The sequence below is a fragment of the Thamnophis sirtalis genome, unplaced genomic scaffold, assembly GCF_051295495.1.
Source record: "Thamnophis sirtalis isolate CommonGarterSnake01/CBP01778 unplaced genomic scaffold, rThaSir2_p1.2 scaffold_10, whole genome shotgun sequence".
Classification (NCBI taxonomy): domain Eukaryota; kingdom Metazoa; phylum Chordata; class Lepidosauria; order Squamata; family Natricidae; genus Thamnophis; species Thamnophis sirtalis.
The window spans coordinates 43,775,845-43,897,740 of NW_028261390.1; the positions used below are offsets into that span (position 1 = coordinate 43,775,845).

Consider the following 121,896-nt stretch of genomic DNA (forward strand, 5'->3'; position numbering starts at 1 on the left):
TTTCTTTTCTATTATTATAGGTGTCTATTTTGGGTCTCAGTTTGTTTTCTTGGGATGGTATTTCGGCATACCCAAATATAATTGGTATTGTTTCTTGTTCCCTTATCTTCGCTAATGTATCCTAATTATATTTCTCCCCTTTATATCTCTCTATTTTTACATATATATATGCACATACATACACACACACACACACATGTATGTATTTAATATTTTATTTTCTGTTTTCCCCTTCTTTCCCCCTCCCCCCATTTCCATTTAACAGTGTCTCGCCTGGGTTCTGTATCTTCTTCCTACTTTCTTTTCTAGTTTCTTTTCTCTAGCCAATCATAAAATCTTCCCCATGTCTTGAAGTACTCCGATTCCTCTTTATCCTTTATTTTCATTGTCAACCTGTCCATCTCTGGACAATAATATCTTTTTTACTATCTCTTCATCTGTTGGTAGCTTATTTAATTTCCAATTTTGGACAAATATGATTCTTGCTGCTGTAGTTATTTTTTCTTCCGTTCCCGTAAGAATCTTATTCACCTACGAACTTCTTAAGTTGAAACTGTATTCCTTTTATCTTTTTCATATCTTGATTGTATTTGCAATTGTGAAAACCATTCTATATCAATCTCTTGTTCTTTTAATTCTTGTTTTTGTTTAAGTTCTCCCCTTTCTGTTAAGATATCTTTGTATCTAATGATATTTTCCATACTACTAATATTACTACTTACATCATTGAGAACCACATTGGTTTTGGCTATGTTTTGTTGATGTGGCCACAAGGAATTAAAATGATGGAATTACTGTATATCATGCAAATGGGTAGACTGATTTTGATAGTTTTTCTGAGTTCCTATTTTAATTTTCCTGCGGAAAAGACATGAAATTACAGGTGCCAGGTTTTGGAGGTCTGCCACCAAATGACAGTGTAATTTTGAGATTCCAAGGTACAAAACAGATATGGGGATTACATGGGAGGAATACCTGTCTATTACAAGCCATGACACCCATCTAATTTATATTAACAATAGCTCTTGTTGCAGACATGGCAGGAAGTGAACCAAATAAAAATCAGGAGTCCTGTGATAGCACCTTTTCCAACTAACAACATTTAACCCTTTGAATGAAATTTGTTAATCAAAAAAGTGATAAAAAATTAGGCTCATTGAGTTATGTCCTTAAGAAGTAATTTTAATGGCCTCTTGCCAATTAAGCTTTGTTACTGCATAAGCATTTGTAGTTCACAATTCACCTCATTAGATACAATGGTGTAGTCTTGAGAAATGAGCATGATATACAAGGGTTGTGCAAAGCTTCCAGTAGAGGTGTTTTGCAAAGCAGTCATGTAAATGAATTTTTGAAATTTAAAGAAGCCACCCTTTGAAGAGTTATGTGCCTACTCTGAAGTCTGTCCACTTACTAGGCTTCTATTTTTTATATACAGCATACTTCTGCTGTAACAGTCCTTAAAGCAATCATGTTTTGGAACATGCTTTGTATAGGTCTGTCATTTATATACAAAGGGGAGGAAAAGGATATGATGGAAAATGGGAAAGTCAAAATAAATAATGACTATTAAAAAAAGTGTCAGGTACAGAATTGCTATGTGCTTATACAATAAGGGCAGTTTATTGCCTAAGTACCCCCAGTAGTATAGATCAGTAGAGGTAGTCCCCCACTTATGATAGCAATTTGGACCAGAATTGCCATCACTAAGCAAGGTGGTGATAAAGCATGATGTCATGCAATTGTATAACTTAGTGATGGTAATTCTGGAAGTCCTGATTGCTATCTTAAGAACCGTTGCTTGTCTTTAAGCAAGAACCTTACATGACCACAACTCCCAAATTCCTTCCAACCTTCCAACCTGACTTTGTGGGAAGCCAGCAGGGAAGATCAGAAATCAGAATCACATAATTGCGAGGATGCTGTGAGCGCCAGAACTCAAAGCACCGGTCATAAGTCCTCCTTGATCAGCCTTGTTGCAACTTTGAAAGGTCACTGAATGAATGGATGTAACTCAAGGACTACCTGTATAACCAGTCCTGAAGGATTATTAAAATTCCAGAACTGTTTACTAGATTGGTGAACAAACGGCCACCTTTTCAAATTCTAATAATCTTTTTATGCACAAGGTAAGAATGTAATAATTGAAAATACATTTCAGTTGTTCCATTCTTGTCTTGTGAAACCCAATTTTTAATCTATGTGAATATAATGGGGCCATCTTCAAAGCAACCTCACTTTACTTTTCTTTTTTTTCATTTTGTCTTATCTTTTGCTTTGAATTAGTTCCTTATGGACCTCCTTCAACTACAATCAAAGCATCATCCAATAAATTGCAGGGCGGCAGTGACGTTAATGTTTTGTGCACAGTTTTGGGGCAGCCAGATGTAGAAGTGGAATTTAATTGGATATATCCAGGGCAAGAGGTATGTGCCATAGGTTTTGTTTTCTTTGCATATTAAAGTCTAAATTAGAACATTATATGTGTACCACTATGTGGATGAATTTTAGATAAATGTGGAACAAAGCAATTAGCTACAGAAATATATTCAATTGCTGCAAGAGATTTCAACCATTTTATGAAATACACATGAAGTTAAATATTAACCTATGTTTCCATTACTCTAAGCTTATTTAGATAGATTATTTAAGATGATAAACAAATTGGCTATCCCTGTTTTAGATGAAGCTTAGAAGGCGAAAAATGTTAGAAAAGGGCATAGATAGGAAGCATGATTGCAACTCCAATGTAGAACTTGCAGTCAAAATTAGGATATGCAAAATTAGATTATGCAAGTGTTTTATAATTAAGAAGTCTTGCTAGAAATTATCTTTGAAGTTCCCCAACAATTATTTTCTTACAGAAAAAGGTTTCTTTGACAACACATAAAATGTTGCATGTTTATTGTGGAATCCTTGGTGCTCTCTGAACTTGATTGCTTTGGTGCAGACATTTAATCAGTGTGTAGCACTGATGATGTTACCTAATTGGGTAATGACATGTCTGCAAAAAAACAACCAACCACATAAAGCACCTAGGACTCCACACTTCAATATATGAGTTATATATATTCTTTTCTAAGGATTTTTTATTGCTTAAGTCAATTCTTTTGTATATTATTCTTGATTACCATATTTTTCGGAGTATAAGACAGACCTCCCCCCCAAAAAAGAGGGTGAAAATCTGGGTGTGTCTTATATTCCGAATGTAGACCCACTGCCCACCCCCACCCTTCATCCTCCGCACATCGCATTTTCAGGCAGTTCCAGGCGGCGGGGATCCTCACCCACTCGGATTTTGATAATGAGTTTTTTTATCCATTTAAAACAAAGCCTATCACCCTACGCGTATTTAATTGGAGGGGGTGAGGTGGGGTTGGGGATGATTTTCATGGGGGCAGAAGAGGGACTTGGCATCGAAGGCTCCACTCCTGAGATGCCCCCCGTCTTCCTACCTTTAACCATAGGCATTGAAAGCCTGGCTTTCTCGCAGCAAGGCCCAATAGAGATGCAGCACTTCAGTCCTCCTGGACACTGTCATCTCGTAAATATGCTGCCCTGACCCTTTGCTGCCTTGATCGGAGCCTGTTTCCCAAAGCAGCCTTGAAAGCAAGAGGTCGGGACTTGTTTGGCAAAGGGGGCGCTGCATGAGAGGCGTAAGACAGTTGCCGCTATCTCCATTGCCTGGAATGCCTTTGGGTTAGCACCAATGTGAGCATTCCAAAGGACAGGAAAATGGCGGAAAGGAAACCGGAGTCCTGGACATTTGATTTCCCATTTAACCATCACTTTAATGACAGAGCTGCTGGTCCCAATTGTGATATCTAAGTGAGGACTTCCTGTCAGTGTGTTTGAGCAAGGAAGTACAGCTCCTCTTTAGACTTCCTGCCTGAATGTGTGGAGTCTGCAAAGAAGAAACAATAGAACAATTACTATAATCTAATTTCTTACTCTTTACAGAAAGACTGCTGTTGGATTTACAATATTTACAGTAAATCATGTAAAATCAAGAGATGCAAACTTGAATACTGATGTTCAAAATTAAGCAATCTATCTGGCAGGAATGTAAGGGAGATCAGTCTTAAACTGTCTCATATATTTTTTCCAAATCTGAAGCCTAATATGAATTATTTAAAAAACAAATAAAACATAAATAAATAAGAAGGCATTTGTCAAATCATCTGCCTTAACTTGGGTCTTTTATTGGTTGTAATTCATGTTAAAGCTACAGTGTATGCTTTAGATTACAAAATAAAGTTTGCAAATCAAAAGAGGTGGGATTTTTGTGTGTGCAGAATTCTATCCCATGTAATGTGTTGTTTTCATCTTTTTAGTATAAAAGACCAGTAAATATCCAAGACTCTTGGAGGCTGATTGATAGAGGAGTTGGTCATACTACAAGAATCTCTGAGAGCATTATTACTGTTGAAGATCTGGAAACCATTGATGCTGGAAACTATGTATGTGTTGCTCAGAATCTTCGAGGACAAACCACAGTAGCTACTCAGGTTGAACTGATCTGAAGTCTCCAGGCAGATGGAACAAGAAATAAGACTGTCTAGTTTCTGACCAGCTTTAAAACTGGAATTGGAAATACATGGGACCAAAATCATAATATATTGAATTTTATATACATTAAAACTAAGCATATAAATATAAAAGAGGCTGGAAACCAATATAGTACAAGCATTTCAAAACTTTGCTGCAGGAAAGAAATGTATGGTTCAGAATTTGCTTCTATTGTTCACGCCCTAGGTTGCTTTAGAGATGTCACCATTGGGCATCCGCCTTTGCACAGCTCTTGCCATATTTTCACAATAGAAATGTTGGCCTTCTTTACAGAGCGTGTTGTAAAGGTTTACACAATAATATATCACTACAAAGCACTGAACCTGATAGTAATTTCATATTTGTGCGTATTTGTGTCTACATATGAATGATACATATTCAAACCTTTTTCTCCAACAATAATTTGGAGAGTTATTAATTCTTAGATGATAATGTAGTTTGAATATGCAATATTTTAGTTACGTTCCTTATGCTTGCTTACAAGAAAAGCAAGCAAATACACACCTTAAGGTTTATCGATCAAGAACATGTTTCTTAATAGTTTATTTCCTTATCAAAATATTATGTATCCATTGCCACCCATTCCCAAGAGGAATTTGTTCTTACCTAAAATAACTTTTCTATTTTATACTATGAATTTTAATAGGTTTTGTTGGATGGACATGATGCTTTAGGTAGTAGCATTTTAACTGATGTGGTGTCTTTAAAAAATTACATATTGAATAAACTGTTTTTCAATTTTCAGAGCAATTGGTGTTTACCGATTATGATGTAATCTGACATTCTTGCTGAAATTATGGTGAATGGTGTGATGCAGCTTTTAACTCTTCTGTTCCTCCCTTGGAGATAGTATGCCATTTTTAGATCTTTTCCTAAATTCTAAAAATAATTAGAACTGTATTAGATTTAATCACACACACAGATGTGGCTGTTCCTATGATCAAATAATTTTGCTCTAATCTTCATAGAAGATAAATAGTGCCACTTTAGAAGTCTATATAAGAAGCAAGCCTTATTTTTTTCCCTGTCAAGTATGTAATAAACTGCAATGTAAGAGAATATCTTTATCGTGGTTCAACAATCTCATGGAGCAGGCTTTGATAATCACAGATTGCATTATTTACTTTCTGCTCAGAGTTTCCTACTGTGTTTTTTTCTTTTCTTTTTGACAAGTCTGGATTGATGCATCCTTCTCAGGGTTGGTATTCACTTACCTTCCCTACTGGTTCACAAATGTGAGTGTGCGTCCAACCATGTCCACGCATGTGCTCTGCCTTCCACGCATGTGCTTCGCCTAAAAAAAGGACCTAAATGGGATGCCGTAGAGCTGGCGCAGGTGAGCAGGGCCACAAGCAATTTCTGCTACAAGGTTTGGGCAAGCCGGTCAGAACCGGCAGAAGACCACTTATGTTCCTTCTCCCAAACTATGTCAATAATATGCCTCCTTTTACAATCCTTGTCAATTAATTCTTCGGTATTTGGGGCCATTAAGGCCCAGTTGATTTGGGGAAGCTCCGTAACTCCTTGTAGTGAGGAGCATGTCAGTTCCAGGTAACTCTCACATGGCAACCATTTGCACTTATGATGGTGATTAAAAAGTAACTTTACAGCAGCCCTTACATTCATGACCTTCACGGGTCTGAAAGCAAAGGAAAGCTGAAGAAAGATTGTAAGTACAGATGTGGTTTCACTTAGTGACCACTTTGCTTAACAAAAAGGTTACTGGTCCCAACTGTGGTTGCAAAACAAGGTGTCTGTCTGTCTTTGCTATTGTAAAAAAAAAAAAGACAGCTTCTTCAAACTGAGCTCAAAGTCTGGTGATCTCTTTTCACATCTATATCATTTTCTTGGCAACAATTCAGAAGTTAGCTTCCTGATTTCCCAATCTAGTGTACAAGCATGGCATTTTTTTAATGGTCTCCATTTCAAGTACTAGCCAGGGAACCCATACTGACAAATGGAACAGCAGCATTACTTTTATACAGTACAGAGCATTTTTAATGGTGGAATGGACCTGTTTCATTTATGTTCTAAATCAGGGTGTCAAACTCAAGGCCCATAGGCCAAATCCGTTCCATGGGCTGCAGGAGGCTATTGTGGCTGAAAATGGAGCCCAGGAGGCATGGCTCTCCTGGACTCAGTTTCAGGCGCAACAGCCTCCTGCAGCGCTCTGCCAGTGAAAACAAAGCTCCATTTTCACTGGCAGAGGGCTGCAGGGGATCCCCTGCAGCCCCACCCAGGCCTCCACAGATGCCCCTGACATGAGTGACATTGAGCTGCCCATGCCCACCCCAACCATGCCTTCCCGGTCAAACAACCCTGATGAGGCCCTCAATGACATCGAGTTTGACACCCATGTTCCCAACCATCTCTCCCAATTGATTTGAAGAGGCTTATTTGAGATAGCACAATAGGATATCAAAGCTTTAGGACTACAGTGCAGGAAGGGCCGTTGCTTAGCTGAAGATGCATAAGTATCTTCCAAACATATCAGATGCCCGTCTTATGAAACTCGATATTTACATTCATCTTATTCAACCTGATTTTCCTTTATGAACAAAAATATACTCTGATAATACTTCTCACAAGAAATGTTAAAAAATTTAAATGGATATTTATGTAATCATTTGTTGTTTACATTTGTACCTTGCCTTTCTTGCACTCTCTTTTTTGATTAACAATCCACAATCCAGTGAAATAGATCAGGCTGAGCGAGAATTACTCATTCTCCTAGGTAGCTTTTGTGGCTGAGAATAAACTAGCGTGTGGGTTCTTCACACCTAATCCGACACTACTACAAATCACAATATGGCTGCTTATTATTAAAATTCAACAAAGGAAAGCATCTTTCCGATGCTCACAATGCCATTTATTATTATCTAATTCTGTCTTTTATTATCTGAGGAAAAGATTAAAAACAATTTAACAATTTGTCTATAGCAAGACAATTTTACCATCTTCAGCTAAGCAATAGTCCTTCCAGCAAAATGAATACAATATTCTAACAATAATGGATAGAACTCTTTTAGAAGTTCATAAAAACCTTTTAGCATAAAATCCATCACCCATGATATGATGGATGATCTACACATGTTCTTCACCAGGACTGCTTAGAAGAACCATTCAACACCCACCCCCCTTACATCTTCCACAATCTACTGCAGTGGTATTTCTTCATATTAACGGGCCATGCACATAATAAAAGTAAACGCATTCCATTCTGCCCCATGTTCATAAAAGAACAACAGCATGTTGCTTATATGCATAATTAAAATGTAATTAACATTTAACTTTAAGTTGTTCATGAAAAGTATATATATATACTTCAGGGGTGGGTTTCAAAAATTGTTTGAACCTACTCGGTGGGCGTGGCCTCCTTTGTGGGAGTGGCTTGCTACACATGCGACCGGATGGGAGTGGCTTGCTAATGCCGCCGCTACCACTGTCCCCGCTACCGCCACTGCCGCTACCGCTGCCCCCCCACCTGCCTTCGGCCACGTAGTGCACACGAGCCCGCGGCTTTTGCAAGGGACGGCCTGGAGGCCTTCCCTCGCGAAAGCTAGGCCGCCCCCCCCACTTCAGCTGCTAACGCCACTAATGCCGCTAATGCCTCCGCCGCTAACGCCGCCCCCACCCGCCTTCGGCCACGTAGTGCATGCGAGGCCGCGGCTTTTGCAAGGGAAGGCCTGGAGGCCTTCCCTCGCGAAAGATAGGCTGCCCCCCCACTTCAGCCACTAATGCTGCTAACGCCTCCGCCGCTAATGCCTGGAGGCCTTCCCTCACGAAAGCTGGGCCGCCGCCACCCACCCGAAGCTTCCCGAGTTCTGCTGCTGGGGCTTTGTTGCTTACCTGAGGGGGAAGCAGCAAGCGAAGGCCGAAGGGAATTTTCAAATGGAGGTCAAGCGCGAAAAAAGCTTCGCTTCGCCTCCAGCCTGCTCACTGATTGGTGGACTCCAGCCAATCAGTGAGAGGCAGGCTGGGCTTAGTGCGGACAGGCGGGGGAGCGAGGGAGCGAGCTGCGGATGGGCGGGGGAATGAGCAAGTGAGCTGCGACACGCCGGCAAAAGGGCGCTTTGCAGCAACAGGGGCCAGGACCAGTACTGGCGTTCCCGGAAGTTAATTACTTCCGGGTTCACCGACGAACCAGTTCGTACGAACTGGTGCGAACCGGGAGGAACCCACCCGATATACCTTATAACAAAGAAGAGGATCTGTTGCCTTTATAGACAAGATGAAGGCATGCAAACAACAACACTGACTGCTCCATATCCTAATCAAAGTGATCAGTTGGTATCCTAAGTTAAGGACTACTTGCAATCTGTTTCCATAAGTATATGCATACACTCCTTCCTTCCTTCTCTCCTTTCTTCCACAGAAACAGCAAAAGAGAAAAAAAAATCAGGGTGAAGTGAAGGTGAAGCATGAAGAAGGAAAAACTGAATTGGGGAAATATAAACAAAGGGGGAGAAATGACAAGGAAATAAATGAATTTGGCACTATCTAGGCCTAATAAAAGGGTTAAAATTCAACTGGCAAATTCTTGCAAATTTTGTCTGCTAAGGAATCTGCACTTTTCAGCACTGGTGTCTGCAGTCATTTTCATACCCCTTTCATTATTTTGTTTTTAATCAGCAATTTAAAACACTCCACTTCACACTCATATGCACTTCTACATTGCCTATGTAGCAATAAAAGGCACACATTTTATATTTCCAAGTTATTATCCTCTAATCTTATACGGGATATTTATCTGTAGAAACTTCTATCCATAGGTGGAAATCTATGACCCAATATAGATCCCCACGCTATGTCACAACACTGCCACCTCATCTTGACTTGGATGCCATTTATTACTAAAATAAATGGACTAGAAAACCTCTCAGTTCTATTCTGGTCCCTTCAGTTCTATTCTGATGGATTGAATATATGATCTCTTCAGGGATGGGTTCCTACCGGTCGTTGCCGGGTCTTGTGGACCGGTTGGTCGGTGAACCCAGAAGTAATTAACTTCCGGGAATGCCAGTACCGGTCCTGGCCCCTGTCGCTGCAAAGCGCCCTTGCCGACAAGGCAGCGCGACTTGCTCGGCATGTAGAAACAGCAAAAGAAGGAACAGGAGAGGAGTTCCAAGCGGGGCTTTTCAAACAGCCGAACTCCTCTCCTGTCCCTTTCTTTTGCTGTTTGAACAAGCCGTGCGGGTTGCGCTCCCTTTTCTATCACAGCCACCTCATTTCCAATTGGGGGAGGAGGAAAGAAATCATTTTTTCTGTCTCTCTCCATGGATCCCCACCCCAATTGGAAATGAGGTGGCTGTGATAGAAATGAGCTGGCTATGAAAGACAAGGGAGTGCGACCCGCACTGCATGTACACACAGCAAAAGAAGGAGAGGAGTTCCATGCAGGGCTTTCCAAACAGCCAAACTCCTCTCCTGTCCCTTCTTTTGCTCTTTGAACAAGCCACACGGGTTGCACTCCCTTGTCCTGGCTGCCCCGCTGCCCACACACACCTATGTTTTCCAAGGCATGGAGTGATTCCGGAGCCCATCCATCACCCCCATGGAAAACATAAGCACGCACACACAGCCTGCACAATTACAGCCCCAGAGAGTGGAGACTCTCGGAAGGAAGCCAGAGGCAGCAGGGCAGCCGGGTCCCTTGCCCTCAGAGGGAGGAAGGGCCAGTTGGGAGAGCGGCTTTGGTCCTGCTGCCTCTGGTGGACGAAGCTTTACTGGCCCACGGTGAAGATTCTGTCCCTCATCCCAGAGCCTTTAGAACTTGTTCTCATTCGCCCAGGCTTGTGTAGAGGCTTCACTCTCTGGGCCTGTTATTGTGCAGGCTGTGTGTGTGCGCATATGTTTTCCATGGGGGTCACAGATGGGCTCTGGAGTTGCTCCACGGCATGGGGCTGTGGCTGGAACACGAGGAACATGAGGGGAACCAGCAGGGCCTCGTCCTTCTGAAGAGGACCTGTCCCCAAAGAGGGCAGATGTGGTGACATTGGTCTTGGGATGTTCTGCAGAGCCCCCCAGGGAAGAACGCCGCTGCCAGGTACTTTTAATCATATATTTTGCTCCCATGTCTGCAGAATGCTGCAAAAAACATGAATACAGGCCAGTTGTTGAGTGTTTCAAATGTGATTGGAACATTCAACAAGGTGACCACAGTATGTATGTGTGTGTCTGTTTCTGTGTCTATGTGTGTGTGTGTGTGTGATAGAGACAGACAGACAGAGGCACAGAGAGATAGAGGGAATGAGAGACAGACACAGAGGGAGGGAGGAGAGAGATACACACACAGAGAGAGACAGACACAGAGAATCACATAGAGACACACAGAGGGAGGGAGGGAGGGAGAGGCAAAGACACACACACACATACACACAGAGAGAGAGAAAGAGAAAGGAAGAAATAAAGAAAGAAAGAAAAAAGAAAAAGAGTGAGAGAGATGAAAGAAAAAAGACAAAAGGGACAGAGAGACAAAAGGAAAGAGAGAGAGAGAGAGAGAGAGAGAGAGAGAAAGAAAGAAAGAAAGAAAGAAAGAAAGAAAGAAAGAAAGAAAGAAAGAAAGAAAGAAAGAAAGAAAGAAAGAAAGAACATGCCCGGCAAGCCACTCCTACCAGGTGATATGGCCAGCAAGTCACTCCCACAAAGGAGGCCACACCCACAGAGTAGGTTCCACAAATTTTTGAAACCCACCACTGGATCTCCTCCACCATGCCTGGTTCTCACTGGTCCTTGAAGACCCAGTTTTCAGAGACAAGATCAGATGCATGAGATCAATGCTAAAATCCAAATAATTGGGAGAAGTGGTGATTGCAAGATGGTCACCACTATCAGATATTTTGTATGTTTATATTTCCTCTTACACATAGGGATCAAATGAACCTCCATAGAATTTGCAATTTTACTCCTTTTGAAACTCATCTGATTCTTGCATGTTTTCATCCGTTGTTCTGTAGTTAACCTAGAACTTAATTGAAATACAAATTGAAACATGGCAAGAAACTCCACTGAGTAAAAATTTATAATAAAGCTCAATGTTCTTTTCCCTAGTCTTGGAAGATATATCCACATAGCTGAACATACATAGTATGGGAGATAGTTTTTCATTACACCAAAGAAATCACATGCATAATGTCTGCTAAATTAAAGCATTTTTTTCCAAGGGTTTTCTGAAATCTGAAAATTACTGTTTTGATGTCTGCAACTCTAAGCCCAGTCTAAATAGAAACCACTTTGGTTTAAATGACTCACAATTTGGAAGGAAGGCTTCTATATACATAACATACTTTATATTACTTTGGCTTCAGAGATTTGCTTACACTTAAAAAGGCAAGAATTTTAAAGCAGTAAAAAAATTTATTTTAATTTTTGACACTCAATACATGTGATCAAATATGACCTTACCAAAGAAATAGATAGCTTCAAGACATATTTCTAAGCCAAATTTCAGCCTACACCAAATGTTCATGGTTATACAAATCAGTCTCTGGACAACAGTTTATTGAGAAGTGCTAGCATCTCTAGCTACAACAGCATGTACTGTTCCTTAAATGGGTTTGGGCAAGTAAAATATTCCATACACAATGCACAATTAAAATATTTTATCCTTGAATTTTTCATATTACCAAATATAATATGCTTCCATAATTCAAGAATAACTAAAATCTTTCCCCCTTCAAGCCAACATTTTGCTTTCTAAACAAATATCTAATTTGACATTTTGTTCTCCCTGCTTATAGAAGATTATTCAAAGGTCCCCTTCTTTAATTTTATGAAAGAGACAAAGGAAATCTTGAAATATCATTGCCAACCTTAGACTAACAGTTAATCACTAAATAACAAAGAGATATCAGTTCATTGTTAGATTGTATTAATAACAGACCAAACCATAGGATTTAAAAATCCCGCCTATATCAGAAAGCAGAGACAATTTTTAGAGCTCATTGTACAAATAAGAGATTTTAAATCTCAGAAAAATCAAAACTGAATAGGTCATTAACAAGAGCAGACATGCACAATGCTGTTTTTAAATTTGCAATGCAGAATTAAATGCTACTCAAGAGATAAGTATCTTTCTATTACAAAACAAATTTTGTTTAATTCAAGATGGTCAAAGAAAACTTATCAAATGAAACCGAGGGTAATGAATTCTTCAGCCAATGGGAAAATGTTAATAGATCTGTTACTGATGAATGTAATGAATAGATTGCTCCTTATAGCATTTACTGAATAAAGTGCACATTGATAAATTATCAGCTCTGTATATTACAAAGCAACACGATACATTTCTATAGCCTCTTGCTTCTCTTAAAATAAGCACATCTGCACTGTTTTCCTCCTGAATGCAGTGCTCTGAAGCACTGCTATTTTGAGTCAGATAAGACCCTGTAGATACTGATACTAATGTTTATATGTATGTTTGAATTATCTACTACACTGATGTGCGTTTTTTGTAAAGGCTAAATAATATAGCTAAAGGAAAACAATTTAATTCTGTCATATATATGGAGAAGATGAAAAATAATATTTTGGACAATGTAATTATGCCTGGAAAGGAGATGATCAAACTCATTACATTCCACAATGAAACAGGTAAGACAATGAAACAGAAATAGCATCTCCTTTCAATCATTTACTAAACTGAAGTACAGAGATAAGAGGGAACATATAGTACAAGTGGCAGTTTTTCTTTAGTCCCAAGAAAGGGGGAAAAACATTGATAAAACATGCATAATGAGAAAATTTTATTCATGAATAACATGACCCTAATTTCTTCTGTGTTTATCCTCTATCATATACATGGCAAAGGTGGTATGCTGCATCATTTATGCACACCCAGAGTCTCAAGAACTATCTATAATGAGGAACGTATTAAAGGTTGCAATCATTTATTTATAAGCCCCTGAGCAATTTTTCCCTAGAGTTAGGTGAAAAAGGCAAAAGTGAACAAGATATTTCTTGCTCTTTAAGTGCTTTGTGCAACAACTTTTGGAGAAGTTATTTCTGAAGTCCTTTTTCTTTAACAAGGATGACCACAGTTGCGTTTCCTGCTCCTGAAGATATTTCTCAATGCAGTTCTTTCCAGTTGTATTTCAGACACAGTGAAGCACAGCTGCATTTTTGTAGCTTTTTGCTCCCTCAAACCATGTTTTCAGTTCTGCAGAGTTTGAAGGAAATGCCTGAAGGGAGAGTGTCTTTTCACAATGGTGTCATCTGGGTGACACAGTGGGGCTGGAGAAAGAGCTGGAATTTCTTGGTGACTGAAAGGCCAGTGGTGGAGTACCAGGGGAGAGTTTTCTTGGACTGCAAAGGTCCCCATTGTGTAGCTTCCACAAAAGTTCTTCATTTTCCATCGATAGGCGTTTATTTACCTTGGATTCTTTCTCCAAAGATTCTTGCAAAACTGCTTGCTCAGTGGAAAGTTGCCTGTTCGTTTTAAAATAAAAATGATAAATGAGACCTTCTTACCTTCAAACAGATTTGCCCTATTCTTCTTTTAGAACAAGCTGTAAAGGCTTCAGCTGGACAATTCTCCCCGCTTCTCTGGGGTGGGGATGCAGGTGGTTCTTCCAGAACCTACGAACTCTCCATTGAATTAGCAGTAGATTTTCCCCCTTTCAAAATTACAAACTTGGACAAATGAAGGCTTAGTTGAGCACAATAAAACCGTCAACTTATTTCTCATGTTCTTCACTCTTATTGGTGCCCATCTATCAGTGGTGGGATTCAAAAATTTGTACTACTGGTTCTGTGGGCGTGGGTTGGTGGGTATGGTGTGGCTTGGTGGGCGTGGCAGGGGAAGGTTACTGCAAAATCCCCATTCCCTCAGCTGAGATTCAGGAAGCGGAGCCGTCAGAGGTGGTATTACCAGTTCTCCGAACTACTCAAAATTTCCGCTACCAGTTCTCCAGAACTGGTCAGACCCGGCTGAAAACCACCTCTGCTATCTATTAGAGGAAACTAGTAATCCTATTAGAGGAATAATATAATAACTGCAATAGGATTTTCTTCTCAAGGTGCTTGTAGAATGTTTTTCTCCCAGATGCAAGAGATGATAGCAAGCAAACAAAGAAATTATTTTTTAAAAATTTGAACTTAAACTTTTGATAGTCCCCAGAGAACATTATTTCACTGTACTGACCTTCAAAAGATACTTTTACTTTTATTTGAATTTTAGTCCCACTTTATTATACTAGATTTAGAACAGTTTGTATCATGGCTTTATCTGAATACATCAATGATATTAGGGTCAAATGCAGACTTCCCCAGAGTGAGCTTTAGTGCGGCGGCAGTGTGACCATGACTGAATTGTAATTTTAAATGGGCCAGAGGAGAAATATAATTAAGTATAAGAGGAATCATTATATTTCTCTGTTTAATTAATTTAAATAGCATTCAAGTTTATTTACTGCAACTATATTTATTCATCCTGGCCCTCTTCATTTTTTGATTACTATTCTTGACATGTCACTCAAAGTCCAAGGCAATTCTGGAAAACGTTTGCATGCACTCTGTTCTAAATTCCCCACATGAAGGATAGGTTAGAGTTGAGCTTTTAAAATACCTGGAAAGTTCCATATGTTTGTCCATCCGAGCTTTTAATTCTTCATTCCCTTGTTGAAGTTTTCTCATTTTCTCTACCAGGGCAGTGTTGCTCTCCACCTTGGATAAAAAATCAAATTCCAATTCCAATTTTAATAGATTTGTATGCCGCCCAATCCCGAAGGACTCCGGGTGGCTTACATAAAAACAGTTTAAAAGCATTTTAAAAAGTTTAAAATACAGGACAGAAACGAGTTAAAAGAAGGACACAACATTCACTCGATCTTAATGGGGCTGAAGGTCAATCTAGATCAACAGCCCCAGGCCTGCCGGAACAGCCAGGTCTTAACAGACTTACGGAAGGCCGAGAGAGTGGGGAGGGTCCAGATCTCAGGAGGTACATCGTTCCAGAGGGCCGGGGCAGCTACAGAGAAGGCTCTTCCCCGAGGAGCTGCCAGACGACACTGTGTAGTCGACGGTACTCAGAGAAGGCCCGTCCTGTGCGATCTTATTGGGCGCTGGGAAGTATGTTGCAGGAGGCGGTCATGGAGATATCCAGGTCCTAGGCCATGTAGGGCTTTAAAGGTAATAACCAGCACCTTGAAGCGTGTTCAGAGACCAATAGGGAGCCAGTGCAGCTTGCAGAGGATAGGTGTAACGTGGGTGTACCTAGGTGCACCCAATAGCGCTCGCGCATCTGCATTCTGGACCAATTGTAGTCTCCGAACACTCTTCAAGGGCAGCCCCATGTAGAGCGCATTACAGTAGTCAAGCCTTGAGGTGACGAGGGCATGAGTGATCATTTGGAGTGCCTCCTGGTCCAGGGCACCTGGGCAAAAGCTCCCCTGGTCACAGCTGACAAATGATGTTCTAATATCAGTTGCGGGTCCAGGAGAACACCCAAGTTGCGGGCCCTCTCTGAGGGGTGTAAGATTTCACTCCCCAGGTTTAAAGGTGGAATATCTGGACTATTTTTGGGAGGAGCATCCAAACCCACTCTGTCTTGTCAGGGTTCAGCGCAAGCTTGTTCATTCCCATCCAGACCCTGACAGCTTCCAGGCACTGGCACATTACTTCTACCGCTTCACTGAGTTGGCACAGGGCGGACAGATACAGCTGGGTATCGTCCGCATACTGGTGGTATTTAATCCCGTACCGACGAATGATCTCACCCAGCAGCTTCATGTAGATGTTAAATAGGAGGGGGGACAGGACCGAACCCTGCAGCACCCCATATTCCAGGGGCCTAGGGGTCGACCTCTATCCTCCGACCAACACTGACTGCGACCTGCCAGAGAGGTAAGAGGAGAACCACCATAAAATGGTGCCTCCCACTCCCACCTCTTCCAGCCGCCACAGAAGGATACCATGGTCGATGGTATTGAAGGCCGCTGAGAGGTCAAGAAGCACCAGGATAGAGGAATGCCCTCTATCCCTGGCTTGCCAGAGATCATCGGTCAATGCGACCAAAGCGGTTTCGGTGCAGTAACCAGGCCTGAAACCAGACTGAAAGTGATCTAGATAATCCGCTTCGTCCAAGGGCCGCTGGAGTTGGGAGGCCACCACCTTCTCAACAACCTTCCCCAAGAATGGGAGGTTGGAGACTGGACGGTAGTTTTTAAGGACAGCTGGGTCCAGAGCAGGCTTCTTAAGGGAGGGGTCTCACCACCACTTCCTTCAAAGGTTGCGGGAAAGACCCCTCCCGAAGTGAGGTGTTTACAATCCTCTGGATCCAGCCTCGTGTCACCTCTCTGCTGGTTGAAACCAACCAGGAGGGACAAGGGTCCAGTATACAGATGGCGGTACTCATCGCTCCATTGGCCTTGTCCACTTCCTCAGGAGTGGCAAGCTGGAACTCACTCCACAAAATTTGATCAAGGCTCTCCCTCGGCATCTCTGCTGGCACTATTCAAATGGAGTCTAGGTCCGTCCGAATCTGAGTGACTTTGTCCGACAGAAACTGAACAAATTCCTCAGCTCTTCCCTGTAAGGGTTCACTCACATCCCTCCCTTTCAAGAGGGAGCGAGTTATCCTAAACATGGCGGCCAGGCAAGATTCTGCGGATGCAATAAGGGCGGAAAAATGGGCACATTTTGCCGCCCGTATCGCCACTAAATAAGACGTAATAAAGGTTCTTAGTAGTGTTTGGTCGGATTCGGAGTTTGCACATTTTTTGTTTGTTTGACCAACATAAAGGAATATTGAGCTAATGCATCAATGTTGCTAATCCTCTGAAGCATTTTTGTCAATTACAACGTTACACCAAATGTCTATTTATAAAGTGTAACCTAACAAACTCTGTTAGTATCTTGCCTCTGACAAAGTACACTACATATAGTTTTTAACCGAGAGCCAAGGTGGCACAGTGGTTAGGGTGCAGTACTGCAGGCCACTTCAGCTGACTGTTATCTGCAGTTCAGCGGTTTAAATCTCACCGGCTCAAAGTTGACTCAGCCTTCCATCCTTCTGAGGTGGGTGAAATGAGGACCCAGACTGTAGGGGCAATATGCTGACTCTGTAAACCGCTTAGAGAGGGCTGAAAGACCTATGAAACGGTATATAAGTCTAACTGCTATTGCTATTGCTAACTTGCTACAAAACAAATATTTTCAATAAAACCCAAAAGACTGACAATTATTTAAATGGATTTAGTTGAACTTAAAAGGCCTAGGCTCTTAATCTAAAAATATAGGAGAAAAGATTTAAGATTCAGTTTATTCCTAGTTTATCATGGGTATCTATTTAAGATAGTGATAGTCCAGTTCATTATATATTCTCCAGTTATGTAGTGCATAAAGTATACAGATGTGTATGCAGGGAGAGGGCAAGGAGAAGAGAATGAATGGATAGCTGGAATTTAAATATAATTGTAGCAGTGGAAAACTATCATCAGAAACCTTCTGATCTACTTAAAAGACATCAAGCAGATAGATGTAAGCTCTAAAAAACACCAGAACCCATAAGAGAAGATGGAAAACATCTAGTAATTCCAGTTCCCACCAGAGTTTGTAGTGCAAGGACAAAAATAAAATAAATTCAGGACAAGTATCCAATAATCTAGATAACCTTTTATATGATGGTATTTAAACTTCTATATTGCTAAGTTCCTAGAGTACTTGTTTGGCTTAAATATTTTGTCCTCATCAACAATGTCTATTGGAACAGACACTTATAGCATGATTCTTTAAGTACAAGCCATGAATGCAAAATAAAAATATGACTCCTATAGATTGAATAATAATTTTGGCCCCAAGACAGAGTATTTTAAGCTCAAAAGTCAGTTAATTAATGAAAATAATTCTCCTTTCTGATTAATGAACAAGAATTCTCAAGACAACTAATTATCATTTTGTTGAAGTTGTATGAAAACAAGAAATAATTTATACTGCATATTTTAAACATTCAGAGAATTGTGTTTTATCTCTGTAATATCTAACCAGCAATGCTTATATTGCAAAAAAAAAAAAAAAAAGGTGAAGTGGAAAGAAAATCACCATAGTTGGCTTCCAGGCATATTGCAGATTCCTGGCTAATAATGAAATCTGAACTAGCAACTTCAATTTTAGCTAGCGCAATGGGCTGGCTTTACATGGGATCACAAGCATATGCTAAAAGCTTATCCTCTCTCAAGATTAATATTCCTTCCTGAAATTAGTTACAAGCTAATTTATATGTATTTGTCCCATAGTAAAGAACATTTTTGGTGCCTGTTCCCAATTTCATACTTCAGTGATTTAAGTCTTTTTGCATTATCAGCACAAAAATGAGATTTTGGAGACCAGCACTTCAATGCAAAACTCACCAGTTTTTCCATCTTCAATAGTTTGTTATCTTGCTGGTGCAATTTCTCATTCTTTATTTCCAATACTGCTTTCAAACTTTCCAGTTCTTGTTCCAGATACATAATCTGAGGATTTTTCTGAAAATTTATATACAAAGATAAACATCTTTGGCCCTTCAACACTGCCATGTGTTTTAAATTAGGTGTATGATATATTGACTGGCTATAGATTTTCTTCGCCATACTTGGGAGCAAGGGATACGGAAAAATATAGATACTTGCAAACCACCATAGAACCCTACAGAAGTACTTGCATTGAATGGAGAAATTTATGAAAGTGGTATTTGTATTGGCTGCAAATATCCATGCATTGCCCAGTTCCAAATAACATTACTTTTGTAATTCCGCAAGGATTATGCTATGCTGAGTGATATCTTTTCTGGAATTCTGGGAGTTGGAAGTCCACAGATCGCACAGGGGCCATAGTTGCCAACACCTGTTTTAAGGGATGAAACTGGTGCCTTAAGCTTCTGCAAGCTTTACACAGTCCCTAATTTCCCCCACCCAACACAAAATATAGTACATTTATAGTCTGCACTCTATGAAAGCATTAAATCAATTGCAGCTTCTGGGCCATGTTTTTGTACCCAGTCACAGGGTTTGAAAAGTGCCTGATACCTGTGAAAGATTTCTACGTTTATAACAATATTTACAATATATACTATCCAATACCTTACTTACAGAGTTTGCTTTTTCTTTGGCTATTCGTTTTTGTTCTTCCAACTTGAGCTTTTCATTTAAGGAATCATTTTCACTTTGTAATTCAGCAATTTTTTTCTGAAACATTAAATATAGTCCAATATAACAATCAAGCCTCTAATACAGGGGTGTCAAACTCACGGTCCGCAGGCTGGATCTAACCCATGGGGTGCTTAGATCTGGCTGGCAGGGCTGCCCTAGAAACAGCAAAGGACTGGCCTCTGGTGCCTCTGCTAGTGAAAATGGAGCTCGGAACCGTTTCACTGACAAAGCACTGCAGGAGGCCCCTGCAGGCGTCCTGACACAAGTGATGTTGAGTTGGCCATGGCCCCTCACCCCCAGGTCAAACACAACCCTGATGTGGCCCTCAATGAAATCGAGTTTGACACCCCTGCCCTAACATAAAGCCAGGAATTATTTTAAAAAATACTATCAGAATAAAGGAAATTGGTAGAAGTCAGAAAAAGAAATGTGCTAAGATTCTTAATACTATTAGCTGGGCACCAGAGTGATACAATCTGTCAAACCAATCAGTATAAGCAATAAAGATGCTTAATAAAAACTAAAGTGCTGTGCTATATTAATAAGGACTAAGTATAAATATGGACTTTTTAAAGAGAGAAAAGTAAAGGTAAATTTTTTGAATAGTGGAGGCACATAAAATCTTGAAATAATTCATAGAAGTGTCTATGTATTAACAAACTGGGGAAAAATTCAGACCTCCAATTCTTCTTGCTTCTCATGGAAAGATTCTTCAAGTGACTTTCTTTCTAATTCATGGGTAGCCTTGAGTTCTGAAAAAAATTAGAGGTTTATTAAGAGGTAAGGTTCCCTAACATGCTTTTATTATAAGTTGTTGCAATAGCAAAAGATGAAGTTATATTTTAGTTAGAAGTAGAAAAATCCTGTATCCATGGTAAAAAAAAAAAATCTTTATGAGGCTTTTGAATGCTTTTAGATTTCTTTCTAAATATAACATCCTTAGTTATAATCACAGGAAAGAAATGAGACAATTTACCTGAACAAGAAGATTCATATTCCTTCTTCAACTCTTTTATCCTTTCTGCATGGCTGGTTTCAAGTTCTAGCTTAAAATTTTCATGTGTTATATTCAAGTTGTCAACCTAAAAAGTAACAATATTTAGGGTGTTTGTGTATAAAAATACTTATTTTGGGATAGGTGTGGTTCAGTCATTCCTTCTCAGACCTAGGAAGCAAGCAATGGCAAGCTACTTCCAAAAACATGTCAAGAAATCTGCAAGAACTTCTCCTAGCAGTTTCCAGGAATCAACACTGACTCAAAAGTGTGTGTGTGTGTGTGTCTGTGTGTGTGTAGATACATACACACATACACCAAACTAATTTCTGCAAGTGTTCCACAAACCCAACATAGCTCTTTATAGGGCTTTGATTTAATACAAATTTCAACATGATTTGCAACAAGGCCATCCTAGAAGGCTGCTGCATTTCAATGAACGTCTTAACTTTACTGCAAAATGAATAATAAAATTGACTCTGTGAAGATAGACATATTTATACATTTTTAAACTTCACTGCTGAGATTCCAGAGGAATGCATTAATATAAAAAAAACCTTAATTAAAGAATATTACAACAATTAAGCATTATGCTAAATAAATGCTCCATCTAACTCCAATTCCACTAACCTGCTCCTGAAGTTGTGCTTTGTATTTTTCAGCTTCTTCTATGCAGATACTCTGAAGTTTTTCACACTCAGCTGTGTAGAACTGTTTCAGCCGCTCTTCCAATTCCAATACATCACTTTGGTGCTGTTGGTTCAACTTCTGCACAAACCCTTCATAAGCTGCTTGCAATTCAGTTCGGTCTTTCTCCAATTTCTCACAGGCAGTGGTAGTAGTGACTTGATATGATAAATAATAATTTTTTCCTCTTACAATCAAGTAGTTTCACAAACACATCTTTGGCTTTTACAATTCTCCCCCCCACCCCAAGAATATACTCAATACAATAATTTCAAACAAAGTTTCCAGTAAAGAGAGAAACAATGCACTGGGGGTTTATTTATTGAATGTTAATTATTTCCAGGTTTAACCCTAAACATATCTGGTTTAAAAGACAGTTGGATAGCAGCTAATAGAAATACCTTTCTAGAAAAGTTGAAAAGCTACTAACAATCTAGGCCAGCACATAAAGTCATATAAATCATCCCACACTCTTTCCAAAGCCATAGTATCTGCATCCTAAACAATACAGTTGATTCAAGACACGTTTAACAAGATAATAGAGGTTTTATTTTTCCCCCAAAATCTTTCCCAGTGCTATCAAGTTGCTTAAAATAGGATTTGAGCTTTCTCCCTAGAAAGCACATGGTCTATCTAAATGATATTCTTGCCTTGTGGGATCCATTCAATTTCTCAGAAGTTTCCAATACTATTGATCTGATCTAAATACTAATTACAAGCAATGGTCCCAGCTCGTTTAAGATTCAGAAACAAATGCTGGGAATCTATCCATGTATTGCAAGTGTCCAATTCTTTGTCATATTCTTTTACACTTTTGTGAAACTGCTGGGAGAAATTACTAGGTAATGAAGCATTAGGATTTTTCAGCAAAAGTTTCTTACCTAGCAGAATTCTCCCTACCCCAAAATATGCAGCCCTAGTATTCAAAACTGTATGGAAGATTGAGTGCACTTCTAATATATAACCTTGGTCTCTAGTAATTATTCTACACTGGCAAAATTATATTTTAAACTATTCTTAACTCCAAATTTATGGTAATGCTAAATATAATCCTATAGTTTAATATATGTCTATGTAGTTATAAGGAGCCAAATGTGCTTCAAGAGACTTAAAATAGTCAGTTTGAGAAGAATTAATCTTGAATAACATTTAAATCTTTTAAAATAAATCATTTTAGTTAGGAACAAAATTCCCTCATAAGTCTTAGCTAGATATAGTAGGTTTAACATTTGTCTTTATTTTGGGTAATAAAGGGAAATAGTTTGCAGCTAAAATTCAGAGTGAGAAAGCACTCATGTTCTCAAATTAGCTTATTCTGTATTACAAAATTAAGATAACATCAGATTCTAGCTATAGTATGAAAACTGCCTTTTCTTTCATTTTGTTACCAAAAGTGTGTATATGAAGTTGACAAGAAATAGGCACACCTATTTCAGCTAGCAAATGGACTGACAATTTGCTAGTTTGTGGTACAGAAGGTCCTTGAAATGGCTCTAAACTAATGGTAGTTACAACCAGTCTCAAAGTTCCTGCTTGTTGCTGCAGCCCCATGATCACCTGATTGCAATCCAGGCATTTAGCAACTGTCCTAAATTTCTGGTCACGAGATCAAGATGTGCAACCTTTGGCCTTCCAAAAGCAAAATCAATGGGGAAGCCAACAAGAAATTGAAAGCCACGACCATGTGGAGTCCTGGCTTAACAATGGTAATCAGATACTGTTGGAACTGCCAACAGTAAGAAGTATGGTCATGTGACTCATGCTTTACAATCACATCACATAGCAACAGAAATTCTAGACTCAATTAGTTAAACGAGGGCTACTAATATTTTCACTTTTTAGGAATGGAGAAGGAAGGCAAAATGTATCTTCCGATTTGCTAGCAAAACAAATCTACATCTCTAGGAGGGGCATTTTTTCTTGGAGGATGCCTATTATCTATGCAGCTATCTTTTAAATGGCCAGGTATTTTTCTAGATTTTGACTTATGAGATTTAACCACAGTCCAGGCCTTCCGCACAGCCCTCAAGATCTGGCTATCCCGTCAGGCCTGGGGATAGGATTTATTCTCACCCCGCCCGAATGTTGAGTGAATGTTGTGTTTTTATGGTTAATTTTTTTACTCACGTTTTTTCTTTTTCTTTTAAGTCTTGTCTGGCACTCCCTTCCCCCATTGTTGTAAGCCGCCCTGAGTCCCCTCAGGGAAAAGGGCGGCATATAAATGTTCAATAAAATCTAAAAATCTAAAAATCTAATGCCAATTTAACCATTTTATCTTAGTTTCATTTGTTACTCTTCTTCTTTTACAACTTTTATTTTTAAACTGGTCCAAGAATTTGTTAAAGCATAATTTATATTTTGGAAAACTACTCTGATAATTTTGTAAAAGTGTAGATAATGTAATATTAATAATAAAGACTGCTACTGGTAATTATTTAAAAGGGAAAGCAAAGAAAAGAGAAAGGGAAAAAAACTAAAAGCCTTCCCTAACAAAGACCAGATTTCACTTTATTGGTCAAGCACAGGGGTTCCCAACCTCCGGGCTGCAGTCCACTACTGGGCTGTGGCCTATTTGGAACCGGGCCATGCATGAGGTGGGTCAGCGCACACATGCAGTTCCACATACAGTACATGTGCATCAGGCTGGTGCTAATGTGTGCCCACTGCTTGCATAGCCCGGTTCCCTTCTTCCACCCCAGCTGGGCCATCAAGGTGCAAAGATTGGGGTCTGCTGATCTAGCAGAAGTCCTGAACCTCAGAAGATCAACTACATTAATCTTCGGAGCTCTTGTTTTGTATTCCACTAAGAAAAGTTAGACAGATAAAACAGTGTCTTTTTGGGTAAAAGTCTTCAAACTTTTAAATATAATATTAAATAATATAAATAATATTTTATACTGTTTTTGCTTTAGTTTTTGTGGTGGGCTGTTTTACTGCCTAGCTTTTATGCTTTTCTGGGCAACAATATGTACGTACCAACACACATATATTGATTGACAAGAATAAACATTTTAAAAGCTGTCTTGAACGTTTCCAACTTGGTAGCCATTCTTGAGAACCTGACAACTTCATGATTTCCACGAACATTTCCTGCACATTTTCTTCACGGCCTACATATATGGAGGAGAGGATATCTGGTCTTCCCCAAATCTCTAACTTTTTAAACTGTGGGATAAAACGTGAACTTTTTTTTTTCAGTGTAGGATTTCAGCCTTGAAATTATCAGCATGCATCAGCCAGATGTCCTAAACAGGAACAAATTTCACACGGGGCACCAAACGGTCTAGTGCTATAGAAGCAGAAGTTGAAAAACACCTGGAGGCCACTACGCTGCCTGCACTTGATTATTGGGGATATTATCAAAAACATCTGGAAGGGTCCAACTTCCTGAAGAAGAAAAGAAGTGGACATGAAACAATTTCATCATCCTGGGATGCTTTCATATCTTTCCAGAATGAAATTCCATGCATATTAAAGAATAAAAAATACATTACAAAAGTTGAGGTCTTAAAAAAAACTGATGCAAAAAGCTAAACTATGCTTATTTATTTCAGAAGGCACCAATCCAACCCCAAATAAGTCAGATTGTTTGTGGGCCAAAAAATTGAGTTGTGGAAATTATTTTGCCTCTTCACCAGGGAAACAGAAAATATTGCTTGGCTTAATAACCAGTCATTGTGGTTCCTAGTTATCTGTTCCATTAAGACCTCTGGCATATGAAGGAGATTAGGAAAGGGAGGGTTCCTTCATTTGCCATGGAAACTGAAAAAGAAAACATGACTATCACCTGCAGTTTGGACAAAAGCCTTGCTGTTTTTTAGCTTCTCTAAACCAGAAAACAAATGGGGGAGGGGGAGGGGGAGAGGAAGAAGAACACGTATGGTGTTGGATGACCTTTTGCTAGAGAAGGAAGGACATCTGGCTCGGCAAAACAATTTCAGGACAGGACAACTATCTGAAAAAAAAGTCAACAGAGCTTTTAATTATAACTGATCTTAGTCAAGGACCTCATCATAGCAGAGCCGATAGTACTAACTACTTTTTCAAGAAGATACCAGATAGAAAATGCCAAAACTAATCCAGACAAGAAGCATAACCAGGAGTGCTACATCTATTGTTATATTATAAGCTAACATTAACAAAATCTTCGAAGACTGTATTTCTCCTTCCTTTCCTTTTATGCTCTGAAAAACTAAGGAATGTCTCTTCTGAAATATTTCCAACACATTTCCCACCGCTCTTCTCTGAGCTGAGATAGCTTTTGCAGGCTGGATTTTCTATCTGTGGTTCTCCCTCCTGCCCTCCAACATCATTCCCAATATCATTACACTAGGTGTAAGTGCATTTGGCATTACCTTTTCACAGGAAAACCTGTGTCAATTCACACCTTCCACATTGACAGCTTAAACTCACTAATACACTAACCAGCAACTTGAATCTTCTACAGGAATATAATCTTCTAATCCAGAGGTCTTCAAACTTGGCAACTTTAAGACTTGTGGACTTCAACTTCCAGAATTCTACAGCCAGCTATGCTACGCTGGCTGGAGAATTCTGGGAGTTGAAGTCCACAAGTCTTAAAGTTGCCAAGTTTGGGGACCCCTGCTCTAATCTCTGTTGAATCCTTATTCTCCCACTTTATTGTCCAGAAACACCTCCAATTTATCTAAATCCGTTTGATTGTTTTCTCTTGGTCTGTTATTGACATCAAAAACTAATTGAGCATGTGAATATTTTCTTTGGATTTCTATGGGAAAAGTGAGTTGCATACCATTCACATCCAGGAATCACAAAGCAGTAGGCAACCTCACGCAGCATGGGGTTATATATCATAACCCCAAAGCCTGACATATGCCATAACACAAAATCAGATTCTTCCACTATTGCTTTCTACCTTTAAAAATGACTAAGCTTTTGTTAATGGCTCCAAGATCTCCAAGCAATCTTGACACCAGAGAAAGAAAGAAACTAAATATAAAGTCTGGATGCTTTTTCTACAATGTTGGTGCCCACAGGACTAGGCTTGATCACTAGTAGCTAACCTGCTTTGTCAATGGGGGAAAGTAAGTAGCATGAGCAGTGGTAGGTTCAAGAGAGCTCACCAAAACAATTATTCATGGTACAGAATGAGCGGCCGTTCCTCTTGAAATAAACCAGAAAGAAGTTCAGCTTTGCATGCACAGACCTGATGTCTCACGTGTAGAATTGTTCAGTCAGTACAAAAATCCCCACAGAATTTAAGCCATTTAAGCAAAAGGGAACTGTTTTCAAAGTTATTAGATTTCATTAGCACAAAAAATACTACATACTCTCTATTGCCAAAAGTATTTGCTCACAACTGCTTCTGATTATTTGGATGGGTAAGTGAATACTTTTGGCAATATAGTGTATGTTGTAGATTTTTTTTAAAAAGCCTAAATTCTCAAAAGGGAGAAAAACATTCAAAATTGCTAATAAAAAATAATTTACAAGCATCATCACAATGCCATGCTTTGACAAATTTGTCCTCTTGAGGCAAAATAAGAACCATTAAGTCAATATGCTGATTAAGTGAAGGATAAGAATAAAATAGAATAGAATAACAGAGTTGGAAGGAACCTTGGTCTTCTAGTCCAACTCCCTGCTTCAGACAAATGGTTATCCAACATCTTCTTAAAAACTTCCAGTATTGGAGCATTTACAATTTCTGGAGGTAAGTTGTTCCACTGATTACCATAATTGTTATGTCAGGAAATTTCTCAGTATTAAATTGCTTCTCTCCTTGATTAGTTTCCACCCATTGCTTCTTGTTCTACCCTCAGGTGCCTTGGAGAATAGTTTGACTCCCTCTTCTTTGTGGCAACCCCTGCGATATTGGAACACTGCTATCACCCCTAGTCCTTCTTCTAAACTAGACATACCCAGTTCCAGCAACTGTTCTTCATATGTTTTAGCCTCCACTCCTCCAATCATCTTTGTTGCTCTTCTCTGCACTATTTCTATAGTCTCAACATCTTTTTTACATTGTGGCAACCAAACCTGAATGCAAGTACTTCCAAGTGTGGCCTTACCAAGGCATTATAAAGTGATATTAACACTTCACATGCTCTTGATTCAATCCAGTGGTGGTTTGCAAGCGGTACGCCCCGGTACAGACATACGGGAGCCTGTCCGGAGCACCGGGTACCTATTCCGCTATGGTGCTCCGCAGGGCCCACATGCCTGCCCGCAGTCCTTACCTGTCTTTAAGCTCTTCGTGGCTTCTGCGTACACGCATGGCGCATACAGCGCCTGTGCAACGCTTCGCCGAGCAACTGGAGCATCGTGGAAGCTTGCGGAGGCGTTGCTGGATGGTAAGATGTATGCGCGTACTCATGTGGAGGACGGCGGGGCCTGTTGCAACTGTACCGGTTGCAACGGGATCCGGAACCCATCACTGATTCAATCCCTCTGTTTACGCAGCCTAGAACTGTGTTGACTTTTTTGGCAGCTGTTGCACATTGCTGGCTCATATTTAAATAGTTGTTCACTAGGACTCCAATATCCCTCTTACAGTTTACTACTATTGAGCAAGGTATCACATATCCTGTACCTGTCCATTTGTTTTTCTTGCCTAAATGTAGGATCTTACTTTTTTCACCATTGAATTTCATTTTGTTAGATAGTGCCCAATGTTCAAGTCTGTCAAGATCCTTCTGTATTTTAAGCCTATCTTCTGGAGTGTTGGCTATTCTTGCCAGGTTGGTGTCATCTGCAAATTTGATGAATTCCCCATCTATTCCCTCATCCAAATCATTGATGAAAATATTAAAGAATACGGGCCTTGGGATACTCTACTGCATACTTCCCTACAGATGCAGTTCCATTGAAAATATCTAATGTGTTTTAAGCAATTTCACACTGCAATTTGTTTCCTTTAGGAAATAAATCAAATTTATCCACACACTTTTGCCTCAGTCTTGATCCTTCAACTATGTAAGAGCAGAGAAGAAATAGCTCTACCATGTAAACAGCTCTACCATGTGAACTGGTGAGCAAGGTGGACCAATTCCTCATAATACTAGAATTAGCTATTTAAAATCTCATGAAATTTTATGGTTTCCCAGTTCTCAAAAATGTTTTTATGGTCATTTGACTGCAGTTGGCTTATAAGCCTTTGGAACATTGTTTTAGCGTATTTTCAAATAAACACCAGAACATAAACTCGAGACCAATTACCATAAAAAAGCACACATAACAGAACCTGTTCTAGTATATAAAACTAGACGCAGACTAGATTGGAACATGTTAACAAGTTTTAAAATTTATTTTTAAATACATATACATTTTTATATTTATTTTTAGGGAAGTTCTTATGGGCTTTTAGGGAGACACCTAAGCTCCAGCTATTTCCTTGGCCCTTGGGGGTCAGATGTTAAATCTCTAATTGATGAAGATTTCACTCTAATAGCCAACCTACAGCTTTAATACATTTTAATGAAATATGTTTTTAAATTGACTATGGGTTCATTTTTGTATGACACTTAAAATCACATGACTTGAGTTAGGCAGCCATATAAATGCCTGAATGAATACATAAATAAAATGGACTGTCACAATCAATTACTTTGAGGTCACTGATATAGGTGCTATGGTGTTGTCCACAATAAGATCTTTTCAGGTGACCAGAAGATAATTAAATTTTCCTTCACAGTGAGATTCACAAGTAAAAAAAGCTCCTTTCCCTCCATCAGTCTAGACTTCCCATACTTCATGTAAACATGACACCTCATCAAAGGTGATACACACTCTCATTTTGCCATTCTTGCTGTTTTTCATTTTATAATTCAGAATGGTCACAAAGAATCTTGTTTTTTTCAAAAGACAGAAAAGACTTGATTGTTTTTTAAAGTTGCCATCCCTGCCTAATGCTTAATTCGTTGACCAAAACTGGACAATGTTTGTTGCTCAACATCCTTATATTATCAATGGAAAAGGGTATAAGGGAAGAGAGAATGACCGAGATCCAACAGAAACAAACACACAATACTCTGCTGGTACAAAGTGAAACGGTGAGAAACCATGTCTAGCTAGCAAAGCCAACATTCAATTTTCCCATGTATATAATTGTATTATTACTACTTGAAAAATAATCCCCTTTAAAATTTTATGCTTATGCATGATATACATAAAAATATTTTCAATATATTAATGATCCAAGGCAGAAAAAAGCTTTTTTATCTCATCTATTGTATGCTTTTAATAGTAAGAGTAAGCTTTCCATGCCAATAATTGATAATGTATGAATCATCTTAGATATGTTAAGGTACAGTAACATTTCTTGAATCTGTCACCCTCCACCATGTCTTGCTATCTCTAAATAGGTTCAGCCCTGGGTTCCACAAATGGTGGAATTGTAGTCCACATGCAATGAGCCATCAAGTTAGAGAAGGTCATGTGAACAATGGTAAAAAATATAACCATTGCTTAAAATTGCCTTGAAGTTACTTGTAGTAGTCATTACTCTAATAAAATATCTGAAATTACAAGGGACTTATAATCACATTTCACAGATTGAATGTCAATCAACTTATAGAGCAAATTGCTTAAGTGTTTCACATATGTGATGTCACTGCCCCATTCCATTAATCTGTAAAATAGGTCAGCCTCGGTCTGTATTTTGAAATTCTCAGCAACTTGCCGTAGGCCAGCTAACAAGGACAGAGGTAAGATATAAAGCAAAACCAATTTTATTCTCTTACCCATAATGTTACAATCTGCTTATGACTTAACATTAAATACACTAAAGCTATTTGTTAAGATGAAATGCTCCTCTGGCACATTTAAGCTGGAATTAATTTTGGATCATTGTAAGAATTTTATGATTCTCTGCCTTGAAGCAGTTAACCTGTTTAGCTTAACTGATGTTTTCTTAGTTTCTTTTTAATTTTAGTTTACTGTGGGCAGTCTGGGAGTGATTCACCACTATGAATAAAATACAGCACATTACCATTGTTTCCTCATTGTCAAGAGGGAAAGTAATACCCGTTATACCATTTAAACCATGGTTGTCCAACTTTGGCAACTTTAAAACTTGTGGATTTCAACTTCAGAATTCAACAGGCAGCATGACTGGCTGAGCAATTCTAGGAGTTAAAGTCCACAGGTCTTAAAGTTGTCAAGGTTGGACACCGCTGATTTAAACCAACAAAACGAAAAACATGGATTTGCACAGCCTATCTCATCATGCACTTTCCTCACTGTGGATGTTAGGACAATCAGAGACATGTTTCCAGAGAAAATTCTCTGGAAACCAGATGACCTCAGGGTCATACAATCAAGAATCTGGAAAAATGGAGACCTGAAGATCTGAACAGAATGGGTGGAATGAGTGGGAGGGGGTCTGAACATGCTGAGTCCGTTCTATGACTTCTTATGGCTCTTCTTTGTTGCTCCATTTATCATTTTAAAAAAGGAAGGAGGATAGCATTGATTAACACTTACCCAGATCTCCACGTAGGTTGAGAAGTTCCAGTGATAACTCTTTACGATGGGAAAGGACTTCTTCTCTCTGTGGGAAAAACACAGCAGGGATACATATAATGTTATTGGGGACAATATTTTTTAGTAGTTATATTTGCAGGCTATCTGCTAAATGACAGGAGCTGAAGCATAGGGAGGAGGATACCAAGATAAAAACCATCCACGATAACAGTTTTTTAACACTGGGAAAACACAGAATGTTCTAAGATAAGGAAGCAGATGTGTTTAAATAAGGTTTTCACCTCTTGTTAAGGACTTTAAAGTCAGCAAGAACTTAGTTTTCAGGTTAAGTGTGGATACTCTTAGGATTAAATTAACAATTTCTAACTTGTATTCAACAAACTTGTACGACCTTTTATTCATAACTTTGAGGGCCACACAGGAGTGAAAAACAAAGTGCAAAGTACTTTATAACAAAGGTAAATATAGCCTAAGTCTTCTATAGATTACAAAGCCTAATTACAAAATTTAGAAGCAGCACAGTGTGGGTCATGGTTTCAGTCAAAACATTCTCTTAATCAGGATTACTTTTGTTATAGCTAAAGTTGGTGCCGTTTAAACATTCCAAAAGAATCCATGTCCTTTTCTGCCTACTTCCGACTATTGAACTAGTTACAGAAAACAAGCAATCCTCCCCCCCTCCCGAATCTATAAGGTGCAATGAACCCTCTGCTGCCTGCTTGCAATCAACTGCTTGGAGAGCTCAATGTTGCAGAGATATCAAAATCCAAACTCCCTGCTGCGGGAAGCATTTCACCTTGCTTGCAGCAAACCACTGCTGAAAACTCCTTGACATTATTCCAAAAGAACACTACACAACAAATACCAATTACCTTTTTTGCAGCACATGGAACATACAAGCACACTTTGCTGCTAGAGCAGCCCATTGTACAGCTTAGGTCCCCAGCTTGTCTTCTGTCCCCAGCATATGCAGGCAGGAGTGTGTACAGGTGGCAAGCGGTCCCACAAAGCAAACTGGTTGGGCCACATTTAACTCACAACCAGATCGCACTCCATTGGCCACTGCCTCAGCTCCACTTCATCATGCTTTGCAGTTTACCGTAGTCCTTCTACTGGTCTCTCCCAATTCAGAGACACACTCACTGCAGCCTCTGCACTTGGCACCAGCAGCTAGTGATTACTTAAAGCTACAGCTCTTTCGTTTCTGAAAAATGAGAGCCAGACATTACTAAGATCGATTGCCACTTACTCAAATATCAGTTGGTATAATGCCTGGGAGGGAGGGAGGGTTGGGGGAGGAAAGGAGGGAGAGAAAACATCCTCCTGACCACCTCTATGGATAATGGATTTTATTTTTAGCTTTTCTGAATTAGTTATTCCAGGCTTTTACTCTTAATTTATTAGATAGGCTGGTGGGGAAATGAGATGATGTGAGCTGAAAGGAGGAAAAAGAAAGAAAGAAACTTTGCCAAAATTTGCTTTATGCTTCTTGTGCTGTTCTATTGAGGATTCAGCAGCAAATGAAAGTGATATAATCCTTTCAGGAGCTTCTCACTGGGTCAGTGGGAGTGAAAAGAGCAATGTGAAGAGAGCCTTTAGAGCCGTCACTCAATATTTTAGCCTCAGTTCCATAGATACTCTTGGCTCTAAGTTATATAGTTTAGTGGTTAAAGCATCAGACTAGAAAACAAAAGACTGTGAGTTCTAGTCCTATCCTAGGCATGAAGCCAGCTGGGTGACCTTAGGCCACCAGTCATTCTCTCTCCGCCCTAGGAAGGAGGCCAGGACAAACCACTTCTGTAAATGTTGCCAGGAAAACCGAAGAGACTTGTCCTGATAGTTGCCAGAAATGAACAGTGACTCGAAGGCACAGAATAATAATAATTTTTAAAAGGTGACAGCCTTGAGTTGTTCTCATGAAGTATCTTAATCAGGAGTCAAATCTAGCCTTGCATTTACGGCCTAGATTAATGTGAGGATTTGGCCACCAAGAATCTTTTTCCTTCTCTAAAGGACTAATATGGTGCTTTGGTATTTAAAAATCAGGACATATATTGCATCAGTATTTATTCTGAATATTTTAAGCAGTACATTGCAAAGCATGGGAGCTCCTGCAATCACATCACGGCTATTAATAGAGTGGGTTCTTATTGGCTCTGAACTGTTTGAATAGGTTGTCCCAGATCACACTATAATCCATGAAAAATTATGCAATATAATCTAATTAGTCCTGGAGGTTCTATAAAACTTCCTGTTATTTGGCAAATAAATACGTTTTCTCTGCTTCTATTCCTAAGAAATATATAGGCAATATTAAAACAAGAATATTAATGACTTATTTACATGGACTAGAATGCACAAAAGAGGATTATATGCATATTCTAAATTCTATATATCTGAATTTTATTAACAGTCTAAATTTATAAGTACTGAGTATACAAGAAAATAAGGTAGTTCAATTCAAGACACAGGAAGTACTTTGCAAATAGACAAAACAGAAAGCCACACCTTGAGAACATACTCCTTATTTTTGAAATATTTATTTAACTACAAATTAGTTTAAATCCACATCTGATAACTGGTTAGTCAGTCAGGGGCTCTTATCAATTATAGATAAAAGCAACAATTCTCATTGTTTAGGAACAGAGTTCCATTTCTTAGGCTAAGAAGAATTGATGTTAAAATAAAGACTATCTGTTTAGAAGGCCAACAAGTCAGATAATCAAAATTATTGATTCAAATACTATATGTTTGAACAAAAAAACCTCTAAATGACTCAAAGAAACCAACTTAGAATCAAACCTATCAGTGGCTATTGGATGGATGATCTGGGTAGCAAGCAAAGCAACTAATATTAAAGGACCCCAAACAACCCCTATTTGGTTTAATGAAAACATAGACAGTGCGATGAATGGAGTAGTATGAAAATGAATGCTTTGTAGATTGCTATAATAACTGGGAACTTTAAATTTAATTTAACAGTAATTTAAATTAAATTAACAGAGGGTTGTTTAGCAAGGAAATATGCCAAGACAGTGGCCTGGGAGAGGGGTTAAAAAAACCCTGACTGTCCTCCATTTTAAAAGTAAGTGCGTGGGGAGGGGAGGAAAGTGCCCTTAACAGCTTAAAGGTTCTGTTTTTGATAATTATTCCACATATTTCTTTCATTATTGACATTATGCAAAATACAGGAGAACCCTTATGCCCCAGGATCAGAAGCATATAATTGTGTGTTTCAATATCAGTTTATTTATTTTACAGGATTTTTAGGTTGCTCTAATCACAACTGAATGCCATACAACTTCCCGCCCATAATTTGATTTAAGCAAAACAAAATATCATTACAAAAAATCAGAAGGATTAAAACAACAAAGTAAGATCCCAGGATTAGTTTGCAATCCTCCTCTCCCCACACCTCATTCTATATTTCAAAATTTGTTTAAACAGCCAACTCTTCCTATATTTGTGTTTCTCAACTTTGGCAACTTTAAGATGTATGGACCTCAATTCCCAGAATACTAGGAGTTGAGATCCACACATCTTAAAGTTGTCAAGGTTGTGAAACACTCTTCTAAAACTCTTCCAAAGCCAACAAGGATAGGGGCCATTCAGATGACTGGGGAGATATTCTAGGGATGTAACATCATTAAAATTGTTGATCATTTATCTCAATTACTGTGATGTTTTTAAAAATCATTTTGGTTTTCCATTTGTTTACTGCCCAGAGAACTGTAGTTACTGGGAAATTAAGAAATATAGTGAATAAAACACAACCAAATTATACTCTGTTTGTATGGATTAGCAGATTCATAGCAAAGGGGTTTAATCATTTCAAAAAACAAATGGGATAGAGACATTCACATAAAAACAGAATTGTCTTATTTAGGCATTTGTCCCAGGGTCATTCTGACAAGTTGGCTTCTGACAAGCAAAGTCAGTTGGGAAAGCCAAATTTGTTTAATGACTGCATGATTCACTAAACAACCAGTGATTTACTTTACAACCATGGCAAAATTGGATGTCACTTGCTTATCAAATGCCTTCCTTAGCAAGGGAAATTCTGGTCCCAATTGTGATCCTACAACAAGCACCACCTGTATGTATTTCAGCTGAAATCTCATAGCTATTCCTGAGCAGAGCCATGTGCATCAATTTGTATGGAGAAGTAAAATGCTAATTTAGTGGTTTCATTTTTACAGGCAGAATTAGTCTTGTTCACAATCCATACAACTATCTACTACAGTGTAACTACTGGACAATGAATTGACAAAAAGTATTTTGTTTGAAAGACATTGTGAAAGGGCATTTTCTGCAAATCAGACTAAAGGAGATGCTCATTCCCAGTTAAAGGGAATCAATCATGCCTTAGCAAGGCAATCCAAAACCAATCCAAAACCACTCAACCTTTCCTTCTTCCCATACCTGGAACTGTTAACTCCTGTGTTACTTCTACCTAGTTTTACTAAATCTGCTGGATCTTTCTGGAAAGAAATAAGATAGAAATGGCCAAAGGCTCTTTACATCCTGTCAAGAAGAAAATACCATTGACACCAGGAATACCTTTCTGAAGGAAACCCAACATTATTCCTATAGCTTCATTGCTATAGGCAGTGTGTTGTTATTCAACTTCAACACTAGGAGGCTATAGCGGTACATCATTCTATCATCCAATAACATATGATAGAAATGGACAGGGCAATTAGTTTTCTTTTTTCTCGTGTTTAAGAAACATTGTCATATCTCATGTAAACAAAGTACTTCTGCATTTGTCTAAGATCTTTAACTACTGATCATGTTTGGTTAGATTTCTGTTTCTGTGTATGACAATCACTGAATGTTTTTGTTCTCTTACATAGTAACAAGAAACCTAGGTTGAAAATGAATAAAAAATGGTGAAAGGTGCACAAATGGCTGCTCCAGTAACCTCTTTTAAAATAATAGTAGTAAAAAAGACAACCCCAAGTACTTGAAGACACTTACCACTTCTTTCTTGTAGCTAGGTAGGGCATTCAAAATGGTTAATTGATCAAATCCCAAGGCATGGCAAAGTTTTGCAAGTTTGCAACCCATGAACTGTAATATAATTATTGATGAAGTACACACGATTAAAACTGAATAGCTCAATAAATTCATGGGCCTTTAATATTAATCACAGAGGTCTGACGTATATAATTTCAAGATTAAAGCCAGATCCATGCTCTTTCTTGATGAAGAGGCTGTTATATATTCCTAAAAGGCTTTTCAAGGAAGTAAGCATTTACATTTGGACAGTTTTATAGCCATGGTTTAATTAAAAGAGTATGTTTAAGCAACAACGGCCCTTCTTCAATCTTTCCCTTGAGTAAAAGTAATGAAAAGACTATGACATCAGTTACCATGACAACAGAAGTGTCACTAATGCTACACTGTGACCTCATTAACTTTTTCAGTAGAAGATTCAACACTTGTTCTTTTAAAGATATGGTAACACAAGAAATAACTTTTTAAACAGGTGTTTCTAGCAACAATTTTTAAAAAGTGGTAACTTTTTCTGAAATTTTTTTCTTCTTGGTAGTCAAATGTTGACTTCTGTAATAATGGTGTCCTTGGCAAAATCATGTTAAAAATATTTCACGCATATTGTCTTTTGGGAAAACTAAACAGATTTACAATGTTCCATATGATACTGGCATGCTGAATTAAAGAAAAAACTACAACTAGCTTTCAAAACTGAATTGTGACTTATAAAAATGCAACACTCTGATTCAAGGTTATAGAAAATCAATGTCCTACATCAGGGCTATCAAACTCATGTCGTCACAGTGGTGTCATGTGATGTATCGGGACTTTTCCCTCCTTTGCTAAACTGGGTGGGGTCATGGTCAGCACGTGACGCATCTGGCCTGTGAGCCGCCAGTTTGACAGCCCTGTCCTACATGAAAAAAGCCTCCATGAGATCTTAGCACTAATTGTTTTACCCACCTCATTTTGACAAATCAAAGAGATGTTAAAAGAATAGGATTCTATGTAACATTGTCAGAAGGAGTCCTAACTAACACGTTTTCCCAACTAACACGTTTTAAAAGGCATAAGCTTTCTTGAGTTATGGTTTACTTCATTAGAGGTGTAGAATGACTGATACAGTATTTAAAGTGGTATTTACAGAAATCCAGTGCTTGCTCATGCTCAGTCATATACTACGAAATAATATGAGTTTCTACCACTTCAGAAACACCTAGGATTGCTGTTCTTTGAAGAAGACCAGAAGGGAAAATATTTTATTTGATATTTAGCAAATCTAAAAGTAATGTATCATTTAATACAACAGTACAAAACACTGTCACTTCCTACATCTATGATTTCAACTACCCAGTTTAGTCTTTAGCTCTAAAGAATCACCAGGTATGAATTAACTCAGCTCAGCTTTTCAAAGTCAGCCAAGGCTAACAAGAGATCACCCACTATCCAGGTAGGAACTGATTTACTAGAAATGCATAGTATATTCTATCCCAAATTTGAGCTTTTAGCTTCAAAATGAGTTGTTTTGATAGACATCTGCACAGTGTGTAATAACAAGAGCAAAGTGCCTGTTTTCAGAGTGCCAAAGTAGCTTTGTCTTCCAGAAGGCATACAAAGCTGTTCCAAAAGTTGTCCATGCATGGGACCACCAGTGAAAAAAACAGCAGTGTATACACCCACATCTCCATATAACCAGGGATAGTCTCTGAAATATAGACAAGCTTCCTGGGAGTCACAGTTGCTTTAATGCTTCGCTACCATAAAAATACACAGTATTTCATTTACAATTACAACTAACAAACCATTTAATTATAATTCTCAATATTGTGATTAATCATTTGATAACACCCATGGAAAAATCTCCAAGCTCATATTGTTTTAAACATAAATATTTTATGAACTAGACTACTTGCAATCACACTGAAATATTCCATGCTCTCAACAATATGTTGTAACATAGAGGGCACTATTTTCAGATGAGACTTTAGATGAGCATAGGATAATATATTCTCCAGGTATATTATATTATAACTCCTTAAAAGTATGGCAATTGCTACTTTCTTTCTAACTCATAGGAAGCAATCAATATGCCCAATGTTATCTAACCATGTTATTAGAGTGGATGAAAACAAATTAAAATCAAATCAAGACACAACAGAGGTGATGCTGATAAAGAAAATCTGATCTGATTTGACTTTTGCTTTTTGTAAAGAAAAGGCTGGACTTTTGGGAGTGGGTCAAGTTATTTTCGAAAGAGTTATAACATTCAAGGTATATTTCTACAATTTGAAAGTGCTCCTTGTTTCCCATCTATCATTGGATTTTGCAATCAGTAGTTGCAACAAGGAGTGTGTTTATACAATTATGGCTGATCTGCCAACTACAATCCTTCTTGAATGAGTGAAACATTGTCTTACCATACCTTGTTTGACTATGGCAATGTGTTCTATGTTGCATAAACATGTCCACAATTGCTCTTAGGGCAAAATACATAAATTATATGATTCCTTTGTCAGCTACATATCAGGAACAATCAAAGTTTTTTTTCCTATTTTTTCATTTTTAAAATTTATATCCCAATTTTATTTTGTACAACTCAAAATAACATATATAATGCAACTAAAGTGTTCTCTGACACTTCTCTGTCTGAGTATCTGCAGAATTAGGGATCGGCCCAGCTACTCAGATCAGAAGTCCTTCTGCAAATGCCTTTACTATCACAGATTTAAGTTTAAATATTTAAGCAAAACCTAACTTCAATCCTTGCTGGAATTTCAAACTTGGCAAGCATGTCTATATAGAGTATATCAAATGAAATGGGATGGGAAGTCAATATCCAGATACCCCTAGAAATGTAATCTGAGTTATTGCACTGTCCATTTAGTCTTTTCATTTAATTTGGAGTTTTTCTCGTGCATCTAGATTTCAATAAATAAAGCATGTATAAATTTGACATGAAACCTTACCTCAGATTGAAAGTGCTGGATCACAACAGCTAATGCTTCTAATTTCCTATTGCTGTTTGCCAAACATTTCTTCAGCTGCTGGATAATTCCACTTTGGTTTTCACATTTTCTTTTGTATTGCATCAAATCTTGTGTTTTTGTTTCTGCTTGTACTTCCTTAGAAGTCCTGGTCTGTAGACATGAATTCTTAGGACTCTTCTGCTTACCCTGGCCAACTGGAGAGGAGGGGGGGAAAAGTTCAATCAGGAATATAGTTCAATTTAGCAAGACAAGTGAAAACCACTCACAGCATGCTGCAGTATTCTTTTGATAGTTACAAGAAAAATAACTCATAAATTCAATTCTCTAAAGATTCATTATCTGTGTTTACAAATGTCTTATTAAAATATTTCATTTCTATCTTCTACACTTAATACTCAACACTATCATTACCTTGATCACTAAAAATCCTCTTTTCCCACATTTCTGTTTTAAGACATTTACAATAAGTGTTGAAAAGCCCTTTCGACACACACTAATGCATCTTAGTGCTGCAATCTCAAATATGACAAATTGTGGATGCACTTTATTCTCTAGACAATACTGCAGGCATACTGGGCAATTTGCATAGAAAGCACTTTCATGGATGCTTTTATGCTCTTAATGACTTTTATAATTACTGTCTTAACGTTGACATGGAAAAGAAGGTTTTCCCATTCAATTAGTTATTCTCCTTTTTTTAAAAACAGTATCAGTGTTTTATAACCACTGCAATAATTTTATGATTTTATAGAGAAAAAATAGTTCCTAACATCAATGTTGTACAAAGCCCATGTAACATTATTGCTTATATACAGTAAAACATAGATTGCGGGAGTGACTATTAAGTCCCTTCCTACAATTTCAAAACTGTATTGTAATTTTATGAGCCTGTTCTCTGACAGTTATAAAGTATTCATTATTCATATCAAAGATGCAGCTTTTTTGGTAATTTAAACAACATTTCTAATTAAGGAGATTGATTGAACTTTACTGTTATCTATCTTACTGAACATTTACTTCCAAATAATTTCCCAAAAAACATTCTTATGAGAAATAATAGATTTCATCTTATGTTTTTGGTAAGAGTCTTACACAAGATTGTGTCTAGAAGGAAAAAAAGCTTTATTGTGCTATATATCATTATTATATGAGTTAAAGATTGGGATTGCATTTGCAGAATTATTTGAATTGTTATGTTCTTATTAATTTCTATTATCAAATTGTTCCATAAAAAGTTTGATGCCCCACTATTGTATGGGGACAGCTGATATACGGTTCCAGTTTTGTATTGCATTAATAAAAATCAATGTAATTTCTGAAATCCTGAAAATTTATAACACCCAGTGCAGCACTGAGAGTAGATGCAAGCTTCCCAGGATGGAGACTAAGTCTTGGCAGTGAATTCAGTTTTTATGATTAATGATCATCCTGGCTTCGTTCCCCTGATTACAGGGAATGCATTAAATTTAGATATAGGATATTCAGTAAAATGTTCCTAGTCAGTCTGTCTGCTGAGTTTCTGCTAAATTGGAAGTTGTATAAGGCCTAGAAGTTAATTAGAAAATGGATTGGAGATATAAGGGTACAGTATGAAATGAGCCACATTACATGTAGTCCTTGACTTACAATTGAGACCAAAATTTCTGTTGCAAAGTAAAAAAAAATTGTTAAGTGAATTTTGTCCCATTTTATGAGCTTTCTTGCCACAGTTAAGTGAATCACTGCAACTGTTAAGTGAATGTGGTTTCCCAATTGACTTTGCTTGTTAGGAGGTTTCAGAAGCCAATCACATGACCCAAGGCATTGCAGCAGTTGTAAGTATAAGTCAGTTGTTAAGCATCTGAATTTATTCAAATGCCAAAGGGGATGTTGCAACAGTTGTGTGAAAAATGGTTGCAAGTTGTTTTTATCCAGTGCTGCTCTAACTTCAAATGGTCATTAAGTGACCTGTTGTAAGTTGAATAGTACCTGTACAAAGTTTCTGAAACTGCTAATACAGAGGTTTGGAGCTGCAAATAATTTATATTCCCTTATTTCCATAACAGACATCCTTTTACAAGAGCTCATTTTAACACTAATTTTAACACTTTCCCTTCCTTTAATACCTTTTCCAGAGGTTTCCAGGAATATCCACATATATGTAGGATGATTGAGTCTGTGGAGCATATTTTTCAGTTTGTGGTTTTTTAAAATCTGAATGGAGATGACCACTACTTCACCTATTATTAAAGAATGTCCTTAGTCATGGTGAGCAATTTTATGTAAGTTATATTCTGGCCAACAGAAATCCTGAATTCATCTATTCCACATCAAAATGTTGCTATTTAAAAACAAGTATATCCCATGACAAGGGACAGAATGATTACCTTTAGAAATTTTGTTTGTATGTGAAGACTGTTTTAAAATATTATTATAGTTAGTCAATGACCATAGCAGAGTTTAAAACAGAAATGCACATGCTTGAAGAAGTGCTATAAAAATCGAAGGATATCAATAAATACAGAATATAAATTTCAAAGTTACATTTCAAAGTTGCATTTCAAAGCAAGCTAACTTTCAAGTTATTACATGTATTTAAAGCATGTTAAATTAGAAGTGTCAAAGAATTTTTGCAAAATGGTTGCTTTCATGAAGTTCAAACTTACATTGCGTTAGCCTAGTTAACATCCAATAAGCCCATCCCTAAAATAAATATCTGTCTTTTGTAAAAAGCTAATCTTGGGCATCACTCACATACCTTAAAACCTGAGCTACAACGGTAGCATATTTCTATTTTGTCAGATTCTCTTAGACAAACTGCATAAATGACACTGGAGCCGATTCTGAGACACGTTTTGCTACTAAGTAAATTTATATGCGCATACATGTAAAGATTTATTATATACTCTGGGCTATTTTATGATGAATGAAAAGATAAATAATAAAACATAATACATTTAGCTAAAAACTAAATCCAGAACGCTTGCCACACTTATATTCTGATGATGAATAGATCTCAGGAAAAAAAAGAATTGCAGGCTTTTAAAGCAATGAAATTGATCTACATTAACTTTGGACAAGAACAATTCAACTACCAATATGCACACTCTTAAATCTTTATTTTAGAGACTTAAGTAACATTTATATTTGACCCTTTTTTTTGATCCACTTTTTGAATTTATTTATGAATTTATTACAGTAATTTGTAACCATGTACAAATTATAAGATTTGAATTTGTTGAAGTCATACTTAAATATTAATAAAAAGTATAATGGGAAACATGTTTTTATAATAAATAAAATATATAATAGAGCTAGTTTAGTCTAGAAGACTGAGTTCAAGTCCTGCCTTAGCCCTGAAAGCCACATGATTAGGGTTGATTGTAGCTAGAAGTATTACATTCCTACTGGTTTCATCGTCACCATCTTGTCAGCACTCCCTTCTGTACAGTAAATTGTTTCTTCCTAACAGATGCCAACATTTGATTCCAAATATTGCCAAATGTTTGTGATTAATTCCACTGCCCCAAGTACAGACCATATGATGAAGAGGTTTATTCAACACAGTGAAGCTAAGGTGCTACATAGAATCATTCATTTATTTTACTAAAAATGCCAGTTTTGTTGAAACTGTCCATAGAAATGGGTCATAAACTATTCAATGAATTATCAATATTCTTGTTGCATTACCCTCACATACAACATCAGAACTAATAGGGATTGCAGAGAAAGTTATTTGAGAGTTTGGTGTTCACAAAGTTAATACACAGTATTCAGTTATTAAGAACCTCAACCTCATTATCCAAGCCCAGAGAAAGAAGCCAGAACTGTGTGGATAGATAAAATACTCTTGTATTCTGGTACAAAGTTCCAATTCAGTTATCACTAAAACTATGAATGATTATGGAGAAGCCAGGAAAATAATGGAACAGTAATAAGATATAAACAATCTAAAAACAAAAGAAAACATGGTAGTCTATCCTACGGCTGTGACCAGAGGGGCCTTTGCCCAGGTTCGCCTGGTGCACCAGTTGCGGCCCTATCTGGATCGGGAGGCACTTCACATGGTCACTCATACCCTTGTTACCTCGAGGCTTGACTACTGTAACACGCTCTACATGGGGCTGCCCCTGAAAAGTGTTTGGAGACTACAACTAGTCCAGAATGCAGCCGCGCGAGCAATATTGGGTGTACCAAGGTACACCCACATTACACCTATCCTCCGCGAGCTGCACTGGCTTCCTATTGGTCTCCGGGTGCAATTCAAAGTGCTGGTTATTACCTTTAAAGCCCTACATGGCCTAGGACCCGGATATCTGCGAGACCGTCTTCTGCCACATACGTCCCAACGACCAATAAGATCACACAGGGTGGGCCTTCTCCGGGTGCCGTTAGCCAGACAATGTCGGCTGGCAACCACCCGGGGGAAGGCCTTCTCTGTAGCTGCTCCAACCCTCTGGAATAAACTGCCCCCAGAGATCCGGACCCTACTCACTCTCATGGCCTTCCAAAAGGCTCTTAAGACCTGGCTATTCCGGCAGGCCCCGGGCTGTTGAACTCATGACTGAGTTCCAGCCCCGATTAGACTGAGTGTATGTTGTGGTCTTTTTAACTTATGTTTCTGTGTTTTTAACTTTTCTATTTTTTAAATGTATTGTTGTAAGCCGCCCGGAGTCCTTCGGGATTGGGCGGCCTATAAATTCATTAAACATCAACAACATCATATGGAAATTCAGCAGGTAGCAAAAAAACCTAAACAAATTTTTTTGAGATCATTCAAAGGAACTCCCCTCTTATTTATGAAGGGTTGGGAAGTCCTTGCAGATTCTGTATTTATTCCAAGACTGGCATTAAAGGTACCTTTAAAGGTGGCGCAGTGGTTAAATGCAGCACTGCAGGCTACTGCTAGATCAGCAGGTCAGCGGTTCAAATCTCACCGGCTCAGGGTTGACTCAGCCTTCCATCCTTCCGAGGTGGGTAAAATGAGGACCCAGATTGTTGGGGGCAATATGCTGACTCTCTGTAAACCGCTTAGAGAGGCCTGAAAGGCCTATGAAGCGGTATATAAGTCTACTGCTATTGCTATTGCTTACTGAAGTCGGTGTAATTTGCTTTCTTATGGTATTTGACAGCAAAACACAACAAGATTATGTAGGGATAGCTATCCAAACCTTTTTGTGAATTAAAAGGAATGGTTTTACTTCATGAGAATGTTTGATTAGTTATTCCTCAGTGTTTTTCAACCTTGATAACTTTAAGATACTGTATGTGATCTTTGACTTCCAAAATTGTTTTCTGTTCTTGCCAACTTTGCCTCATGCACTTTAGTACTTTACATATTATAAAGATTGGGGGCATCAAAATCTGTAGAAATCTGTTACCTACCAGAATTTCTGAATCAGGACTGCCATCATAAAGCCAAGATAAAAAATAAATGTTATGATGAGAGTTTAATTGCTCATAAGTATAGGAAGATTTAGTTGAGTTCTTCAACTTGCTACCAGTTTACAGAAATTGATAATATTTCAAGTAGAGAGCCAGTCTATACAGGAACAGGCATTACAAACATAGTGATACATGATTTAGGCATAGATGATGCATCTATCCTTCATATTCTCAGGCACACTTCCATCTGGCACTGTAATTGAATTAAGAATTTATTACGAGCTGTATAATATATACAATTCAGTCGATCTTAATCTATATGTTGAAGAGTTCATTTTACATATGGCAGCACTACCTACACCAGAATTTCCTAATCTCATGTCTTTCCAATGTCCATGTTAGCCTTGCTGGCTATTCTATGGGAGCTGAAGTCCAACATAAATGGAAGACAAAAACTGGGATTTTGCCATTTAAAAATGAAACAAGTACTTTTTTATAGTTAAGCAAAAACAGCAGTTAAATTACAGGGATGCCAAATGAAGTTTCCTCCTAAGCACCCAAGAGAAAACTATTTTTAAAATTTAAGTCTTTGGTATTATTGGAATTACAGTGGTTACCTTACCAAAAGCCAAATTTTCTTCATTTTCCTCATTCCAACTGCTAGCACACCTGCTAATATTTTCAGCCTTCTTGCCCAATAACTGGAATATCTGGTCTTGATCATTTCCAGCAACAGAAACCAAATTGTCAGGAATGTTCTGGCTCTTTACTGTTGTTTGAAACACTTCAACATTAGTCAGATTCTGGCTCATATCCTTCATCAATGTGACCAAATCAGCTTGCGTATTTAATCGTATTTCCATTTCCATCCATGCTTTCTTAATCTCTTCAAGTGCACATTTCATTTCCAGCTGACCAGATCTGATCTCTTCTTTAATTGACTGCTGTATCTCCTGTAAATCGAATGTTGTCACCATTCCTCTTCTAGACTCTATCATGGTATTAAATTCCTTTTGTTCAGCTTTATATAATTCCTGATTTGTTTGAGTTTCTCCAAAGGTCACAGCTAAGTCATCCATCACAATGAAAGCATATTTTGGATGCTGCCTTCCAAATCTTGTACACAGAATATAGTATTATTTCTTGAAGAAGAAATAATCACTTATTGAAACATTGCTATTCAGACACATACCTATGGAACTTTTCCAAAATACGAATGTAGAGACACTGGGTAGATGAAGCAATCTTCTCAGTTCCTGAAGTTCAACTTAACTGCAAGTCTTGGCAAGAAAATGCCACTGTAATAAATGGATGCCTAACATGGCCACACCCAAACCAATCAAATCCTTTATTTCAGATCTGAAGGATGTCCCTCAAAAGTTAATATCAGTCATAATGCTACTGTGTGCAAGAAGAATATATGTGGGTATTGCCTTATACAGTACGTGTCAGCTCTCCCACGTAAACCAGATAGGAAACATAACTAATTCTACTTTACTGTAAGGCTACATTAATAGATTCTTGCAAGTCAGAAAAAACAAAACCTCACCTCAAATTTTAATTATTTGATTTTTAGGGTGAATCTTTTCTAAGTTATTTTCTCGCACCATTATGCCACTGAAGACTACTCTCTCTCTTGTATGATAGTTTCCTAGGCAGCATCTCTACCTGCTTTCTCCAAGGTCATTTTCACACTGTATTACAGTAAGGCAAATTCTTTTAGCAATACAAGAGAACTGGACATTCCATAAAGAAAATCCTTTCCACATTTTGAAAAACTATCTGTAAATGTTTTATATGACTCCCTAATTTTCTCCTTCATTTTTTATCTTTCCACCAGCTACATGATTTCATTCTTTTTGCTTTACAGGTTGTCCTTGTCTTAAGACCACAATTGAACTCAATTTATGACGCCTCTGTTGATAAGTGAGACATTTGTTAAGTGAGTTGTATCTACTTTATGACCTTTCTTGATTAAGTGAATCACTGCAGTTGCTAAGTTGGTAACACGGTTATTAAGTGAATCTGTTTTTCCCATGAACTTTGCTGGCAGGAAGGTTTTAAAGGTGATCCATGTGACCCTGGGATACTGCAACCAAATATGAGTCAGTTGCCAAGTATCTAAATTTTGATCATGTGACCATAGGATGGTCCAGTAAGTGTGAAAAATGGTCATAAATCACTTTTTTCAATGACTTTGTAACTTTTCATGTTCACTTCATCTCAACTTCAGAATAATAAGCAAAAATGAGCAAATGTACTTTCAGCTGTATCAGAAACTATATATTACTAAAACTCTCTTGTCTGTTTGTAATCCACAGTTGGATGCAATGGTGCATAATCGGGAAGCGAGTTTTGATCAATGAATGTCAAATGGGCTAATTAAAAAAGTTAGATGACTGCATAGCATTGGAATTTGGCAAAGTTGTGGCTGCTTCAGGATTGCCCTCCTGCTGTGATCACATGATAATAATTCCCAATGATAACTGCCAGCTTCACAGAAGGGAAGTCAAGGGTAAAGCTGGCAGGAATTAGGAACTTGCTCCATCTCTCACTGTCCCCCCCCCCCTATTTGTGGTCATTCGATTTCTCTGTTCAGGTAAGAAAATATCTCTGAAACAATAGCCCAATGGGTCATGGGTGTCTACTATAATATTAAAGACAAAGAACATTTACAATACTAACATTTGTGTTAGGATTTGCAAGATGATTAGATTGTTTCTTCTTTCCAGATTGGAAAGGAACATATCATACATTACACACACTCTTTAAAATTGCTTCATAGTCTACAAGAGTATTTATTGAGGGAAGGAAAGAACAGAATACACTTTAGGGAGACTAAACAAATTTTTGATAATAAAAATGACTCATTTCAAACATGACAGGTATCAGAAACATATTGGAAGCATGATTTTATTTCAAGTGTAACAGTCTCTATAATGCAATATTTTTAAATCTCCAAATAAAAATGTTACAAATAAGCATCATTATGCTATGTTTTTCACTCACCATCTACCGTTCCACAATAATAATAATTTTAAAAAGCTATAAACCTTCATCTTATGATAATTTCTCAAATAATAGTCCAAGAATGTTTTTAACTAGATGGCCTCATGAAAAACATGAGGAAGGCAGAATCTTTTTTTTAATAGATTAAGTGTATAGAACAACTTGGAGAAAAGAATCTGAAATGGGACAAGTTGACAATCTGCTCACTTATTTTCCATGCACAGCATAACCCTAAAGTATTATTTATCTCAGCTGATTCAGGAAGAATTTGTTCATAACAAACAGGATGCATCCAAGGTGTGCACAATAATTATTGTTAAGTTTAAAATATGTGTGGGAGTTATGCATAAAGGCTGTTGCTAGGCATGTAAACAAAGAGAAAAATTTCCTTAAATTATTTCATTTGAAGTATTGAAACAGTATCTTAACTATTAAAAGCGAAGATAACTTTAAAAATTAGCTTTATAAGTACAATTATAACTTAATTTTCTATATTTTATAAACACTAAAATGCAAAGCTTAGGAAGACTGAACACTCATTTAATTAAGAATGCATTTAGATAGCTTTGGGTCTCAGATTAAATATCAGATGGTTTAATAAGTGGAACTAATGAACTGAGAAACCTGATTTTAAATTTCAAACAATCACAACAAAAAATAAAAGCATCTGCTACAGTTAGCCTTATAAAACATGGATACAACATAGAATAAACTGCTTTAAAGAATCATTATGAATATAATGCATGAAATACCATGGAAGCATTTCAACTGAGAAGCAGATCAATATAAAACAAAGTGCAGGATCTCAGAAGGAATAATATAAACTCAGTATTATATATTGGATGAAATTGCTCCAGAATTGATTGCCCCATGCTTCATGGTATATCCTAATGTCGGGGTTCTAAATAGCATCCACATGTAAAGATGGCTGCAGGCTTGACAGTAGGATCCACCATGAAGCATGGTGCAACCCTGACACCTACTCCTTTATCACCTTCACAGTATTATTTTAGGACAGAGTTTCCCAACCTTTCCAACTTTGCGGACTGGAGGTGGTGGGTGGGAAGGGGATGTTCTGCACAAGCAGCTGGCAAATATGTACACACACTGCCACGCAAATGGAGCATGCATGCATACCCTTGTACACTGCTCACACAAGTAGGAATGTGCTCGTGGGTATGCTTGCCCACCGTTTCCACGGCCTGGTTGCAAAGACTACACAGCCTGTTTGTGGGGGCCATGGCCCAGAGGTTGGGGAACCCCTGTTTTATGGTAACTGAGAAAGACATATTAGTACCCCTTGTTAACAACAGAGAACTGAAGGTATATGATAAATGCAAAAGTTGCTAGCATTCAGTTAAATAGCAATATGGCAATTACTATCTTGTAAATCATACTTTGCTTTGAGAAGAGCTAAAATAAATTAAAATATACATAGCATTCCAGAAGTGAGGCCCCACAGGCCAATCACAATATATAAAATGGCAAGCAGTTTGAACATTTATGCATTATTCAATGCAATTTATATAATGAACTGCAGCCTGTATCTTATTGTGAAATATTATACATTTGATAAGGTACTTTTTTTCTCACCTTTCAAATGATCCATACATTATAACATCTAACCTATCTTTACACCCCTTCTTTCCAATGATTTAATTTCAGATTCTAGGGCTGCAGGGATGGGTGTACATTTTACTTATTTCTCTCTTCCTCCATTTATTTGTATCATAAGCTTTTGAAGATATGCCATGATCACTCCTCCTTTTTTTCCTGGCTAAGAAATCAGTGGTTGAAAATCTAACAGAAATCTACCATGTTTCCCCAAAAATGACAGTGTCTTATTTTCTTTTGACCCTGAAATAAGCACTTGGCCTTATTTTTGTGTGTGTGTGTGTCTTATTATTTCTGAAGTGCAGGAGGCGGCGAGTGTGGTCACCTCAAGGCTGCTGCTGCATTTCAATATTTTTGGGGAGGTCTAATTTTGGAGCATGCGCTCAAAAGCCTGATTGGTCTTATTATTCGGGAAGGTATTATTTTCAGGTAAACAGGGTATGATCATGCTTGGTATATTGTTCCCTGTTTAAAAATAACCAAAATTATAGCCCAAAATAATTTGAAACATTCAATTCTATGAGCAACCAACAGTCAGTAAGCAGAAAGAAAATGACAAACAAAATTTTAGACTAAACCAGAGAAGGCATGGTTTTTAAACAACTGTAAACAGCCCTGAATCAACCCAACCTTCCACACAACCCATATTCCCTGGTTTTTGTTTTGTTTTTTGAATCTTTAAACTGGACATAAATAGCAAGTATCCATTCAAATTGTCAAAAATATGTCATCACTTTCGTACTCCATACAGGAGCTAAAGTATATGCATCCGTTTACTTGGGGTTTGACTAAAACATATAATTTGACCAGTTAACTTTTGCATAACTATTTTATTTATTTAAGAAAATTGTTATGGCTACCCAATTCACTCACAGAGACTTGAGGCAGTTTACAAAAATAAAACCTGAATTCAAAACAAAATCCTAATCCCCTGGCAATGACAATCAGACCTGCTTGATGGGCTCGATGTCACCCTGGGGTTCCCAGGCTCACTGGCAACACAACGTCCTCAGGGCCTTTTGAAAGAGTGTCAAGGGGGGGAGGGGCAATCTTATTTCCTCAGGGACGGTGTTTCACAGGGACAGAAACAACATGGAGAAGGCCCTTCTTCTTGGTCCCAAATGAATTGTTAAGTTAGCAACACGGTTGTTAAGTGAATCTGGCTTTCCCATTGACTTTGCTTGCCAGAAGGTTAAAAAGGGGGATCACATGACCCCGGGACACTGCAACAGTCATAAATACAAACCCTTTGCCAAGCACCCGAATTTTGATCACGTGACCAAAGGGTGCTGCAACAGTTGTGTGAAAAGGATCATGTCACATTTTTCAGCTGTTATAACTTCAATCATTAAATGGACTGTTGTTATATGAGGACTATCTGTGATTGCTAAATATTGAACTTTATAAAAATAGCTTGGTTTTAAAATAGCTTTATAAAAATAACTTTGTTCTTCATCATATGGCATGAATTAAACTATGTGATTTGAGTTCATTATTTGAGAAACAGTACATTAAAAGTCTCTCATATCTGTGAATACATATATAGATATATTTTTTAAAAAACTTCACTGGGAAACCAATTTCTTTATTCTTAATTCCACCTGCTTTTGCAGATACATAGTACTTAAGAGGATTTATAGTTAACCAGAAGGAATTGCAACTAAAGGAATTCAGTTAGTTGACTGCATTCTGCAAAAATTCTCCATTTGAAAGAATACTTAAGCAAAATTCTGGCCATAATTCTTTGCCAAACCAAATCATTACAAAATAACAAAGGAAAGGAGAAATCTATTACACTATCCCCAGTAAATATATACAGTATATAGTTCCCTCTCTTAATGAGGCCATCTAACAATTGTGGCAAGAAAAGTCGTAAAATGAGGCAAAATTCACTTAACGACTGTCTTGTTTAGTAACAGAAATTTTGGGCTCAGTTGTGGTTCTAAGTCAAGAACAATCTGTACCTAAAATGAATCTATCTCTCTGATCACTTTATATATTCAGTATGTCCAGATATCCATACAGAGAGATTTAAAAGATATTTCTTTTTCTTCAAAAATGAGAAATGCAACAGATAAGGGCATTTATTTTCTTTAGAAATGTTTTTATTGATATAAAAATCAACTAGCAAGAATTATAAATGGATTGAGGTTATTCTACTTGGGTATACCTGTTAGAAGGATGGGTGTTCTTTCTGCAGCGCCCTAGAGGCAGCTTTTGCTCGATGCAGAAGTAGACTAATTTTGTTTGCATGTAATTTTAGCAACAACTAAAATTTCCATGACTCACCTACTGTATTATATATTTTTTTATTTTTTAAACAAGGAGAAGCAAGGTGATTGGATTTTAAACAGATCTGCCCACTTCCTCCAACCAGCCATCTTGCAGATGAATTAGAATTGTAATTTCTCAAAATTCTGAAAATGTCTAGGAATTCTGCAAGAAACAATCCCACCATACTTGGAGATAACTAGATTGGAAAATGATAAACATAATTAATACTCAGAAGAAATTTTAGTGCTTTCTCATGTTTCTGTTTCAATATATTTTAAACAAATGTCAATCAGCATAATACGTTTGTTTTTTTCTTTTCTAATACCATCTGGAACCTGAAGGCGCAATTATCAGATTACTTCATGTTACATCACACTTTTGATACCTGTATGCCTGCCACATTTGTTTCTCCAATACAGTATAATAATAGAAGATAACAGATAATACTGACTCACAGAATTATCCCATTATCCAAGGATGCAATCCTTTTTTAGAAGTGAGTGAAAGTCCCAAAAAACTCTGTTGCTTTGGCAAAAGGAATTCTGAGATTTGCAAACATTTCTGGAAGATGTTTGGGAAGCACAAAGCTGGCTTATTCTATTGAAGCCTGATGAAGAATATTCTAACACAACTTTTTGTAGCCAGAGTCAAACTATCCTCCTTATTTTAATCATACTGACACTCAAGAAAGCAGCAAGGAAACTTCTATAGTACTCAAAATGATAATTTCATTCATTCATTTATTTATTTAGAAAATGTATATGGCCACTTACTCCCTTTCAGTGACTGTAGGTCACTTACAAAAAATAAAAACCCAATTCACACAGATTAAAAACAATGCCTCCCCATCCCCTTTGTGACTACAAGCAGTCAACCAAGTCTGTTTAACTGAGCCACCAATTTTGGAGCCACCAACTTTAGCTATAACCTGAGCATATCTTCCCCTGGTTTAATATAAATGCCACCCACATTTTAGCGAAACACAAAAAATAATCATCTGTTTATATGCACATGACAACCGACTTTCATTAGTAATTTCAGGACATGACATCAGTTTTAAAATAGAGGTTACAAAGGTTGGAAAGCTGTGTCCCCCTCGCAATGACCATCTAATCAGCATTAAAATTTTATCCCTTAATGCATTTCTTCCTCCTAGAAATTAGAATAAGCATTGTTTAAAAGTAGGTAACATCCAGCTCTATCTTCTTACAGTTATGAACAATAGCACAGCTGAATAATTAGCAGCTATTCACAAAAATAGCATTTCTTTGTTTATCTCAACATTATAACTATTATTACTATCTTAAACATATTTTATTATAAATTATGAATTTGTTATATGATTCTCTCTTTTATTAGTTTTATTGTTTTTATATGAGGTTTTAATATTCTTGTAAGCTGCCTTGAGTCACCATTGCAAATATAGGCGACAATATAAATTTCATAAATAAACACACAAACAAAGTCTAAATTTATTAGGGGGGGGAAACAGTAGCTGCAGTGAGCCCTCCAGCAACTTACATGGTGGTAAGTAGGTGTTACAGATATTAAGCACTAACAAACAAATGTCAAAGAAGGAAATTTGTTATTAAATTTAAGAGTGATTCATTTGACAGGCTTGCCCCTTTTCCCCAAGTAGGCTAATTTGTCAAGATGGAAATATAGCTGCAAATATTTGGGGCTCTCTGTAAGTGCCAGTCTTCTAAACTAAGAATAGCTTTCAACCATAACACTAAAACATCTCAGGTGACATGCCAGGAGCAAGGCTTTAAAAGGATATTGGACAGGATTTAGATTGCAACCCTATACTTAAATGAAGACATGTACTGAATTAATACTGTTAAATGGATAGAACTGTATCATGAAAGGTATGGATAGCTGCAAACATCTTAACGATGGGAAAGAAGCTACATCGTCAGCCTTACCTACAAGATGGCTACTGCTACAGAGCATTCTCCATAGTTATCGCAGGCAAAAAGGGGCTTTCATTTTATTTGTTTAAAACATTTGTATAGCTATCCATCTAAACTCTGAGCTATTTCCAGTCAAGAATTAAAACAGCATAAAGACTATTAAAATCATAAAAATTAAAAACACATTTATTTGAGCAACAGAGGTTGACCTTCCTGACTGAAGTACAGAAGATTGAGAGCTTGATGGGACTTTGTAAATGGACAGGTGCACCATCAGCAAAGAAAGACCACTTATTTAGTCTGGAGGGAAGAGAAGCGGAACATGAGCTGGCCTTGATTCTCTCAATCTGAATTTCTTTCTGCCTTCCTTTGGGGAAAATTGCAAATGCAATCTCCAACTTGACAGGTTTTTAAAAAAAATAAAATAAAATACCAATACAATATAATGTAAGTCCTCGATTTATAATCTTTTGTTCAGGAATCATTCAAAATTATAATGGCACTGAAAAATTGACTTATGACCATTTTTTCACACTTATAACCATTGCAGCATCCCCGTGATCATGTGATAAAAATTTGTATGCTTGGCAACTTCATAATTATGACAGTTGCAGTGTCTTGAGGTCATGTGATCACCTTTGTGAGCTTCTGACAAGCAAAGTCAATGGGGAAGCCAGATACACGTTACTAACTTAACAACTACAGTGATTCATTTAACAACTGTGACAAAAAAAGATTATAAAAACTCACCTAACAATTATCTCACATAGTAACAGAAATTTTGGGCTCAACTGAGGTCATAAGTTGAAGACTACCTGTACATAAATTTATGTTGTTTATGCAGAGAGGATAGAAATTAACACAAAGAAAGATGGGTGAGTGGGATGCTGAAATGGGGGCCCAATTATTGTCTGTTACTTCAGAATACTCTGTGGTATTAATCCAGCCTTATATCACTTATATAACAATTGACAGTTTTTTGTTGATCACACTGATTGCCCCCTTTTCCTTCAGGTGCTTAAAAACAGTTTACAGAAAAACTTGCCTTCACTTTTACCTTCAGAACAATAAATCTGTGAAGTAATTGACCCAAAATCACCTGGTGAATCTCTTGAATCAACTTGATTCCAACAACCTAACCAATATACTATATTGACTCTTGATATCAAACTCAGAAGGAGGGTACAAAACATACTAGTATTAAATATAGAAGGTAAGCAAATCCATATCCTGGAGCCATGTCAAGTTATTTAAAGGCAAGTTATTTCTAACTGTGTAGGAGGTTTTCACCTTGGATCAGCAACTGTGACCAAATGTTTCCATAAAAATAAACTGCCCTTCTATCACAGGAAAGATACCCACTTGTGATTATTCAGTTCAACCTTGCAACTGGCATGTCAGTTTCATCAAACTATGAATATTTCACCCGAAACTGAATTAAAACCAGCTATTCTGATCTTAAAGAGCTCTGATTTAGAAATAGGATTATTTCACAGCCAACTCGCTCACAGCTTGATGGCCCCACTGAGAGTTTGCAACATTTCTGGTAACATCAGAATAGTAGATACATCTAGAAATGGTGAAACAACCAATTTCAACCTAAAGGACATGTTTCAGTTTTTGGACTATGCATCACACGATGACAATACACTCATACTTAAAGACTAGCTATGTTCATTCCCAATCAGTTTGTAAAGTGTAAAACTGGGGATATTAATATTTATTCATCTAAAAATCAGAATAGAAACTAGCTCAAAAATCATAAAAATATATCTTAAGTTAATAAAAAAGATCTCATCAACTATTTTCTAATGAAGACTTCATACAAATACACAGCTTTAAAGTAATTCTAGTTACATTTTAGAACTTCCCTAGTTCTATCTTTAGTTAGCCTGGTACCCTAAATAAGCTTGTGTACAAACCACAGACCTACTCTAGATTTAGAACAGCAAACATGAAGTGAAATTTAGTACCCAAATTCTTGAAAGACCTCCACTGTGTAGCAAACTAGTATTTTGGTACCAAAGAATGGTATCAGAAGATGACAGGTAAACTGGTACAGATAGTCCTCAACTTACAACCATTTCTTTAGTGACCATTTGAAGTTACAACAGCACTGAAAAAATTAACTTATGACCATTTTTCACACTTAAGACTGTTGCAGCATCTCAATGGTCACGTAATCAAATTTGGATGCTTGGCAATTGGTTCATATTTATGACAGCTACAGTGTCTCATGGTTTCCTTTTGAAACCTTCTGACAAGTAAAATCAATGGAGAAGCCAGGTTCAATCAACAATCCTATTACTAACTTAACAACTGCAGTGATTCACTTAAGAACTGTAGCAAGAAAGGTTGAAAAATGGGGCGACATTCATTTAACAACCATCTTGCTTATCAATGGAATTTTTTTGCTCAATTGTGTTTGTCAGTCAAGGAGTAAACTGTAATGATAATTTTGATTGAAAGTAATAATTTTATGCAACACTCCATAGCAATATGCAATTCAACCAAACCAGTATTTTTCAAACATGACAACTTTTAAGATATGTGGATTTCTGCTCCCAGATTAACCTGGGAGTTGGTGAATTCTGGGACCTGAAGTCCACATATCTTAAAGTTAACAACATCGCACAAAGCCTTTTTAAAATTTCCAACTTGATTATATTTCCTCAGAAGCCCAGCTGATGGAACATGTTTAACCTCTATTAGAAGTTTCCTACTTGCTGCTTCTATTCTATAATTGTTTCCTGTAGCACCATTGTCAATAACATCAATGATGGCTTTAAATAACTAGATAGCACAGATTACTATTGCCACATTCCTTCCTCTCATGCTAGAGGGAATGTCACTTCAAAAGCATTATTTAGGCAGAAAAACTACAGGTACACATTATTGATCAATTATGTTTTGATGACTTTTAACCATCTCTGATTCATTTCAATGGGCAACATCTCTGTATTAAACATGATTGTTAACTGTAATTCAGCATCTTAAAAGCAAACTCATAATGCAGCTTCATGAGTATTTATGCCATGATGGAATCAGTGCCAGAGCAGGGATTTATTTTCATACAAGCCAGTAACAAATATTTAGACAAAGATTGCAAAGAATAGTTATGTTCATTCTCTCTCTCTCTCTCTCTCTCTCTCTCTCTCTCTCTCTCTCTCTCTCTCCCTCCCTCCCTCCCTCCCTCCCTTCATAAATCCATTAATGAATCTAGGTTTAGGAAGTGTCAATTCCTTAGGCAACAGCTTTTACCAGCCAAATATTTTACTTGCAAAGAAGGCAAAACAGAATACTTGCATCTACCTATTTAACAAACAGTAATATGGCCAGTGAGGTGAATAATCTGTTTCTATGTTTTGTAAACTCTCTATACTATGCTAAACTCGGTTTAGTCTGCATATTAAAGACATGCATATTCACAGTCATTGCAATATGCTGTCCTCTATGGATTCATTTCTAGGGACCATAGATAAGCCTATTTTGTTAAAAAAATGTTACAAGCACATTTTGAAAATTCATTTTGGATTCAGAAACATATTCAAGTCATATCAGAAGAGAACAAATGATAGTCAATGTTCATATGATTATACGCATCGCAGCCTTGACATATGCAGTTATTTAAGTCAAGCTACTGAGTTAATTGCAAATTGCATACAGTATACATTTTTACATCTGTATTCTGTTTTATTTTGTTTTCTAATCTTTCCAGTACTTACTATTAAGAGACTATTAAGCAGAAAGTGTACAAAGCTATCTAAACAACAAATTTTGGTGTTTCACATGCAGTCCGTGATTAATTAGATAATTTATTTCCTAGCAAGCAGTCAAAACTATAACAATTAAGCTTTATTGTATGCTTAGACTGGCTATTATGCTAAGCTACTGAAGAGGGATACAAATAGCTCTTTTCTGCATGTGCATGAACACAGAGAAAAGATTAGAATAGCCATGAGCACTGCTGTGCTAGCCTGAATATGAAAAATACTCAAAATGCTCAGAAGAGATTACTATACTAGCTGCCACAGCCAGTCTGAAAAGGAATTTCCCGCAGAATGTGGGGACACAAATGAGAAGCACAGCCAGAATTTCATGCTTGGGAAAAGACATGGATAAAACAATAATAAAAGGCTTTGAATAATTTATAAAATTTGCTGTAGACTATTTTAAAATCTGTATGCCAAAATTCCTCTTTTTTCTTTCTAATCACTAATCAAATGAAGAAAAGTGTTGAACAAAATGAATCTGTCCATTTTAGAAAAATAAAGTCCATTCTCATTAATTGCAACTGCAAAATTTGTATTGCATAGTAATGTGCCCTAGAATTGAGATTCCTAATATAGAATAATTTCTTCTCTAAATTCATGCATAGACTTTCAGAATTCCATGTACCATTATGCTCAAGATATTAAGAAGATATAGAATTGAAATTCAAAACTCTTAACACCAATAGACATTTATTAAGAGACCAAGACCACTGCAAGTCATTGATGTACAAAAATTCAACTTAAAATCATGTTTTTAAAAATATTTTAAACAGATTACACATATGTTCTACTTAGCACACAACCACTACAGGTAACCACATATACACAGACACACACATTACATTCAGCTACTGAAAAATGGATTGCTGGATTTTCTAAGAATATTTCTCATGAATATTGTGAAAAAGAAATGCACACTGAACAATTCATATTTGCTATTAACAGCCATAGAAGTCAACAAGATGTCCCCCAGGCATACAGGAAAATATACTAACCTGCATGAATAATAACTGTGCTTCTCCTATATCCAGAGGGAAGCCGAAGATTTCGGAGTAATCCTTTTGCAGTTAGTCGAACATGCATGTTGGATAAGGAGAATTTAGGGGACCATAACATGTCTTTAGAGGAATTGGAAGAAAAACAAGCAGGAAACATTCTCCATATACTGTCACATACTATTTTTGTAACTCAGCTTTGAAGGCATGGAGTAGCTGGCCAGATAAACAAACCTTCTTTTCTCCACTGAGATGCCACAAACAGGCGAAAAATTAAAAGAATCCAGGAAGGAAAATACTATATCCACAACATAAAGCCTGCTGCCAGCTTCGTTGCCTACCAGCAAAAACAAAGCTCACCCTGAGAATAAAACTGCTCTGTGATTTAGAAGCAGCTCTGAATTACATCACACTGCTCAGGTTTAATCAAATGTGTTGTACAGTGGCAACAGAAAGAGGGAGGAGGAGAAAGAAGTGGGTGGTTCCCCAAGCTGAATACATCAACCAGTAATGTCACAGACCATGTCATTCAGTTTTCAGGACCACTAGAGGAGAAGATTTAACATTCCACAAGATGGATTAAGACCATTTCTTATATTAACAGTTTTTAGTAAATCAAATTCTACGTTCATTATCCTGAAAGCTATTTGACCCAGCAAGAATAGACAACAACCTTTTGGTTCTTTTTGATCAAACACAAGTAGATGTGTTGTTTGTGGTTGTATCAATATTCTTTGTTTGATTTTAAAACTACTAAACAGAGTCCTTTGCCTATAGGGCTAGGCTAATTTTGCATATTTGTTTTAATTGAGTGCTACTATCATTAAGTAAACAGTAATTTTAATGTAGGATAAATGATTTAGGTAAATGTAAAGGTTCCCCTTGAACATATGTGCTAGTTGTTCCCAACTCTAGGGAGTGGTGCTCATCTCCATTTCAAATCCAAAGAGCCAATGCTGTCTGAAGATGTCTTCATGGTCATGTGACCAGCATGACTAAATGTCAAAGGCCATGGAATGCTGTTACCTTCCCACCAAAGGTGGTCCCTATTTTTCTACTTGCATTTTTTATGTGCTTTCGAACAACTAGGTTGGTAGAAATTGGGACAAGTAACGGGAGCTTACTCCATTACACAGCACTAGGGATTCAAACCACTGAACTGCCAATCTTTCTGATCGACAAGCTCAGCGCCTTAGCTGCAACTTGTCACTTTAAATTGCCAAGTACATTTCAGAAGGGTGGGGGGGAAACCACTAAGCCAATTTTGTATGCCAGGCAGGACCTACAAATTTTTGATTCACTAATTCTAATTTTCCAGATGGGAAAAGTTGTAACATGTTTCAAAAATGCTGAATTGGTTACGAAAAAGGAGCAAAGTAGTACAAGAAGATGCCCGAAATATAAAAAATGGACTGAATTAATTTCAAGATAGGCACAAGATATATATACTCTCTCTCTGTGTGTGTGTGTGTAGGTGTATGTATGTATGTATATGGTCGTGTGTGTGTACGTATGTACACACACACACACAATATCTCCAGCCATTTTATCCCTATCTCAAATCTTGCTATTACTTGCTATATAACAAGTACATCAGCAGAGAATTTTTTAAAAAATAGCCTAAAATCTGGCAAGGCTTTAATAAGATCTATGATGTAAGAGGTGGGAAATTCTTCAAGCATATTCAGGAAAACATTCATGCCAAAGCCATAGGGCTGTTTTAATTAGTTCTCCATTCCTGCAGAGGTAGATCAATCTAAATGGCACCAGCCAAAAGCTGAAGAAACAGCAACTTATTCATGACATGAGAATTACATGGAGTACCTTGATCAACTGAAGAGAATATAAAATATTGCCTATATTGGGCTGTATGTTGAGGCTATATACTAATTAGTAGAATTATGTAACATGTTCAAAAGCATATTGGTGCAAATGAATCAATCTTCTTCTTGAAGCAGTAACCTTGTTTGTAATGGCTTTCTCAGATTGGGTTTTCTCATGTCCACATGTACAGCTATTTCATGGCCAGTGGAGCTGGCAACAGATTCGGACAGTGAGGAGATTGGGGAGAAACATGGGCCAGGCCTGGAGTCTGGAGAAGTCTCTCATGAGGGATCTATGTTGGAGGCACAGAAATCTGTGTTCGGCAGATCAAGTTCAAGAAGAAAATGTTTTAGGGTAGTAAGGTAGATGGGATGCAATTTTCATGGCACTAGAATTATTTTCCTCCTTCATACCACTTTAGATCAAACTGAAATCTTTCTTTCTGGTTTGTCATTACTTATGAAATTATTGCCACTTTTCTTTACAGCTTAGCTGGAGGGGGAGAGGAAGGGCCAGATTCTCTTTGTGGCTAGTATTGACACTTTTGTCCCCAATTTGAGGGAAAAGGAAAACAATTTAGGAGCATCCAGGTCCACAACTATTTTCTTTAATGGCTGGACAAATTCTAGATTCATCGGATGGATTTTAACTCACAAGACACACATTTCAGCAGCTTTTATTCCAAGCATGGATATTAACGCAAACTAAAACCTGATCACAACACCCCCTTTCCTTTTCTGTGTTAAGTATGTGATAGAATGAAGGCTCTGTGGTTTTAACACTAGATTTTTTCTCCTTTTCCTATTTCTATTTATTTTGTTTGTAATGATGGCTAATGAAAACTTCTGAGAACTTGAAAGCTTGTATCTTATTTCAGTGATTGGATTCAAATAATTCTAACAACAGGTTCCCTGTCTTAATGACCGGCTGGGTGAGTGTTGCTGGGTGGGCATGGCCAGGGTGGGCATGGCCAGGGGGCATGACAGAACTTAGCCTCCTGCAGCACTCTGCCAGCCAAAACGGGATGTGGGGGTTAATTATAAAATGTGGGTTTTGCTGTGTGATATCCAGATCCAGCAAGCAAGAGGTGTGAACTGCACAGAAAATACACTTTTGTTTGGTTATGAAGAAATATCCCCAAATTCAGATGTACACTAAATGTAGACTGACTTTTAGATACACATCTTCCCAGCAAACAGCAAATTTTGAAGCTCCAGGTAAAGAGGATTCATTTTAGGATGAGTAACGACAGCTTGCAGGTTGGAGGTTCCTAAAGGAATGCTGGGGAACTCTGTATTTTAAAGAACATTTGAGGGAGGGGTGTAGAATAGCCCTTCTCTGCCTGAGGCTGTAGAGACCCTGAACCAATAAAAACACTTTTTGTGAAGCAACTGATCAACACTGACAGGGTAAGCCACTAGTATATGGAAATAAGAGCAAACTCTAGTACTGATGATGTTACCTAGTTTGGTAATGAAACATCTGCACGAAAACTATCAAGCTCAGAGAGCACCAAGGAACCCACAGTGTAACCCTGAGCTACAAATATTTTATTCTGTCAATAAACACTTTTTGGTTAGAGGGATTCAGAGCCTGTCTTATATGAGATGGCTCCCAGTGGATTTGATTCTAAATTTTGATATTATTTCTGTAAATAAGGAATGTAGAATTATGATGGCTGATTATTTGATCCTTCATACATCAAAAAAAAAATACAAAGCTAAGGGATAAACAAATAAAAAACAGGCTCAGGAAAGAAAAAAATGTGTAAGAAAGAAAGAGAAAAAGAAAGAAAACTAAAAAAGAATGATTTCCAACTTTCTTTGGTACAGATATTAGTAAAACATATATCACACTCTTACTCTAAGATTAACATTTGTCTACATTATTTCCATATGCCTTATTAATCATCAAAACCCAGATCAACTTTTAATTTCAGTTTCTCACAAAAAGTCCAGTAATGGTTCTTTTCACTTTAATCACTATTTGTTAACGAAACCACAACTGATTTATTTAATTGCACCAAACTCTAAACAAAACAGGAAAGGAAAATCCTAAGCTCTAGTGTAGACCCATGCTTCTCAACTTTGGCAACTTCAAGGTACATGGACTTTTAATTCCCAGAATTCCCCAGGCAGCATGAAGTTCACCCATCTTAAACTTGCCAAGACTTAAAAACGCTGATCTATAGATAGGGATTTTTTCCATTCCTCTTTTACTGGTTAGTACGTACTTATGAGCAATCATAATTCAAAATCCCCATTCTCAATTCACCCCACAATAATGATAATTCAAAATCCCCTGCACTATCCTGGAAGTCAAAACAAGGCATGGGGAGCCCTGATGCCCCCTGTACTCCATTTTGGGCCTGGAAGGCCTCCTACACCACCCTGGAAGGCAAAACGGGGTATGTGGGTAAGGTGACCAGACGTCCCGATTTTGGTGGGACAGTCAAAATTTCTAATAATTTGTCCCGTGTCCCGTGGCGTTTTTAAAAAGTCCCGATTTTGGCTTCATGTTGAAAGCACAGTGGATTTGCTTAAAAAATCCTAACCGGGGCAAGACAAAAGACACTCTGTCTAAACCCTCTCTATGTCTCAGTACTTTCATTGAAGATATTAAAATATTAAAACAAGAAAACGGAAGTCCCCCCACCCCTTTTACTTCCTTTTATAAGAAAAGATGACCCAGTACCATAGAGTTCTAGGAAATACTTTGGCTAGAGAAGTAGCGACTGTTCCTTCCTGGATTTCCCGGATGGGAGGGGTACGGAGGTTGGAGGTCAGCTCGTGTGGGAAAAATGGTGGCAAGGTTTCTTTGAAAAATATTTCCCTGGGACTAATTTCACCATTTTAATTTGCTCAGTTCTTTGTATTAATATCTACATTATTCTGGATTGACTTGTAGTGCCTGCCTGCTGGTAAGTGAGCCAGGTTTTTTTCTTTTATTTTTTAAATGTATTTTAAAATAATATTTTATTTATTGTGCATAGGATTTTTTAAAATAGTTTTATTCTGTGTGGATTTTTTTTAAATTGTCTTAGACTATTTAAAAAAAGATTCTATCCAAAATAAATTGAAATAAACCATTTTTTAAAATTCTATGCACAATACTTTGAAATAGCCTTAGTTTCAAACAGTTCATTTAGTGACCAAAGTTACAGTGCCATTGAAAAAAGTGATTGATGACCATTTTTCACACTTAGCGACCATTTTCACACTTAGCAACCGTTGCAGCATCCTCATGGTCACGTGATCAAAATTTTGATGTTTGGCAACAGATTCGTATTTATGATGGTTTCAGTGTCCTGGGGTCATGTAATTGCCTTTTGTGACCTTTTGAGAAAGTCAAATGGGGAAACCAGATTCACTTATGTTACTAACTTATCAGTTGCAGTTATTCACTTAAGAACTGTGGCAAGAAAGGTGGTATAATGGGTTTAGTGACCAAAGTTACAATGGCATTGAAAAAAGGGACTGATGACCATTTTTCACACTTAGCAACCGTTGCAGCATCCTCATGGTCACGTGATCAAAATTTTGATGTTTGGCAACAGTTACAATTTATATTTGTAAATTGTAGTTATGTTGAAATAAAAAATATTACAATACTATTTTTGCGTTGTATGAAAATTTTTGTTGCTCCGTATAAATTTTTTAATCAAGCCCCCCCCCCCCCCCCCGGTCAAAGGTGTCCCTCTTTACCAATCTGAAAATCTGGTCACCTTATATGTGGGGGAACTCCAGGGAGTGGCAGGCCAGAGGTGGGATTAGCTGGTTCTCAGAATTGGGCAAAAAGTTAACCGGTTTGCCTAAACTGGTGCGAACCAGCTGAATCCCTCCTCTGCCTTGAGTAATTGAGATAGCCCAATAAAACATTAACATAAGTAATATCTGTAACTTTCCCACACTTCTATGCTTTGAGTAGTTTGCCTTCTCATGATTTTTACATGAAGCATTATACAATAGTTGCAAATCTGGGCCATGCTGGCTTTACTATTAATATTTAAAATATCTTTAAAACATCAAATAGCAATAGCAATAGCAGTAGACTTATATACCGCTTCATAGGCCTTCAGGTCTCTCTAAGCGGTTTACAGAGAGTCAGCATATTGCCCCCAACAATCTGGGTCCTCATTTTACCCACCTCGGAAGGATGGAAGGCTGAGTCAACCCTGAGCCGGTGAGATTTGAACCGCTGACCTGCTGATCTAGCAGTAGCCTGCAGTGCTGCATTTTAACCACTGCGCCACCTTGGCTCAAATCAAATAAGAATTATGTAATTATGTTCTATCTCCAGAAAACAACTAGAAATGCAGATAATAAACAACAGGATAATTCCAACAGGACCTGTTTAGTCTATCTAATAATATTTTCTTTAGCACTCAGCCCCCACCCTCCGTAAGTCAGTGAAATACTTATATAACTGGTTCTAAATTGTGGAGGACATTAATTTTAGTCTGATGTAACAGCTTTCTCATAGCAGCTCTGAAGGCTCAATCTCCAAAAGCCCCATTATGAGTTGAAAATGTGCCCCTGTAGACGTGGCCACTAAACCACAGATCATGTCCTGTTATATTGTACCCTCTTCCCACTCTTTCCTTCCAACCAAACCCAGGCAGCAGTTGCAGCAACGAACACTGCCCATTCTGTGTCAGGGAGGCACGATCAGGTACAGAGGTACACCCCCTCTCCTTCCTTCTCCTAACAAGCACCTGAGACTGTTTGGCTTCACCACCTCCCCCAAATTCCCCCAGACCCTGCAATCAATTGCACCATGGCTTCTGGCTGCCAGCATTGGCAGTTAGCTGATTGGCTGGAGGCTAACTGTCCCAGGTGGTCAAAGGCTCAGGACAAAAGCTGTTTCAGCGAATGGGCCATGCCAAAAGGTGTGGGACAGAGGGGCTGTGGGCCATTGGCCAGGGTGAATAGCTAGGAGGTGGGACCCTGGCGGAGAGGCAGGCATAGCCAAGGGTAGGAGCCCAAAAGTCCCATTCAGCACTGCTCTATTAGAAAACCACAGAATCAACATATTTATTATATCAGGACAAAATTAAATGTGATGATGAGATCTTTAAATGTAAGCTTGAACTTATCATGTATGAAGCTGCTGAGATCAATGGGAACAAGAAGGATGCTGGATAGTTATTTTGTTATTTCCCATGTGTGAAACTGGGTTGGGCATGGCCTGCATGTGACACACCACCAGTTTGATACCCCTGATATTAACAAAAACATTCAAACTTCTCTATGACTGATCCAAGAGGGCCAAGTAATGCATAAACATTTGATCAAGACGTGGAAATGGGATATGCAGCTTCATCAGCATATGTAAGACCTGTGCATGTAAGCATCAAATTATTAGACCCACAAAGCATTCACCATCGTAAGTTATGTAATTACACAAATGTAACTTTTCCAAAACACCTATATTATACATTTCAGGGCAGGAATATTTTGTGATGGCATAAAACATTTAGGAGTGAATGTAAGGGAAAGACTAAACTACTCACCAGAGCTGAATGGTGACAATAAATGCCTGGATCCATTTTGTGCTGAAGGTCCTGAAAAAGATAAAGTTCTAATTTGGCATGTAACTCACCACCAAAATGAACACATTATGAGAGGTTTCCATAGATCATATTAGACTTTACCTGCAAAAACATTTAAATATGTTTGGATCTTGAAATCAAAATATTTTTCTCAGTATCAGCTACTGAATATTAACACTAGGAGATCAAAAGGATATAGTTTTATTTAACTTATTAAAAGTTCTGCTTCTAATAAAGGACAGATACCGCTTCTGGAATATTTGTGAAAAGATAATCAGGAGGGATTTGGGTGCTTTTCCACTCAAAGCCTGCTACTCCATATTGAGTCTTTCTGAATTCATTGATTGTTGTAGCTTATGATCTATCACTAAAGTCATACTTACATGGAATTAATCTTTTGTTCTCCCAAGCAGTCTCCCCTTTTTAATAAAAGTGGAAAGAAATTTTTGGGAGGACAAAAAATACACCTTTTCTGACCTTTAGGGCAGGAATTTTCAAAGTTGGTTCTGTCAATCCTGTGTTCTATGAAAAATTGTAATTCCATCAAGAGACCCAGTAAGGTGAAAAAGGCCGACAGTTTTCTATAACTCAAGTTTTGTCTCTTAATTAAGTCTTCTGAGGAGATATGGGAATCCCTTTGTCTCTCATCTGAAAAAGTTTGAAATCCTCTGATATGGACATTTGGTTTTGTTTAAAATTAAATTTTCCGTAAAAAACTTTTATATACGTAAGATTGTATTGTCATCCTATTTTCAAGATCCAAAGTTTACTGTGTTCTGCAGTTTATATTTTTAGGCAAAAAGATGTAAAAATCTGTCTTTCCTAAGGGTAGCCTGAATAGAGAACACTTCGCTGGAAGGGTTAGGAATTCCCCAGATATGTGATTTAATCTAATTGTAGCAGCCTATCATTAATTATTGATTCCTGGAAAACCCGTAGGAAATGAAGTCTGCCAGTAAGATTTAATTTATTCTCTACTTTCATTTGAGACAAGGAATGTGTGGAACAATCTCAAATATCTTCACATGATCTTTCAGAAATGAATATGCAATTATAGCCGAGATCAGGGTTTCCAAGTTGGTATAATTGCTAGATTTACTAGTTGTCTTTCCTTCAATAGAATATATATTGTTTGTAAATTGCCCAGAGTCACTTAGTAAATTGGACAGTGTAGATTTGATAATACATAAAAATAAATAAAATGTAGTTCTCTCACTTTCCATTTTTCTCTAACAACCTGACTGTGAAATAGGTTGGACTGGTTGACTCTAAATTATTCAGTAAGTGTCTATGGCTAAAGGTGGACTTCTTTCCAGATTCTCCAATGCTAGCATCTTAATGGATTTTGTAACTGATTTAATCAGTAAATGAGAATTTTGTCCAGACCCCGAAAAAAATGGTAGAAATCTTTCTGTATAGAGTAAAATATTCAAAATCTAGTTTAATCACATTTGCCCAACTTAGATCTTATAAACTGAGCAAATGTCATACCAATTAATTAACAGATTAGTGACAGAAAAGGAGGCATAAAATATGTAGATTTTCATCTTAATTACATCAATTCAACACAAGAACGAAATGATCATTTTACCTAATCGTTGACTCCCTCTTGGATCATTTGGTTTTTTCCCTGGAAGAATAATAGCTCCAGAAGATTTGGGAACACATTGGTTCACTAAGGCTAATTTACCTTTTGCTCCTTAAGAAAAAAATCCATAAAATAATTATGTTAGGATACAGTACGTAAAGTATCAAATATACCTCAAAACTATGGACAAACATCAGCTCCTTTTTAAAGTTAGCAGAAGCATGCTACATATTCAGCTTTCAAAGTGGCTATGCTAGCTAGGAGTGATTGGTTCACATATGGAAGGCACCAGACTGATGAAGGATTTTCATTTCTTTCTAAGGAAAACCCAGAAGCTGCTCTGCAGTTTCTGCTCCTCTTTCATCCCACATATGTAAAATTGCTCTTTCGAAATCAATGATGGAAGATGAACATAGGATAATTCCCACTGAATGATTCTATCATGCACTGGGTCCACTAAGAACAAACTTCCCCAATCTGTTATCTTCCAAATGGTTATCCAAGGTGTATTCTTCAAATCCTATGACTGCAGAATGAAGGTTGGGAAAAGATCCAAATTAGCAGCAGATCCTTCTCAGGACACTTAAGCCTTCTAGCAGAAAGCAAGCCAATGATCTTTCCTTTTACTGTTGATCAAGATCGTGAGAAATTGTGGTTTCTATAGTTCTATTCTCCTGCTCAATATACGTAGACAAAATAACAGCCAACTGTCATCCAAACAGGCCCAAGTCTTCTTTTTTATACTGATAAATTTGTAACTAAACATATTTATATTTAAGCAATTCTGTTCTTCAAGGTTCCAATCTACATAAAGCAGTCAAGTTAATCAGCTACCATGGTGACAGTATCTGTAATAGATGATTAACCAAGGAGATAAAGAAAAGACAAGGCATTTCATAGAATTTCCAAAAAAACAAAAACAAAAACAAAAAAGCTCTAAATAGGAAGTTACCTTCAGGGAGCTTTATTAGTTAATCTCAAACTGTTTTCAGGTTATCAAGATAACCAATGCCTGGACAAGAAAAATCATTACAATCCACTTTTTGGTTTAAGGATTGTAAGGCCTTTCTGCCTATTAAAGCAATTTAATAGTGTTATTTCCAACTTTAAAAAAAAGATAAGCACTATGACTGCAAACTTAAGTGTTTTCAATCAATATCAGCTTTTTAATAGAAACTTTTTATCATTAGAGTTGTGGATATGAAAACAACAGGAATCAACAATCTTCTGTCATCTTCCCAGTATGTTTCTCTCTAAAATGGTAATTACCATCAGCCAATCACTGCTTCATATATCCTTGCTGAGATCAAATACCTTTCGATCCACTTTTCAGTGAAAGGAGTCGTGGCCTGGGCACCGGCTTTAGAGAGACAGCAGTACCATTCTGACATGCAGATTTGGGAGTCCATTCTCCATTCTTGATAATAGTAGCACTTGTAGCTATTGGGGAAAAAAACATAAACTGCAAGTTTATTGATGACCACATTTTGAGAATATTCAAAATATTCTGTAAAATTTTCTAACCGTCTACCGGTTCCACAGTAATTGTGATTTATAAAGTAGGGAAGTAACTTTACTTTATAAAATTTATAAAGCAGAGTTACAGCAAACCCCTACCACCCACCATTAAGATTGCAATGCCCACTAGTGGGCAGTAGGGACCAGGTTGACTACCACTGGATTAGAAACAAGACAACGGTAAATTCTAGTCCATCTTAAGCACAAAGCCAGCTTACTGATCTTGGCTCAGTCACTATAGGAAAGAGGCAATGGCAAACCACTTCTGAAAAACCTTGCCAAGAAAAATGTAGGGATTAGTCCAGGCAATCAGGAGTCAAAGCAAAAAAATAGAAAAATTGACTCAAAGGTACGCATGGACACACACATATTGATATCAGGGTGAACATGGTCTAATGTTAATGGTTATGTTCTAGTCTAAGTTCTAGCTTAGTTACAGAAGTCAACTGCATGGACTTGTCACATTGTTAAGACTGATTCAACAACTGAAAAAGAATAATATTTTGGATTATGATGTGAAATATACTAGCCAATTAATAACATAGATTGCTGTCTTTTTATTTGTCTGAAACATGCTATTTTCTCCTCAATATTCAGTAATAAGTGAATATATTCATTTTTTCTATTCAATACCTGTTTTATTAGCTAGAATGAAAAGACTGTTCCTGAAATTGGCCAAGTGTTTCTGACAATTATCTTCACAATCTGAAGGACTAATGCTTTCTCTATTGCTCTATTATAAGAAAAACTTATTTGTTTAGAAGCTTTAGGGACAATGAATACTTTGTTGAAAAGTTCATTTAGAAGCATGAGCTATAACTCCCAAGATCACAAAATATTGTAACCTATTATTTAATAGTTTAAACAATTGCAGGTAATTTAAAGTTTTTTATTATTATTTTATCATTTCAATCACAACTGCCATGTTCACAGTTCAGGCTACAAGGTTATTCCTGTGAAAGGAGAAAGTCCACTTTGAATATTCAACATTCCAAAATATGCAAAAGGCGGAAAGGGCTTTTCTTTTTTCTTTTCATCCCTTTGCTCCAGACTGTTCCACTGTGATTTTCTTTAGACTTACACCTCTGAGGAACCATTCAGACTATAGACAATAGCAGCTGTTAAATAGCCTCAGTTTAAATGCTGCAGTTATAAGCCAAAACAATTGATTAATGTTGGGGGTTATGGAGAAGAAGATAACAGTCTCGCATAAAAACATGCTCACAAACATTACAGGATCCACACAGTTTATAAGCAAATTACACAAAGCATAGAGCCTATATTAAATGAATAACTGCTGCTCTAAGATTGTCTTTTAAAAAAAAATAGCACATCTGCAATCATGCAAAAGTATACATTAGGTTTTAATTTATAACTGTCTTACTGAAGATGCTTAAACCTTGACAGGAATTCTGTAGTGGTTATTGCAAACAATCAAGTGTATTGAGCAAAGCAATTCACATGCTGACAAGAGGGAGGGTGAGAACAGAGGTTTTTTGGGGAGGAAGCATATACTTATAAAAACCAGGTATAAGATCATCAGGAACACAAAAGTCAACAGCTGGAAATGAATTTGTCTAATGTATTTTCCAGATTTTCTTAAAGAGTGCAGAATATGCATCAAGCATGCATTATTTCATGAGAAATTAAACATATTCCTCCCTCTCTTCTCCATCATGATTTCTTTCAAGAAAGACAGAATGGAAAAGCATTTCATTTGATACATTCCCTTCATTTACAAAAGCAAGGCACGCTGCTGCCTTTTTCTATCCACAGACAGAAGTATAGGGATATAGAAATAAAAGGACAGTCACCTACTTCTTCTGCCAGAAAATGTGGCTAACAAAGGAATGATACAAAAGCTGTACGATCCCACTACAAGCAAGGTCAGTAAGGTAACATCGTAGTGGCTTCCTGAGTCTGCCGGTGGTGTGAGGGTAGAATTGATGAAAATATGAGGAGAGAAGTCGGTTTCTGTGCAACTGCGATGTCCTCCTGATACAGTCATTTAAAATGATCAAAGCAAGCTCAGCGCCTGAAAGACTGCAGCCATGTTCACCCTCGCGTATTCCCCACGCTTGCTCTTAGTGAATTACAATCGAGGGTGGGAGGGGTGGGTGGGAGGTAGAGAGAATAGTAAGCTTCAAGGCAGGAAACAAGAGCAGCTTAATCCAACTAGCAAATCAGACTTAAGAAAAGGTCATCCGTTGTTCGATCTTTAAACTGGAACTGGAAACCATGACATTTCTTTGTTAAGAAGCAAAACCCTTTCCTTTGTTAGCAGCGAGGATAGAATTGCACAGACTGTTTACAACCTCCTGAGGTGATTCAGGCACTGAAGTAAACAGACCAACCAGTGGGCAGGCAAGGCAGCCAACATGGCTGTCAATTCAGGGCCAATCTGTGGTTAGGAGAAAGGCATGCTGCAAAACTTAAATAGCAGGGCTGTTCTTTTAAAAAGCATTGCACGAGGGAGAGGGAGGAGGGATAGCAGTTCAAAACTGCAAGGAAAGCAAAAAGACATCATTATTGACGCTATAGTACTGCTTGCCTCCCTAGCTCATACATTTTAGCCCAAGATCACTCTTCCTTATATGGCAGGTTTGATTTTCTTTAATATGGCACAACGCTCTTGCCATTGGCAAATCGGTACATTGCTTCATTTACTCATTTCAAAGCAGTAATAAAAAAAAGCCCAGTAACAACTTTCATTAGAAGGTTGTGAAACATTAATTCCTTCTGTGTATCAGCCAGGCATTTCTAAGCATTCATCAATGCTTGTGAACAATAGTCTTTTAGGAAGTCTACAAAATGAGAAGGATAAATTTGATCTACATTATTTGGGCCAAAACACCATCTAAAGCTATTGGGTGCTGTTGCAACATAGGAGTTCGAACGTTTGGAATTCTGGAATTACCTGTGACCACCTTTTGCTGAAGAAAAAAAGCAGTTATAATGAACCATGATGGGTTTTATTCAATTATTTGTTAAACAATAATCTCTAAAATCAACTTACAATTATTGCTGAAAGTGCTTTGGTCACTCTGAGTGCTGCTGACTGAAGAGATGCTAGAGGTTCTCTGAAGTCCTGGTCTTCTAATGGGCACCTTTGAACTGAGGCCAGAACTAGCTGAAGATCCTGATAAGGCCTTTGCAGTAGTAAGCTTTCCCCTGGGAGTTCCTACTCCTGTCAGCATAAAGAGAGATGTCGGTAATAATGCTGCTTCTTAGATAAAGCAACAGTACTTTCTACACTACTCAGGTAACCCTGAGGACACAGATAAACCTCCAAGTGCTTCAACAGCCCTCTAAAAGGATACAAATTACCAGTTGTCTACAAGGAATATAAATCCTTCCATTCTTCACTATCCTGTCAGAGTTGAAAAAGCTTCTTGGATGAGAAGTGAAACATCTTCAAAGAAAAACCATGGAAGACCAGTTGCCTCCTGAAAAAAGTACCTTTGGGACAATCATGACCAGGATGACTGAGAATCTACAGCCTAATTCAATCATTTAAAAAAAATACTCCAACTTTATTTTATCCTGCCACATAATACTACATTAGGACATCTAAGAAGCAAGTTACAGCAAAGGCGAACTAAGCAAGGCCTTTGAAATTCAGCACAGCTAATAGACATATTTTTTCTTTGTTTGCATTAGGATAATAACATCTTAACGATATTCAATGTAGCAGGCAAAATCAGTTAAGTTTACATTGAAGACAGTGATGTCTAAATTCCTTTTATCATCTAGGACTTCCTACCATGCATTATGCAGAAACTCAGAATATAGGTTTAATATATATCATGCTACATGGAGAAGAATATTGATTTCATGGCTATTTAGTAGGCCAGCCTATTTGATCCGATGACCCCCTAATGATTCTAAACACAACTCTTTTCCATCTCAATCATTATACAACAAAGAAGAATGCTATAAACTACAGTTCTGCATCTAACACTAACCTGCCCCCATGTTTTTTCCCAGTGAAGTACAAATGTTCTTTACAAAGACTGTCAAAGATTCCCAAATAATGGGTGGATTACAACCATAGTCATCCTATGTGGTCAAGAGCTATGCTGGCTGGAGGGTTATGAGAGACATATATGAACAGATTTGAAAGACATGTTTTGCAGGAAGAATAGTCTATTCCATTTGTTATATAAATTAAACTCAGTAGGGATTAACTTTTGTACAACCTCCTTTGCTGAATTTAAAGAATGGTCAGGAATGCTTTCTTCTTTTACTAAGCAACATCAATTAGACGTTGCTAATTGCAAATATTCATCTATTTCCCTGAGTTAATTATTAGAAGGAATTATACCATTCTTTGACTAAACATTTCCAGTAAATGTCAGCTGTCTGAAGACATTTAAGCCAGCTGCTAAAGAGCTCGTCTGAAAGGGAGCATTTAACAGCTCAAAGTTATGTGATCAGCTACTACAAAAGTGGAAAATATTGTAGTGCTATTACTTTTCTCAACACCAGGTGGTATTATCAGATAGTCACTTGGAAGGCAACTTGGAAAATTTTTGCTCTTTTACTTATAACCTATTTCCACTAGTTAATGTATTAGTTCCTTAAAGATCTATGCAGGCGTTTACATTTTCCCCATTCCCATCTCAAAGTTTCTCTAAATAAATTGGCATCAATTTAGTGAAGAATATGCCATTTGTCTGAATGATTAGTAAAAAAATGCAGATAGGCAGACCACATGGTCATTATTTATTTTACTTATTTAAAGCTTGTTTACTACAACAGTCAATCCAACAAGCTCCCAGTTTTATTATGCCCAGCCTCAACTATGCACTGTATTTTATTAGTTTGCACTTTTATTGATGTACTATGCCCAGAGTCACAAACTGTCAGTCGGGCAGTCTAACAATTCTTTAAATTAATAAAATTTAATAAAATTTCCGCTCCTCAAGGTTATGTTCTAAAATACACAAAATCATGAAAAAGACTGGAAGAGAAAGGATGGGGGGGAAATGATGACATACTTGGTTTGGTTGCCCAGATAGATAGAAATATACATATATAGATTACTACACTGTATTCAAGTGTTCATAGCACTTTTTCTTCAAGGATCTCATTTTTTGCATAGCTGGTTCATTCCCTTTCTACTTCTTGGTCTGCAGCAGTATGTCTGCTTCTCCTTTTACCCATTTAGGGTAAAAAGATTCCTTAATGCTTCTTTTAATGAGGTTTAGTAATCTTAGGATTAGGAATCCATGTGTTTTATTTTTCAACACATTGAGAAGTTTGGCTTTCCCAGTGTACATTTATTTACAAAAAAATCTTATCTTGCCTGGAAACAAAAAGTATTTAAGTGAGCAAGCCTGCCAGGGAGGTAAGTTCAACAAGGTAAAAAGTTCCCTATGGTAAATGAGTGTGGGCCATAACAATTTATTACTTTAAAAAAGTTACACTTCTTTTTCAATTCAAGTACAGGTAGTCCTTGACTTACAACCACAATTGGGATCAGAACAGGGGGTGGGATTTTACTGGTTCGGACCAGTTCGGGTGAACTGGTAGCTCCGACAATCTGCTGGGAGCGAACCGGTTTGCTCTGACAATCAAGTGGGCCTGCCCACCTGCCCCTGTGCTCTACTGACTCAGCTGATTCATGCGGCAGAGCAGATTGCCATGCCTCAGCGGTGTTACTCTCCAGCAGTAACGCAGAAGGTAAGTTTTTTAAAAATTGCACCTGCGTGTAAAGCATGTGATCATTGAACCAGTTGTTAAACCTACAGGATCCCACCACTGGATCAGAATAAGCAAGATGAGTCACAGCTGATTTTATGACTTTTGCCATGGTGTTTAATATGTAGTTGTTAAGTGAATCTGGCTTCCTCCATTGACTTTGTTTGTCAGAAGTCGGTTGCAAAGGTCACAAATAGCAATCACCTGACCCCGGGGTGCTGCAGGCTTTGTAAATACATGCTGGTTACCAAATGGACGAATTGTGATCATGTGACCGTGGGAATACTGCTTGGGTCATAAGTCCAAGGACTAGTTATAAGTCAAGTTTTTTTCAAAGCTGTTATAACTTCTAACAGTCACTAAATGAATGGTTGTAAATTGAGGACTACATCTATCCTTCACTGAATTTTGTCACATTCAATTTTCTGGCAATTTAACATATATTGCGATTACATAGAGCTCAGTAGAAATTGGAAGAATGAATTTTCAAAGTTGTACATTAGAAAATAATCATTTCATTTAATGTTCCAAGAAATTTTGCTGGAAAAATAATGCTGTGGGTACAGTGGTGGGTTTCAAATTTTTTTAGAATCTCTTCTGTAGGTGTGGACAGCTTTGTGGGAGTGGCTAGCCAGTCATGTGACTGGGTGGGCATGGCCAACTTGTAAAATGTGGTGAAACTGACTTAACAATGTTCTTGCTTAGCAACCAAAATGTTGGCTCAGAAACTCTGGCATTTGAAGCACGCAAGTCTTAAATCTGTCAAGTTACAAGACACTTGTACCCCTAACCCTTTAGAACTCCTCCCCAGGGGTGTTCAAACTTGACAGCTTTAAGACTTGTGGACTTCAACTCCCAGAATTCCTCCTCTCACTCTTCATCTTGGTGATGTGCGGACGGGCGCGGGGAGGGAGCTGGAACCAGTTCTAAACGGCACTGTAGATTTGTGGAACCTCTTCTATAGAAGAGGTTAGAACTGGCAGGAACCCACCCCTATGTGGATAACACCTATTTAAGAACAAAGTATTAAATATAAATATTTTAGATTACAAAAGGCCATACATTGCCAGTAGCAGTTATGAGCCATCAAAGTAATCCTCCATTTACAACAAGAAAAGAAGCATAACTGAAGGCAGTTTAGTTTCACAATGCTAGAACAACATAAGGAACTACACTTCTTATATAAATTTCATTGCATTAAAGGCCTATCCTCTCACATACAGTCACAGATCTAATATGGCTTGTCTTTTTGATAAATAATGACTGAAAAAACATAACTATAAATTAGGCAGGCATACAGTGAAAACTATAAAAAAAAATCCACCCTTATCCTGAACAAGGGTACAGAGGTTAACAAATCTGAGATTTTCTCCAGGCAGAGAAGGATGGGGTCTGATGCTTTTATGCTGTTGGGAAGAGGTTACCCTGAAAACAGTGTGAAGCTTATTATCTCATTCCACTAAATTCTTGCAAAAAAAAAAAGCAGCACCAAGCAGCATCATGGCTTTTAAAAAGTCTTTGAACATCATGTAGCCTTCGAAATACTCTTTCATTCTCCCTGTGCTTCAAAAATCAACGTGACATTAGAAAGAATTTTACTTTTTCAAGCACGCTCTTACAGAAGCAAAGTGTATATTTGCCAGAGAAACATGGTAAAGGCATTTATGGGATCCTGATTCTATAGCACAGATTAAGATACAGTAGGTTCTCTATAGACCTGAATGCTTTCACGAAGATTCTTGATGAGCAGAAACTATCTCTAGGGAAAACATATAGCATATAATTATTAGCCTGGATCAGAAGCTGGGAAATTTGTTGTATTTTTTTTATTATCTTGTAATAAATCCTACAACATTGTATTGGATTGTTTTAATACAATGACCTTTATGCAATATTAATTAAAAAACTATTGGCATTGCTATTTTAATAACTTAGTATGTAGGAAATAGAAAAAGGCAAAAATATTCTATCAATATTAATTGTAATTTATTATGTCAATATTACCAGCAGAACACTATCTCATATTTCATCCAGAGTGGAGTATATAACATTAGGAGTAAAAGTATACTGAAGACTGCATAAAAGTATTTATTATATGATAAAGATTACATTCTTGAGCTGATTATTGTGTTAAGGACTCCATTGTGTTGAATCTATCCATCTGTCCACAGACACACACACACAAACACACACATTAATAAAAGGCATAAATGAAGGAAATTCATCAAGAATTAAAATTTCAAGAAAAAGAGGAAAGAAGAAAAAGAACTATTGGGCTTCTAACTTTCCCTCTTTGTATACATCTGCTAATGGAAATCTATTTTGAATCATCAGAATGGAAAGGTTTACAATAATCTCACTAAGGGAACATTTAGATGTATTCCTAACATGAATTGTATTGGGACCATTAGATTCGTGCATGATATTTCACATTAAATTCTCTGTCCCTTCTATTTCAGACTTAAAGTTGTGCGTTTAAGAGCAGGTTTTATATTACCGTAAATTGCATAGGATTGGTTTGTTTCTTCTTCTCATACACTTTGGCAGACTACAATCCTATTTCTAGGAACTTGTTAAGCCTCAATTTACACAGATCCTGCCTGCTACACACCACCTGCAACTTGATACAAACATGGTTCATATTTCTGGCCTGCAAGCATGTGACAGCATACTCCATATATCCCCTTGCTGATAGGATATGCACAGCAGGATGTTGGCTTGCAAGATAATCTCTGGATTAGAAATCTCAAAATGCATAGAATAGCATGAAAAGATTTGACCTATTGGACATAACATGCTCAAGCTGAGTAATTCTGTTCTTATACTGAGCAAAGAATGTGAAATGCTGCATTTATTATTATGGAAGAGAAAGAATGTTGGTCTTACCTGAACGTGTCTTTTAAGAGGAAGGGAGGGAGTGGTCACATGTGGGTATTCTCAAAGCCTGGTCCAAAGACTGAGAGCAAAGACTTAAATACTGGTGCCTTCCAATCCTGGCCCAGTTTCGAATGGTAGAACTGAAATAACAAAACACAACAACAACAACCCCCTCCCGGACCACCCGGGCCCTCCCCTTGGCCCCAACGGAACAACACTCAGGGCGGGTCGTGACCACTCTCTCCCTTCCTCTTAAAAGACACGTTCAGGTAAGACCAACATTCTTTTTCCAGAGGAAGGGAGGGAGTGGTCACATGTAAGACATACCCAAGCTATAGTCCCAGGGAGGAAGAACAAGAAAACCACTAGGACCCAAGGGGAGCATCAGCTGCCACCCTCTGCAAGACCCTCTGACTAAACGACGCGTCTGCAGACGTGAAGACATCCAGATGATAATATCGGATGAAAGGCGTCGGAGAAGCCCAAGTGGCCGCACGACAAATGTCCTCAAACGGGGCCCTCGTGGCCCACGCCGCCATGGTCGCGGCACTCCTGGTAGAATGGGCCGTGATGCCCGACGGGGCCGGATGACCAGCCGCCCCATAGGCCTCCGTAATGGCCTGGTGCAGCCACTGGCCAATGGTGCCCAAGGACCCCCTAGAACCTAGCGTTCCCGGCTGAAACGAAACAAACAAGGCCTCTGACCTACGGATCCCTTCGGTCCGCCGGAGGTAAATCTGCAGAGCGTGGTGCACGTCCAACCGATGCCATAGCCTCTCCCTATCAATGGACGGGCCAGGGCAAAAGTCGGGCAGGACGATCTCCTGAGCCCTATGGAAGGGAGAGTTCACCTTCAGGATGAAGGTAGGATCAAGGCGAAGGACCACCCTGTCCTGGTGAAAATGGCAAAGGTCGTCCCTGGACGACAGGGCACCCAGTTCTGAAATATGCCAGGTGGAAGTAACCGCCACCAGGAAAGCCACTTTCAGCGACAAGAGCCATAGATGAACAGACCGGAGATGTTCGAACGGGGTCCCCGTCAAAGCCCTGAGCAGCAGGGGAAGATCCCACATGGGGAACCTGTGGACGGGGGAGGCCTGAGATTAGCCGCCCCCTTCAGAAAATGTTTCATCAGGGGACACAGGAGAGGGAAGAAGACCCCTCCCCAAGACTGAAGACAAAGCCTCCACCTGGCGACGCAACGTATTCTGTGAAAGCCTGTCGTCAAGGCCCTTCTGGAGGAAGTCCAAGATGTTAGGAATAGTGGCCCTATCGGGAGAAATACCAAGAGGAGCACACCACCGGACAAAGGCCGCCCAGGTGGAATTGTAAATGCAGGTCGTCGATGGACGCTGAGACACCTCGATGGTACGAATGACCCCAGAGGACAGGTTAGCCCCCATTACAAGCCACCGTTCAAGAGCCAGATGGTCAGATGGAGCCACTGGGGCTCCAGGTGAATCAGGGCCCCCTGTAGCAAGACCACCTCCCCCCGAGGAATCCTCCATGGAGGGGCCACCGACAGCTGGACCAGGTCTGCGAACCAGGGCCTCCTGGGCCAACAAGGGGCCACCACAATGACCAGGGCCCCCTCCGCCACCACCTTCCTGACGGTCCCCAGGACGAGGGAATGGGAGGGAATGCATAAGGAAGGCCAAAGGCCACCGGCTCATGAGGGCATCCATGCCCTCCGCAGACTTGGACTGGAAACAGGTGAAAAACCGAGGAAGTTGGGATTTTGTGGGTGAGGCGAACAGATCCACCAGAGGAGTCCCGAACCTCTGACAGATCCTCTGGAACAACGACGGGTGGAGTTGCCACTCGCCATTGTCCAGAGTCGCCCGACTCAGCCAATCCGCCTGGACGTTGGAGAGCCCGGAGATGTGTTCTGACACCAAAGATAACAGGTGCCTCTCCCCCCAGGTGTCCAGTCACAGAGCCTCTAGTCAGAGAGCCCGCGAGTGGGTCCCCCCTTGATGATTGATGTGGGCCTTGGTGGCTATATTGTCTGTCAGGAGGAACACGTGACGCTTCCTCCACCGAGGACTGAAAGTGATGCAGAGCCAGGCGGGCCACCTTCAGCTCCAGCCAATTTATGTTGTGGCAGAGATCCGAGGCCATCCACCTGCCCTGAGCCATCCGAGAACCCACCAGGGTCCCCCACCCAAACAGACTCGCGTCTGTGGTGATGGTCACCCTGTCCGGCTCCCAGAAGCAGCAGCCCCGCTGAATGGCCAGGGAAAGCCACCACCCCAGAGAGACCCGGACCCCCACCGGAAGACGGAGAGTCCGAAGATAATTGATCAATCGCCCCCTCTGAAAGGGAATGAGTTCCCACTGGAGAGGTTGAAGGTGAAGCCTGGCCCAAGGAACAATCCCGATGCAAGAGACCATCTTGCCCAATAACTGTGATAGAAAGAGGATCGAAGCTGACTGACTTCTGCGAACGCTTGCTGCCAGCTGACGAAGGCTGCTCTGATGTTCCTGGGACAGACGCACTACCCCCGACATGGAGTCTATGACCGTCCCCAGGTGGAGAATACACGTGGAGGGGGAAAGATGGCTTTTGGCAAAGTTCACCGAAAAGCTCAGGCTCTGAAGACTCCGAATGGTGAGCCGAAGGTCCGAGATGGCCTGAGGAAGAGACCCAGCCTGAATCAAGACATCATCCAAATAGCATTGGAGCAGCACTGTGATGGAGCGCAGATGAGCTGCCAGGGCCGCCAGGACCTTTGTGAAAGTCCGGGGAGCCGAGGCCAGTCCGAAAGGAAGAGCCCTGTACTGGTAGGGGCAGGTCCCGTGCAAGAACCTCAGGAACCTGAGGTGAGCGGGCAGAATAGGTCTGTGAAGATAGGCCTCCGTGAGGTCCACGGAGGCCAGGAAGGATAGACTTGAGGGAGGACATTTTGAAACGCCTGTACACCATCGCCCTCCAGCCTCCCGTGTTCTTCGGAACCACGAACAGGTTGGAGTAGTGGCCCAGGCCCCGTTCCTCTCCACCCTCAAGAACGAAGCTTCGCTAACCAAGGAAGGAGAGGAAGCACAATACTGGGCCCTGCCTAGCCCCCCCCCCCATGCCTGGAAGAAAGGGAGCCCTTGTCCCGCTGGGCAATGCCCCGTGAAATGGCTGCAGAAATAAGCCTTTTAAGACTTTCAGGGAGGTTATCCAAATCCTCTACATCACCATAAGCAGAACTAGGCCCCTGCGGTGCCAACCTGCGAGAGGAGCAGGGGCCCCTAGACGTGCCCTCCAAAGGATGACCAGAAGGAGAGAGGGAACTCCTCCTCCTGGAATAGGCCTGAGGCCTGTTGGGGGAGCTCGAGAAGGGCTAAATCCCCTAGGAAAAGACTGGCTAGAAATAGGCCCGAGAGGAGACCGGGACCTGTCTCGGGATGAGGGCCCAGCTGACTTGGCCTGTCTCTCTGCCCTGGCAAACGTCTTCTCAATCGCCCTATGCCACCTGGCCTCCTCTCTGGTGGAGGACCTAGATGGGTGCTGGGCAGCCAAGGATCCTGGGGGGGGGAACCCCCTGCCCTACCTCCTGATCCATGGTTTCCTCATCCCTGATTGGGCCCACCACCTGGCCCTGGGGAATCTCCGCTCCCTTGTCCATAGCCTACTCACGTGTCCGATGAAGGAAGCAGGAACACAAGCCACCACAGGCCCCGCTGGGACCAGGGCCTAAAAGCCTGCGGGGGAACTAGGCCAAATCTCCCCTTGCCAGGCCTCACCCTCGTTGCAGAGGGTGGCCAAGGTGGCGCAGTGGTTAAATGCAGCACTGCAGGCTACTGCTAGATCAGCAGGTCAGCGGTTCAAATCTCACCGGCTCAGGGTTGACTCAGCCTTCCATCCTTCCGAGGTGGGTAAAATGAGGACCCAGATTGTTGGGGGCAATATGCTGACTCTCTGTAAAACCGCTTAGAGAGGCCTGAAAGGCCTATGAAGCGGTATATAAGTCTACTGCTATTGCTATTGCTATTGCAGGCCGAAGCAGAGATCCGAGTGGCGGCAGCCAAAATGGCCACCGGAGCTCCGTGCATGGGCGAGAGGCCGCCAACAAACTCAAGCAGTTCAGCCAGTCTTCCAGGGGCTGGCGCCACACAAAGCACAATCGGGGAGAGCCACGTAGCACCCAGGCATGCTCTCCTCACCCCTGCTCATCCCCCTCACCAGCCAGTCAAACATCGGTGGAGCGGCAGCCGCTTGGAGCGATCGGCGGCTCCGCGGGCAGCTTGTGCGCTCCACGTGGCACTGAGGCGCTTCTGCCGCATTCCTATAAGGGAAAGCTGCTCCTTCTGCAGCTGAAACCAAGAGCTGGCACCCCCGCAATCCCGGGGATAGGGCTGAGGCTCCGGGCCTGCGGTGGGGAGGCTAAAACACTTTACATGGCCCTCCCCAACCGCCCAGGCAGAGAACTGTCCTTTGGGGCTGCAGCTGCACAATTTAGAATTTAGGAAAACTTTTAAAAGTGCCCAATTAAGCCAAATAGAAAGCCAGATCGCAATAAAAATAAAGCCTACCTATGGAATATTCTCAAACAATATTTGGACCAAGAAAGACTGAGAGAAAACTGGGCCAGGATTGGAAGGCACCAGTATTTAAGTCTTTGCTCTCAGTCTTTGGACCAATCAGTCTTTGAGAATACCCACATGTGACCACTCCCTCCCTTCCTCTGGAAAACCTGGTCCATAGTTTTAAAAAAAGCGTTATGTGAAACTCTCAGTTGATTCCATCAAGGAAAAGTGTTAGTCAATATTAATGCTGTACCCATCTGGCAATGACACTTACATGGAGAAGAATATGGCTTAGACTATAAAGATAAATAGTAAAAAGCACAAATTAATAGATGAAGTGAAAGGAAGAAAAATAGGTATGTTATGTATCTGCAAAACTGAGAAAAAGAGAAGGAACACAATAGATCTGAATCAAGATTACCTGTCATGAAATCTGCACCTGCAGGAGCAGAAGGGAAAACAACACAGAGCTTCTCCTAACATTAATAAAATGCATAGTTCTAGTTGGACGCAGGTGGGAGAAGAGGTTCAGGGTAACCACCTCCTAGAATCCCTCAGCATATACAGTATCTAGTAGGTTAGAAGGTTATAGCTTGAGTTTGGCAAGATTATATACATTATAAGCAATAAATGATTGGACTCAACTGGGTTTCACTGTCCCGTTTCTGGGCTTTGACCGGACTGGGCCTAATTTTATGAAATGGAATTGATGAACAAATCTAAGGAGGTGATAGTATACATTAAATTATGAATTAAAAGTTATGTGACAAAATATGAATTGATGCTACCGAGGCTATTGTAGGTGTGGATGGAAGAAGGAACCAATAGGTTGGTGACAGCTGTATGATATGAAAATGATGAAAAAGGAACAAGTAGAAATGAATTTGGAGAAAATTCCACAATACCCTGGACTAATTCAATATAATGTAACTGGGGGTGGGGTGGAGAATGTAACTGGGGGGGAGGCGGGGGGGTAAGCTGCCAGGAATAGATAAATGGAGAAAAGAGAAGAGAAATAACAATTGGGCTAGTCAGAGACTCAAGAACGGTTGAGAATTACAACTGCTCTGGGAACATCTGCTTAAGAAATCATTTTGATTAACTACCTAGTTTAAGCATAAGTATATTCACATGTAAAGATGGAAAAGTAATAAATAAAAACATGATTTTTATGATGAAAGAATTAGTGAAGAAAACCAGTGATGAGAGAAGCTGAATATATCGGTGTCAGGAGTGAATCTTTGGGAATGAATGGAGATGGAAGAAAAGGAAGGATAAGAAAAAAGTGAAAACAGAAATGACTGCAGGAAGCAAAATAAGAAGTCCTGTATGAGAGAGTATTAGAAGATAAATTTACTACTCCAAAAAATGGAATGGCAATTGAATACAGTATAAGCAGATGTGTCTGCAGGGTTGGTTAACCAAAAGTCAAGATGACAGCCTCATATGACTGTGTCAGCAAATCTCTGCCCCCTTTTTACATGCATTGAGGCAAGAAAGAGGATATAGAAGCATCTTAAATTAGTGAAAAGAATTACAATACAGAATGCAATAAAGTATGCAAAATTACACCAATAGGATGTAAGAAAATGATGCATTGTGGAATAGTTAAAAAATACAGGTAGTCCTTGGCTGTCTCAGGCAGGGAAGGTATGTTGCAGAACCCATCAGTTAAAGAATTCCAACTGGTGGAGATTAGGAAGAAAACCTCTGCCATTGCCCCTGCCCTATGGAACATTCTTCCTCTGACGGTAAGAGAGGTCTCCATTCTTCTGAAAAGGAGTTAGGACATCATGGTTCTGTCATCTCATGTAGGACACCTATGGAGCACACAGCTGTGGGATTAGTTAGTCTCCTAAAAGCCCCCCCTTCATGTTTTAAATAATTTTAATCTTTTGCCACCTCTTAATTTTAATTTTTTTAAACTTTCATATATGCTGTTTTATATTTTAATATTTTATTGTATACCCCCAGAATCCCCCTCTAAGAGAAATAGACAGTATGGAAATGTGGAAAAAATTGTTAAAATATGGGTGCAGTTTGTTTACAGTGTGGATGTGCAACTAGCTTAATATGTGTGTGAAGACTAAAACTATGCCTGAGAATTGGAAGAATTTTGTTATTGTTCACCTAATCCAAAAGGAAAAGGAACTAGATTGATTACAAAAACTACAAAGGGATTAGCTTGTATTCCTAGGAAAAATTGTACTTGAAATGGTGTGAAAAATTATAATAAACAAAATCTGGATCATTCAATCTGGAATGGTGGGAATATTTACAGGTTAGAAACAGGTTTAAAAGTGATAAGGTGCGGTTCGGGATCTACCCAAACCCTCAGGGGCTAGATAAGATTTTGTTTGGTGGAGACAAGAAAATGTTATTGAAGATTTACCAATTTTTGACCTGCCAAGATGCTAATGAAGAGATGGATAAAAGCCTTCTAATAGCATGGGAGAGAAACTTTGGCTATGAGATTGAAATGGGCAAATGGTGGGATCTATGGAGTAAGACCATTAAACTTACAATATCTACAGCATTCAAAGAAAACATATACAAGATGGTTTATAGGTGGCATTTCCCCCCAACGAGGTTAGCCAAGATGTTCCCTGGGTTATCTCCATTGTGTTGGAAATGTGGAAGAAAGGATGGCACATTCTACCATATTTGGTGGGCCTGTACTGAAGCCACGAAATACTGGAAAAGGATTAAAAAATGGCTAAAAGAGGTTACCAGGGCAAACATGGAATGGAGACCCGAGAACCTTCTACTAAGCATTAAACCAGAAAACATGAGCAGTTCAATATGGCATTTGAGCCTACATATAATTGTGGCCGCAAGAATAACTTATGCACAATTTTGGAAATCCACTACCATACCGTCGGAAGATGCTATAATTAAAAAGATCTATGAATGTGCAGAAATGGACAGAATGACGGGTTGGCTGAGGGACAAAGGAGAAACGGAACATTACCTTAGCTGGAACTTATGGTATATGTGGGCGACAAGGAGAACAGCAGGGACTTAAAATGGGGAAAGTTAAAAGTGAACATGGGTATTGTAATAGATCCCTGAATTTTGTAATGAGAAGATGTGGCTTAGAGACCTAACAATGAGGAAGGAAAGAAAAAAGTTGGGCTGTGAATGACTGTCACCGCGGGGGAGGGGGAGGGGAGGGGGTTGTATGTTTAAAATTGTATTTGTATTTGTATGTTTTACTCTTTTAAAAATGTATAACTAATAAATATTACTTTAAAAAAAATATGTGTGTGAAGACTAAAACTATGCCTGAGAATTGGAAGAATTTTGTAATTGTTCACCTAATCCAAAAGGAAACAAAATCTGGGTCATTCAATATGGCTGTTTGTGCTGGGCAGTGGGCATGTAGATCATATTTTTGCTTTTTCCCAGCTCCCAGAAAAACACATGAATGTACAAGATAAACTTTACATATATATTTATTGATTTAGATAAAGTATATAACAAACTGAATTGTGTGATGGAGAAAAGAACCTCTTTTCTCACTGCTGAATTACATTTTGTTAAATAGGATCCAGTAAGTTGGTTGAGATTCTTCTGTATCTTACGCTTACTTTCTGGAGTGTTGGCTATTCCTGCCAGCTTGGTGTCGTCTGCAAATTTGACGAGTTCCCTTTCTATCGTCTATTTTAAATAATTGATAAAGATATGGAAGAATACTGGGCCTGTTAACTTGTTAAGGATCTGGGTCTGGAATTTTAGCTATTTCTCAGAAAAGAAAAGAAAAGAAAAGAAAATGCAAAAACCACATGCTTCTGTACATTTCTGTACACGTTCATCTCAAAGAAATGAGTTTTGAAAAACAGGAGGCAATATATAAAGCATTATTAAGTAGGGTGATTTCCAGTATAGAAAGTTGGAAAAATATAGCATGTAGGGTAAACTTAAACTAGCAATACTTTTTTTCTCTTTTCCTTAATTTATGTCTTAGGTTTATTGCTTTACTACTTCAAAACATTTCTGTGCTATGCACGACATGCTTTTAGGAAGCGTTAACCAGCTTGGCTAGTGAGAGGTTACTAAATCTACAAATGCTTAAAACTTTTAGTTGGACTACTAAAGCATATTAATATGGATATACTGTAACTTACTTTGAACAGAAAAATCAACCCAAGAGAAAGGTTGGAATGGTGTCTCCCCAGGGAGGCAGACTTTGTGGATTAAAAAGAAAAACGAAAAACTAAAGGAACATGTCATGTTTAGCTTTAAGCAGCAACATGAGCCAAACTCTTTAGCTATCATGAGGTTTGGGGGGTGGGATGCCTGTGCTATCATCAAATGCCAGTGGTTATGTTTAGATTTAATTCCTCTCAGTTTATTCTATAAATAATGAATCATAACTAAAAACCAGATTTTCTGTCAGCAAGGCAGAACATGATAACCACACACCATGTATGCACCAGATAATAATTTCAAAACAAATGATAATTCAGAATGCAAATAGCCAACTTGCTAGTGGACAGCAGCCAGACTCCTAGCTAACACTCTAACAAGATCTCTCAGCAGTGATCTGTTTAGATATCTGCCATAATATAAAGGCTAGCTTGAAGTAGACTTGCAGGCTTGGGATTTCAGCCGTTCTTTAACAACAAGCAGTCTGGACAGTATCTGCAACCATTTTTCCATCCTAATTTTTAGCTATGAATAGAATGGACCGTATTGGCTCACACTGCCTCATGCCTCTTAGATTGAAACTTGTGGCCCTTTAACAGTTAGCAAGCTGTATCTGAGCACTGCTCTGAAAGAAAAGAAATATTTGTTTAGCCCCCATGCCTTAAACTATACTAAAAACATGAAGCCAATGAATACAAAGCTGTACAATTGAGACCTTGAAACTTCCATCCACTCTTCTATCAGTATTAAAAGGAGATATAGGTAATCCTCGATTTACAATAGTTCATTTGGTGAATGGTTCAAAGTTATAACCACACTGAAAAAAGTTACTTATGACCGTTTTTCACAGTTACGACCTTTGCAGCATCCCCATGGTCATATGATTAAAATTCGGATGCCTGGTAACTAGTTCATATTTATGACTGTTGCTGTGTCCCAAGGTCATGTAATCATCTTTTGCAACCTTCTGACAAGCAAAGTCGAAAGTCACTTAACAAACCGGGTTACTAACTTATCAATTGCAGTATTTCACTTAACAGCTGAGGTAAGAAATGTCATAAAATGGGGCAAAACTCACTTAACATATATCTCACTTAACAACAGAAATTTGGCATTCAGTTATGGTCATAAATTGAGGACTGCCTGTATGTCGAGTCCTTTGTATTAAAGAGATATAGCTGTGAATAGTTCTCTCTCTTTTCCAAGAATTATCATATTTACTAAAACAAGTTTTCTATTAAGCCTTGGCCAACAGGATACTTTCTGCTGTCTACCAATCCCAGATCTTTTCCCCCCAGAATGCCTAAGGAGGGCAGCAGGTTACAGAAAATTGTTCTGACTTACCTCTGCTGCTAAATGAAGGCATTTGTTCAATTTTATTATATTCCATTTATTTTTTTCTATATCTAAAATTATGGAGAAAACCTTTGTGTCTTAATAATATTGAGTCTTCATCGTAATATCAGAGTTGTTTAAATCTCCTTCATTCAGTAATACAATTCAAAGATTTTTTTCTCTCGATGTAAGCAATCTTAAGAGTGTAGCCACTATTACAATAACAATGTTTGCCTGTGGCTATAAAAACTGGCTTTGAAATTGGAAATAATGGAATCATCCCTTATCTGTAGATCAGATAAAAAGTCCCTAATAAGGTAGATTTAGAAAGCATACATAGAGATGAAGTTGCCACTGAAAATGCCTCCTGCTTATACTATATTCCCAAGTGAGAGTCTGCAGCTCTCAAAAGGGTCAAACATGACTAGACAAATTGAAAGTGAGTGCCTAGCAAAATCTGCAAGGTTAAGGGAGAAATTTATATAATACCTATGATCAGCTTGAAATACCACGAAGAATGATGCACAGATCATTGTCTCAAGTCAAAGAGCCAAAGTATAAAAGACTTTCAAACTCCCAATTCAAACTCCGAAATTCATTACTGCAAATGCCACAAAACAAAACATCATACATATTACACTTATTTTTAAGATCACTATATTTCTTTCTTCTTCTTAAAAAGAGGTGATATAAAATTAGATGAATCACATAAATTGTGGTTTTTAAATACAGTAGTGTATAAAAATCTAAGGTTACAGTTAATTTTTTTCACTTTCTATGCTTACCTCCCACTAAGCCATTTTTATGAATAGGAGAATTAAATTGGCTACTTAAAGATTTTACACCAAAGCTCAGGATAGGAAAACAAACAGAGACAGCATGTCTGAACATGAAAGAGTGGCACATAGAGAGGCACATTGTTTTGGACTGCTTCCCATTTTACAGAGGGTGGGAAAGCCAGACAAATTAAAACAGGTTTTTCTAGATAACAAGTCATTAGCATGCTTTTAAAATGATGACATGTTTTCAAAGTTATGCTTTTCATGTCCAGGCCAACCATCTATTTAATAATGGTTAGAAAACTATGGAGGAAAAACTAACAATATTATGTACTAATACAGAACTCTTATATTGAGATATTCAGAATTTTAAATTTTTACAGAATATATCAAGAATATATCAAGAATAGATAAGCTAATCACTGATTCTACTTCAAAGATGCAACAGCCCAAAGTACTGAAGAATTACTTTGTGTACTTTCAATTTGGGCGTATCTTATATGGTAGTCTTCCCACGAGATTGTCCTGGCTCAGACTTCAAACACCCACCAAAATTATGAAGTACCATCTTGATATGCTTGTAGTCTATTCTTCATATCTGCAGGGAAGCCAGTTTCAAACTATTTTCTCAGTAGAGATCATCAGCTGGAACTTACCATTAATTCCAAGCTAGATCTCACCCCCTATTAATCAATGTTTGTTGTTATTATCAAATGAGGGAAAACACATAGAAAAATTAAATACACATCATTATCAGGACAGTTGACATCAACCTTCCCTACTAGATTACTTTCAGAGAAAGTTAGAATTATGGATCTCCAAATTTTATTGATCATGATAATTGAGAGTTGCTGGTTTACAAAAAAAAAAAATCCAAATAACTTAATATAAGTTTAGTAAAGGTCTAGCTTAATTTCTAGACTTAAATAAATAAGCTTTATTTTCCACTGTCAGCCTTTTGATAACATTTATTTGAATTACTTGCTCCCACAGTAAACATTAAATCTCCTGAACAATATACCCTTCCTAGCAACCAAATTACTCCATAGATATGTACAGATTTAACACGAGTTTTAATTTAACTCTTTAAAAATAGAACCCTAGATTTTCCCAGCAGGGTACAAGTGGAGAGGATTTAATTTAATCCTTTTCTCAGGTAGCATGGATACATCAGAACATCAGCAACCTGGCTCTAGAAGGAGACATTTCTACTGCTTCTAGATTTTCCCAGCAGGGTACAAGTGGAGAGCATTTAATTTAATCCCTTTCTCAGGTAGCATGGATACATCAGAACATCAGCAACCTGGCTCTAGAAGGAGACATTTCTATTGCTTCTAGAGTAATCAATTGTAACAATGCAACTGTGATTCTTCAGACAGTTAAAACTCCCAACCTCAATATATTCTAAGAATAAAGGCAAGACGAATCAACTACAGATAACTGACATAAATGCCAGGGATTTAGTCTTGACTGCTTGCGTGTTTTTTCTCTCCTGTTCTCTGATCTAATCTGAATCATATTCCAGTTGAAACAACACAGTAAACTCAACTATAACATGATATGCCAGCTTATGGCTCATTCTAACAATGATTAAAAATATATTGGCTTAGTACAATGCAATATTATAGAATTTATACCCAAACATTTCAGACTACACACAATTGCAACTAGATCATTGATCAGGATGTAGTGTTTAGGAAAACCACTGAGAATTCAATTAATTTTAGTGAATATATTTTTCAAACTTATATTAATTGAAACACCATGTTGTCATACATTCTGCACAAGAATGATAATAGACAAATGTTTCTCACCAGAGTTTGATGATAAAATGTGTCTTTGAGGAGATGAAAGTTTGGTCACGTGAGTATTTTTATTGTCACTTCCTCTCCTAGAAGGGAATGCCATTTTAGATGGTGGTACATTCCTTACAGGAACAGGACTACTTTTAGGAAAATCTTGTCCTTGTGCGATGTCTGTTTTAGACAAAGAAGCCTGCATGATTTAATACCATATGGAAAAAACAAAGAAATGGAGAGAATAAATGTAGAAACATGTATATTCTTACTCTCATAATGTAGAGCACAAAGTAACTACTGCTAATGAAGCATTGTTCACTTGATTATATGTGCTAGTAAGGTCTGCCTCAAATTTTCCATACTGTAGCTACATACTTTTTGTTAATGATAGTTATCCATGCATTCTTGATTAAGCAGAGAAGGCGGCTAACAGTCATAAGCACTATTTCTGGCACTTAGTTGTGTGTGTTTGGCGTATGTAAAGATAAGTGTCTGTTGCTGCAAAATCATCTAATGTTGTAGTTAACTCTTTGTGGTAAGCATCAAGATTTTTTCCTAACATGCCACAAATGTCCCCAAATATTGTTGGAGTGAAACAACAGTTTCCTCCATGAAATTTCAGTTGTTCCTGGAGACCCAAAAAGCTTGCAACTCAACATTCAGAGCAGAAGCAATCAGTGGGTGCTGTGGTAAGCCCTGTTAGGAATCTAAATTGTGAATGTACGTATTTATGTTTAAAATGTTATTAAATACCAATATTAAGTTTGTAATGCTAGCACTCAATCATTTTTATACCAATATTTAAGACAGACTCAACATACTTTTAACTAGCATCAGCATGTTTGCTGGAAGCTTGCTAAAAATTCTCATTGCAAAACATAAGTGGCTGCATATTAACCAGATTGTTGGGTTGGTTTGATAATGCCAGATTATTTACTCATTTTTTTTTATTTCAGGGCAAAAGGATTTGCAAAATATGAAATGGTGTTAATGCTGAACTGAAAGCTAGGAAATGTTATTTTGCAGCACTGTGTTGTATTAATTGCATTCTTAAAACAATCTATGTTAAGCCACAGATAGATTACAATAAGATTAGATGATTAGATTAGATTCAAATTGTAAACAAACTAGCTCTTTTGTATTAGACTTATAGTGGATAGACATATCCGATCTTTAATAAGATGTAATTTTGCAGCATAACTCAATAAAAAAGATAAGGAAAACACGCCAACTAGCCTGTGAGTTTTGTGTTAGCATTTCTCTTCAGTGTTTAAAGTAGAAACAGGCAGCAGTTAACCATATGTAGTTTGTAGCTATTAAGTTACAAACCAACATTGCATGGTAAACATGAAAAAGTGAACAAGTACTGGACAACAATATATACAATGTCTCAAATTTTAAAAAATAATATCCAGTGGAAACCAGAATTTATAATTTTTATCAAAAGAAATTCTATATTTTTTTTATAAATCTAGAAAGCTTGAATGATCATTTTGCTGACAATGGGTAAAAATGAACTGGTGATTCCTAGGTTTGTCAACTATAATGGACTGAATATGTGAAGTTGGGAAATATATAATTCAGTTTTAAAGAGATAAATAATAACAATTTAGCAACTCTTATAAAGAAAATTGGAAACCACTTTTTTAACTCTTTCTATCTGATTCTGGTACTTTTATCTTTTTTACATGTTTGCTCTTGTTTCTCTTTTAACTATATAAAGCCATTCAATAAAAATATATATTAAAAAACCTAAAGCAGCAGTAGCAATGGTTATAATAAATACTATTTACGGGAAAATATGGTTTTCCCCTTTTTGCCTCTAAAATCAAGGTGGTAAAATCATAACCTCAGAAATAAAATGGTTTTCAGTTCAGGAACATGCAACCAGTGAAAAACATGGTTTGAACATCAGATTAAGAATATATACATACAGTACACAATGCACACATAAACTTACCGAACAAAATTGCACTAGTCCATGGCCATTGTTTGTAACTTCTTGGGTAGATGCCTCACTTGGAATTCCCGTACAATCATTTGAATGCTTGTTTTCTAGAGCTCTCTGGCAGCTACTCACAGCCCAAGGCTGAATCAAAGTTTCTGCATTGTCCATCCCTTCACTTGGTGACCCACCATAGTTCTGGGAGCTCATTAAAGCCATAGGGAAGCATGATTGACTAAGATGCTTTGCTTTCTCAACCTGATCCACATTCTGCTTTAACATTGGTTTTGGACTCTTCTGAGAAACATTTTCAGAATAAGTTGTAGCATGCACACCTTGGCTAGGAAGCTGTTTATTAAAATGTTGCTTATGAGTCTTATTCATAGGGGTTTCTGCTTTGGTGCCTTTATCCAAGTCCTTTTTTTTCCTCAGTGATGCAAACAAAAAGGATGGTTGCTTTGGTGAGGAAGACAAGGAGGAGGAGGAAGCAGTAGATAGTTGCGGAGATCTTGGACTTATTTTTAGAGCAGCACTGTCCTTACATTGTGACACAGGCCTGGATACAACTTTTGGCTTAATGTTTTTAAAATTTGGTTTTGGAAAGCTCACAATTTCTGCTTTCCTGGCTTTGGTTATAGTAGCTATAAAAGGAGATCTCTTTGTTGATTTTACTGCAATTTGTTCAGAATTATTTTTAAGGGACGGACTTCTAGGGTGATCTTTTACCAAGGGAGTATTCTTTCCAGGTTTAGATCCCTCACCAGGATCATCTCGCATGGAAACTACAGCAAAAGTTGCATTTTTTGACCCCACAGGAGGCGGCGAGGTCAAGCTATGTTCATTGGCTGGAGAGCTATAAACAATGAAAGTTGATTGACAGTTGTGCTCAGACAGAGCAACTCTTTCTGCCTTTGGTGTATCATTTTGTATTTGCTTGGGTATTTCACTAGGTCCCTTCAACAAGGCTTCATTTTCTTTGAAAAGAGTCTGGATTTTGGTCATGTGCACTTCATCTTCACAAAATTCCTGTTCAGAATGCTCATCAAAGGTTTCAATGGCTAAACGGCAAACATCATGTATGTCATCATCTATACTAGCCCCAGCCATCCATTTATTTTCATCTTGTTCAGGAGTGCTATGCATATATTTCCTATATTTGACTTTGCACATATCAAACTGTTCTGGTTCTGATAATTGCTTACTGTAAGAACCAGCATCCTGCTGTCCTTGCTTTTCAGGCTGTTCACTATTCTGTGAAACTAAATCAATATAATTAGTGACCTCGTCTGCTGCCATTGAAAGCGAAATAGATTGCACACCCTTATCTTGATACATATCTGGTGCATTTGAATTGATGAAAACTTGTAGGCTAGGAGAGTCAGAGTATTCACAGATGAAAGTTTCACCTAATTCCCTAGGACTGACTGCTACCTCATAACATTTACTTATTGTATCCCCCAAATTTATCATTGTAATTAAATTTGTATTAGCATCTTCCTGTTCTATTTGGGCACTTCCTAATTCATATTGTGTTTCAGTAGTGCTCCTTTCCTTAGAGGCAAGGGGCACTAAATTCATGAGATCTGTCTGGCAATAAGACATTGATTTCCTACTACTACAATTCTGAAAAGGTTCCTTTGCAAGGCTTTCTTTGCCACAACCCTCTGACTCCAGGAAAGTCTGATTCATGGCATCCATGTAAAATTGTTCCTTTGAAAAAGAGCACTGTGTGGCCTTTGGGTCTGAAGTCCCCATGCAAATATAATCACTGGGAGCTTTCTGCAAGTCTTGCTCTTCAATGCATGGAGTTGAAGCAATGGTTTTGAGCCCAGTTGCATCCTTAAATATTGTACAGCCTTCATGTTCTACTCCTTGGTGAGGATGACTAATAGTGCTTTCATTCAAAGATCCAATGGTGTTACTCACACATCTGTTGCCATTTTCATCCCTGATGATTAAAGGTGACTGCAAGACTTTTTCCTCTACTTTCTCCACATTCATTTTTTATTCTTTCTGTCCTGTCATTCTTGTAATCTGTAAAATTGTCTTGGTTTTATTTTTAAGGAGGTCCTCTTCAGTTTAATTCATTTTTCATAATTGTAGGATTCCCAATTAAATTCGGTTCTGATCTAGAATTGGATAAATTGAAAAATTACGTCAAATGATAATCTGTTCTTCAAATTGCAATGTAATTGGGCATATATTATACTAAACACACATTGCTGAATATACTTAGTGTAGCACATGGAAAAGAAACCCTAATTAATTTTAGACATCAGCCCAGAATTTATTGAACATTATCTCATTTGTATTATTTTCTCATTGGGAATTATATTCAAAAGAAGCTGTTTATCCCCAAAATATGCAATTTTCAGACAATTTTTTAAAAAGAAAATAGTAGTTTGATGGAATTTTTGATGGGAAAGGGGGCAAAGGACACAATAATAATAATTAAAGAAATAAGAGTTAACTTACTTTCTCAAAGTACCAACATAGATCAAATCCCTACACTTTGGGGGGAAATAGAACAAATGGGTACAATATAAACTTATTTTTAAGCACATGTGTTTAAGATAAAGTAGTTTGACCTTGAGTCACTGTTGATATTTAACACTCTTCTGATTTGACCCACAAAAATAGGTATTTATTTTTAGAATTCTAACTAAGGATCAAGTTTTGAAGAAACTGGTATCTTTATTAGCAAATACAGGAGAAATCCCTAAAATCTTCTGGGTAAAATTAGATTCTTTAAATTGAAAATGTAGAAGAGCGAAAGATAGGTATAAACCAGTTGTTTTGCTTAATTGTCTTCAAGAAGTTTAACTTAACTTTTGGAACGTGAAATAACTTAATGTTTATCTTCTGCTCATGTTGAAGTAAAATGTTGCCACAATATTCTCTATCAGCCTGATGCCCTTCAGAATCAGTAGGTTACTGTTTACTTCATCCCCAGATGACATAGCCATGGAAAGCTGACTTGCTATACAGGTACGATAGTTCTTACAACCTGTTCTCTAAGTGACCTTTTGAAATTATAAGAGCACAAAAAACCTGATTAACAACGGGTCCTCACATTTACAATTATTGCATCCCCACAGTCACATGATCAAAATTCAGGTGCTTGGCAATCAGCATGTATTTATAATAGTTTCAACACCTTGGGGTCATGTGCTTGCCACTTGCAACCTTCCCAGCTGGCTTCTGACAAAGACAATGAGGGAAGCTGCATTCACTTAACCCTAAATGATTCAGTTAACATGGTTTGCTTAACACGTATGACAGAATGGTTGTAAAATCAGGTGTGACCCACTAAGCTGTCTTGCTTAGCAACAGAAATTCTGATCCCAATTTTGGTTGTAAGTCAACAACTAGTTATAGTACCTTATCCATTTCTCCATGAGCTATCAGAAACCTGAACAGACTTCTTTAATTATGTACCTGTGTTATTGTAGGTACAAGAAATTTATCCATTTTCCTAGCTTAAGTTTAATGTGCAATGGAGTACAGTAGAAAATTACACTCTATCATATTTTTCAGATTAGGAACACAAGTTGAAATAGGGAAGAAAATGGTAAGTGAGCACCTGTCTACCCTAGACGAGTTCAAATCATCAGGACCAGATGGGTTACACACGAGGGTTCTGAAGGAACTGGCAGACGAGATCTCAGAACCACTGAACTATATCTTTCAGAGATCCTGGAGCACCAGGGAACTGCCAGAGGACTGGAAAAGATCTGATGTGGTTCCCATCTTCAAAAAACGGGGGGGGGGGGAAAACAGATCCAGAAAACTACAGACCTATCAGCATGACCTCAATACCAGGAAAGATTATGGGAAAGATAATCAAGCAGTGAATTAGCGAACACCTAGAAACAAACAAAGTAATAGCCAAAAGCCAACATGGGTTTATCAAAAACAGATCGTGCCAGACTAATCTTATTGCATTCTTTGATAATGTGACAAAATTAGTGGACCAGAGGAATGCCGTCGATATAGTTTACTTGGACTTTAGTAAGGCATTTGATAAGGTAGACCATAACCTACTACTAAATAAAGTAGAAGACGGTGGATTAGACAGCATCACCACCAGATGGATTTGTAACTGGCTAATCAACCACACTCAACATGTAGTCCTCAATGGAACTGCATCTTCATGGAGGGAAGTATGCAGTGGAGTACCCCAAGGATCTGTTTTGGGCCCAGTACTCTTCAACATCTTCATCAATGATTTGGATGAGGGAATAAATGGGGAACTCATCAAATTTGCAGATAACACCAAGCTGGCAGGAATAGCCAACACTCTAGAAGATAGGCTAAAGATACAGAAGGATCTTGACAAACTTGAACATTGGGCACTATCTAATAAAATGAAACTCAATGGTGAAAAGAGTAAGGTTCTACATTTAGGCAACAAAAAGAAATGCACAGGTACAGTATAGGTGGTACCTTGCTCAATAGTAGTAACTGTGAAAGGGATCTTGGAGTCCTAGTGGACAACCATTTAAATATGAGCCAGCAGTGTGCAGCAGCTGTCAAAAAAGCCAACACAGTTCTAGGCTGCATAAACAGAGGGATAGAATCAAGATCACGTGAAGTGTTAATACCACTTTATAATGGCTTGGTAAGGCCACACTTGGAATACTGCATTCAGTTTTGGTCACAACGTTGTAGAAAAGATGTGGACACTCTAGAAAGAGTGCAGAGAAGAGCAACGAAGATGATTAGGGGACTGGAGACTAAAACATATGAAGAACGGTTGCAGGAACTGGGTACGTCTAGTTTAATAGAAAGAAGGACTAGGGGAGACATGCTAGCAGTGTTCCAATATCTCAGGGGTTGCCACAAAGAAGAGGGAGTCAAACTATTTTCCAAGGCACCTGAGGGTAGAACAAGAAGCAATGGGTGGAAACTAATCAAGGAGAGAAGCAACTTAGAACTGAGGAGAAATTTCCTGACAGTTAGAAAAATTAATCAGTGGAACAGCTTGCTTCCAGAAATTGTGAATGCCCCAACACTGGAAGTCTTTAAGAAGATGTTGGATAGCCATTTGTCTGAAACATTATAGGGTTTCCTGCCTAGGCAGGGGGTTGGACTAGAAGACCTCCAAGGTCCCTTCCAACTCTGCTACTGTATTGTATTGTATTGTATTGTATTGTATATTTTGTTCATACGTCTCTGTATTCAGTAAGGATTTTGGATCCCCTAACCAATACTGTATTATTTTCTGTAGATAAGTAACCATTAGTTACTTAATTACTTATAATGGTATAGTAACTAATAGTTACTATACTACTAATTGTATAATGGTAACCATTTCTTAAAAGTTGTATTATATAATGTAACTTTTTAAGAAATGGTTACCACTATACCATTATTAAAATATAACAGATTTTAAACTGCTGTTATATTTTAAGCTGTTATTAGAAATTCTCAATGTATTGTATTCAGTACTGTGTAAAGTAATGACAAATTTATCAGGAATCCAGAAAATGTCACAATTTAATCACATCATATAAATGAGATATTTCTCATTTCAAATTAGGAATTTTGCGGAATCTCTCCCACTTTGCATCCTTCCATTTATGTTATAAAACTGCACAAAACTGAAAATAATATTGGAACTGGGAAGAATAGAAATGTTTATAATGTATAATACAAAAATTGGACAAAGTTTATTAGGGGAAAAAACAAAATAGATGTTTTATAGCAAATATTTAGTCTTTTGAATTTCTCTTCACTATTACCATTATTGAGAGCCAGTTTGGTGTAGTGGTTAAGGCACCAAGCTAGAAACCAGGAGATTGAGTTCTAGTCCTGCCTTAAGCACAAAGTCAGCAGGGCAATCTTGGGGGCCAGTTACTCACTCTTAGCTCTAGGAAGAAGGAAGTTACAAACCATTTCCCAAATTCTTTCCAAGAAAAACACAAGGACTTATTTGTTAGCATGGTATGTTTACCTATGATTAAATTAATCACGGTTTTCTCAATCCCACATTCTGGATTGAACAATCCAATGAATTATAGGGGTTGAGTTCCTACAACCTGCAAGAATAAAATGTGGTTATTTATTGGTTCAAGTATTGTATGAATCCAGTCAATATTACCAAAGAGTAAGAGCTGCAGTGGTACAGTGGTTAGAATGCAGTACTGCAGGCTACTTCTGCTGATCACCAGCTGCCAGCAGTTTGGCAGATTGAATCTCACCAGGGTCAAGGTTGATTCAGCCTTCAATCCTTCCAACATGGGTAAAATGAGGACCCAGATTGTAGGGGGCAGTATGCTGACTCTGTAAACTGCTTAGAGAGGGCTCTAAAAGTACTGTGAAGCAGTATATAAGTCTAAGTGCTATTGCTAAGCAGAAAAGTAATTAAATATAAATTTAATTGGTCATTTTTATCCTCTTTGTTATGCTATCAGTTCAGTTTCTTAAAACAAAATCAAATATTTCAAGATGTTTTTCTTTTCCTTGTATCACCATGACAAGATGCACAATTTATCCTTCTATATTATTTCAGGATTGATGCATTTAATCTTTGCAGGAATATAATTACTAGCAACCTTCCTCTTTTTCCTTATTAGTTATTTTTTGAAGATTCCTATTTTTTTTCAAATTGAACATTTACAAAGATCACATTCCTGTCAGTCCTGATGTGTTTTACATAGGAAGCAGATGTATTGCAAATAAGAACCACAAAGTCCCTTCCAGCTATATTTTCATAACAAGTGTTTTTGAAATGTGCAGTTGGCTACACCCTTGTTGTTGTTGTTGTTGTTGTTGTTGTTGTTGTTGTTGTTTCTTGGTACAGTTGGTTTCTCCAGCACCTACAGTTTGAGATTCAACCAAAAGTTTCATGACTCATCTTTAGAAATAATATCCTTTCTTTGATAATAATTTATTCAGTAGATATATTTGAATATACTCTTAGCTACCAAAATCCCTACTATAATCTTTTGATATGGCAAACTATCTGGGTTGGACAGCTAAGCATAACAATGTGCTTAATCATATCATTAGGACACAAATTCAGGCAAATGTTCAATCAAACCTGTTTAAACTTTGCAAATGAAACTTTGCAAATGAAACCTTAACTGTCTAGGTTAACTCATTGCATATGAGGAACCAATAATGCTTTGCATAACCATATGCAAATAAAATGATTTAAATCTTCAATAGTGCTAGTGTGATACAGATTCAGAAACTAAGATTTTTTTGCACAGAGATGACAAGCCTGAAAAATCTGCATAGCGGAAATATTAAATCAAGAATTGTGAAGAATAAAACCCATTTTTGAAATAGTTGCAAATGAGTTTCTGGAATAAAATTATACAATAATGGCAGCAAAATTAGGATTACATTAAAACTGCAACAATTCCAATTAGTATTAAAATAACAACAAGTATTAATTTCTGTGAGCAAAGCAGGCTTTGGGACATCTTTCATATTTCATGAAACAAAAAGATGTAATAATCATGAAGTCAGAATAAAGCTAGAAATCTCCTCCAGCTAGCTAAAAAGTTTAGTTTTATTTATCCAAGAATTCACATTCATCAAAGACATTAAACTCTTGCACTCATTTTATAAAGTGCACTGAGCCTGAGAAATCCCATTGGAATGATACTTCAAAAATGCAAATTCCTGGGGGAGCTTATTCAAAAGTCTCAGGATTTACTTATATTTTGCTTGTGAAGGGAAAGAGATAACATGTTATTCCAACAGTAACCATGCATTACTAATAATGGCCAAACCATGGGAGAATTTTTCAGGGTTCTTGCTTAAACAGAAATGAGTCGGAAGGGCCCCTTGCATGCACCAAACATTTCGCCAATCAGTCAGAATTAAATGCTGAAGATTCTTTACTAGAATCTATAAAAAGCAGCCTATTTTCTTTTTTCTGCCTTTTCACGCTCAAGGAAAACTATGCGGAAAAAACAATGGCAATATGTTTGAAACAAAGTTTAGCCAGAAAATAAGCAATGCTTTTGGGAAAGAATCATGTATTTGTTTTTGGTCTTTAGGAAACAAGTTTTTCTTATTACTTGAAAACAATGTGATATGTCAAAGCAACAATATGACAAAATATTGGAAACAGAACTGTCACAATACTTTTCAGTTAAATATTTATCTGCAAATTCAAAAATGTTCTATAGTTGCTTTGTGTGGAAACCAGTTTTTTTAAATAGTAGATCCAGTAAACTATATTGGAATATATTTTCTACTTTCACAAACTCTTCCTATTCTTTAGCTTGACAAATGCAATAGGGTATATTATAATGCATTTTTAAGTATGTTGAATTATTCTGTTGAAAAAAAGCTATTTGGGCCATTAATTCCTTGTACCTTGTACAAGTAGATCTACCAATTGGATACGGAATTTTGGTCTTAAGTCAGTGCGGTCATAAGTTGAGTCATTATATTGACAGACCTGATTTTATGACCATTTTTACTATGGTGGTTGAGCAGATTACTATGCTTATTAAGCAAATCCAGGTTCCCTACTGGACATTTTTGCCTATCACAAATCATGATCACATGTTCACAGGATGCTGCAATTTACTGTAAATGAAATGAAAACCAGTTGCCAAGTGCATGAATTGTAATTACATGATTGCAGGGGTAGTGCAACAGTTGTAAGTGCTACTACAAGTAATAAAGTATATTTTCCAAGGCTATCATAACTTTGAACCATAATTAAATGAATCGTTGTAAATAAAAGACTACCATAGAAACCGAAATTAAGGCATTCCTTACCAACAGCTCTCTAGCTTCAACTTTAATAAATAAACCCATTATCAAAATTGCTCAATATTAGAAAGCCCTTCTAATCTGTCTTCTTATCCTCTATGCTGGAGTGACAAAGAACAGGTCCTTACCTCCTTTACGCAAAATGTTTCGGGCACCGAACCAGTAATAATGCCGGCAGGAATGCACCCCTGACTACAATCTAATACTGTATAGTTACAGTGCCTGAAAGAAAGTGCCTCTAAATTCACAAACTTTATTTTGATAAGACATCCATGACTGTATTGGAAAAGATCCTCTCAACAATTCAAGAGCTCTGCATATTTCTCTGGTTAATCACTATTTTTCAGTTTGTTGCTGTACTGTAACTGCTTGATTTATATCCTTTAAAAAAAAATCTAACCAGAATAAATAATGCAGCTAACATAAAATTATAAAGGATTTAAACATTAAAATAGCCATAAAACAATTTTAAGAGCTTTGGTTAAATAGATAAAACTTAACTATTTGTTTGTAAACAGTGGACATTCCATATCTTGGAAATATCTCAGAAAAGGTATTGCAAAAGGATATATTTGTAAAAGCGTGTCTCCTGCATATCTTACAGGTCAGAGATACATAATGTGAGATGACATTTCAGGTAATCTGGCTCTAAGCTATTTAGAATGTAAAAATCTTAGTACTTACTCCCTGGAATTGTCTGGAAAAATAACTAGAAACCAGTATAGATTTTTTCAGTGTGGCCATAATACAATTCTGGCCATCCACATCAGGAATTATCTTTACATATTCCATTAATAGTAACCTATGGATAATGGTTAAGCAGCTATCTACAATATATAATGGTAGTTTAATCTATACAGGTTGTTCTCGATTTATGGCCACAATTGTGTCCAGAATTTTTGTTGCTAAGTGAGACATTTGTTAAGTGAGTTTTGCTCCATTTTACGACCCTTCTTGCAACAATTAAGTCAATCACTGCAGTTGTTAAGGTAAGTAACACAGTGAATCTGGCTTCCCCATTGATTATGATTTTCAGAGGTTTGCAAAAAGAGAGCACATAACCTCAGGACGCTGCAATGGTAATAAATATGAGTTAGTTGCCAAGCATTTGAATTTTGATCCTGTGATCATGGGGATATTGATCATGGGCCATATGTCCCTTTTTTCAGTGCTTTTGTAACTTCAAATGATCACTAAATGAACTGTGGTAAGCCAAGGACTGCCTGTAATCTTTTTTAGTTTACATCCAAACTCATAGTCTAGTTACTCTAACTGCTTCATCCACTCTCTATGCTGTAGACCAGAGACCTTCTATTTTTTCAGTCTTGCGGATCGGCAAGCAGGGAAAGATGAATCCATGCGGGTGATGGAAGAGCACATCCACAGCTACATTTGCATGAACAGAGACACAGATCGGACTGTGTGTTCATGTACTCGCCCCCCTGCCACACATTTGCCCATCTTCTGTGGTCTGGTTCTGAATAGGCTGTGGTCCGATAGTGGGTCACAGGCCAGGGATAGGGATCCCTGCTGTAGACTCACGGTTTTCTATTTCAGAATATTTATTTATTTTCTCATCAAGATTCTCTCCTTGCAGTATTGGTATAGAATGGGCAGAAACATCGCAATCACAAATAGATTGGATAGCTTCTACTTTGGAGACAAAGCAAGTTTTAGACAGGGATTTTTCCTTTTATTTTTCAAGAAATGTCACAAGAAAAACCTATTCAAACCTCCTTTTATATTATCACAAGAGCAGTTTTGCTAATGTGTCTCAATAGCATTGTTGCACTATAGCCTATAGTACCAATAAAGCGAATATTTGTAGCTCAGGGTTGTAATAAAGAGGTTGGGTACTCTGAACTTGGTTGTTTTCTTGAAAATGTTTCATTACACAAAATAGGTAATATTATCACTGCTAGTAAGCCTATTGTTTTACTGTACTGTATATAATTTGCTATAGTCAAGCTAATTATTTGGGAAGGTCAGAGGAGGAGATGTTTTCTTCTTTAAATCTTAAGCGGTTTTTGAATTTAGACAACAAACACTGGGAATCTATATAAGCCCCAAAAAACAATCCATTTTTTAAAAATCATACAAGCTTAGTCGTTTAAAACAATTCTAAGATACAAGTTGATATCAGAAGCAATATTCTATGTCAGAGAAATGTTGCTGTTTTAAAAAACATAGAGTTTATCATCCATTGTTCATTGTTATTGATTTTTTCAATATGGATCTATCTATTTTAAAAGGAAAATGTTTCCCCTGTCGAGTCATGTTTGATTTCCACCTTGCCCAAAGACATTTCCGTGCTCATGTGGCAAGCATAATTATACACTGAGATGCACAAAATGCTGTTACCTTCCCACTGAAGTAATGTTATAACCCACCAGCAGTCAGCAGAGCCTGCAGCAGAGTCGAATAGTGAGGAGATTGGGGAGGAACATGGGCCAGACCTGGCATCTGAGGAAAGCTCAGACAAGGGCTCTGCATCAGAGGCAGAGAGTGAGCTAGACAGCAGTGAGGCAGAGGAACAGATGGAGCCTGTTCCCAGTGTGTGCATGCAGAAGACAAGAACAACTAAGAAAGCATGGATGACTTGGGGATCAAGCCACACCTTGGAGATGATTGGCCCCTCCCATAGGAAACAAAAGAAAAGCAAACAGGAAGTGGGCTTTTGTAGGAAACAATTCGTTCCTTCAGTCGTTTCAAGAGTGGAAAGTTCTGTTTGTGACTATAAGAGTCTCTGTGCCAAGTGTTGCCTTGCCCTGTGTTTGGAAATGAGTTATCTAGCAGCTCTCCAGCGAGATAAGGTATGTGTTGATAAATATTCCTCTGAAAGATTGTTTGCCAAGCCTTGCTAACTGTTAATGAAAGGAATTAATAGTCGTGTACATAAAAGAGGTTTTGCCAGCACCAAGACTCTGCTTCCTGCTTTTTAAGGAAGCCTAGGTCAGAACAAGTGGTACCTATTTATCTACTTGCATTTTCATGCCTTTGAACTACCATACTAGGTTGGCAGAATCTGGGGCAAGTAATGGGAGTTCACTTCATTGCACAGCGCTTGGGTCTTGAACATGGGCTGTCAGCTCTCCAGCTGAGAAGGTCAATGTCTTTAATAACTGAACCAGCACGTCCCCTCTATCTATCTTAAGTATCCAAAATGTGTTATTTGATCTAAAAACAAACAAAACATTAGCTTTTAAAATGGTAATAATAGGGCCAGTAAACATTTGCTATGTTTTGATTCATATGTACCTAACAAGTATTTTCATATTGGCAGGGTCATAGAGCATCTACAGTATACGTATGTAATTCAATCAATGCATAATAGCAGTGACAACTTAATTCTATTCAGAACTAATCAGAAATCTCACTAACCTCAACATAGTCTGCACTTACTTCTAGGCAAGCAATTATATGACTATAATCCAAGGAATGTAATATTACATATGACTAACAAATTGCATTGTAAATCACCCTATGAAATTGAATGAATTTTATATTAATGCTTACTGTGTATGATTTTCTTAATATAGTCTGCTACAAAGTTTTAAATCTTCCCTCTCCAAACAACTGCAATGTGCTCTTGTTAGATATAAGAATTTCTGACATGGTATTTCTAAAATCCCATTAATCCAATTCTCTTTTACTTTGGCAACCCAAACTTGTTACCCATACACCAAAGTAGGTGAAATTGCAAATACTATCAAATTTTATTTCTTTCAAGAAACATACTAGTACTGTATTTGGGGGTTAGGAAGAGGATTTAACAATATTTTAGCCTATTTTCCAGATTGCATCTGCAGTCAAGACTAAAGTAATAATCATAGAATTAAACACAAATTGAGATTGTAAATAGTGGTCTTAATAATCACCTAGTTCCATTACATGATTCAGATAACATACTATGCTCAACCACAACATGGATTAGTCTTTGTAATTTTATTAGATAAATAAATAAATTTCATGACAGATGAAACAGAAGTTCTGAGGTGTCCTCTACAGTGAAATTAGGCACAGGCATTAAACAAGGCACAAATGAATGAATCTAATATCAACATTTAAAAATGAGTAATTTTTTATTTTGTTCTCATCTTCCCCTTTCTTCCCTGTATTTGTTTAACTACTCTCCAGTTTGTAGATTTTATTCCTAACATACTTCAGCACATTACAAAATACTAGAACAAGAAAAATGTGGATTTTTCCTCCCTGTTACAAAGGCTCCTCTCATGAGACAGGGTGGATTCAGAAGTTCAGTAGTGCAGCAGTAACAAGGCAGAATTTAATAACCTTTTTCTAGCAGAAGAATTTTCCTGGGACTAGCTGCCAACTCTACATCAAGGGCTAGTTGTCTGCCAGCAATATAAGGGCCAGGAGTTCTTGCAAAGCTTTTCATGGCTTTTAAATAAGGATGTAACACAGAAATATCCAATAGCCTCCAGCAACAGCTAACTCTTCTATTTTACATACAGAAAAAAGAGCTTGGTAAAGTGAACAGCTCATTACACACTTAAAAGGGAGAGGACAGCAGACTTCTGGTATTCCATGTTGTTTAGTGACTGCTAGAGATTTGCTAAACTTTTTAATCTGAAAGAGTAATCTGAAGAGTAATAAAAGTAATTTTGTGCCATTGTGCAGCATTTACATTCTTGGTCTCAGACAATTATAGCAGTTATTTTAAATGGGCAGATACGTTTCAACAGAATTATATATAAGGTGGAAAACTGAGTGTTAGTTATCTTCTTAAAATTGAGATTTGTTAGGCTACTGTTCAGTGGTAGGTTTCAATTTTTTTTAGAACCTGTTCTGTGGTGTGGCCTGTTTTGTGGGAGTGGCTCGGTGGTCATGTGACCGGGTGGGAGTGGCTTGGAGATCATGTGACCGGATGGGCATGGCCAACTTGGAAAATGTGGTGAAACTCACTTAACAACGCTCTTGCTTAGCAACCAAAATATTGGGCTGAATTGTAATCATAAATTCTCTTTTTCTTTCTTCCTTTTTTCTTTATTTTAATTTTATTTCTTTCTTGTCTCTCTTCCTCCTTCTTTCTTTCCACCCTTCCTTCCTCTTCCTTCCTTCCTTCCTTTGTTCTTCCTTTGTTCTTTCTTGTGTCTCTCCCTTCCTTCTTTCCTTCCTTTCTTTCTCTATCCTTCTTTCTCTTTCTCCCCCCCCCTCCCACACACATCCCAGTTGGTGAAAATTTCTGTTTTGCCAACTGGGAGGCTAGCAAATAAGCCACACTATGCATTTAAAACTAATCCTATCACCCTACGCACATTTAACTGGAGTGAGTGGATTGGGGGGGTTGATTTTCAGGGGGGCAGAAGGGAAACTTAGCACTTGGCACCGAAGACTTCACTCCCGAGACACCCTTGTCTTCCTACCTATAGCCGTAAGTTGTGAAAGCCTGAAAATGCCGCCCCCGCATTTTCATCAGGGCAAGCAGCTCCACGAATTGCATCAGGGAATTGGGCCAATGGGCAGTGATGACTGGAAAGGAGAGATGTTTCGCTTTTGGGGCTCCTGCTCTGCTCGGCTCCTGGGAGGGCTTAAGTGGTAGCAGCAGCTCCTGGGGAATGAAGTCATCGTTGCCATTGTCTCCCTTGAGTTGCCCGCTGAGTCTCCGAGGCACCGGTCACTTGCAGGTCACTTGCAGAAGGGAGAGGGGCGGCATAAAACAGCACCACCTTAAACCAAAGCCTCTGAGTAACTGGGAAAGAAAGCTGCACTTGGAACCTGCCAAAAACAGCCGAAGAAGGAATAGGAGCGGAGGATGCGTTTTCCTCCCTCTCTAATGCATGGATTTCTCCCTCCTTTCCCAGAAACCAGCTGGCTATCAAAGAGAAGGATGTACATGCCATGTGGGCTTCTCCCAACCGCCAAATCCTCAGCTCCGGCAAAGAAAGTGGGTGGATGGGGTAAGCCTGGTGCAGACAGGAGGGGCTAGCAAGCGGTGACCGGGTGGGCAGGAACAGCTAATGGGGTGGGGGGGCAGGCCAACAGAGGGACCGTTCCAGTATGGGGCCTCCAAAAGCCCCGGTACGGGAAGGCACGCTAAATTCTTTGAACTGGTACGCACGTACTGGTGTGTACTGGCTGAAACCCACCTCTGGTACTGTTGCTCATTAATGGAAAACAGGACATCCATTTTCTTTTCCAGAATAAAATAATCAAGAATTGGCTCTTAAGGCCTATGAACTATAAGAAAATAAAGTGAAATCTTTTTCAATTTTGAACATACACTTTTCTCTCTTCCAGCCACATAAAATGATTTAAACAAGATTCACAAAACTGAACCCTGAGTTTTGACTTATGCTCTTTTGTAACTGCTACATTGATTGGAAGAAATGCTGACATATGTGAAATATATGCCCATCAGAGATGGGTTGCCAATTTTTTTTGCTACTGGTTTGGGCACACTCGCGCGTGCGCAGAAGCATCTGGGCAAATGGGCAGAGCCTCTCGCCGCTGTTACTTTGACCAAACCAGCAGCAACCCACTTCTGATGCCCATGTTAGAAGAACTGGTAGAGTTTTCCCCCCCTTTCCGCCAAAAATTGATTAAAAATAGTTGAGATTTTGATGCAAGCTCATGCTTATGTATATATTTGATTTGTGTGCCACCCATCTTGTCTAGACTTCTATACATTCCACTTGCTTAATATTATTCCTTCTCCCTAGGAAACCCTAATATTCTAATTAGGTTCATAATTCTCGGTATAATTTTTGAGATACTTGGATGGAGGAAATAGTCCATTACAATGTACCATAAACATAGTAAACATATGTTACTATAATGCAGTATACTATAATGTATAAACTCTCATGTATGGTTATTAGGTATGGGAGGGGCAAGGTCATCAAATGGCAGATTGAAGCCTGTATTTTTTAATGTACAATGCATGCAACATGTTACAAAGGGGTGGGTTACAGAAGTCCTTGCTTTACCTAACAAATATTCTACAGCAGGAATGTCACTTAAGGACCCATTAATTAATTAGGCCTCAGTCACACCTACTACCAGTTGTATTACAATCCTGTTCCCAATCCACTATATCCTATTCACTGCTCTCAAATGACATCCAATGTATGCAGGCATCAACTGAACTTGGCCAACACATTAAACATCTCTAATCAAATTCCAAACTCTCCTTTAAATAGAGAGGCTAGCAAGATGATAGGTTTAACCGAGTCCTATTTTGTTTCAGTATTAACATAATTTCTTCAGTGCTTTTTATAAATCAGAGCTCTTCAATATCACAACTGCTTGCTTTATGCATTTTAAATCTCAGGACCCTGGAATTTAGAAGTATTAATATACTGATGGATTTATTTTAAAAGACAAATTTTCTTTTAATAATTCTCATCCTTATTTAATCAGGTGTTCCTTAACACAGTTCTTCTTATCAGATCATTATTAAAATGACGGAATCATAAAATTTGTAAGGTACTTTAGAGGTAATCTAATTCAATCCTCTGCTCAGTTTAGAGCCCATTACATCTTTCATGGATGACCATCCAACCCTTACAGTTGTAAAAGCGTCTTCTAGGGTCTGACAGTTTGTATAGTCAACATGTTGCTCTTCAGACTAACCTGAATCTTGACCCTTTAACTTTAATCCATTTGTTCTGGTCCTGCCCTTTTGAGGAGTAGAGAGCAAATCTACTCCATCATCTATGGCAATTTTCAGGTATTTGTAGACTATGTATCAGCAATATAGTTCTCATTCCAACTTACTATCTCCTTAAAATATGGTGTTAAATCATTAATGATCTACATATACTGGAGAGTCACATAAAACAGATCTCTATTTCTGTTTGTTGTTTATTATTCTGATTGTTTATTACCATATCACTCATTTCTCATAGATTTCAGATGTGGGTCAGAGGAAAACCCATCTTTTTCATAGAAAGATTTGCCCCTGATTCCATGTGCAGATCGCTTTACTTACAATACTATAGAGCAGTGACGGCGAACCTTTTCAGCACCAACTACCAAAACTGGAATGCATGTGCATGTGCCGGAAACCCAAAGACGAGTTGGCCGGCATGTGCATGCCCACAGAGAAAAAAACGCCCTGAAAAATGACCTGAAAACAGAAGAGCAGCTGACGACGGCACACGTACCCAAGGAGAGGGCTGTGTGCGTCACCTCTGGCATAGGTGTGCCATAGGTTTGCCATCATGGCTATAGAATGTCACTTCAATAATAAGGTGGGCAGCATACAAATTTAATAAATATTACAACCCAACAGTCTTTTCCAAATTTCCAAATTTTTTATAGTATATTGTTTAATATAGGTCATGATATGGTTTGTAGTAACTAATTGGGAGTAAACAAGTCGGAGCAGTCATCAGGCTTTACTACTTAAAGACTTTGAACATTTAATTCTAGTATTCAGAACAGATTCTTAGCTCAGCATTTAATCTCAGCCATATCCTGTTTGTACCAGTCCCTGACTGGCAAATTTTAGATTGTCTAAGAACATTACACTATATCTGAAACCTGTTCATGCCTATTTTACACAGATATCATATCTGAGTAAAATATCCACAACTATTTTATATATTTCCAGAATATTAGACCAGTGTTTAATCAATTTTAGCAACTTTAAGTATGCTGCCTGGGGAATTCTGAGAGTTGAGTCCACAGAACCTAAAGTTGTTAAGATTGAGAAACAGTGCATTAGATCCTCAGTTCACTAAGCTTCATTTATTCTTGATACAAACAATCTGCATGAACAGTGTTTTTCTTAGCAAGCCAACAAGCAGAATTTCATTTTGTAAGGCTGCAGAAAGCTTGCTAAACAAGTTGTATTTTACTGTTTAGCCTGATTGTTCACATTCATAAATAACCATAATAGTAGTGGCAAGTACTGGTGGCAAAGGAATAATTCCAGTGATTCTTGAATCAGTGTCTACGAGACTGGGAGAAACATTATTACTATCTTCTTACTACAGAACATTGCTTATAAATAACTTAACTATATTAATAGCAGCTTTACTCTAGCTGGACTTTGTTGTACACAAGACCTAAATATAACTTCTACGGGTATTACTGAATGACCTCTACAGAATCTCTCACTCTCCCATCAATATGCTTAGTCTACCTTTATTTAATTACACTGTAAAACGTCTCATGCAATTTTTACTGAGTCCCACCAGCACTGCAAATAAGTCTGCAGGTGTTTAATTTCATATGTCAAACAGCTACAATGTTCACTTTGCCATAATCAGTTCAATTCAGCTTTAGCAAATAGCCATGTTGATAACTACCAACTGTCTTTACATTATAGCACTTGGAGTTATAATCAACATCAATGCATGTACATAGAATTAGAGAAGAAATACCTCAAGAAATATTTCAAGCAATAAAATAAAGGCCTGTAGCAGAAGGCTTTATCATGAACATCAGTAGCATAAATTTAAATGTTTAAATATGAGATAGGGACCTAGAAACTGCTACAATGAAATTATAGAGTTTGAACTAAGAATATTGGTTGTTATTTTATGTTTTTAAAAAATTCTGCAGTTTTAAAATTGCCAAGCAAAGAAGATACGGCAGCAATCTTCTAATTTAATTTTGTAGCCATCTATTGCTCACTACAGTCCTTGATTTACAACAGTTCATTTAGTGACCATTTGAAGTTACAATGGCACTGAAAATAGTGACTTATGACCATTTTTCACACTTATGACCATTGCCACATGCCAATGGTCATGTGATTTACATTAAGATGCTTAACAACTGACTTATATTTATGACAGTTACAGTGTTCAGGAGTCACTTCTGACAAGCAAACAAATTGGGAACAGAGATTCACTTAACAAATATGGCAAGAAAAGTCATAAAATGAGACAAATTCACTTAACCATTTTCTCACTTAAAATTAATTTTGAGCTCGATTGCAATCGTAAGTTGAGGACTACCTGTAATTGGAAAAAAGATTCCCATAAAAACCATTTTTTCCACAGATAAACCTCCAAAGAGTAGGTAAAACCTATAACTATAAATGTATTGAACAAAGTAAAATACTGGTGTGTGTTTATACCGGTATCAAATTATCTGATCGGGAGAAGGGAGGTCATGAAGATTTTAATATAATAAGTAAAACTGGAATGAGCAATCATAAGACATAGAAATTCTCACATACTTCTTTAAATATGCTGATTTTTTAAAATCTCTGTTTTAATATATACCACTTTCATTAAGCAAACTAAATATAAAATATTAAAATAAAACTTCACAATGCTATTTGAGATCAAAGCATTATCTTTATTTGAAATAATAATTCATTGAGGAAATGGAAATAATTAATTATAATTATTCCAATTAACTTTGGATATAAAAATAACTGAATTTGAAAGAAGCATTTGGGACTTAATAACTGACTTTATAACAGGATTGTTACTTTATTCTATGAAGCTTCATACAATATAAATGGTCATAAATGTTGACCATGTATAGATACAGGTAGTCCTTGAGTATGGCCATAGTGGAGCCTGCCCATTATAGTTGCAAGTCATAATGGTTGTAAAACAGGTTGTGCACATGACAATCCAATTTTTCAATGTTTTTATGGCAGTCATTGATCAAACCCATTGTTTGCTAGGGAAAGGTTTTGTTAAAAATCATAATTAAATGCTGTTTTTTTACAAAACCATCGTAAAAAGTGGTCATGTGATCGAGTGATGCTACAAATGGCCATAAATATGGCTGTGATGGCAAGCACCCAAAGTGTGGTCATGTGACCACTGGAACTGTTGGAATTCTGGATCTAAGTCATAAGTTCCCCTTTTCAGGTAACTGGTAAATTCTAAGCAACTAAGCAACTACTTGACAATTACCTATTCATTGATTTCCAGACATATGGAACACTACTGTCCTTAGGTTACAGTAGACAGTTCCATTTGAGTGAAACATCAATATATCTATATGTGAACAAAATTCCTGATTTCAATAAAATGGTATATAGCAATTAAAAAGATATTGTTTGAATGTATCTATTATAATAATAAAGCCATCACGTGCAAGAGCTAATACAGCAGGGGTGGGTTTCTCGCCCCGTTCCAGCTGCTCCTGGAGGATCGCGCAGGCGCTGTATGCGCAGAACTCGTCAAAACCGGGTAAGGAACGCGGGCGGGCGCGTGGCCCCTTCGCCGCTCCCGGAAGTTACTTACTTCCGGGTTCACCAACCAACCGGTTCGTGGGTACTGCCGCGAACTGGTTGAAACCCACCCCTGTAATACAGTAATCTGTCCATATTCAACACACCTTAGTATGACCGTATGGATAACAAACACTTTCTAAGATGTTGACATACAATAGAGATCTACCTATTTGAAGAATGATTTCATTGCTTTTATAGCAATGTTTTCTAGTAAACTGGGAACAATCCAATATACAGTTTTGACAATTATTTGCTAAATGACTCCTTAAAATTTTAAAAATTTGATCCAATATTTTAATCTAACATTTTCTACTCTTTTAAAAATATATTTCTAATATGCTATACACACATTTGATATGAATATTTGATACTGGATGAATAATAAAGAAGCAGAATGCCATTCATTTGCAAATGCCATTCATTTGCAACATTTTGAAATGAAGAGATTCCTACCTCTCAATCATATTTTCTTTAATTTTCTTTAATTAGCAACCTAATCCTGCCAAGCTTCTTCTCCAGTAATATTGTACTGCAAACTAGGGCATACAAAATCTTTGCTAGATTTTGCAGTTCTCAAATACAGCCCATCTTCCTGGAATCCACACTGTATATTGATATTAATACAATTCAGAGAGTCTAGAGATACTTCACGAGAAGAGTAGTCCACTCCTTTACTCACAACAGAATACCGTATGCCAGTGGTCCCCAACCCCCGGTCCGCGGACCGGTGCCGGGCCGTGGAGTACCTGGCACCGGGCCGCGCAGCGGCCGGGGGCCATGCAACGGCCGACTCTTCACTCATGCAGCGCCGTCGCCGGAGGGGGGGAGCTGCGCGGAAGCATAGGAGCAAGTGAGGCAAGGAGGAAGAATCCCCCGCTACTACACCACCTCCGCCCCCTCCCCGAGTCAGCCGTCCCCTCAGTGAACGCCTCCGCCTCTTTCTCCTTTCTCGCCTCAGTCGGCTCGCCTGGAAGCGAGGCGAGGAGTGGGCAGACCATGCGCTGGAAGCGGAGCCCTTGGAGGCCCTGGCGGCTTCCCCGGCGGTCGTTGCTGGCCGCTCTCTTCTTTTTCTCGCTGTCCTCCTCGGCTCAGTCGTCTCCGAGTTGCCCAGGGAAGGGGCGACGCGCCCGGGATGGAGACGGCGCTTCCCCGCCCGGCCTTGGCTTGTGAGAAGGAACGGCGGGAGAGGTAGAGAGAGAGAGAGAGAGAGAACGTCGGGCAGCCGAGGGTGGGGGGGGTCTTTTGAGGGGAGATGGGGGGTGTGCGATTTTGGCGCACGTGCACCCTCCGCGCACGGTGGAAAAGCGGCGGTCTTGCCCACCCCTTCCCTGCCTCCCGCCCGCTCCAGTTGCCGCAGCCAGGGGTGGGGGCTCGGTGCCCGAAGTCTCTTGCCTCTCTTCCAAAATTTCGCCAACGGGCATCGGTGAAGCGCGCTCTTTCTCTTCCTCACAAAACACATTTCCTTTCCCCCCACGCGTAGTTATTGGCGATATGGACTCTTGGAGGCTGCGCTCCCGGGTCGCGTTTCCTTTTTGCAGCCCACGAGAATGCCTGGTTCTGAGCCTCAAAAAACGAGAGTTCTCTTAAGGCTGCAAAAAAGGAATATACTTTGGTCCTTGAAGCGCTTTTCCTGTTATTTGGACATTATATATATACGTATGAACATACGTACGGTATGTATATATGCATGTATGTATGTATGTATGTGTGTGTGTGTGTGTGTATATATATATATATGTATGTATGTATGTATGTATGTATGTATGTATGTATGTATGTATGTCTGTAGTCCATAATATAGTGATGATTTAAAAAAAAATTAGTTGAGCACATGGAATCTTTTTTCTTTTAGTATATTTTGGAGGTGGGGGCCCACTTTGTTATTTAAGATAGTATCTCCTTTTATATATGGTAGTGAAGATACCTAATACTCCCACCCCCTATTTCCCCCACGACAATCAATGTGTCCTCGCGAACAACGTCCCCCCACCCCTGCGCGCGCTCAGCGGGCCACGGCAAAATTATCAAAGGCTGACTGGTCCGCGGCGATAAAAAGGTTGGGGACCACTGCCCTATGCCACCAGGCTTGACATTTTGGGATTGGACAACCTAGAACTATGCTGCCTATGGCAGCGATAGCAAACATTTTTTGGCTCAGGTACCAAAAGCGGGGGAGGGCAGGGGGGTTGTGTGCGGGCATGCCATACCCGTAATGCAATGTGCAACCTCCAGCACGCATGCGAGCATGATCAGCACTCCTCCCCATTTTTTCCATGCTTTTTGCCCTCCCCGGAGGGGAAAAAATGACCCTACGAGCAAACCGGAAGTGACTCTGGGTTACTCATAGTGCCAATTTTAGCCCTCCTGAGTTTTCAGGATCCTTCCGAAGGCTTCCCTGAAGGCTCCAGAGGACTAAAAATGGCCCTACAAACAAACCGGAAGTCCATTCCCAAACTTCCGGTTTGCCCATAGGGCAGTTTTTTTGCGCTCCGGAAGCTTTAGGGAAGCTCCAGAAGCCTCCGGGAGGCTGTTTTCACCCTCCCCACGCTCCTATAAAGTCTCTGGAGCCTGGGGAGGGTGAAAAATGGCTGAAGCGTGCGCTGGCCAGCTGACAGGGCAACGCCTTGCATGCCCTGACAAATGCCTCCACGTGCCACCTGTGGTTGAAGCTGAAGTAGTCACGGGCCTATGGTCTGATTTTAGTGAAGTACACAAAATTATCTGCTACAACGTCCTACCTGTCAGTGACTACTTCAGCTTCAACCACAATAATACACGAGCACACAATAAATACCAACTCAAGGTAAACCGCTCCAAACTCAATTGCAGAAAATACGACTTCAATAACAGAGTGGTCAATGCCTGGAATGCACTACTTGACTATGTTGTTACATTCACATATCCCATAATTTTAATCTTAGACCGTCTACTGTTGACCTTACCCCATTCCTAAGAGGTCTGTAAGGGGCATGCATAAGCGCACCAGCGTGCCTACCATCCCTGTCCTACTGTCTCCATTTATTCACACCCATTTACTGTGTTCATATTTATATTTATACACCTATTATCTTTTACATGTTTGACAAACTAAATAAAATAAAATAAGAATAAATTAATTCAAGCAACTTCCACAAAATGATTGTGTGTTGCTTTTATGCCTGAGCTGCATCTCTCTGCAACCACATCACTGTTCTTCAAAAGAAACCATCTCAACTACCACACAGAAGAAGCGGCTGAAAAAAACAATTCTGTAATTAGTGACAACCTATTTCCCATTGCCTGTTCTTGCATTTCACCTTCCATCTCTGCCCTTCTGTTAAGGCTGATGCCTCCGAGCTGTCCCATCAATGTTACTAAACTAAGTAGAAAGACAATTTTGGTATTGTTTCCCAAACATGATTGTTTTATTTATTTGAAATAATCACAGAAAAAAAATTCCATCACATGGCAAGTTAAGTACAAGGACAGTAAAGGCCGAGTGCTGGCTGGAATTCTTGCCATCCCCTACCAGTCTGCTGGAGGACAATTGTTTCACACACAAGATATTAGTTTGAATATGGTAATAGCAAGAACTATAGTAGGTTAAACTAAATTGTTTAGTTGTGAGATGGCAGGCCTGAAAACAGCAGCCATATAGAATTAAAAACAGCAGTTATTGTGTGTTCAACCAAAATGTATTGATTTTGTTTATGTTTCCAATCTGGTCATTTAAGAACCACAGTTTGTACATGGTTTTCAACAAATTAACATGAGCTGGAAATCAGCTTGTGTGTGGCTAGCATGCACATCATAAAAAGCCAAAATGCAGTTGTTTTCTTTTGAACTGGCTTGCTGTATGAATCACCAATTCTGGTTTGCAAACCATGAATTCTGCATGTTTAAAATGTGTTGTGTGAGTTCAGCTAATAGGCTTTACTAAGTAAGTTATGACTAAGCAAATTACAGGGCATGATGTCTGACTATATTCAAGAAATACATAGCTTATAAATAAGCATTAACTGGATAATTTATTATTTATATTATTCAAAGTTATATAGGCATCTTAATGTGACTCTTTAATCATTGTTAAAAATAATAGATAAAAATGGAATTATGAAAAAAGCCTATTTAATCATAATTGAGTTCTATTCTTTACCCTACAATCTGAATGCAACACTTCTCATGTAGTACAAACACCAACCAAACACAAAATGACAGCAATGTTGATATTAATTTTAACACAATTTCTTCCTTGATACCTGCATATTTTAATAAGATTAAAAGCATATTTTAATAAGATTAAAATATATAAAGTAACATGATTTTAATGATGAGCACAATTGTATAAGAGAGAGAGATATCGGTATCTTGGACTGCACATTAGATAAACAACCACTTGGGATCCTTATATTAAATCAAATTTTATGTGATCATAATTCAAAAATCACATATAACAGCCCTTTATTTGAATAAAGCAGTTGAGATCTGAAAATGTGGGCCTGGTTGGGGGTTAATTGTAGGGGTGATGAATATGATTTGCATTTTTAAATCTGTTTTTATTCCATTTTATATATTAACATTCTGTGTTTTATATTCTGTATTTTAATATGGCTTGTGGACTAATCAAGAATAAAGTTACTATTACAAATTTACAAGTTGTGCCTGAAAATGTTTATCTTAGTGGCATTTTAGATGCCAGCATTGTGAAGTAGGGCACTTACTGTCTTGAATAAACTGATGAAATCCAGAGGTTATTGTGTTTCCTGTCTTCAAAGTGTGATTAAGTGTTTAAACTAAGAGGGTTTAAAAGTCATTTCTGATCCTTTAACTTCTTAGTGAGCCTCAAGAAGTCATTCAAAACAATGATATCAGATTCAAAGTCAGTGCCCCTTCTAGTTCCTGCCAGCAGGGTTTTATATAAATAGAAACAAAAGGAAGTACAAGTACTCAAAGTAACTAAGCATTTTTCCAAAGCAGCCTAATCAAACTACCAGTAAAAAGGCACAATCATTTGGTAGAAGTCATCACATTTAAACAGTTGACCTACTAGCAAAATGCCTTATTTATTACATTTTAATCCTACAGGAAAGAGGCAAACAGTTCAAGATCTGTTTTAAGCATGTCGGAATAAGTTTTTGTTTTTGCAAGCTACTATTACTCCAAGGCAAGGTTTTTCAATTTTAGCAACTTCAAGATGTGTGGACTTCAACTCCCAGAATTCCTGTCAGCAAAATAAAAATCACATACTGAACCCTTCTGATACTAGTGTCTTATGGCAACCATAGTATCCACAAACTAATTGCAGCTTAGTTATTAAGGATACAGTTAATAATTGGGCTACAATGATTTCTGACCTTTTAATCTTTTTATAAGTTTCAAAATTCACAGACTATCCCCCATGTTCAAAGAACAATAGCTGGCTTGTCAGGAAATATATAAACTGATTCAAGTAGACCATGTCTTCCTAAATATGGTAGAAATATTAAGTTCCTGAGCAGTGAAACAGATGTTACCAGCTTCTTTTGTAATGCTTTTAAATCAATTCCATTAATCTACATTAATCACTAAAATGTTTCCAGTTGCTTCCGTGTACTATACTGATACTATAAATAAAATAGGACCAAAAAAAATCAAAGACAATATCCCCTTCCAGAACGGATAAAAATAGGTTAGTTAGTGAAGACCAACCTTCCTTATTTATACAATATAATATGCTATGGTTTATATATTACAATAACTAGATTCCAAATTCAACATGAAAACCCTAATATGGCTTAACATAATTTAGGAATCCAGTCATTAACTAAATCAGGCTGATAACTGAAGGAGTCAAACATTAAGCTATCAAAGTACTTTTACAGACTTTTGCAGTAAAATGAGAAAAGAAAAGTTTGCCTTTACTTGCTTTTTAAGAGATTTATAAATTTTTAATTTAAATTCAATTTTACATTAATTTTTTATCCTTACTTCCAGCTAGTTGGTTACAAGGCTACCCACTTTTTCTATTATTATTTTTGTTGTTGCTGAGCACACAGTCAGCCAAATGTTTAGACTGGATTTGGCATTTTTATACACCTATTGAGTCCTGCGCCCAAGGATCTGGAATAGGCAAACATTATCTAATAATGTTAGATGTAGCAAGATGTAAGCTGTTCCAAGTAAATTGCCTTTTGCAACTGACCAACAGTGATTTTGTCAATGCAGATAGTATTCAGGTCCCATCAGGTATATTATTATTAAAGTTATTTATTTTCAAAGAAAAAATGTTTGAAAGACATTAGACATTAGAATATTGAACATTGTTAAGACTGAAAACTATTTTAAAATTCTAGAAAATTATACATTTTACATTAATTTTTATTTATAAAGAACCTCCTACTATACGACTACATGTCTATTTAAGTTTGCAAATTAGCATAGATGTATATAAGACAAACAAGGACATCACCAATCCAAATTTCTTTTCCCCCACAATACCTTGTAATTGCAGAAGTCTTTGTAAGCTGAGCCAATTATCTTGTAACTCAACTACTTTTCCAGAAGAAACCTTTCAAAAATAATTTTGCAGCATTTCCTTTGGAACTATAGGGAAAATAGTTTAAATAGTAATCAAAACTAGAAGTGGTTGTTGTGGCCTGCCAGTGGCCAGCAGAGCTGGCAGCAGATTCGGACAGTGGGGAGGTTGGGGAGGAACATGGGCCAGTCCTAGAGTCTGGGGAAGGCTCTGATAAGGCAGAGCTCTGTTGGAGGCAGAGAGGGGGCCAGAGCCATATGCCAGTTATCAGCTGCATTCAGTAAGGCAGATGAACAGCTGGAGCCTGTTCCCAGTGTGCGCATGCACAGAGTTGCCAGACGAAGGAAACAACTAAAGAACAGGGATTGACTTGGGAGTAAGGCCAAATGATGAATGGTCCCTCCCAGAGAAAATAAAAGAGGAGTGAAAGAGGAGTGGTTTGCTGGAGATAATTAGTTCACTTAATTGGTTCATGACTCTCCAAGACTCCTTGCCAAATTTTGCAGATATTGGTCTGTCAGCTCTCCAAGCCAGATAAGGTTTGTGACTGTAATTACTCCCTTAAAGTCGTTGCTGGATGTGAATGAGCAGAATTCACAGTAAATTAATAAATTTTTTGTTGGGACAAGGAGTTTGTTTCATGCTCTCGGAAAGTCTTGGTCACAACAGTGGCACCTGGCCTCCCCAATCTCTCTCTCTGTGTCTGTCTGTCTGTCTGTCTGTCTCTCTCTCTCTCTCTCTCACACACACACACAAACTTTCTGAGTTGATCACAGAATTACTTTTTGTGGTTCTTTGCAGAGTGAATGGTTTCTTCAACAAACACAGCAAGAAATGGGGAAGAGACAGCATTTTCTACAGTCTCCTTCCCTGTTGGCCAGCTGAAGACACTACTGGTCTCCTCATTCAGCTACAGAGGACCACCTGCAGTTTGCACAATTGTGAGGATCCTACTGGAAGTCACTATTCTTTACTATGTTCACTATTGCAGCACTGCAGAATGCTTAAAAATGGTACAGGGGATCTGAGTTAAAAATACAACTGTCTCTGTAGGGTAGGATTTCCCAATACTGACATCATTAAGATGTACAGACTTCAACTCCTAGAACTCTGGAAGTTGAAGTCCAGGTGTCTTATCATTACCAAGGTTGGGAAACCCTGTTGCAGGACAAAAGGGCATTTCATTAGATATGAAAGAAATGCAGGGTGCAACCTGACACTTTTCTACATTTACATTTTTCAGAAAGCCAGAAAACTGCATTTCTGGCTTTCTGAAAAATGTAAATGTAGAACAACAACTGACAACTTCTCTTAACTAAACACAAGCAAGCATATCCAAGCCACTTGTGTTAATCACACAATCATCCATAGCCTGCAGCATCACACAAAGCAGAGTTCATCTTGCAGTTTGGTTCATAAGCTTGTTTACAGCCCTAAGCAAGTCACCTTGAAATTGTCTCTTTCTTCTACAATCTTTAGAAATTCCATTCTTGGTTCTAAAATTTTGCTGTGTTCCTCTGAGCTTTTCTGCATATATTAAATGCATGGATGGAAGAGATAAAATATCAGTTAATTAAAACCAGGTTCAATACAAACCCTGTCCTGGTTATCACTGATGAGTAAACCTGATCCTAATTAGCCTAGGTGAAAGGAAGCTACACACAAGCAATTTGATGCAAGAATAGTATGGGGAACATGGAAATTATATTATTCACAGCAGCATTTTTTAACTCAGAAACTTTCTAAAAGCTAAAAACTGTTCAGAGGGAGACCAAATTGTCCAAAATCTTTATTAAGGACATCAGCAAAAAAGGGGTGGGTGGGGGTGGGAGAACTTACAGGACCAGAATCACAGATCTTTCATTCTTAACATTTATCACCAGGGACAACCAGTTCTAAACTAGCTGGAAATTATACCTTCTCATTTGTTTAGTGCTGTGACTGAACTCAATGAAGATATTTTATTACTTTACATACCGATTCTAACAGATAAAATTTTCATACGCAGACCATAATTTCTCTTTGTAGCAGCCTCCCTACAAGTAAAAAACACAACTTTATACAGAAAGTTTAAGCAGGAACTTTTGAACTCAACTTTTAAGTTGAGTTGAACAACGTGCATAAGCGCACCATGTGCTTACCGTCGCTGTCCTACTGCCCCAATTTATTCGTATCCATTTCCTGTATTCATAATCCTGTTTATACTTATATCTGTTATCTTACACATGTTTGACAAAATAAATAAAATTAAAATTAAACTTTTCTTTCTCGGATCCAAATTGAGACCCTCTTTCAGCCTTTCCCAATAAAACCATGAGAATATTTCAAACGAATGACAAAAAGCAACCGAAGAAGAACCGATAAATAAGCCACATGCACTTTTAGCATATCTAAGTTTGGCAGATGTGCTTTACAGGATAAATAAAAGCTTTTAGGGAGGTCCAAGAGGAGGATGAAATCTGAACCACTTCTTGGCAACGGAGGGCATAACTTGGCTGCACCTTCCTCTTGGGACTTTTCTATTTCTTTTCCATTTAGGAAAAGAAAGGAATAAGTGAAGGGGGTCTTCTAAGTTCAGCGGTCACTACACATCCACTAATGTATGTCAACTCTCCAAGAAGGCACGTTCGTTCATTGGTGGATTACGGGATTGCTTTTCTCTTTTTAAAAGCTGCAACACCCGGCCAGGTCGCTTTCCACATACTTGGCGGTTGCGCGCAATCGCAGTATAGATCAATCCAAGGAGCCCTTTGACCAGCCGTGACATCTTTGCCAACTTTGCTCTTAAGCCCTAGGAGTGCCTAAAGCTGGCGAGGGAAAGAAGGAAAGTCGTGGCTTATTAATTTGCGCGCTTCCGTTTGACCTCTTCAGTTTGAGGGCATCGCAGCAGCGGCAGGAGCTCAGGACCCGCCGAGCCGAGCCGCAGACGACTTCGCCAGGACTGCAGTCCCTTCAACGCGGCTCCTTCCTAGATGCAGCCGCAGCAGCAGCTCCGACTCTGCCAAGAGCCTCCGGAGAAGCGCGAGGACAAGCCGCAGCGCGAGCTGCAGGGCAAGGGACAGACTCTTCGGCTCCCCCTTCCAATGAGAACCCCCCGTCTCCGCTACCGCGTTTCCTATTGGCCCGCCGGCGTCTCCCAGGTCCGGAGACAAGGGACCCTCGCTCGCTGTCGCCACCGCCGCAGAATTCAGCCAGGCGACCCAAAAAAAAACTTTCCTTCCCACGCGAAAGTTCAGCCTTTGCCCGGGCAGAGGGGATATCTCCAGCACTCCCCCCTCCTTAGGACTAGAGTAAAAACTTCAGTTCCCCCACTCCCTGCCTGCACCCGCCGTGTCGCAACCCAGCAAGGGGCCAGGGGATGAAGGGGTAGCCAGAACATCCTCTCCCTCATCCCTTTGCAGCCCACGGGTAACCAAAAGCACTCACCTCTCGCGCCCCGGAGCTGCTCTTCAAAGTGCAGCCCCAGGACAACTTGGTTTATCTTCGGTAGGTACTGCAGGACGCTTCTCTCAGCGCCGAGTTAGGAGCTGGTGCGTTGAGCCTATGCGCGCACACGGGGCGCGCTCGCGTCTCTCACTCACTCACTCCTTTCCCTCCTCCCTTTGCCTTTGGTCCGTTTTTTGTCTAGTGCGCGTGCTCAATCCCGGCCGGCCACTGAAAGGGAGTACCTTTTCTTGTGCCTTGAGGGACTGGCCACACCTGCCTTCCCCGCTGACGACACAGCATTCCGCGCTACCTGGCCAACCAGAAGCGGGAGGGGAGGGGGGGGGATTGTCTTTAACGCCAACTGAAGGCAATCAGTTTACTGTAATAGAGACAGAAATTAAGCAATTCTTATTGCTTGCCTATTGGTAAGACTGTCGCGGGCCAGATTTAAATATATGATTTAAATATTTCCTGTTGAATAATACGGAGAAGGAGTTACGTTGGAGGAAAAACTGCAGGTTTTTTTTTCTCGTTCTAGCTTCTCTTATTATAATATAGGATACCAGAAACGAGGCAGCGAAAAGCTTCAGTACTATACAGGATCTCATCCTTTAAAAAACCCAGTGGCAACCCCATCAGTTTGGATTTAGGAAATACAGATCCCTTAGGGCCAAGCGATAGTTTATTTTAAAAGGAACTCTCCCTTCAAAAGGAAAAT

At 38.3% G+C, this 121,896-nt stretch overlaps 2 protein-coding genes across 7 annotated transcripts in view; one reads left to right on the forward strand and one right to left on the reverse strand.

Annotated features, from left to right (window-relative positions):
* The window catches only part of PDGFRL (platelet derived growth factor receptor like), a 21,227-nt gene extending 15,911 nt beyond the window's left edge, over nucleotides 1-5,316 (forward strand). The window contains exons 5-6 of the mRNA XM_087724472.1: nucleotides 2,284-2,423; nucleotides 4,332-5,316. Of these exons, the coding sequence (XP_087580598.1) occupies nucleotides 2,284-2,423; nucleotides 4,332-4,520 (329 nt within the window). The 3' untranslated portion in view covers nucleotides 4,521-5,316. The remainder of the gene's footprint in view (nucleotides 1-2,283; nucleotides 2,424-4,331) is intronic.
* Nucleotides 5,317-11,902: 6,586 nt separating this feature from the next.
* On the reverse strand, nucleotides 11,903-121,306 carry MTUS1 (microtubule associated scaffold protein 1). 6 transcript variants are annotated; one of them, XM_087724474.1, is made up of 17 exons: nucleotides 121,179-121,303; nucleotides 119,730-119,788; nucleotides 91,360-93,473; nucleotides 89,415-89,595; nucleotides 71,259-71,429; nucleotides 68,039-68,164; nucleotides 66,728-66,835; nucleotides 65,098-65,148; nucleotides 38,799-39,013; nucleotides 30,835-30,901; nucleotides 21,316-21,530; nucleotides 20,668-20,773; nucleotides 20,370-20,443; nucleotides 19,632-19,727; nucleotides 18,912-19,028; nucleotides 15,131-15,228; nucleotides 11,903-13,992 (listed from the first exon to the last, which is right to left on the reverse strand). In XM_087724474.1, the coding sequence occupies exons 3-17, from the start codon at nucleotides 93,343-93,345 to the stop codon at nucleotides 13,776-13,778; spliced, it is 3,828 nt and encodes a 1,275-aa protein (XP_087580600.1). In that variant the 5' UTR covers nucleotides 93,346-93,473; nucleotides 119,730-119,788; nucleotides 121,179-121,303; the 3' UTR covers nucleotides 11,903-13,775. The 6 variants fall into 6 exon arrangements, with proteins under 6 accessions (XP_087580600.1, XP_087580599.1, XP_087580602.1 ...); XM_087724473.1 differs by lacking the exon at nucleotides 119,730-119,788 and having other exon boundaries at nucleotides 121,179-121,306; XM_087724476.1 differs by lacking the exons at nucleotides 119,730-119,788; nucleotides 121,179-121,303 and adding an exon at nucleotides 120,457-120,622.
* Between the last annotated feature and the right edge of the window lie 590 nt (nucleotides 121,307-121,896).

Bases quoted from the DNA above. Each gene is read 5' to 3' on its own strand.
- MTUS1 (XM_087724473.1), bottom strand. From the start codon at position 93,345: ATGAATGTGGAGAAAGTAGAGGAAAAAGTCTTGCAGTCACCTTTAATC. The intron at 71,430-89,414 runs GTGAGAAACATT...TTATGCTGACAG, and splicing joins CATTTTATCATCAAACTCTG to GAGTAGGAACTCCCAGGGGA. The intron at 39,014-65,097 runs GTGAGTAGTTTA...CCTCCTCTCCAG, and splicing joins ATTGTCACCATTCAGCTCTG to TTGGCCAGGGTAAGCAGAAG.